The sequence below is a fragment of the Crocodylus siamensis genome, chromosome 9 (genome assembly GCF_052110815.1).
Source record: "Crocodylus siamensis isolate JL-2025a chromosome 9, ASM5211081v1, whole genome shotgun sequence".
NCBI classification, from domain to species: Eukaryota; Metazoa; Chordata; order Crocodylia; family Crocodylidae; genus Crocodylus; species Crocodylus siamensis.
Genome location: NC_143403.1, coordinates 25387771 through 25531949, shown reverse-complemented (window position 1 = coordinate 25531949; position 144179 = coordinate 25387771). Strand labels below are relative to the sequence as shown.

Genomic DNA, 144179 nt, shown 5'->3' with positions numbered 1-144179 from the left:
TGATGAGCATGTAGTGGTATATGTAAATCAAGTAGGTGGTCTCAATCCAGCTTTGCATTTTTGGGGGTTGCTGCTCTTCTTTAAGAATTAGGTCTTCTTCTAGTATGGGTTGCAATTGTTTGAGGATTTTCCTCACTGGACCCTATATGGAAAATCCTCAAACAGCTGTAATCCATACTAGACAAGGACCCAATTCTTAATAACATCTTCCCAGATCCACCCATTGTAGCCTTTAAACAAGCACCAAACCTCACTAACCTCATCACCAGAAGCAAACTTCCTATGGCCCAAAACACACCGAATGAATCCAGACCATGCCATGACAAGAAATGTAAAACTTGCCAACACATCTCTACCTACCCCCTCCCAATAACTACACCCCACAACAGAGCCATCAGCATTCCTGGATTTTACATCTGTACCTCCAGAAATGTAAGATATGTCATCCAGTGCACCAAATGCCCTGATGGAAAATATGTAGGAGAGACCAAACAACAACTGTGCACCCGAATGAATGCACACCTGAAATCTATCAAAGACACAAATACCCAGTTACCTGTGTGGGCATGTTTCTCACAAGAAAACCACTCTCTCTCCAATCTCTCAGTTCTAATCCTCAAAGGGAATTTACAAAACACCTTTCACAGACAAGCCTACAAACTTCACTTTATCGACCTACTGGATACAAAAAATCATGGACTAGATATAAACCTGGAGAGGGTCCAGAGGAGGACCACTCGTATGGTTGAGGGCCTCTGTGGCCAGCCCTATGAGAAAAGGCTGAGGGACCTGAATCTCTTCAGTCTCCACAAGAGGAGACTGAGGGGGATCTTGTGGCTGCCTACAACCTTATCAGAGGCCAGCATCAGGGACTCAGGGAAAGTCTGTTCACCAGGGCCCCCCTTGGAGTCACTAGGAACAATGGCCACAAGCTGAGGGAGGATAGGTTTAGGTTAGAGATTAGGAAGAACTACTTCACTGTAAGGGTGACCAGAGCCTGGAATAGGCTTCCCAGAGAGGTGGTGCTCTCACCTTCCCTGGAAATCTTCAAGAGGAGACTGGATAGGCACCTGGCTGGGGTCTTATGACCCCTCCCACCACCAGTGCTCCTTCCTGCCCATGGCAGGGGGTTGGACTTGATGATCTGTCCCTTCCAACTCATTGATTCTAAATATGGACATTGGATTTGTGATGCATTATAACCTGCCTAACATCTGATTCCCCAGGTACCCCTCCACTATTTATCAAATATATTCATTCCCCTCCCCACCCACCCCAACCTGTCTCTCATCCATTGACTCCTTAATTTACATTGACACTGACTGGCTTTCTTGCATGCATACCAATCTCTAGATTTTTTACTATTCATTCCATCCAGGAAGAGTATACACCAACTGCAGATGCTTCCTCAGCCTGACGAAGGGTATTTATACCCGAAAGCTTGCAAAGAAGATTTTTTTCCAGTTACTTGAGTTAGTCTAATAAAAGATATCAGATTAACCCAAAGAACCTTGTTAATTTAAAATAAGTTAATCTGTTCCCAGGATGTACTACACCTCTTCTTTAAGTAAACCCAGAAATTCATGCTTCAGGCTGGTATTTCAACATCCTTCACCCACACTGAATTCACACATACACATAAAATAAGAGACATGGCCCTTTAAAGGAAGCAGTTATTTAAATATGAAACTTTACATTAAAATATACATTTATACACAACATACTTTGGAGTTTATCAAAAATGTTATTTTAGAGGCTGGGAGAGAAGCTAAGGTTAGAGGGGGGAAAAAGGCAGATGTGTCTTCAACCTATTAATTTTTCATTTGAACCTTTAGTGAAAAGCTACTACAGCTGCAGGATAACCAAGTTAGTGGCTGGGTGGAACATGAAAGGCCTGACTTGCTACCTCCAGTTTTCTCTTTTTTTAATCTTAAACTGACCAGCTCTACAAATTCAATGCCTTGAAGCTGAAAACATTCTTGGTTTTCAGATCCTAAAATTAATATTTTTTTTCTCTCTGGAAAAACTTTTTGATTTTCCAGAATTTCCTAAAAGTTGAAGACATTCTCCTTTTCTTGCAAATTTACAGAAAGTGACACACAACAATTTTCCCTCTTACATTCTATCTACCCACAAAAAATGGTATCATTTTAACCATATCAATATGGTTAAAATGGTACACACTTCTTGCGAACATGGATGTGACTATACAGTAAAGAAGTAACTAAACTAGAATACTCCTGTACGGACAGGGAAATAAGCTATATTAATATATGCTATAACTAGCATAACTGCATCTACAGTAGGAGTTGTATCAGTATCATTATAGCAGTAAAGTTTACACTGAAAACGGAAGTAATCACATCAGTACTGTGTGGACCCAGTCTTCTTATAAAGTGAGTGATATTGTTCTTCAGATGTACAATCCAGAGTTCCCTGCACACTGTTCAATACCTTTCAGAAATTATTACTGGAGACCCAACAAGGGATCATGGTGCCAGGCTCTGTAAATAAAAAAAGGAAGAAATGAAGAGGTTTTCACCATGGACCAGATTCTACAACTTGTGATATAGTATGGTTATGTTACAATATGGAGATGTAGACAGGAATATAAAAATACCCTCCTTCCTAGAATTGCCCTACTGAATGAGCACAGATCTGGCATGGAGAAGAAATAGTAATACGTCAGTTATCTTCAAGACGCAAGAGATGGTTGAAGACAGAGACAAACACAATTTGTTTCAGCTATTCTGCACTGCCATAAAACCATCTGAGGGCCTGTCAACTTGCAACCATTCCAGGGCTGTTCTAAGTGGACCTGAAGAGGTAGCTCAAGCTAGAAAGTGAGTGATAAAAATGCAGCTTAAAACCTCTGATGCTCCTACCCAGAACACCAGCATATGTTGATCAGTAACCCTTACATGAAAGTGAAAGAAACAGCATTGAGAGGGACATTTTCCACCATGTTCATCAAATCAGATACGTGAAGAAATAGGAAGATGACAACTTGCTAATATTACTATGAAGTACAACTAGTTCTGAAAATGAAAATAATACAGATACAGTCTTACACTGTTCTCTGTCCTTTTCGAAGCCTCCATACAAATATAGCTTCCTGTGAGGGAGAGAAAGAGCCAGCGGGCTCCTTGGCTCCCATCTGGGACGGAGGGCCAGTGACCCCAGGCTCACAGCCCCAAGGAGACAGGCAGAAACCCCCCTTACCCAGGTGTGCAGGGAAGGGAGGGGCCAACACTTCCTCCGCCGGCATAAAATAGAGCCTGGTGCCGACAAGGAGGGCAAAGAGGAACCGGAAGAAGGACGTGGAGGTGATGGAGCAGGCCGGCATACGCTGCAGAGGATGCGAGCAACGCTGAGTGCCGGTAGGAGCTTCTGGAAAAGGGCTAAGCCCCAGCCGGGGTTTCGAGGCTAAACAGTGGCCCGGAAGAGGTATAGGACTGTTGATTTACTGGCAGGGAGCAGAGAGAACCTGGCTGGAGCTGGGTACCGTAAAGACTGTATTAGAAAGGCCTGATCTGAATCAGGGTACCGTAGCTCCTGTAATAGGGGCACAGCTCACAGTGAGCTTTAACAGAAGGAGGGAGAACGCGATCAAGCCCTCCCAAGGGACTCTTTGACCCACAGAGGGTGAGTTATTATTGGAGAACGAGTGCAGTTCGGCGGGGGGCAGCCGATCTGACCAGGTGAAGCCCCTTGGTCCTAGTGCTTGTGTTGATTTTTATCTTTCTGTTGTGGACTACTCGGGCGACGTACGGACATGTGGCCGAACCAGGCTGGCAGCCACCATCCCGGTGGAACAGGCAAGGGTGTAGGGGTGGCGGAGCCCACAGAAACTCGGGACCCATGGGACACAGAGGATGCTCATAATTGGACGGCACGCCTCAGACATATGAACCAACTCCATTAACATCAAAGTCATGGCAGGTGAGGCAGATGCGTGCGATACATCCAATCGACCATGAGGATACACTCGGCGACCACTAGGCAGCCCCAACATGGGCAGCTGGCATTGGCTTAACCTGACACCTGCTTCCTGTAATTACTAGAAATTACCAGGCATTTTGTCACTTGAACTCAGCCTAGGAAGATACTGTGTCTTCTCAGGAATACTGGACAGGTATAGGGATAGGACAGTCACTGGACAGAATCTCTAGGTAGAATTCTGGCCACTTGGGCTCTCCCAAACTGTATATACCAGTGCCTGCCACCTCACTTTTCAAGAATGTAGTATATACTGGGGTCCCTACCCACCACTGCTGATCCCTACTAGGCCTCCCTTCAAGTCATTTACAGGAGTCTAGTGCCCAATGGCATAAAAGGATACAAGAGTTCAACATCAGAATTTGGCCATATCCTATGTACAGGGGTAAGTGCATGTACGTGGAATCTCTTCTGATATCTACGTACAGCTTGATTTGAAACTGGTCCTTATAAACAAATAACTACTAATAACCAAAATACTTAAGCTTTTATCTGAAGTCCTCTACTTAAAAGACTTTATAAACAGAGATTGATTGCAGCATTTCTGCAAGGGAATTTTATATCTATTATACCCCCAAATAGAAACAGCGGCAGAGTAGCTAAGGCTCTGATTTCTAGCTAAGGCTCTGAGCATCCACAGTTCTAACAAGGAGATATTGTACAACATAACATAAGAAGTCTATGGCAGAGGTGTGAGTGCAATCAAGTCATGCTGCTATCCAGTTATTTGTTCTACCCAGTGGACCCCACTTCCTTTGCAGTGTTTCAGTGTTTGAGCAACCCTCTACCAGTGATAGGAAGACAGACACTGGATGTTTTTACATATATTATGCAACAAAGGTTCTTCAAAGTTTTTCTCTCAGTAACTACCAGTGAATTAAAGTTAAGAACAAAGCAAAGCTACTTCTTCCTGATTTAAAAATAACACAAAGTACAAATTTCTTTTGAAGAGAGTAGCCCATGAATCAGGGTACCAAGGAACAAAGGGCCTAAAGTTTCCATCCAAGGAAACTGAAGGAAATTTCTGTTTCCTACAGCAGCACATCAAACATTTCACAGGATCTCCCTGGCTATGTACAAATCCCTTCGACTTCAACAATGTTTTTGAAAGACTCACACAGATGTGTATAAAAATAATAAAAGAACATTGTTCCTTCCTGTTGGTGGGAAAGAATGGATTTTATCGGCAAGTACTCTGAAGAGTCATGGCACAGCACAATGGACAACGACATCTCAATAAGGTGCTCTGACAATGATTGTGCCTCCTGTGAGGAGGATAGCATAACCATTTAAAAGAGTAACCTTTTCTCTCTGGATAGGGTAGGTATTGTATGAGCTGTACACCACCTATTTCTATTACATGTTACACTTAAAGCGTGATTAATGAGATAGTCAAGCCTTAAGTTGTGACCCGACTACACATTCAACTAATTAACGGCATGATAAAACAAGCAATAAGCCACAAAGTTATTCCACAAAAATAGTGTAATAATTTTGGAGCTGTTTCTAATCTCACCATTAATTGAATGAGTGGCCAAGTGCTCCCCTGTAGCTGGGAGCCCCATCAACTGAGGGGCTGCCAGCCACAGGGGTGCACGATCCACTACCAGCCCCACAACTGGAGTTGTCAGTAGCGGCACTTGCAGCTTGTGGCAGGGAGAACGCTGCCTGCCCAGTGGTAGCATCCTTTCCGCTGTCCCCGCTGTGAGCCCCACAGCTGAGGATGCTTGCAGTCTGGGCAGCATTCCTAGTGCTGTCCCCACAGAGAATTCTGTAGCCAGCGTTGGCTGTGGGGCGCGCAGAGGGGGCAGTGCAGGGAATGTTGCCCACTGCAATGGGCCATGTCAGCTGTGGGGCTCCCAGCCACAGAAGCCAGTGCTGGGGAAGACTAGGATTTTAATCATAGAAAATTAGAGTTGAACGGAACCTCAGGAGGTCATCTAGTCCAACCCCCTGCTCAAAGCAGGACCAGCCCCAACTATATCATCCTAGCCAAGGCTTTGCATAGGCAGGTCTTAAAAGCTTCCAAGGACTGAGATTCCACAACCTCTCTGGGTAACCTGTTTCAGTGCTTCACTGCCCTGCTACTGAGAAAGGTTGCCTAATATTCAACCTAAACTTTAACTGCTGCAACTTGAGAACATTGCTCCTTGTTCTGTCATCTGCCACCACTGAGAAAAGTCTAGCTCCATCCTCTTTTGAAATCATCCTTTAGGTAGTTGAAGGCTGTTATTAAATCCTGTCAGTTTTCTTTTCGCCAGACTAAATAAGCTCAGCTGTCCCAGCCCCTCCTCAGAAGTCATGTGCTCTATCCCTCTAATAATTTTTGTTGCCCTTCACTGGATTCTCTCTAATTTGTCTACATCCTTTCTGTAGTGGGGGTCCCAAAACTAAACACAGTACTCCAGAAGCTGCCTCCCCACTGCAGAATACAGGGGAATAATCATTGTTTTTGATCTGCTAGCAACACTCCTACTGATGCAGCCCAGTATGCTGTTAGCCTTCTTTGCAACAAGGACACATCCCAGGCTCCAACTTCACCAGTGATAAAGCATGATGAGATTCATAGTTTCATAGGCATAAGGGCTCGAAGGGACCTCAGAAAATCATTGAGTCCAGCCCCCTGTCCCAGGGACAGGAAGTCAGCTAGGGTCAAAGGATCCCAGCAAGATAGGCATCCAAATGTTTCTTAAAAGAGTCCAGAGTAGGTGCTTGCACCACCTCTGAAGGAAATCTATTACAGGCCTTGTGGGCTCGGACAGTAAAGAAGTTTTTCCTTATGTCCAACCTGAAACAGTCTTAGAGGAGTTTGTGACTGTTTGACCTTATCATCCTTTGGGGCACTCTGGTGGACAGACATTCCCCCAGATCCTGATGTACACCCCTTATATACTTACAGGCAGTCACTAAGTCACCCCTGAGCCTGCACTTTTCTAGGCTGAAGAGCCCCACGGCTCTCAGCCTCTCATCATAAGACCTGTTCTCCTGCCCTCTGATCATGCGTATGGCTCTCCTCTGGATTCTCTCAAGCTTTCCCACATACTTTTTGAATTGTGGAGCCCAGAATTGGATGCAGTACTCCAGCTGTGGTCTCACCAAGGCTGAGTACAGTGGGAGGATGACATCCTGGGTATGCATCAGTAGATGCAAGCCAGAGTTTTTGTTCACTTTGCCAGCTGCAGTATCACATTGGTGGCTCATGTTTATCTTGTGGTCAGTCATGACCCCCAAGTCCCTTTCGGTCTTCTGTGTCTTCCCAGGATGTAATATATAATGCCACGATCGCACCTTAGATCCCATTGTGCCTTTACCTGCATATACAGAAGGGCCCTTAGGGCTCTGACAGACATGCAGCTCCCCATTGTGGCTCATGCCACTACTGTAACTCATGGTACTACTGTAACTCATGGCATTTCCTTTGAAGTGCCATGAGTCACAATGACCTCCCCAACCCACAGACATTCTCTGTTGGGTCCAGGACCGTAGGGGCTCAAGCTCCACTTTGGAACTGGCTGAATGTTTTCAGCCCTGAACTTCCCAGCTCTAGTGCTCAGGATGGGAGTGGGGGAAGGGAGAGGAGTGAGCTCAGTCTGGGGTTTGCTCAGGCTGTGCCATGAGTGAAAGCAAGTGCATTGGATCCACTAACACCTGGCCCCCACAGCACAGGCTAGATAAACCCCAGACCAAGCTCACTCCCCTCCCTTCTCCCCCTCCCACCTTTAGGTCTGGAAGACAGCACTGGGGGTGGAGCTGGGTTGCATAAGCCCAGCCCTGCTCCCGGGCAGGCACTGAAAGAAATTAATGGGGGTGTTCCATTTTAGAGCTCCTTTGTCTGAACCCTCATGTAACGAAGGTTCATTTGTTGCACGATCAGGCACTGTAAAAGTGATCTGCAGCCCTGCATTTCTGTCAAGGGATAGCTGTAGAGTACTTTCAAGGGGCCAATCACATGACAAAATGTCACTTTTGTCGACACCCTCAGTGGCCTGAGTAGTTTAAACTATACTGTATCTCTGAATTGCTCTGAAGTCATTCTGTCTAAGGTCATCTCTCTCATTGTTTCAGAAAAAATATATGCAGGGGTAGGAACTTCAGACTACCTATTCCTACCACTTAACTCTTCAGACTGGAAGAAATCAATATAGGAACTCCAGAAATAACAGATTTTGACACCAGATGAATGTCTCAAATGAAAGATCATTAGCTATGGTCCATGGAGCTCTGCCTGGACAGAATTTTGGAAATGTTGGTGGCAAGCTGAGTGCAGAAGAGGCTCTTTCTACTACACAATTCTCAGCAGAATGGGAGTTTCTGTAGTGCTGAATGACTTTTTCAATAGGTCTGTTTAAACTAAATAAAAAAGGAAGAAAAGAAAAAGAAAACCATTTTTTATTTTGCAAATGGGAAAAGACCCTTATTCTTGCTTCAAATGCCTTTATTTAAAAAAAAATGAAAAACTGAAATACCTTGTACCTTTAAAGTGGCTCACCTCACCAGATCATGCCACTGCAGACTACTCTCAGACTGAGTTTCAATACATTTCTGCAACTGAAAAGTAAAATAGCAAACAATGGAATGCACATACAATAGAATTGCCATCATTTATATAAGACCATAAAACTTGGAGGATGCATTCCATATATATTAGCTCCACTTCAGAAAGCAACAATTGGCATAATATGGACTACTCACATGCTTTAAATTAAGCACTTGCTTAAGTGCTTTGCCGGATTAGGGCTATAAATCAGATGTCCCTGCCTAGAGGTGCTTTTACAGTGATATTACATTATAGTAACAATAATAGGAAATTAAAGAGAAATTATACTAATTTTCATATAGAAATGGAACTGGGAAAGCAGGGAAGGAAGAGTGAGAATTCTGTGTCACTGGAACATTTACACTGAACTCATTCATGTCAAAAATCTATAGCCTGCAAAAAACTCAAGCAATGAGTTTCATTCAATCATGGATTAAGTGAATTAATTCTACAGAATATTTTCATAGGAACAAGGTAGAATGAGATTTAAAGACAGCTTTTATTCAAGGTATTGGAAACAGGTCTAACAATGCTAACAGTATCAAACCTATTTGGATTAAATACTTAACGATAATGCATGGTATGTAGAAAAGGATACACACACACACACACACACACACACACACGTGTGTGTGTGTGTGTGTATCTATATAGATATAGATACACACACACACACACACACACGCATATGTGTGTGTGTGTGTGTGTGTGTGTGTGTGTGTGAAATTCAAGTGGCGAGACAGAAGTGGAAAACACTAGTGCACAGACAATCTGCTGCTAAGTGTACAACATTGTTCCCAGGAAATAATTCATCCGATGAACATTAACTGATAACAATGTGGAATTTCTGCAAAGATCCAATGTTCATAAATGGGTCCCTTTTCACATGGGAATATTTTGAAAACAAGCCGAAAGCTTTGTACTATTCATAGCTATACTTGAGTCTGGATTTCTTCCATTAGCAGTTCAGTGCGCTTTCTTGGATTTGGAAAGGAGAAAGAGGCATGAATTTGATCTGGCCACAGCAGAATTTGGGCTAATCTCATTTACCTAATCTTTGCAAGACTATTATCGCCATACTTTAGATTTATTAGAAGCAAAAGTTTGAGACTGTATTTCTAAAATGTGATTTTTTTGAAAGATGGATAGCAGTTCCTATACTGAAGCAACAATTTTGATAGCTCTGGTTCTTCTTTGATTTGTCTCCCCTGTGCAGAACAAGAACAGCATGACTAGCTGATATAATGCATAGGAAATGACTTCTGGAGCTAAAGCAAACAGTTGATATGCTTACAAGATAAGTGTCAACTTGCGGAAGTAGCAAACAACAATGACAATTCTCCCCTCTCAAAGTATTTTCACTGTGCAAAGAACTGTTGCTAATTTTCACTCAGCTAGGGGGGATCCATTGGTCTTTTGTTACACAGAGAAACTGATGATGTCATTTGGCTTTGTACTGGCTATTCTGTTTACCAGTCTATGAGAACATTTTTCCCAGCTAAAAGTAGCACTCTGCTGAGCAGAATTAAATAATTCCACATGAAGCATTCCTCCAGGCTGTTATTTTGCTTGCATGTGCTGGAATCTATGGTTAAGTGAAGTACTCCATGGAGTAAAATATTGTTGGCTTCAAAATGTTTTTGCACTCTTAAGACTAATTCTATCGTTCCTTCACAAGTAAATGCCCTTATTTGGAATGGAAAAAGATGTCTTAGAATTGATTTTTTAAAAGCAGTCTCAGGAATCTTGATAGTCCAATTTGGTTTACAAAAGCAGCTGAGCTCAAAATGTGTTTTATGATCAAAACGTAAAAGTTTCACATCCAATAGAAAAAAATATAGTGAAGCATGGTCAAAAATGTTTTCTTAGCTTTTATTTCCATTTTCATTTGAAAGCAATTTATTTCAAACTTCTTGCCAGGTTGGACAACAAGTTTTGTTCTATGGCAACATCTGGGATGGGAGGGAAGCAAGTTTTTTGTGTTATATGTGTGTGTGTGTGTGTGTAATATATAATAAATAATTATTATTATATATATATATCAATATCATAAAATATATAATATATATACACACACAAACACACACACATATATATTTATTATTTTATTATTTATTTATTTATTTTAAAGAACTCAGAACAAGACTCTCCCACACACTTTCTCTTGAAAAGTGGGATTTTATTCCCAGATTCCAGGGAGGCTTTTAAATGGTCTTCATCTCAAGGAAACAACAATGGAATTATCTAATTGAATGTGGCATTGAAATTCAGTAGGTTTATCCTAACTTTTTACTGTTGGCCACTGTTTCCCTTCATAAATTCAATCAAGCTGGCTCATAACTACTGATCTAACAAGTATATGTCTGAGAGGTATGGAAACTATTTTCCACTAAGTGCCCAATCCTGCAGCGTTTACTCATGGGAGCAGGTACACTGGAACCGGAAGGACTATTCAGTAATAAGAATGAGTGAAGTATCAGTTCTAATGGTATGACTGGAACTTCACACAGAAAATACACATAGCTACTATCCTAAAAAGTGTCTAGTCTGAACTAAGAACTGCAAGTTAGGATATCAGAGAAGATAATGGGATAAGAGACAGAGGAAGATGTAAAAAAAGTGTGCTTGCTTGGAGAAGACAGCACATACCAGGTTAATTCCTATTCTGTTATTTATTGGGTTATTTTAAAAATTAATTAAGTGAAAAAAGATTGTCTGAGGGAATGTAAGAAAGAGACGGATTCTGAGTTGGGAGTTGAAAGAGGAGAGAGGGTTGTATGATAGCTGATCAAGGCTGGTTTTCTAGGCATAGAGAGTAATCTGCTATCTACATAAGGTTATGTAAGGTTGGCACCCATCTTAGAAACATAAGCTAGATTCTTATTAAAAGGTTCAGTTTGACCAGCTCCAGGGCACAAAGGAGAAATAAGCCGCCCGAACAGATCATCTGGGATTTCTTCTATGTAGGAAAATAAATGTCTGGCATAGCTGTATTCACTGTATCTTCTGCTGGACTTCCAGCCTTGAGGCCCAGCCTTGTCATCAGTATAGCCAGAAACCCTCATGCCCCAAAAGCCTGTCCGTGACATGCATCTGACCACTCACAACTCAGGAAGAGCTTGAATATCAAACACGAAGCACTTCTAAAGAAATGTTTGGTCAGTAGATACAGTTAAAAATGGAAAAAATGAACACATATGGCAAAAAATGTATTTTGCTTCAGCACCATCTATAGATAGATAGCTGGATATTCTGTGAACAGGTACAAAAGCTAAGCTTATTGAAAACAAATGATTTTTGGCAAATTATTTAAGCGTTACTTAAAACACAGGCCCAGATCACTCCTGAACAACCAACTTACCATGACCTGCAAGTATGTATTTTCTAACTACATACATTATCCTCCTACTTCTTTAAGTGGATAAGCAATTGATCTTTACTTTGGTTCCCAAACTTTATTGTTAGTCACCCTCTTGTAATATTTACTATATTCTACTCTAAAGGCAGCTGAACTTCAGTGATGGGTGAAACAGATGCCCATGTGCATATTCTGTAGTTTCATAAAGCATCCTAGGCATGTGAAAGAGGTTATATAAATCAGCACATGCATATTTGGATATAGAAACCTAAGGAAAGAACCCTTCTCTTCCCATAACTCTTTGATTCTACCGTTAGCTCCTCTCTATGTTTTTAGACTGGTAAGAAAAATAATGTTTATAAACTATATCATGTTTCTTTGTCCATCCATATTTTATCAGCTTTCCTTGAAAGCCTTCACTCCAGGAGTATTTATGATATTCAAATATTTACAGATTTCTCTCCAGAGACTGCAACTGATGTAAAAACAAGCCCTCCCGGGGAAGCAGGAGTCCAAGGTAATTCAGCTGGTTCCCTTCAGTTCTTAGCCTCATGTCAAACCTACAGAGGAGAGCCTCTTCCATTTGACACTCTAGGATATGGAAGTCTGCTAATCAGTGAGGCCACACTGAGTCCTTAAGAGCTGAAGAAAAATCTGCAAGCCATTTTCCTAACCTGGTAAGCCAGGTCAATGAGACAATAAAGAAAAAAATAGAAGAAATGAACATAAATAGTATTTGACATCCAGGACCATAAAAGTAAAATACTTTAAAACTTGGCATCATATAATAGTTAGCTAATTATAGTGGCGCCATTCATGACGATATAATTAACTATATGTCTGCATTTCCATTATAAACCCCTGAAAATGGGAGTTTATGATGCGGCTTTAAAATTTTTCTCTGGCCAGGAGCTTGGCATGCCAAATCTCAGCCTGGAAGCAACATTTTCCCCTCCAAATCTGAAAAAAAAAAACTTCACGTTTTTCCTATGACTTGTAAGAAAATAACAAAAAAAAATTTAACAAGAAACTTCTTTATACTTTTTATGTATTCAAAGGTTTTCACATTTTAAAAACCAAATTTTGCATTATATTATGCTATGTAATGATCAACACACCTCCTTCACTTCATTGCTGGAAATGCTACTGTATTGCACATACCCTGGACTAGGGACTTGTCCAAAAATTACACATTCTAACAAGAAACTGCTGTTTGAACAACTCTTGTACTCCTAATGGGCTCTTCCTTTCACTCTCCTGTCTCTTGCCTGAAAACCATATGTCTGCCAAACAGCTGATCTTATCTGAATGGAATTGAGCTCTCCTTCCTGTGTCTAGCAAACTTGGAAATGTTTCTTTATAGAAAACAGAGAGACATTCTGCAATATGCAGAAAAGCAATTACCATTTAAAAATGGGGAGGGAAATGTAATGTGGAAAGCTTCACTTGGAGCCAGTTTATAAGAGGCAGCAAAAGTTATTGTTAGTCAAAAATGGTCCTGAGCTGAGACTTGGGCAACCAAGGTTCAATGTCTTATGTGACTCTGGATAACTCTCCTGGTTTGTCTTCCCCCTGCCTCATAGGGATAATGTGTAGAAAAATGCATTAAAATTGCAAGATATTACAGTACTATGGGATTTATAAGTAATATAAATAAATGCTGTCCCTAACTCAAAGCTACACAGGTGGAGCTCTCTGTCCCAAGAAGGATTTGACGGTCAAGCATTTCCAAAAGAGATTTTAATTTGAAATATAGATATATGATGAAAGAGAAAAACATTTAAGGCATTGCGGGTTGGGTTTTTTTGTGAGATACTGATTTCAGATCACATTTGTTTCTCTAGTACCCATTTTAATTCTGTTTGGTATTTTCTTTTATTTTTATATACACCTCTATTAAGAGAGAGTCTTCATAGATTCATAGACGTTAGGGTTAGAAAGGACCTCAGTAGATCATCGAGTCCAACCCCCTGCCCAGGGCTGGAAAGAGCGCTGGGGTCAGACGACCCCAGCTAGGTGCTTGTCCAGTCTACTCTTGAAGACCCCCAGGGTAGGGGAGAGCACCACCTCCCTTGGAAGCCCATTTCAGATTCTGGCAACCCTTAGTGTGAAGAAGGTCATTCTAATGTCCAATAGGGTTTTGCGAAGCTTTGGGTGCTTATTCAATTCAGAGGAGATTTGGCCCTATTTGGTGGCTGAATCTCTGAATCCAAATTAAATCAGGGGACCAGTTAAAAGGTCTGAATTGATTCGAAGCTCTCCAAATCAATTTGGAAAAGATTTGGAAAACTTTGGTGATTCAAGCAGTCTCTGCTGGCTGCAGCAGGGAGCTGGACCCGGTCTCCATGTTGGTAAGTAGGGGGCAGGGGAGGGGAGACTGGAGAAGGAGGGAAGGGACCATGGGGGGACCCCTCCCAGGCCCCATCCCCTACCTGCTCCCCCAGCCCTCCTGAGCACCCCTCAGCCCCCACCCGCTGTCCCAACCCCACCCCATGGCTGCCCCACCTGCACCAGCTCCCAGTTGTTTTTAAAAAAGCCCCCACTCACTGGGTGCTGCTAGGCAGGGGGGCAATCTCCACTGCCCCATGCTGCATGGGGGGCTCTTTCATGATCCCCCTGACTCCCGTCCACTCTCCCAGCCCCCACTCCCATGGCTGCTCCACTCACCCCAGCTCCCAGCCCTTTAAAAAAAACCAAAAAAACCCCCGCACTCACTGGCTGCTGCAGCAGCCTCAAAACTTCTGGGGGCTCATGGCAGAGCCCCCCATGCAGCACAGGGCAGTGGGGGGGGGCAGCGGGGATAGCCCCTCCCCAGCCTGGCAGCACCTGGTGAGTCAGGGCTTTTTTGTTGTTATTTTTTTAAAGAGCCAGCAGCTGGGGTGGGTGGAGCAGCCATGGGGGGCAGGGCCAGGAAAGCAGCAGAGGTCACGGGGCTCATGGCAGAGCCCACCACACAGTATGGGGCAGTAGGGGGGCAGCAGAGATCATCCCCCCCGGGCACAAGCTGGTGAGTGCAGGCTTTTTTTTTCAAAAAGGCAGGAGCCGAGGCCGGACAGGGGTGGGAGAGTGGGCAGGGGATGGGGCCTGCATGATTTGGAGATTCAGCTGATTCAGCAGCAGCCAAATCTCTGAATCAGATTCGGCCAAATCAATTCAGGACAGTGATTCGAATCACTGTCCTCTGAATTGGCTGAATCCCAATCTGAAATGAATAGGAGCCACTCTGCACAGATCTACTGTCCAACCTAAATCTATTCTCTGTCATTTTGTAGCCATTGCTCCTACTTACTACATGGGATGCCCTAGTAAATAGAGTATCTCTTATTGCCTGCTGCCCTCCCCTGATGAATTTATAGGCAGCCACAAGATATCCTCTCGGCCTCCTCTTGAGAAGGCTGAAGGGATCTAGGTCCCTCAGTCTATCCTTGTAGGGCCTTGCCTGCAGGTCTCTAACCATATGAGTGGCCCTTCTCTGAACCCTCTCTAGATTCTCTGCATCCCTCTTGAAAAGCTAAAAATTAGTCTTGTGTGCAAAAGCAGAGTTAATGAGTTCTGCATAAGGAGCCTTCACATGACTTAAGGAAAAACTGGTTCCTTTTCCCCTTCCCAGTTTGTGGTGTCCCAGCATATTTTGGGGCAGCTGTTCTTTTGGCCTGTAGGAGCACCTATTAACCCCCGTCAGCTATCTCTGTACATGAAATTTGGATTAGCTGATGTTTGGTCTGCTCCCACCCTGCCCAAAACACTCCTCAAGTTTTCAGTTCATCCTCCCACGCAAAGAGCTGCACCCTATTTTTTGGGGTGTGCAGGGATCCTATAGTTTATCTCATGGGGAGAGAAATCTTCAGCTGCACTGTATCCAGCCCTATATACAGGATAAATCTGTAAGTATTATCTCCATTTTTTACAGTTGGTTATACATCAGAGCAGTGTTATTAGTGACTTTGATGGCCTTTGCATTGAACCCATAGTTAGTCAAGTTCTTTGGGATCCTTCAGGTGTTATACAAAAGTAAAATGCAATTCTCACTGCTTGGCTCTAAATTATTCCCTGTGGAGTAGAATATTTTCTCTAAATGAAAAGCAGAGTTCTGTCTCATACAAGATATACATTATACTAAGACATTAACACTGTGTTCCTTTTACAAGAACCAACATTTTTTCATTGTACCTTGTCTCTCCACTCAATTACTTGAGCAATGGCACTCTGTAAACACTTGGCCTATATAATCATATTATACAGCTACAAATTTCCTTCCCAACAAACAGCCTTTGAATACTTTCCAGATGAAAAGCTATACAGGTTCTCCCCAGGCCTCCAAACAACATTTTCAAAATGCCAGATGGACATTCTATACTATCCCCAATTGTGGTGTTGGCTGTGCTACTTCTTAGAACTGGAAAACATAATCAAATCCTTCCCACACCATCTTCAGGAAAAACTACTTCCACTTATCCCCCACTGTTTTACTTCAGGAACTTTTGGTTGTGGATCCCACCAAAGATCCACAAACAAGACAACCCTTGTATATCCATCATATACAAGAACAGTGCCCTATGGGCACTTGAACAACACCACAAAAAGTGGGATGAGACTGATTCTCATTTCAAGCACTTCATAAGCAACCCAACACCTTATCCACCCAGGAATCAGCTCCCCCACAACTTATGGATTAAACTAAACAGGGTTTGCTATAGAGCTGGATGCATTAATGCTACACTCTATAAGTCTGGCTTAAAACACAGCCCAGTATTAGTGTGGTTGACCACCTTCCTCATGTGTGCAGTACACTTGTGGCCCCAGGATGAGGACCTGGCAATGATAAACCAGTTGTATAGCTCTGCCACATTAATGATATGTAGAAAGGGAAATGAAGTATATGAAAAAAGAAGATATCCAACTGTGGCACCCTCACTGAAGAGGTATCAGGATTCATAGAAACTATCCTGAAACCACTTGTTACTCAAAGAGCAACTTTTTTACAAAATATTACAGAATTCTTTAACAGAATTCAGAAAATCACCTACATCTCTGAGAAGGCCATACCTGCAACAATGGATGTCACCTGCCTGTATACTAGCATCTTATACCATTAAGGTTTAGCTGCCTGCCTGAAATACCTACAAAAACATGGAGTACACTCAGATTTACAACAACATGTTGCAAAAAAATCCACTTTATCCTAACCAACTACTTCTCTTTTAACAATTGTTACTTCCTCCAAACCATGGGCACAACTATGGACACAAAGATGTCCCCTCAATATAATAAAATCATAGAAAACTATAGTTGGGAGGAACCTTAGAAGGTCATTTAGTCCAACCACCTGCTCCAAGCAGGACCAGCCCCAAGTAGATCATCCCAGCCAAGCCCTTGTCTAGCCGGCTCCTAAAAACTTCCAAGGATGGAAATTCTACAACCTCTCTAGGTACCCTGTTCCAGTGTTTTATTATCCTTCTAATGACAAAGATTTTTCTAATATCTGACCTAAACTTCCCTTGCTGCAACTTGAGATCATTTCTCCTTGTTCTGTTATCTGCCACCACTGAGAACAGTCCAGCTCCATCCTCCTTGGATCCACCCTTCAGGTAATTGGAGTTTGCTATTAAATCCCCTCTTAGTCTCCTCTTTTCTAAACTAAATAAACCCAGTTCCCTCAGCCTCTCCTCAGAAGTCGTGTACCCCAGCCCCCTAGTCATTTTTGTTGCCCTCCGCTGGACTCCCTCCAATTTGTCCACATTCTATCTATAGTGGGGTGCCAAAAACTGGACACAGTACTCCAGATGTGGCCTTACCAGTGCTGAATAGAGGGGAATACTCACTTCCCTTGATCAGCTGATGATGCTCCTACCAATGCAGCCCAGTATACAATTATCCATCTTTGCAACAAGGGCACACTGTTGGCTCATACCGAGCTTCCTGTCTACTGTAACCCACAGGTCCTTTTCTGCAGAGTTGCTGCTTAGCCAGTCAGTTCCCAGCCTGTACTGGTGCATTGGATTGTTTCATCCCATGAGCAATGTATACCCCTAGAGGCTGGGGGGTATGGTGACTGCCCACAGGCAGCGGTAGCAGCAGTGGGGGTGTGGTGGCATTAAGCAGGGGGCTCCCGCAGGCGGCGACAGCAGTGTCGGCAGCGGGGGGTTGGGGGGAGTGGCGTGTGTTGAACACCAGTCAGCAACCACTTGCAGATGCCACCAGCTGCATCGGTGGTGGCCAGCAGCAATCAGAGACTGCCCGCAGATGCCACCAGCAGTGCTGGTGGTGAGAGGGTGGGGTGGCGAGTAGTGACCACCCGCAGGTGCTGCCAGCAGCATCAGCAGCACTTCTTTCAAGGGATGCACCGCCAATCTCAGGGAGTGCACGTACTCCTGCGTGCACCCCGTACGTGTTGCCAATGTTCCATCCTAAGTGCAGGACTTTGAACTTCTTACTGAACCTCATGATGGTTTGACCATTTTTTTGGTCCAATCCTCTAATTAGTCTAGGTCTGCTGAATCCTAGCCCCACCCTCCAGTGCATGTATTTCCTCATACTTGTGGGAAATCTACCTAACACCTTTAAAAGTTGAATTTAGGAAACAACAATTCATAAGATGGCTAGACACTAAGAATGAAAGACTTAATGCTAATATTGGGTTTATGGCACATTATAATCTACTTGACTCCTGAATTCTTTCCACACATGAAAGGTGAGAATGACCCTCCTCCCTTTTGATAGACTTTGATCACCCAGTAATCAGCTTCTTTTCTTCTGATAATTGCTTGTCTGCTACCTTGGCAGGCAAGCCAAGTTAATATGCTGGGTATTTCTCTCTGCTCGCTCCTATAACTGTTTTTCAGTGTGCTCTACTTGGCTTGCACTGCTCAGGCCTGATGGAAAATGTCTTACATTTGAAAGCTTATCTAACTCCATCCCAACTGTACAGTTGGTCCAGTAAGAGATATCACCCTAAAAAAATCTTGCCTCTCTGCAAGGATGTAAGGCAACAAAAATGTCCTGAGAAAAGGGGAGTGATGCCATCTATATAGTACTGAAACATAGAAACCATGAGAAAAAGGCTGGAAGTAACCTCATACTTACATATTTCATCCCTGACAAGAAAGGGTAGGGAGTAAGTAACAGAAGAAACCCCACATGACAACTTACTGCTTATAGCAACCACACAGGACCGTGCATGGGACTGTTCTTAAAAGAGAACCACGTTTAAACATTTGGAAATGTAGTTATTGTGACTAATCCAGGTATTCAGTAACAATGTCCATGATGGAGTTGCTAGAATGCATAAACACATGAATGCAGCCAACAGTTCCAAGTACATTAGGGACTCCTGCCAAGGAACAGAAGTTTTTCTTCACTTGCTGGTAAAGTTATGGAGAGAATATAAACCGTGTTTGTCTGCACATGAATCATCACGATTTCTAAGAATGCCGAGGAGGTCACATCATAGGCTTTTTCTCACTAAGGCCAGTGAGATCACATATCCTAACTGAGCCAGCATCTAAGGAAGTTAATATGCTGGGTACATTCTGAAACACTATACCTGAGCTTTGATACAGCGCAGCTTCCTAGATAGTATATCACAGAGATGTCCCGCCTATGTAAAAAGAAGTTAAAGGATATATTGTACTGTACTTGTCATCTGTTAATGTTGTTGATCTTGTTTGTAAGCACTATGGGCCACACCAGTAAGTGTTCAAGGTGTAAAATCCCTTTCTAGTCTATAGAATTTCCTGTGAGCAGTATATACATAAAATGATCCCACTGGTAAACTTCTGGCCTCAAAATAGGTATCTGCAGCAAGTAGGTTACAACCTGCACCAAATATAGAAGTTTCAGTGTTTAGTCAAGACCATTAATATAAATTCTTCCGCGCGCGCGCGCGCGTGTGTGTGTGTGTGCACGCGCACACATAAATGCAGAAAATTAAGGGCCGGATTCTAATGTCAATTAATCAAAGAGAATCTGAACTCCTTTAAAATTAACAGTATCACTCTGGATTTACATGATGAAAACTGAAATCAGAATCTGGCTTTCTGAGGTAAGCCTGACAACCTGCAATGGAGTGGATTATAAACAGAAGGGTCCTCTTGTCCCTATTTAATATATCTTTTCAATTTTCAGTTACAAGAAATTCCAACCATTCAACCACTTTCTGAACCTGGGAATTAACTGGGCAGTTGATTGCCTTCTGGCCGTTAACAAAACTATAGATTTGTTAAATAAAGAGCAGCCAAATTAAAGTGTGTGGAGGAAAAGTTAACTGCCTTTTTTGTCAATTATTTTTCTTTCTTACGTTTCTACCTTATACACTTCAATGTTTTTTCTAACGTGGTCATTATAATACGGGACATTCAAAATGGGGCAGATACTAACTGCACTTTGAGTTCTGTACTGGCTTGCTATCTGACTGTAGACGCATACAAAGTGTTAATAATTATATACTTATGACTCCTAGTCAGGATTTTTTTTTAAAGTGCTTTCACTTGAGCATGCTGATGTGTTTAAATCAAAAGTGGTTGCATGAAGGGGTTGATTTCAAGAAAGTCTCCCCAGTCGAAGGACTTTTTTAAGGAAAAAAGTTGCATATTAGTCCAAAAAGCAAAATGGCAAAATCAAAAGGTCCTTTTTTGTTCAAAACTACTTCGTATTTTGAAATAAGCTAATTTACATTTTAAAAACTGAAGCTTGAAATTGAAACAAAAAGCAGTAACTGACTTTACCTAAGTGCTTTTCAGTTTGCAAAAATTTTCAATTTGCAAAAATATGAGACTGACATTACATCCCAACTTGGAAGGATAAAAATTTGAAATCTTAATTCTCATGGGTGGAGAAAACATTGTCCACCCATTCTACTTATAACAGTGATGAATCCAAGTTGGTTTTTGGATAGATCAAACATGGAACTTGGCAGTCTTCACTTGTCAAGGTAAATTTTGCTAGAAGTTGTTACAAATTTTCTGCAAAATTTTTACAGGATTTTTTTAATCTCATCTCAGAAAAATCAAGTTTAATTTCAAGTTAACATGGATATTACAATGATATTTTAAGTTGAATGGTGAATTAAAAATGAAATGCTTCTTTTCAAATAAACTGTCCAACTACTTTGTTTCATTTGAAAACATCAAAATATTTTCATTTTTACATTTCCAGATCAAAATTTTGGAACTTTTAATCCTGTGTATATTTTCACTATTTTAACCTCTTTATTCTGTTTTCCAACAAAGTTCCAAGGCATACGCATATGTGCGGGGAGCGGGGAATACTTTAATTAGAGTGGCTTCAAGAGTTACTCTAATTAAAGTGCCTACAGTGTCTTGTAGATTCATCATCTCGTGCTTCAAAATGGCGGCAGGGGCACTCTAAATCTCATTTGATAAGCTTTAGTTAAAGTGCCTCCGCTGTCATTTTGAAGTTTGGGAATGCTGAATACACAAGACATGGAAGCTGCTGGAGCGTGCTAATTAGCACCCTCCAGCAGGCTCAATTAATGGAGGATGGTCAGACACACTGTAATTGCAGTGTGTTGGACTAGTGTCCCTGCACATCTACAGGCACCCCAGTTTGTATTCTAGAAGGGATTTTTAGTTGTTGGGAACGAAGGCCTTTGATTCTGTTGCCATATTGGTTGGTCCTTTATAGTTTTATCATTACTATAATTATCAGTCTCAATAATAATAACAATAATAATAACAATAACAATAGCAATAACAGCAAAACAACAACCACCATAATAATTTTGCATCAGTATCTAAATCTCTGAGCTTTCTGTGGTGGAGTAGTGAGGAATCAATTATTTCCAGCCCATTTACCTCCATTTACCTCCTAGAAAACATCTTGTTAAATCATTAAGAGAGGTGCATTTGAATAAGATAGGTATATGACAGGGATCTGACCCCCTTAGCTTCAGCCTTCTGGAATCAGGAGTGGTATGCTAATAGTTTTATCCCTCCCAGGTAACACCTCCCCCCTCATTCAGTACTTCATTGCACTCCAGGACCATCCAGTCAGGAAACATAGTGACTGATTTCCAGCTATTCCATCACCCTAAGCACATTTGCTTGGAGCAGCCATAATTTGACACTGAGTGTTTAAACTGGAGCCCTAAATAATCTCAAAGGCAAACACTGAACTGCAAAGCTGATACAATGTTAATGAGGATTTGCCTTAAAGGCAGTGTCAGATGGTACCAAAAGTCATGTGTAAAAAATACAAAGCCAGTTTTCCTTATGCTCACAGTAGATGTCAAAAACTTTAGAAGTGTTGAAGAATATTCTTGTCATAGAGTTTACATTCTTTGCTCTACCTTAATATAATCACATTTACTTGTATTACCTTAACCCAGACCAATACACTACATATAATACACTCCTTTCCTGAAAAACAATCGACAAACTGTCAAATCAACATTAAGGCAGTCTGGAAAATAACTTAATTAAGAGGCATGTGGTGCTTCACATGTAACTGAGACACCATTCTCTGAACTGATACATAAACCAAGCCAAATTACTGAAAAAAGATGTAGCCAGAGCAATAGAAATTAAATTAATAAAGATGAAAGGAGAAGACTTCTGATAACCAAACAATTCTATTTGTATTTAAAAAGTATATTACTAAGATTCTAATGATTCCTTTTTTAGGGAAAAGTAAATCTGCCCTCTCTACAACCATATTTTTCTGTGCCAAAATTTTACTTTTTGATTCCAGTATCTTCCTTCTGAGTGTTTAGACAAAGTTGTTTTGTTTAGTGAAAAAAGTAAGTTTTGAAATCCTGTTAACTCTGCAGAGCGAATTCAGGTCTGGAAGAGGGAGCCTAAGCACTCTGTTGTGGCTCATACTTACTGTCAGAACTGTTAATAGCGATCCAACTGCAGAATCTTAGAGACAAAATGTTCACTTTCACTGCACCTCTAATGAACCTATAGTTAAGGTTGCGCTAAATTTATAGCTGTCATGGAAATCCTGAAACTGAATATTTACACACAGAGTCAGAGGTGACCCCTGGGCCTCACTCTGGCTGCTTCATACATCTCCAGTAGTTTAAAACAGATGCAATGACAGTGGATATAAGACCCAGGTGGTCCCTTGGCCTCTGCCCTCTGCTGATGTAGAACTGCTGAGATATGTGCTACAGCACCTCTTATCCCACCTCCCCACTTGATTTGTTCCCTTCCTTCCCCATCTATAGCTAGGGATATTGCCAGGGGAAAAGAAGGTAGACTCAAAGTATCACTATACCCTGGGAATTCTTGGCTGCTAGAACAGCCCATGGAGGCATATACAGCCCATAAATGTAGTGAAGTTCAAGAGTAATTTAATTCAGCAAACAGCAGCAAACCAAGCATACTACTTTTACAAACAAATCACTTCTAGTATTTACTTATTTACTAGTTCTACTGGCAAATACATTTTACAGAGCTTTCCATAATAAAAAAGTATTTGTTGATTAAAACAACAGGGTCCTATAGAAAAGAATAGGGTGCAATAGCAGATGGAACCATTCAAAAGAATGGTATAGCAGAGACACCGAGTTCTATAAAATATCCTATGACTGTCCCATGGGGCTTGGAGCATTAGGGTTGAGTCAGGATTGCTGTCAACCTTATCAAGCTACTTAGTGCCCTGCACCTTTCCTAATTTAGCAGTGAGTGAGTCTTACAAATACATTTGTCAGTGTCTCATATTTGTTCCTGTGCATCCATCTCACTGAAGCATTCAAAATCAGTCTCATTTGAAACATATGATACTAGCCATTTTGAACCTAGAAGCTTGCTAGATACACAAGAAGAAAGAGGTGATAATTTTAGGATGAAAATTTGTCTGCTTCCTATTTAAAAAAGGGTTTTGTCCAAGTTGACCAAAAAGCTGTATGCCAGACAGAGACAGCTATGGATTTTTTGCTGTTTTACTGAGGCTTTTTCCAACAGTACGAAACGTTCTCTATAATAGCCAGGTCTTCTACCTTATTTCCAGAAACAAAATCAAAGTATGATCCCCACCAAAAAAGTTTCAGGACAGAAAATCCTTTCAAAGATGACATTCCTATTTTAACCTAATTCTTGCCTTTTGTTTTATGGTAAAAGTTAATACATCTTGTAAAGGAAAATTATTTTACTGACAAGCCTCAATACAAAGTGTGATTTTAAACTAAAACCTGAAATATTCCATCATGAACAAGCATCAGTTTTATTCATTTTCATCTGGCCCAACAGACTTAAAATTGGTTTCATTGAGCATCTATACATGCACTCCAGAGTGGAGGGGGGAGGGGTGCACTTTAATTGGAGTGGCTTTCTAAAGCACCTGCACTGTCATGTGTATACAGCATCCCATGCTTCAAAATGGTGATGGAGGCACTTTAGGTAAAGCTTGTTCAATGAGCTTTAGTTAAAGTGCCCCGCTGCCATTTTGAAAGGCAGGGATACTGAATACACATGATGCAGAGACAGCTGCAGCACACTAATTATCACACTCCAGCAGGCTTGCAGCAGACTCAGTTAATCAAGTCTGCTCCAGCATGTGCTAATTAGCATGCATTGGAGCAGAGCTCCATGACATGTATAGGTGCATTCAGAACAGCATTACGTCCTGTTACTTCATACATCTTTGAAGTTCATTACCTAGATTATATGAGGAGGCAAGGAATGTGGCAGTTACTGAGAAGAAAAAGTGCTGATATCCTCCTAATAGGCCTATCTGCACTTGGGTCAAGGTTTATTATTATTTATACTAACACAAAGCCAAAGTAAATCAAGTGGAATTTGAAAGTGTTTAGATATACTAATATGACTGAAACCCAGTCATTTATACAGCCAAGAAGCTGCTGCTATCCTTATTCAGTCACATCAGCAGAGCAAGCAGTGCTTTGGAAAAGGGCTGGTATCTCTTCAGTGGCACATCTGCTAGGTGGAAATGGCATTCATTTGAATACCTCTGCCAGTGGATGACATGCCAAATCCAGCATACAAAAAGGATGTGCTTGATGTTACTCATTCACTCTCTGCCAGTTAACATGTTTATCCTTCTAGGAAATACTTTGATCCGCACTGGCACTTGAAATACAGCAACCGATGTTAGTAGACTGAAAACGAACAAACAAGTCCGTGTATGAATCGCCAAATGGAACAACAAAATGCAGGATGCATGTTACAAAGTGTTGCTTAGCAACTGGAATAGGCCATGCACTCCATTTTATTATTTCAGTTTAAAAGAGAAAATAAATGGTCTGATAGTTATTTGAAATAATGGAGTACTAGAATAGACTACAGCTCTGGAAAAATCTCTTTGTAAGGAGTATCTGTCATGGAAAAAAACACAGAGCTCTGAACTCAAGATTCAACAGGTAAATGAAGGGGTAACTGCCTTCAAATATTCTGCCTTAAAATATGTGTAGTAGCAGTTTAAGTTCAGGGAGTATATTCTGCTGTTGAACTAGGATCTAAAACAACTGTTTATTTTTAGCTTTCATCTGAGGCTCTCAGCCTTCTTTATGAAGATGACTTACCCCATTCTCCAGGTGGGAATGGATCATACAGCTGGGTCATGTGACCTGCCCTAGTAAGTGCAGAACTGGGACAATGAACAATGGCATTCTCCACCCAAGTCCTCTACAGTAACTACTGATCTATTTGGCTTCCCCCCTCCTGTACAGCTTGCCACAAGTTTAGCAGTTAGCTCGTCTTTAATATATGCCAATACAAGTTATATTTAGCTCTCTCATATTTCCACACAACCCTAGCAAAGCACTGTGCACAAGTAATTAAGCTGTGGGAAGCAAATATTCCCTTAATTTTACAGTTGAGTAAACTGAGGCACAGAGCATCTAATATTAGGATCATCACTCAATCAATATTAGGAAATCATTTCAATGATTTGCCTAAGATGCAGAATGAGCCAGTGGCAGATTTAAGATCAAAACCTAGGACTTCTGACTCCTCTCTCTTTGTAAATTGTCTGATTTTAATTGTAAAAGCACAGAAAGTGAGTATAAATATTTTCCATAATTCTAGGACTGTGAATCAAAAAGTGTGAGATTTATAAGTGCTACTCCAGTTCTGATTATTCCCTACCTGCATTTATTACAAGACCTTTCATACCTTGCCCGGCTAAGGCAATGGGGATTATGCAAGTGTACTGACAGCCTATTTTGTTCTCAGACCTCTGCAACAGTTTTATTCAGTAGGGTGAGCTAAGGACAAAGCATCTGCCTTTAGTTACCAGCTTTTGTCAGTAGATGTCAGACTCTTAATCTATGGTAATATTCAAGTTTCTGCCAACAGCTTTCTGTGCAATATAGCAGGCTGCTGGTGAAAGTGATATTTCCCATAATTGCATTGTTTGCTTGCAGCAGAACCTGAGATCCAGATCAAGTTCAACAAGATCCATGTCATTTTAGTTAGCACTGGTTTTCAAGCACACCCCATCAGTGAACAGAAAGCCCTCTGAATCCCTGACCAGACTTTCAGGGCCAGATAACTGACTGTTTCGGTTTCTTTCAAGTTGTATCATAGTAGAGACACAAAGTATCTAGGATGCTGGACAGATTTAAAAGTGGGAAGAAACGGTTCCAGCACACTGGCTTTAAAAAGAAGAACAAAGTAAGTGAGGATCAGAGAGAGCAAGGTGATTGCTATGACACTAAGACAATTAATCACTGCCAGATGTTAAGGGTCACACAGCACTGCATGCTGGGAAGAGCAGCAGGGGTTCTTGGACAGGGAATAGAGGAAAAAAATAACCTGTCATGTCAGTGAACTAGTAAGGGGTTTAGGGTTCCTGTCATTTAACTATTAGTGCACTCTTAATAATAAAATTTCAATGCATGGGGGGAGTTTTGCAGAAAAAAGGGAGTGACAACTTAATAATCTACATCTGTCAAAAGCACTAAAAATACCATCCAAATTCAATGTTCTTACTTTTGTAATGAACACCCCAGGGTTCCTGTTTGATTAATAGATCACTTGTTGACTGACAAGGACAAATGTGTGCATGGTATGTGCATAGTGCTACGCATAAATAATTTAAATTGTAGCATTGCTGGAGCTCAGGTTGCACTGGTGTTTCCATTATAAATCCCATTTTCCAGAGGTTCCTAATGTGGCCTTAAAAGAAAACACCACTATTTTGGAGTCTGAAGTTGTGCACTCAAAACATATTTTTTTATTTGAAAAAAGAATAAAACAAAAGAACTTCTGGAACTTGAAGGGGTTTTTTGTTGTAGCGATGACAGGTTTTTGCTGCTGTTGCTTGTTTTATTTTGTTTTTCAGTTTTGCTACACTACAGCAAGAGCAAACTATTCAGCATTTAACAACATGAACAATTCTGAATTCATATTGCCATTCCCCCATTAACATTTATGCTAACTAAGTAATACATGAGCAAAACAGATAAAAAGAACACTCTTGGATGACTTCTGGCTTAAACTTTAGAAAATATTTTCAAATGGAAGTCTGAACTGTTTTTAATTACAGTTTTTCTGCATCAATCTGGGGAATAGTTTTTTTAAAGTTATTTTGTCTTTAAATTGAGCACTTTTCACTCAAAAATATTCACTGTGCTGAAATTTCTTGCTGACATTGATACCATTTTCTGTTCTTAAGGAAAAGTGTCAGTGTTTGAATTCTGTAGTAATTTTCTCCAAAATTTGCTACATTTTCTATATTTCTGGAACTTATACTGCCCTGTATGTTTTATGTATATACTTGGAATTATGGGAGAGGGAGGACTTATGCAAAACATTCAATTTTGATATTTTGAACTGTATTTTCAAAGTAAATGTAATGTTACGCTTTCTTTTGTGCTTCCAATTCAGAGTTTGTAACTACCCCAATTACTCATGGGATTCATGAATTGGGTTATCGCTGGCTTTTCTTCAGATTTAGAAGAATAGATACAATACAGATTTTGCACATTTAAACACTCGTTTTTTGTGTGTAAATGTGGAATACAAAGACATTTTGTAGAGTCAGAGTTTTTTGGGTGGGAGGGTTGGGGTTTAATTTTGGGGTGGGGTTAAACTTGATTCTTTAAATTGCTACAAATGGGACACAAAAAGACTACAACATTTTATCTAAGAGAAAAGTATAACAATACAATAGAAGGAATAACTTTACCACTGGATGAAATCATTCTATTGGCTCTGGATGCTTCTAAAGGTGTCCATATTTTCACTTCCTCCACCTGCCAACCCTCCCAGTTACACACACACACACACACACTGGCTCTCATGGAATAAATGAATCTGTAGTTTGAATAGTGGTGGCATTTTGAGTCCCAAAGCCTAAGAAGTGCTGCTAAACATTCAGCTTTTGATGAACATAAGGACCTGGTTACATGATAACTTTAAGTGGCTTCTGGATCTCTTAACTCCTGGACTTAAGTAGCTTAAAACACTCTTTATTCATCTTAACATTACCCCACTCCAGGGCAGGAATATCTTGAATCTGCCTAATTTTGCTCCTGTTTTATTAACTTGTGACCACTCGCCTCAGCTTTTCCACCCAAGTTGAAGTCCTCCAGCATCTCAGGAGGCAGTGGGCCCACTGTGCCTCCCTCTCTTGATCCAACTGGCTCCACTCCCCAAAACCAGCTGGGTCTGAACCAGGGGAAGAAGTGGAGATGGAACTGCATCACTCAGACCCGGCTCTGCCCAGCCAGCCGGGTCCAAGTAACACAGTTCCCTCGCTCCCCAGCTTGGACCCAGCTGGCTCTGGTCCCAGTGAGGAGTAGAGCTGGGTTTGAGCATTGCAGATCCCTCCCCCACTGAGACAGAACTGCCTCTGTTCCTGACGGGTAGTGGAGCTGGGTCCATGTAGTGGAGCTACATGGTTTCCCTCCTACTGGGACCCAGCTGATTATGCTCCTTGTGAGTGCAGAACCAGGAAAAGAGCTAGTCAGGGTGGTCGTGGGAGGCACCATGGCTTCCAGAAGCTGGGGCTGCAGCACTAGCTCTTCCTGGAGGGAGCAGGGAGCCTGTCTTTCCCCTAGTTCCTTGTCCTGCTCTACGTCTAGCAGGAAGATCCTGACAATAGGCCTTATTACACAACAACTTTAGATGGCTTCTGGAACTCTTAACCCCTGGACTGGCTTCATGTTAACACCTTTTAAGTAGTGTGGCAGAGCACCTTTAAGAGCTGAGAGGAGACAGGCCAGCCCTGATGAGGCAGTCACATGACTGCAGACGGAGGAGGGGGCAGAACAGCCTCCATTTTAACTCAGGCCCTCAGGGCTGAGCCAGCAGTCTGCTGCTGACAGCTGGAGGAAGATCACCCAGCTGAGCTGATGCTCATGGAACATCCTTGGAGGCCAGGGGAGGAGCTATGGGGATGGCACCTAGTCCTGGGGCATGATGTAAAACTACACCCTGCTTGGGGAGGGATGGTCTAGTGGGACCTCCCGTGGCAGGGTAGTTCCCCAGAAATGACAGACCAATTGCCTCCCCAGTGAAAGGTAGGTAGGGGTACTTTATAACCCCAGGCCAACATCCTGGTGGATTACCCAGATCTAGGGACAGCCGTGTGGGCCAGGCATATCTATGGACACTGGAGCCCCACGGGGTGTAAGACCTTGGAGGCCTCAGCAAGGAGGGCAGAGAGATACAGCGGCCCCAGTGTAGGGGTAGAAGTCTGTGTGGTGGCCCACACAGAGTAGGGTGCACTACTGTGGTCTGAAAAGCTGCAATGGGGGTGTAGAGTAGGGTTGAAAAGACAATCTGAAGGGCGGCACCAGAGGCATGTTGGCTAGGGCTATAGAAGCAGCCTGAAGGGCAGCTTATGGGCCAACCCCATAAGAAGGTGAACTTGTGAAGTGGCCCAGGCTAGTGGCTGAGTTCAGCCCAGTGTGAGGCATAAGACTGGCAGACATGTAGAGTAGGGTCTGTGTCAGGGTATCCCTAAGGATGCATGTGGTCTGGCCGGACAGTGAGTAGGAAAGCCTGAAGAGTCACATATAGTCGTGGAGTAAAGCAGGTTGAGAGTGGCCCTGTGAGAGAGGGTGGTATGAAAGAGACCCTGTGAAGAGCACAGTGTTTGAGCTGAATGTTAGAGGCCATACAAGGGGCAGAGTTTGGCCCAGCCTTGGGTTGGTGCTATAACCAACTTATGTTGCCATTGTGAGGCATGGTATATGGAAGGTCAGGGCCATGTACAATGCCCTAATCACCAGGGTACTAAAATGGGCAGCCTTCCATATTTTACACTAGTTTATTCATCAAGTCATGGCAGGAGAGACTGGGCAGACTGCCCCTAGACAGGTGGGTGGGCCAAAAATAAGACTCTGTCCTGAGATGGATCCCTGTCACAAGTAGATTAAAGCATTTGTTATTCAGCTTAACGTTACAACATTCCAGGGAAGGATAATCTCTAATCTGCCTAATTTTGCCCCTCTTCTATTAACTTGTGGCCACTCTCAACAGCTTGTCTGCCCAAGTTGAAGTCCTCCAGCATCCCAGGAAGCAGTGGGCCCTCCTGAGTCACAATTCTCTCTTCCTTGCATGTTCCCTTTCCTACAGCTTTTCACAGGCAGTTAAAAATCACTATATTAAGAACAGTCTGCAGGTTCAGCAACATACTTTTGCTGCAGGAGAAGGGATAAAGCAAAGAACAACCAGAAGCTACTCATAGCAACAAGCAACTTGAGAAGAAGCTACAGGAAATAACACCTTCTTATATGCAGTGTCAGTCCTGTATATCTATCTGTACAGCAAGGACTGTGTCTGTTTCAGTAGGAATCCTCTTGGGAGCTACCTACACTGATAGGATTGATATTAATATAAACATTCCCAATGTATCAGGTTAAGAGCCCATTCACTTATGCCATCTCCAAAATATATTAATGGGTTTCTGTATACAAGCCTTCTTGTCCCACACCTCAGGGTCAGGATCACAGTTCATTTCCTTATATTTCCTGCCACAACCTTGATGGAAAAAGAAAAAGGAAGCTGATTGTTGGTACCAGTGATAAAGATCATAGCCCCCTCTCACAGATAGCTCCTCTTCACAGGGCTCCACCTGCCCTACACCCTGCATTTGCTACCCCATGCAGCGAGTCTAAGATCTTCCTTGTTGCCCCTGCTCCAGGTGATTGGCCTGAGGCAAGTCCTGGCCTCCTGGCTTCATGCCCACCTAGGCTTCACATCTCTTCCTTCTGTCACTATTCCTGATAAACCACTGGGGTGTGATCCCTCTGGTCAGAACTCTTCTCTCTTTCCCTAATGGCCCTAGGAAAGTCCTTTATAGGGATTGTCCCACAGACAGACTTACCTGGAATCAGATGTCTGGAACCCAGTTCTAGCAATCAAAGTCTCTTATGTCAGTTGTACTCCACCAGTTAGTCAGAATCTCAAATCCAATGCCTCTTCAGCCCAATATACTGCTCCAGTGGGCTTTAGTCACCAATCCATATAGCACAGCAGTCCCAATTTTGCCAATGACTGCCCTTTTGTGCTGTCTCTCTCTCTCTCTTTCTCCACACAGATATGCACCACTCCTGACTAGGAGGTGGTGCTCTCGGTTCCCTCTCCGGAGCAGTGGGTCTTTGCCCTTTTTCTTTTGACTTAACCTACTCCCATGAGGTCCAATCATCTTTGGCTTCCTCTTCCACCTGACTCCTCACCTCCAGGGATTCATCAGTCCCGGAGCTTCCAGAACTTCTAGGTTTATTTCCAGCCACCTGATGCAACTGCCAGGCACAGCCATAAAGCCTCCTAAGCAGGGAGCAGATTTACTTGGTTTCTGGGTCCCCTCGCTTGTCTCTGGAAAAGGACTAGTTCTCCTCCACTCTATGGCAAGTCTCCCTGCAGGGGAGGAATGGAGTTTTGGTGTGGATCTCTGCCCTGAAAAGCGGCAAGCCCAGCTGTAACAGGGGCCAGGGATCGGCCCCCTGTTACACTGTCATATAGTTGTATTACCACTGATTAAATATAAATTTGCACAATGTCTAGTGCTATAATTAACACAAGGTATCATCCTGGAACTTGGGGCATCTTTACATATGGTCCAGGGTGGGGACATTTTAATTAGAGTGGCTCTCAGGAGCCACTCTAATTAAACTGCCTGCAGCGTCCTGTGTATTAGTATCCCATGCCAGGGGATACTAAATACACAAGATGCTGCTCAAAATGGCAGCAGGACAAGCTTTAGTTGTCAAAATGGCAGTGGGATGAGCTCCACCTTTTCAGTGAGCTTTAGTTAAAGCACCCCGACCATGATTTTAAAGTGCAGGAACACTGAATACACGTGATGATGATGATGCTGGAGCATGCTAATTAGCACGCTCCAGCAGACTAAATTAAGCAAGTCTGCTCTGACACATGCTAATTCGTATGCATCAGAGCAGGTATTGGGCATGTGTGTAGGTGCCCTTGGATTCCAGGTTCATTGTCACAGTTTAGCCTGCTCCTTTCTCTTGTTGTTGCAGTTCTCTGATACCAAAAAATACAAAGGAAGATGTTGCAGTGGCTTTGTAATGTTTGTGTTTCCAGGTGGGCCAGGACAGTCTGTCACTGTGCTTTGAGGGTGCTGTTGAAGTTTGATGTACTTTGATGCTGCCTGAAGCACTATGGCATTGACTGGGGAAAAAAAAGGAATGCTGGTTACAAGGCACCTTCCACCTCTACAGCAGTTTCTTTGCACCATACAACTATGTCGTGCAATTACATTAAAAAAAATAACTGCAGCAATGCATGTCAGACACTCTCATAGCTCTGTGCTACCACACCCCCTCCACAAATATATGTCCCTCTTAACTAGCGCCTAGATTTTACCAGTATCTAGAAAAGCAAGATGAACTCCAAGCGACTAAATGGACACTGTAACACATTGCTAGGGTTCTACACGCTGCTCCAATGCATATCATACCTATCTGTATGTATGTCGCAGGTTGCATTTTCAAAAGTGCAAATAGAAACATACATTATTGCAAGAATAATTATAAGCTCTATGCAGAAGTCCCAGGGATGGGCCTAGATTTACCATGATAAGCTAACCTTTTAAAATTACAAGTTATTTTGTCAAATCTGGGATGAGTATCTGCACATCTTATACTTTAGTTTGTTTACCTAACTGGCCATATTGTTTCTCACTTCTCTGGATTTGCCTGTTCAGTTGTACAATTCCATTTTACATGCATTATTCCACAAGCAATTATTTAAAAAAGCCAACATGAAAAAGCAACAGCAGCTGCAAAATCCCAGCTGCAGGGTTTCATGGAGCACCCCTGTATCTGAAAGCCCCATCAGCTGAATGGAGCTCTCCCTGCATCAGCAATAAGGTGTGAAGGGATAAGGTATGAAGGTGGAATTATTCACCCTCATGGCCCACCTCTGTGGCTGCACCACTACTGTAGAGCAAGCTCCTTTTCAGACTTTTCTGAATAAGATGCACTTCCCCAATCTGTGAAGGGATTTAATGCACAATCCCACAGTCATGCCTCCTGCCATCTGTACCTTTCCCACTTGTATAGAGGAGCCCTTAGTAAGTACTAATAACAAAAGGAAATTGTTGGCAATAACATGACAATAAGAACAGATTGAATGACATGGCAACTGCAAGTCTTCATGACAGAATCACCAACATAACAAAGATAACTATTCAGAGCCTAAAACTGAAGTAAATAATTAAAGATCTATTGACCAACACATGTAAAAAAAAAACCCACAGATTTGACAAGCTAATTCATAATTCGAATAAGTTAGCAGAACAAAGTAAATGTAGGTTCACCCTTGGGATTAACCTCAACCAGCTAGCATGAACAACTACAAAGTAACATAATGTAACATATATTAAGATTCTATATATGACCTAAAATTGTTATTACCAACCCCTACTTTTACATTTCAAAATGCTTTAAAGGACACTGAGCATTGCCTTCTGAGAGGTCCTAAATTATGTTATTTCACTAGTATAAGCATTTATTGTCATTGCTGACTGTCTGCTTGCAGGCCATTTCCTTGGGGAACTATAATTATCATAACTCAGTTAACAAATGCATTAGCAAGTTGTTTACTTTAAGAACAGTTAAGTAACCTAATAGGGTCTTGGACTGAGTGAGATGACTTACAGACTTCAGTATAGTATTGCTCCATGCACTGTAGATAATAGGATAAGCTTCGGAAACATCAGTGGAATTTCAGTCTCCAATTTGAATTAGAAGTATGTGGTTTATAGGATCGGCTTAAAATAATCCAGGTAGCCAGTTTTCCTGACGGTTTCAACTGAATTGGACACATGTAAAAAATTAGCCTAGTTTAAAGAGCTATCCAAACCCTGAAAAGAGATGGAAACCTCTCTCAGTGTTTCTCATTAAACAAGTGTTCTAAATAATTTGATGGCAAAATGGGCCTGTATGCAACATGCACCAGACTGCAAACATTTGGGTTACATGGTTTTAGCACAGTCTGTATTAGAAGTTTATTTACCTACCATATAAACAGTGCACTATTTAAAGTTTGGATTTCTCTTTGCTCAGGAAAAGCAAGGTATGTTCTAGGTGAGCCCTGGCAGGTTAATGCTGTGGTATTGCTGCATGTGACAGGTTACCTAGCACTTTCAGCACTTTCTTTGTAGTGCTTCCTTAGCCTTTTTATAGGTTTCACATTCAAAGGAAAAACTAAGAATGCAGCATTTTGTGATCCTATTCACTTTGGTTACAGTCACTTATTGCTTGTTGAAATGCAAATGCAAAAAAGTACCGTAATAGAATTATTAACATTCATTACAGTTAAACTACTTTATTTACCTGAATCCAAGATAACCCTTAATTTAAGATGACCTCCTAATAATTAGATTCTAGTCATGGGGCATTTGTTTCCCCCTCTCCCATGCTCCCCTGGCTATGTGCCCAGAAATAAGCCCATTTTGGCCCAGGCAGACAGCATCTCAGCTCTGGCTTCAATCTGGAGTCTGGGGCCTGCCCAGTCCTGGGGTGTACTCAAAATCAAAGAGCCTTTTTTTCCCCTATTTGCTGACTGTGGGGGGAAGGACAAGGGAACCTCATCTTGGATTTGAGTAAATACAGTATTGCTTAAATGAAATAGGTTTTTGTGCCCAGCTGTACTTAATCTCTTTAGACATGTGCACCACAGGTTAATGACTAATATTGTTCTTTGGAGAATATGGAGAGATTTACATTTGCAGCAGAGTTTATCTTCTATATTTTGTTTGGACTAATTAACATCCCTAGAACTTTCAGAAGGGTCTTAGGAAGAAGAATTCACAGTTGGTTCAAATTGGAGTAGTTCCACTGACATCAACATAGTCCTGGGATAATTGGCATCAACATAGTCCTTAGATAAAGTCTTACCACAACTAACAAGATAATCCAAGAAGGAGGCATTAAAGCTTCAAATACAGTTTGTCTGTACAGTATGAGCTGATGTGCTGATTCCTCTCATGCTTTTCATGCTGTCTTGCATTCAAGGAGTCCAGAATTAAGTTATTATCTCTTGAGCTCATAGAGGCAAGTCCATTATCTAAGCTTGCCCTGTTAATACTTTATTCCCAAAAAGCAGCAGAACTCAGAGAAACAGTGAGATATTCTATCCTCGTTAGCAATAAGCCGGGAACGTTTCATGAAAAGATTCTTTATCCAAATGGTAGTTTTTTGTACTGATACTCTAATGACTTCCATATAAACATATCCTTAATCCTACACTTTTTCCAGTTAGTTCCCTGCATAAACCTGAGATCCCACATATAGAACGCCTATACAGTTGGTCCAATAAAATATATCATAAGGAAAAAAAACCCTGCCTTTCATATATTTCCTGGACCATCGTGGCTAAAACAACACTTCAACTTCATTACTTTTTAACATGTAGCATTACTTTTTACCATCTATTTTACCATCAAGATAGATACTTCAAACCAAATGCATCCTACCATTCAGTGAAGGGGTGTCCACAAAGAGGAGGAGAGAAAACATACTTCTTTCTGCTACATATGAAATGAAGTGATGGTTTATCTGTGGACAGTAATCTTATTGTGGACTGTCCTTATTGTCTTACTGTGGACTGCCCCTTGGCTCAGTCCCAGACTACAACTGCTTCATGATTACCAAGACTACCTCCTACTTAACATATCACCAAGCAGGCTCTCTCAGTCTTCTGGCAAGTACCACCCAGCAACTTCCCTATTTCTGCTCACCCAAGCAATGCTTATTTTCAGACCTCACCTCCCAGTGTTGCCAACTCGTACAATATTACTACAAGTCTCACAATGCTTCTTATTTTCTTAAGTTTCCAGCTCCTGCAGTTACCTCCCCTCACAGAGCCAAGAGCCTTCCTTCTGCGATCTTTCCCAACTCCACCTGTCACCCCACAGCTAACCTCAAAGTCCCAGGTACTGCCTACATGTCCCATCGTCCTCCTTCCTGGCATGCTATAGAGATACACAGGCTAATTCCAAAACGGAAACAGCGTCAGTACATCTACACCTCCATACCTCCCCAGGCCACATTTTCTCAAATGATTACTGCGTGGCAACAAAGGTACCTCATATGACATATAAGTGACATAATGTTACTGAGTAAGAATCAAATGGTTTAATAGTTTCCTCAGAGATTAAACTAATTACCTGCTTATAAGAAAAATACCAAGTGAACAGACAACAGGATCTGGTGAATGGTACACAACAGACTAAGAGCCCTTAGAAAATTTAGGAAACCTTTATCATGGGCTTCTCATTATCCCCATTTTTTAGCCTTACTCCCTCAACTAAAGCAACTGCAGCCATTTCTTCAGCCATTTCTTTCAGTTTAATAGGATGTTACTTTCTGGTTTGGTCACACAGGATTAGGAAAAAGGGCCTCCTGGTTCTTCCCACTCTGTTTCTGTTCCCCTATGTTTTCAAATTTCTTGTGAATTTAGAGTTTCCCATTTCTAAACTCTCTGGCTTGCAATACATGATGTGAGTTTAACACATCTTATTATTTTAGTTTCTCACTGAAAAGACTTTTCTCTCTAAAATGTTTTGGGTTGGTTTCTGCTGCGTCCATGGGAAGGAAATTTTAAGTCTTGATGCATTAAGTGCTGAGTGTCCTTATCACAATGGGATCAGGATCAGACTTGTTATGCTTTTCCCTCATCACTGCTGCTAGAATCAGAGGATGCAATCCCAGTCCCAATGAAGCCAATGAGAGTCTCAAAGGACTGCAAAAGAGGAATAATTTAAGAGACGACAGAAGGAAAAGCAAAAGTATCAAGGGACCTTCAGCAATGCAAGTAATAATATGCCCCAGTGCAGATACTTAACAATACCATCTTTAATTATATGATCAACTACTGTTTTTTCAACAGGATCCATACCTCATACAGTGGATGGGGCTTCAGAGAATAACTCAGCTTGAATGGTGAAGGAAGCTGTTGTTCATAGGGACCTTACCCCACTTGTTGCAGAAGCTGGAAAGCATGAAGAGAATAAAGCAGGAACTACAGGAAGAGAAAGAACAGTGATTAAGGCATGATTAAGGCAGTTCGGCAATTCCCTGTTGAAGTGGATTCTATCCACGTCTCTGCCATAGAGGACCTGTGTGACGACGAACAAGTTTCATTCTCTCTCTTAGGGTTCCATATTTGAGTTCCAGTCTCCCCCCAGTGTCGTTCCCAATGCCAATCTCGTCAAGTTCTCCATCCTGTTATAGGCCTCTTACTCTTCCATCTTAGCTTCAAGGTTTAATCTCCTGCTCCCTTTCTCTCCACAGCTCTCAGACCTACTTTCCTTGGTCAGACACCATCAGTTTCTCCTCTCCACACCAGATTCCTTGTCCCACCACACATAACCCAGGTCTGCTTCTTGTCCCCTTTGCATTCAACACAGGCAGCCCCCTCTTCAGTATTGCCCAGGAGCCAGGAAAGCGAGTTATTGAGAGTGCTGGAGAAGCAGTCTTCGGGATCACACTTCCAGTGGCTGGGAACTGTAATTGCAAGAGAAAGCCTCTGCAGCACTAAGCGGAAGTATACTTAATTGCTCAGTGAAGGAAGGAGCAGTGAAGGGCTGGAACATTTTGAATGAAAAATGAGTCTGCAGAAAATTTAGTTATCAAACTTTACAAAGTCTCTACTGAGCATCCACAAACTGAGATTAGATTTATTTTTCTGAATACATTGGCCAACTTTAGGCAGCAACTTGCATATTCCTGACACAAAGGCCACCATTCTGCCAAATGTCATGCCTCGCCTTCAAAAAGTGGAGGTGCTAGAGCTTCTCAGCAAAACAGGTGCTGGACTTTTATCAATATGTGCAACACATTTTCTCTGATCTCATCCACTGAAATGGCTGGATTACTGTAATGAATTTTTAAAATTACTTATCGGTCTTTGTATAAAATTGATGTGAGATTTGTAGATGAAAAAGCAGTAGGAGAGTGCATCAACAATCATGTTTATCAAATGGAGTAATTCAAGCACAGAGAAGTGGAATGTGCTGAGTAGGATAACGGTGTATTGTGGATTAGCACTGGCTGTAGAACCAAAAGATCTAGCATTCGCTTTCAAACTGAAGGTTTTCCCATCATTCAGCATGAAGGTAAGCCATGCTGCACATAGACGCTTGGATATATTATCTAGGTATAAACATGCACATTTTGTAGGGTGTGGATTAAATGAGACAGGTTCCACAGAATACCTGCTTCCAGTCAATAGGCACTTTACAAAATCTTCCAAGGAATCTGAGAAAGGTTGTTCTGGTGGTGTCCAGTCAAACCGAACCAAACAAATAAACACATTTTGTCTTTAAAAACAAATAAACCTGCAAAAAAAATCTTGGAAATGGCATATTAAATAGGTACAACTGTCAAAATATTTTAAAACTTGAAATATAAATGATGTTTCACATTAAAAAAGCAGAACACCTCTTCAAAGTTTATGTTTTTTCTCATTTTCTTTTGACCAGGGCTAAAAAAAGGATAAGCTTTAGTTAAAGCGCCACCACCATTTTAAAGTGCAGGGGTACTGAATACATATAAGTATGAACCTACCAAATTCGCTGTGGAAGTGGGCTACGCAGCAGGTCCTTTAATCTTGCAGGTTCCCCTGTGCACTCCCCCCTCCCCCTCCCATTGCTGGAAAGATCCACCCTACTCCTCTCAAGGAAAACTCAGGAACCTATACATGGCAAGCCTTTCATCTTAAATAAGCAAACCTTTAACCTTTGAAAAAGAAAGAATGAAAAAAGATTGAAGAAATAAGATGCTGACAATATTGTCATAAACATGTCATTCTAAATCAATACAAAGAAATGTACATTTCCTGCACACAATTATTGTAATGATGAACAAATTTAGCCATAAAGAATTTCCAAACCTAATCAAAATATAAAATCCTTCTGAAAAAGTAGCATAATTCAGAGGTATACAGAAGTGACACACTATAATCACAAATAAACACATACTTTTTCTTCCAGATCAACTATAACCATATTTTTTACTGCATACAATGCACCCCTTTTTCCTCCAAAAATCAGCTGGAAATTGGGTAGAGCATTATAAGCAAGGAAATAAAGTAAGAGAACTTTCTGCCTCTGCTGGTACAAAAATAAGCTACAGTGATATGTTTGAGGCTCCCTAGCTGCTGACTGTGGATACTTTCTCTTTGCCCCCCTAGCAGAAATACTTCCAGAAAAGTTGCTACTCAATTACTTACTGCTACTTACCGATATTTTCAAGGAAAAATCTTTTCTTCTTCATTCTGCCTTTCAAAAACAGTTATCTTATCTGCCTTTCAAAAGCTTATCTTATTCAAGGTGTTTTGCATGTGAGAAAATAAGGTATACACTTTCCCAATTATATATACGCATGGATTTTTCAACAAATTGACAAATTGATCATTATTAATAGAATGTTATAAGCTGCTTATTCAAGCTTAGCAGTAATATTTTATTAGATGTAGATACCAAAGTCAAGGTGATAAAAAAAATCTGTGGCTCAGAAATATGGATGCTGAAAAGTATCTTTATATTTGGTAACTATAATGGGCCAGCCCCAGCCATGGCTACTTTGGACTCCTTGGCAGTAAGTACAAAGTAGCTATAGAGTTACCAGGAAGGTGCAGCCAAGGATTCCTACTCAAAGGATGGCATGTCAGGTTATGGAGGGGAAGAGAGAATGTACTATGTCATTGATTCTGGTCTGGTGCAGCAGTCCCTGTGGCACCATTACAACTGGCATAGTTTAAAGCACCCCTAAGTTTGCTGCAAATTATGCAGGCAGCAATTCTTCCCCTGGCTGGCCAAGGATCAAAGGAGTGGAAAGGTGGCTGACTGCCACAGTTTCCTCCTGCTCTGCTTTCAGCTGCACTGTAGCCAAACTCAGCACAGCTGAGAACCCAGCCCTAAGTGTTATGTGTATCGTGCGAGTTGTGTACGATTTATATTGTACTTAATTTTTCATTTCCTTACTTTTAAGAGCTTGGGCTTTCTAAATAATGCAGTCCGTACATTGTCCCTTAACAAATTTACCTAGAACTTGAAATAGATTGTATCTGGAACAGGCTCCCAAAGGAGGTGGTGCTCTGGGGGTCTTCAAGAAAAGACTGGACAAACACCTGGTTAGGGTCACATGACACTAGCACTTTTTCCTGCTATGGACAGGGGGTCAGACTCAATGATCCATTGAGGTCCCTTCTGACCCTAGCATCCATGAATCTGTGTGTCTTGCAATTGTATACAGCATTTGAAGTTTATGAACAGGGTTCTCTCTCCCTCTCCATGGGTGTATATGTGTACATATACACATATATGCACACATGAGAATACTGGAAAGATAAGGAAGTGAGAATCAGATAGTTTCAAATGCTACTCTTAGGATGCAGCGTAAGTAGATCAATGAGAAAGACAAAATCCTAAGCAAGCTTTTAAAGACCTTTGCCTTTAAAAATACCTTTAACCAATAAGAACTGACTGACTAGAAGTTCAAGTAATTGAGTTAGGTGCTTTCTCCACTTGGTGCAGGACAGAATCGTAACAACAGAATTTGGTACCAGCTGTAGACTGGGAGACAAGCAGAGAGAGCTAATACCAGTTTAAATGAGGTGGAACAAAGGCACAAGAAGGCAGCTATAGATACGATGCTGGCAATATTTCTTAGGCAGAAAATAAGCAAATTTTATCACAGCATAAACATAATTCAAATGTTTGATTAGAGTCAGTAGCATTGCTGACTTCAAGACTGCTAGGTGTCATCATTTTTATTTTTCAGTGAAACCCAAGAGAAGGCAGAGATTTCCTAAAGTTACTTTGTCTTTCCTTCCAAATCCACAGATCCACATTTATTTTGGAAAACACAAATGTTTAGCTTGAAATTATTTTTCTTGGGAGTACTTAGAACTGATCCTGGCCTAACATACTTCAGAGAACTGCTGCCATTGGTTTCTATGGGATCGATGGCTTTCACTTACTGTGGTCCAATGTATTATAGTCTGCAAACTGCATGCCAGGTCACAAAGACCAAAGAGACAAAGAATTCCATCCCTGCATGCAAGGAAGTGTAGAAAATATATTCTCTTCTACATTTGTTTCTGCTTATCCTTGCTGTCTTTAAAAGGTAGGTGACAGCTCTCACAGGAGATTTCTTTTTCTCTCTTCTGTTGTGACTTGATGCAGACCTCCTTTCCAGTGACAGAGAATGCTAGACTGCATAAAGCCCAGAGATCTCTACAGCAGGCAGTCCACTAATGACTCAAAGTTTGTGTAAGATATAGAATGAGACATGCAGAAAGAGACAGAGAGACGGGGGGGTCGGGGAAGAGAACAGAATTAACAGTCCATTTCATTAGCCCATTAAACAATGTTCAGGAATCCTAGTGATCAAACTCCTTTTGACAGTTATGGCTAGCGCTATTATTTCAGCCAGGCATTTGCTGATTGGACAGTCTTGATATGCGTGGCTCCATTCATAAGCCACTACAAACCACCTTTATTCAAAAAGTGTATCATGTGGAAACTGCAAGAATACTTTCAGTGATTTGTTTGAATGGCTTATATTTTTTTTTCTGCAAAATTTTTTAAAAACTTTTTACTTTTAATAGCGAGTTTCAATTTCTCTTTCTTCCTTTCAATACCAGTTGCAAAAATTCCTAAAGTCATTGCCTGACTTCCAAATCATGACACATTTAATGATTTCCATTATTGTTCCAACAATCTGATCATTTCCATTTTATCTTGTTCACTGCCAGGACATCACTACAACATCTGTGCTTCTAAATTTTAGTGATGTCCCATTGCTTTCAAAGGAACATCATCCTGGCCACACATATCCTGTAATGCATTGTGCAAAAATGGAAATGTTATTATATTGGGTACATTTTTCTCATTCACCAGCAGCAAAAGGGTTAATTAGTTACTGTTCTTTATGTAATTCTAGGACAGTTATTCCCTCTTGCAGCTAGGTCGTGTAAGAGTCACAACCTGCCTGGCAGCCTCATGACTTTCTTCACAAGTTAACAGAATTCATTATAATTTCCAGCCACAAATAAAAGGCTTAATAAGTTCTGGGAGGTCCCAGTCATGGAAAAACTCACACACACAAGAAGAAAATCAGATATGCCAGCAACATTCAGGCTTGAGAGCAATTTATTACTCATGCAAAATCAGTTCTAGTTGGGGTTCCCATGGCTCTGGCCTTCTTTTTCTTGTGCAGAAAGCTAAGGCATCCTATTAAATATAAGTGGAATACTTAGAGGCTCTTAACCCAAGGACTGCAAGCATGTGTTCTGAGACACCACTGTCCAGTTAGCCGATCACGGACTGGCAAACAAGATTATCACTGTGCAGTTTGTTTTGTCAGATCTACTGTGTCCTTGGACAAGAATTTTTTAAGCTCTGAGAGCCATATCTTCCAGTGTTCAGTGGGACAGACTCCCAAAGATGTGTACGCCTGGTCCATTGGTAAAAAGAGAGGTTTATTAGATATTCCTCCTTTGTGAATGAAGGCCTCAGCTGCAGGTCATTGGAGCAGATTGCTAGGGCACTTGTAGACAGTGGAAAGAATGGCTGAGCCCAGCAGTGATGAATCAAGTAATTTCACGTACACTCTGTAAGAATATTTTGCTCAAAGAATTTGAACTAGCAGGTACCAGTGGCCAGATAGCATTTGTCAGAAGGGAAAAAATGCTAGCTTAAAAACCTGCTTTCAACAGACTTATTTCACTATGCCATCAATATTCTATGTAGTAATGTGCAAGCCACCATCCCACCATATAGGAAAACAGACACTGCCATTTTATCTTTGTTTGACTCTGTCATGCCTACTATTTTGTCTTTACTCTTTATGCACTGCTCAAAAACCTCTCACTTCCTCACCCATTCTAGCTTACCACTAGCCAGGAAACCACCCCATCTTCACATTTATCCTCCATCTATATGGCCAAAACTGACAACATGATAAAACTCCCCTTGACACCAGTGGATCTGGGATGTGGGTCACACTCCACAATCACCTTACAAACCTCGTGACCCACATGCTACCTTAAGCCACAAAACTCAAGAGTGCAGCAGCTCTGAGTACTGATCAGATATACCACTACAGCACGCTTTCCCAATATGAGTCTAAAGTACCCTCATCTGCACATAAACATTTTTTCTCTTTTCATTCACTGTACTGCCAGCCACAGACCACTAGAGCACAACTTCAACCTCCATAAAGGATGGACTTCTTCAATGGCTGCTCCATATAAAGGGACTGAGGAGAACATGTCACAATTTTAACTATCCCATTCGATTACATTATTCTGTCTTTGCAAACATATTTTGAAAAGTAGTTATAATGCAGACCTAGATTTACAGATTTTAAACACAGAGGGCCTATACCCATCCTCTGGTCTGAGTTTCACATTTATGGTGCATGGTATGCTAAGGTACCAAACCTAACCCCAAATTTCCTGACTTTCAAACACCTTATATGGTGAAACTGCCATATAGACACTAAAGGTGAATTTGAATTTGTCTTTGACTTCAGTCAGCCCATAATCTTTTTTTATTACCTTACAGATATTTACAACTTAAACTAAATCTCCATAAGTTATTATTAGTAATGCCCATTCCTAGAAAAAATGATGGGGCACCTCACTTAGCCAATACTAACCACTATACAAAGTCATTACAACCCTCTCTTTCAATCAAGAGCAATCAAATTATAGCAGTGCTATTTGTGGTGCTCTTGAAAAGTCGTCATCAGTATTTGGCATAGTTAAATCCCAGTCTTTTCTGTGAATGAAAATTCATTGGTTGTTCATTCTCAGAACTTTGTTTGTTTCCTTTTTTAACGTTATTTCATATGAAATTTTTCCCGTTGATGACAACAGATTGTCTATTTTAAGATGCTTTTTGTGGAATCATGACTCACAAAAAGCATGTGCCCTGTTCACCCTCCTCCCCCTGGGGACAGAGCTGACCCTCCCAAAGCAAAGCCCCTGGGGGGAAGGAGCTTCATTCATGCCTCCTCTTCCCACCCCCTCCCCCCACAAATATACTACTGGGCAGGGATAGCACCATACACAGCTGAGCCTGCCCAGCTCCCTATGGCCAGGCTATTTAGAGTTCTGCGTGCAATAGAAAAAGATTCCTCAGGAGATGGGGTCATACCTGCACCCCCACTATATTGGCACCCAAGGTTGGTGCCTCTCTTGCCCTGTCATGTAGCAGTTATGCCACTGCTACTACCCTTCACCACTAAATTAATATTTGTGAAGCACTTAGGTGCTGTACTGATGAGCACCACAAAGTCCATGAAGACATGAATAATTGTGCCTTCAGGCTAGGGCTTAAACAGTGTCAAGTGTAGCCAAGGCCACACAAGGAACAATGAGAAAAAAAACCCAAAATAAGTGCTCCCCACTTGAGGTCTTGATCAAAAGAGCACAGACAAATGTGCCTTGTCCCAGAGAGCATTTTATAACCTGCAATCAAGCAAGTCCAAGGGAGTCTAAAGAGCAAGGAGGAGAAGTGAGCTGGAGAGGACGCAGGTGATACCATATAAAAAAGAAAAAAGGACACAGGAAAAATGAAATCCTTGCCTACGCTTTTATGGCTCTGATTCACTTTTCACATAAAAGGAATTTCCTCATAGCAAGTTTAAAACACTCCTTCAAAAATTGCACCTAGTCCTGAAGGGGCTGTTCCTTTTATATCTCTCAAAGGCTGGCTATTTTCAATTTTCCTTCATCTACCTCCATATTTTTCATGGTACCTTCTGGGTAGAAACTTGCATGCTGCAGGATTTGTCAGTCCCTACAACCACTAGATAAGCTATCTTGTCACCTGCAACAGAGAAACCTACATAGGGCTACCAAACTCTAAGTTTTCAGAATGTCTATCAGGGGAGCAAGGCAATGAGAACTACAGCCATGCTGCCATCCACAAAAATATCCTGCATGTCTCACATATCTACATATGTGATGCAGAACTCCATCTCCAAATGCCATCATCAAAAAAAAAAAACTTCAGAAAGTCATGATGTCACAGCTTTTCTAATGTCCCCTGTGCTAAAAATGCACTCAGGAGAAGAAAATGGTTAGAGAAGGATTCTCTTTAAGATCAAATAGATATGACAGGATCGGGATCTTGTGGCCTGTTATAAACTAGTCAGGGGGGATCAGCAGGCATTGGGGAAGTCACTGTTTCCCCGAGCACTGCCAGGAGTGACCAGGAATAACGGTCACAAGCTGGCAGAGGGTAGCTTTAGGTTAGATATCAGGAGGCGCTACTTCACAGTCAGGGCGGCTAGGGTCTGGAACCAGCTTCCAAGAGAAGTGGTGCAGGCTCCTACCCCGGGGGTGTTTAAGAGGAGGTTAGATGAACATCTTGCTGGGGTCATTTGACCCCAGTATTCTTTCCTGCCATGGCAGGGGGTCGGACTAGATGATCCTTCCGACCCTACAAACTATGAAACTATGAGAGTGGCCTACCTACCTGCGTATATGCTGTTCTGAAACATGAGACTTTAATCCTGAAACCTCAGGAAAGATGGGTGTCTTTAGCAGAAAAGAGAAAGGAAACTGTTGCAGAGAACAACAGCCCCTTCCTGAATACTCTCTGCTGCATTCTTTCAGATTTTGTTCCCTGCCATTTGATGGCTGATGAAGGTGAACAAAGACATAAATTTGAAGAAAAGCATCTTTCTGGCAATGAAGTCCATCCATGCAAACCCCCAAAAGGGAAAAAGAAAAAAAAAAGTTTCAACCTTTTTTCTTGTTTCAAATATTTCACATGCCACAGACTGAAGAGGCTCCCCACTTGGGCTCCCTTTTATTGCTGTTTTCAAAGGCTGACTTCTTCCATCTCCTTATTCTGTCCCTTCCCTCCCCCCTCAACTCAGCCTTCATGTTAGCTTTTAACCCTGCAACATTTGTCAAATACTGCAGCCAACAACTTGCATTTGGAAAAATATACCTTTCTGGCATCTGAGTTACACATGTGAAAGAAGAAGAGAAAGATTACAAGATGGCATCATGGAGCAGAAGAAAATAAATAAAATAAATAAAATAAATAACTAATTAAATTATGTTTTCCTAACATTTATTTAATGCTTTGCCTGTTAATGCTGGGAAATGGTCTGTACCTATTACTTCCATTTCAGCAGCCTTCCTTATGCTGTCAGAGTGAAATATATTCCCATTCAGTACACCATTTCAGCCTTAATTGAGAAGAGAAGTAGGATTTCAGTAGTAGCAGCACCTTCTGCAGGGCCTGAACCCAGATGAATTTCATTCTCAATTTTGATATTTCTACGAGGCACACTTCGCTGGAACAAGATTGTGTGTATATATGTATTAGATGATTCTATGTAATAGAATCATAGAAAATTAGGATTGAAAGGGACCTCAGGAGATCACTTAGTCCAACCCCCTACTCAAAGCAGAACCAGCCCCGACCAGATCATTTCAGCCAGGGCTTTGTTGAGCTGGGCCTTAAAAAATCTCCAAGGATGGAGATTCTAGTAGTTCTCAAGGAATCCAGTTCCAGTTCTTCATCACCCTCCTGTTGGCTTAGAAATGGTATTTAAAGGTTTGCTTTTTGGGAATTGGCTTATAGGTATATGTATATGCATTAGTATGGTTCAGGATGGGTAGCAGGGGTTAACTGATTTCTAAGAAGCTTGGGCCTCACACACACAGTGTGTGGAAGTTCACAGCCCTGGAAGCAGACAGGCTGTCTAACATAACAAGGCCAATGGATGGAGACACAGTCCAGAACAGTCTGGGAACTGGGAGTATGTATTATACTGCCCATAACACAAAATAAGTGGAAGCAACTAACAAGGCCCCAGAGCGGGGGGGGGGGGGGGGGGGGGGGGGGGGGGGGGGGGCTGAGTCCTGGTTTTGGGAGAACAGACCAAATTAGGAGAAGGCCCAGAAAGACCAAATTAGTATATATGCATGTGATGGGCTTGGAATGTGTTGACAATGCAGTATGTGAACTATGTCAACCACACAGAGGAACCAACCAGAGATAACCACAGATAAAGAGTCATCAGGAGGGAAGTAGAATACAAAAGCAGAGACTTGAGAGTAACAAAGGGTCCCTCCCCTTGTCCCATCCCTCCTCATTGTCCCTCCTTGTCCTTCCTCCTTCTCTCTGAGAGGGTTCCAGAGAGGGATCCTCATTCCCGTCCCCTGAGAGGGGTCCCCAAGGTCACCATGGACAGAGGGCATATCACCAACCCATCTCATCAACCCCACTGAAGGGGGGGGGGGTATAGGCCTTGGCATCCCTCCTCCAGACTGCTGACATGTGACATCTGACACCTAAAAGACAACCTCAGAGTGGAGCCTGCATCCTGGCCCAATGTACTTCGACTCTGATGACAGCCCTAGGATTTGGTAGATATATAGAATTGTATGATGGTTTGTATTACTTCTTTTCTGTTATAAACTTGCTTATTATCGAATGGAGGGGCATGGCTAGTCTGAGTGTGGGTCAGACACACTCCCCATCCCCAAAACAAGGTCTCTGGTTCCTAAATCCAGAGCCAATACCACCTGGTGAGAATTTTTTTCCTAATATCCAACCTAACTTGCCTTGCTGCAGCTTGGGACCATTGTTCCTTGTTCTGTCATCCACCACCACCAAGAACAGTCTAGCTCCGTCCTCACTGGAACTGCCCTTCAGGCAGTTGAAGGCTCCTATCAAATCCTGCCTCAGTCTTCTCTTCTGCAGTTTAAATAACCCCAGTTCCCTCAGCCTCTCCTCAGAAGTCATGTACCCCAGCCCTCTAGTCATTTTTGTTCCCCTCTATTGAGCTTTCTCCAATTTGTCCACATCCTTTCTGCCGTGGGGTAGCCAAAACTGAACACAGTACTTCAGATCTGGCCTCACCAGTGCAGAACAGACTGGAATAATTACTTCATTTGATCTGCAGGCATTGCTCCTACTAATGCAGTCTATTATGCTATTAGCCATCTTGGCAACAAAGGCACACTGTTGACTCATATGTCAGCTTGCTGGCTACTGTAACCCCTAGGTCCTTTTGTTCAGAGCTGTTGCTTAGCAAGTTAGTCCCCCGGCTGTAGCGGTACATGGGATTCTTCTGTCCTAAATGCAGGACTTTGCACATATCCTTATTGAACCTCCTAAGATTTCTTTTGGGCAAACCCTCCATTTTGTCCAGGCCACTCTGAATTCTAGCCCTACCCTCTAGTATATCTACTAAACCCCCACAGCTTGGTGTCATTTGCAAACTTGCTAAGGGTGCAATCCATCCCATCTTCCAGATTGTTAATGAAGATATTGAATAAAATTGGCCCCAGCACCAACTCCTGAGGTACTGCACTTGACATCAGCTGCTAACTAGACCTCGAGCCATTGATCACTACCCGTTGAGCCTGATGATTCAGCCAGCTTTTTATCCACCTTACAGTCCATTCATCCAACCCATACTTCCTCAGCTTGCCCGCAAGAAAGCTGTGGGAGACCATATCAAAAGCCTTGCTAAAGGCCCATTTAGGAATCTCCAAGCAAGTTATATCACACCCACTGCTTTTCCCACATCCACAGAGCCAATCATCTCATCATAGAAGCCAATCAGGTTGGTCAGGCATAACCTGCCCTTGGTGAATCCAAGTTGACTGTTCCTGATCACCTTCTTCTCCTCCAAGTGCTTAGCAATGGATTCTCTGAGGACCTTCTCCAGGGATGGAGTTAAGATTGACTGGTCTGCAGTTCCCTAGATCCTCCTTCTTCCCTTTCTTAAAGATGGGCACTATATTTGCTTTTTCTAATTGTCTGGGACCTCCCCCCATTGCCATGAGTTTTCAAAGGTAGTAGCCAGCAGCCCTGCAATCACATCAGCCAACTCCCTCAGCACCCTGGGATGTATTGCATCTACCCCATGGACTTGTACATGTCCAGCTTTTCTAAATAGTCTCTAACCCTTTTATTTAATTTAATTTTATATTATATTTTAAGCACTGAGTCTGCTCATCTTCTCCTAAAACTCTGCTGCCTGATAGAGTAGTCTGGAAGCTGACCTGATATACACACACACACACACACACCATGATATATAATGATACATAAACATAATATTAAGTTTACATTTGACAAGGACTTGAATAGGTATATATACAATATTATCTTTACGAACATACAAATGTACTTTGTGAAGTAATCTTTGGATTCCTTTGCCTCTTGATATTTCTTAATTTGGGAGAACCAACTTTAGTGTGCAATTCTGCATTTATATGTGTCCCCTTGTATTTAATTTTCCTTTGAGCTTACTGGGAAAATGCTGATTGTTTTTAAAATACAGATGAAGAAAAGTAAAAAAAAAAACAACAACAAAACCAACAAAAAACCCAATTCCCACCAGTTAAAGAACAAGCATGGAAACTTTGCATTTGGTAAGATGGTGAGAAAGAAAGTGAAAGGCAGCAGTTAGGATGAAAGCTGGCCCTCCCTGGGGAGTTGGGAAAAGACTCAGAGCTGACAGAATGGGCTGGCAAGCACACACAGGCAGAGTTCTGCATGGATCTAAGAAGCTGCAAAGTCCTGTCACAGCCTAATCGTGTACTTGAGAAGAGTCCTCCTACAGCACCTTGGATAAAGGCAGTTAGCAGGTACTACACAGATTAACACAGTAAAGGATCCATTTTATATTAGATACATTACCTAGTGTAATCTAGCTAGATACTATTAGAAATAGAGGTGAGCTGGGTTTTATAATCTCTCTAAGAATGTAAATCAGTCTCTGCCTTGCTTTTCCATTTCAAGCCTGAAATGATCTTTGAAATTACAGATGGGTCATAATGAAAACAATATCTTCTACCACTATGCATCTAGGCAAATGCCTGCCTTTCAAGCTGAATTTTCCAGAAAATAGATAACTAAATTACTGGAGTGCCGATCCACTTCAAAGGGTCTCTTGACAGAAGACATAATCAGATTCTGATGTTTTGATCAAGGGAATCTACCAACTGCTTTTATTCAATCACAAACTCTGCTATTTATCCATGAAAAAGACACCTAATCAATTACAGAACAGACATCTGCTCTGAATAATGTTATTGATGACTTGATAGAAAGAATGTATACTACAAAGAGTAAATCCACAGGGAAATCTGGCAGGTGGCTTGGGACGCAAGAATTCAAGAGGGATAGAGGGTGGCTGACCAAGAAACAAGTAGCAAATGATTAGATCAGAGCATCTGCTGTGTATTCAGGCAGAACAGTTTTGAAGTAGCCATTCAAAAAACAGCTCTAGTTTTCAAATTCAGACAGTGAGATTCCTAAATGGGCACCCATGTAATCATTCTTGAGCCTGCCTCCCAAATCCTGCCAGCCTTTTTCATCTTCCATGCAGGCCTATAGATTTCAACAGCAGAACCAGACTAATTTCCTGAGTGGGGACAGGTCCTGGGCAACACAGAGTTGCTAAAGCAGTCTTCACTTCCTATATGCCAGGCACGCAACTGTGGTTTCTCCATGGGTTCAAAAACGTGCTAAGAGGTTGGTTTTGGATCTGGATTAAAGTTGCCCGGAAGTCCAACAGCATCCTGAACTTTTGCTCCTAACCCACCTCTAGCATCTGTAATGCTACTTTGCACCTCTCAAACTCCCAGATATGGGATTTGGACTTAAAAAAAATAAATAGGAAATGGCTGAATCAAATCAAGTAAACAGACTGTGTTGCAAAAACTGTTTCTTGTCTGCCTCACTGATCAGTCTTCACCCATTGTATCAACACTACCAGACAAATGCATAATGCCATCCCTCTCCAGACAGCTTCAGCTGAAAGTGCTGCTGATCATTAGAGAAAAATAAAATGAACTTAAGTAGATGAGACAGGATTGGCATTTCTTCCAAAAGAGTGCTGAATCAAAATAGGACTCCACTGTTCATAAGCCTTTTGCAATACACAAGTTTTATTGTTCCTACGAACCCCAGGAACTATGCTGAGTATTCTTAAGACATTCCTGTAATACACACCAGAAACAGCAAGCACCTTTAAAGGAAGGAGTTCTGGAAACCTGGCATGGCTTTCTCTTCTTCCCTCTCAGGAACATATTTATATTGCAGAACTAGCTACATCACCTAAAATATGGCCAAAGACATACAAGTGGTCTGTTTTACAGAGGAGATGAACTGAAGGAGACATGATAAAGATAAAAAAGTTAGTGGATGGTAGACAAAAAGTATATTGGGTATTCTAGTTTTCCAGATCAAGGAAGAAAGGGAATAAAAAATGAATGGCAGTAAATTTAAGGAAATTTAAATTTAAATTTAAATTAGCAAAAATATATTTTATCATGATACATAATAAGCCTGTCTTGGGGGTGTTGGTTGTAGCCATGTTGGTCTAAGGATGTAGACAGACAAGGTTCTTTGGGTAAATGTGATATCTTTTATTAGACCAACTAAATAGTTGGAAAAATTGTTCTTTGCAAGCTTTCAGGCATAAATACCCATACAAAACACCTTTCGTAGATGAGTCTATGAATTCCACTTCATATATCTGCTGGACACAAATAATTGTGGACTAAATATATATTAAATATAGACATTGGATACATGGCACATTATAACCTTCTTGCCTTTCAATAACGGCAGGTAAATGCTCTACATTTTGCCAGCTACATTCTATCATTAGGTCAACATTCCCCCTTTTCCCCTCCCCACCTACCTGTCTCACACCTATTGTCTCCCATGGCCTCTGATCCTCACTGCCATACATTTGCATTTTCACAAACCTGTATTTTGCATATTGGCTTCTATTCCACCGTGGAGAATGCAAAACACCAGTAGACTCTCCCTATGCCTGAAGAAGGTGTTTCTGCCTGAAAGCTTGCAAAGAACAATGTTTCCAACTATTTAATTGCTATAATAAAAGGTATCATCTACCCAAAAAGCCTTGTCCGACAATAGGCCTATGAAATTCCCCTGCAAGAAGATACTGAATCCAGGAGCATAGCAAGATTCAGAAAGGGATTAATCATATACATAAATAATAAGAATATCCATAGTTGCAATAACTGGAATTAAAACATTTTTGAAGGGCTACAACTCCTCATGCTTCAGATCATAAGCTAATCTATACCTAATAAGAGTTAGAAAGAAATTTTTACTATGAGCAAGTTACACTTTAAGGACTTGATCCTAATATATTAACATTAATGGGAATTTTTCCAAAGAGTTAAAAAAAGAAATTAGAATCTGGCCCTAATTAGAAATAACAGAGCTTCTTACTCATTCCTCTGAAGCCTCTGACAACTGCTATTGGATACTGGATTTAAGAGACCATGTTTCTCATTTTGTATCACCATTTTTATGCTGTATGATCATACAGACAAGGATGCTGTGGAGAACATCAGTTTTCATAACTGCATCACCAACTACGCAGGATGCTTGAATAACAGGTGCCTTTCAACAAATTACATCAACTGAAAGGCTTCACAGATACTTATGATATACAAATAATCTTAATCCCTTTAAAAAACTATGCAATATGTTAAGTTAGGGATTTTGTGCTGGAAATAACGTGTTTCAGCTGAGATATTAAAAGTTGATCCTGAAAACTTAAAATTTCAATGAACCAGTATAGAAATTACATTGGGTGTTCTATCTGTCTTAAGGACCTTACATGGCCATCACTGCTGTAGCTGCTAAGCACATCATAATGTTTTAAAATAGTCATTTTCACCACAATCCTATCACCTTGCTTACAGCCAAAAAGGTAGTCCATGGCAGTGCTGGGAAACTTACAGTCAATTCCTAAATCCCAGATTAATGCCCTAACCACTGTGAGCGACCCTTACTCATACTATATGATTTTAACTAAACATAAGAAATGTAAATCCCCCTGCTGTTTCAGTGGAGACAAGTTTCTTTCATTACTTTTTTTATTTCTTGCCTTCTTCTGTTTAGTAGCACTGGTGTTAGTTGTTACCTGCCATGCTCAGTCTCCCAGATGTCAGCATTTTACAAGCAAGTAAATTGATTCATATATGAAGATGCATATTTTAATAATAAAAATCCACAAAAGGTTCTTCTACAATACTTAAATATATATATATATATTACTCCTATCCTGAGACCAACAATGATGGGAAAAAGTTCAAAGGAAGAGATGTTTTGGAGGCCCCTACTAGTGAAAAGAAAGGTCCATAATGAAAGTCATCTTGCACTCTTATCTACCACCGTATTCATTCAGTGCTGGTAGACAGGCTGATTATACCAGTATAGTCATAACAACCAAATATGTTCATAAATCAGTTTGCAAAATGCTTTAGATTTTTCTGCTTGGAAGACTATATGTACATTTATACCCATGATTAAAGCTTGTCCTCCAAAATGTTTTCAAGATAAATGATCAGAATGCCTACAAAACTTCTTCACAGGTTGACATCTGTAACCTAGCCCATAACAATTTACCATGAATTAATATCACGGCTGCCCCAACCCATTGTGGTGTTGTGCGACCTCAATTCCCAGTCAGATCAATGGGAGTCGAGAGTACTCAAGAACTGCACAGGGCCATGCCCTATATTTTTCTGCACTGCAGTTCCTATCTGCAAGAACTGTAGAGAATTCAGATGAATTTGAATAATCTGAGTTTTCCAGTTCTGCTATATTAATCTAGTCATATCTTCTGTATTATCCTATGCCAATTTAAATCAAAGGGAGTATTTCCACTCAACTCAGTAGAATTAGGTCGAGCTTTAACTCTCCTTTGATTTGGATTACTTTGTATTTTTAATGCTTCAATGATCAGTCGTGGGCCAGGCTTATGCCTTCTCAATCAGAACAAGAGCTGACTGGACAGAGATGAAGATATCCTTTAGAATGAAATCTCCACCCTCTTGGCCATGAGTCACAAGCTTTCACAGAACACAGAAAAATAAAGCTTTTGAGTACCAGCCAAAATTTTGCTGAATCACTCAGCTAGGTACAGTAGCCAAATCTGAGAACCCCCTACTGTGAAAACCCACAAATCTTTTGTGGAGAATAGGTCTCACAAAGCTTAGCTAGAAAAGCTGAAGTTCAATGGCAGTAAGAATTGCCCTGATGGTTTTTCCAAAGCAGGAGGTCTAAACAATCCAGCAATGCATGTGCATCTCTTCTCCCTTCTCACAGTTTTTGTGTCTTCCTGTAGCTGTTTATTTTATTTTACTTTGAAAATAGGCTACATCCATCACTAGAATTAATAACAATAAAGGAAAAGGTGCAAGTCATTTGAATTCAGTTCTTACGTGGCACCAAAATAGGCTAAAGTTAAAAGTGATAGTGGTGCACTGAATGAATTGTAAGATTTGTTTTTATCTTTTCTTATTGAACAGATTCCTGCAGTTTACTTTTTTGAGCATCTTATGGCATCTTTGGATCAGCCAACAAAGAAATTCCTTTTGGACACAGCATGTGGTCAAATGAAGATCCTGTTCAAAGTAACATGAAATCAGAAATATTGGCTATATAACAGGTATTGTCTTTTTCTATACCTCTGTTCTTCATTGTCAGTAGTAGCCATAACTGAAGAGACACACTCACAAAGAAGTAAGAAATGTTCAAAGTGGGCAACAGATGCTTTATTAGAAGGCAAACCTTTCTCTTTTCTCTATTCATTTTATCCTAACACCAGCAGGTTTCCAACGGGGAAAAAAGTGGCTTTGAAGATTTTTTTTTTTAAACTGATGTATTTTTTTTAAACAGGTCCTAATTTCAAATGCTTTAGCAAAGTTTGGCTTAATGCTCTTATTTTACAAAATATTCAATGCTTCAGTAACAGGATTTGTAACAGCCACTAACTTTTATAGTTAGTTAGCATTTTTAATTGATAAATAGGGACAGTCTTAACCAGCTGTTATTGTAGAATGATGTTCCTCTAAGATCTAAGTTATACTCATGTTGGGAGGTATATAACTATAGTGGACCTTTGACCTGAGTAGCCTGGCAACAGTTCACCAGTTTGTTCCAATGTTAATAAAACATCCTTTTTAAACCCTCACATGTTTTGTGAAACTTTTGAACACCTTAAAGAGCCCTATTACAGCAGTCGGTACTTAGGCCAAACTCTTATTGAAGTCTGTTGGAGTTTTGCTTGAGTAACAAGTGCTGAGGGGGCCCCAAGAGAATAACAGCCAGCCAGTCAGCTGGTGCAAAACCACTTCATTCCATGGAAACTAGTTCTTATCCCCCCCGTTCTTATCCCCCCCTCAGTGTTCTGCATCCATACATCATAAGCAACAGGACCCCTACTCCACCTGAGTTAACTTGCTGCATGCCAGAATGTACACGCACAAGCGTTCCCCAGGGACAACTAATAGCAACACAACTATGTGCTGCTGTTATTTGTCCCTGGGAAAACACGTGTGCACTCATCTGGACATGCTACTCATGTTTAGAAAAATGCTCTCTACCAACACATATTAGGGAAACACAGGAAGATGGAAATATATACTCCTTCCTCCTCTTTGAGAATCTACAAGAGTCCTTTTTTCTTCCTACTTAATCAGAAAGGCTCTAGGAACCAAAATGAAGTACTGACCAGGAGACCACATAATCCAGCATTAGTGCTGTCTTAAGTCTCTCTCTCTGTCCTCCCCTTAAAGATTGAAATTACTGTGCAGTCAGAGCAGAGCCAGGCATGACAACCCTGTTCTTAAGGTGCCATGCTAACAGGTCAGAGCAGAACTTTAGATGGTACCAGTGAGAGGATATACACTTGAGGGGCTTCTTTTCCTATATCCTGTGCCTCCCGCCTGCTCCACACACTCCTAAACAGTCCTTCCCAAGGAAACATTCATCAAAAAAATGATGTGAGCACATCCCAGTTTCCTTCGTCTTCAATGGCTCGTATGATCTTCTCAAGCATCACACTGAAAAGGATTGCTGACAGCGTGTCCCCTTGTTTGAGCCTGCTATTGATTTCCATTGGGTCTGATAACATTTCCTCAGCTCTCACATAACTTCTTGATCCTTCAAGGAAAGAAAAAAAAAAGGAAAAAGGTCTGCAGCAGAATGGACTGTACCAGTTATTTGTGTATACAGACAATACCTGCCTAGTAGGAGAGGAAATGGAAATAGTGTGCGTGTGCGCATGCACATATTGGCTATCCCTTGATATGAGGAACAATTTGCTAGGTGGAGGGATTACTGGTGAGTTTTAAGGTGGCTGAGGATTTGAATCCATGCTGTGCAAGTTTTTCCACAGATATGACAAGTGGTGCCTGAGGGGTGGGGCACAACTGTTGGCCAGGGTGTTGTGCACTTTCCTTCCTCCTCTGCCATTTCTCTGCTCCCTGAGCAAGACAGTACTCTTTGAAGTAGGCTGTAACTTGAAGTATTGTGCAGCACAGTTGAGACCTGTTACCAGCCAGCAAACCCCAATTTGTAGGGTTAATGCCACCCTTCTTAAGGTATGCTTTCAGGGTGCCCTTGTAGCATTTACTCTGTCCTTCTCTTACCATGCCTAAGTTGAGAAAAGAGGATTTGCTTTGGGAAACGAGTGTGGCAGAATGCCACCTCTGTCGCTCCCCAAAAACTCTGCTATGTGACAATTTGGTTAACATGGTCACTGCAAAGGGCAGACTTCTCTGCCCCTCTCTCAGGTGACCCTGAGCTGTACCTGAGCTGGATACATTTCCGAGGGAGGTGGGGAACCTGCTCCCTCTGCCTACATGACTGGCATCACATACCGGGGTGAGGGGCTTACGCACGCTATTGTTCTAAGCAATACCAACCTGACTGGGAGGGGGCTAGAGACCCTGCCAGTCTTCCTGGCAACCAGGGATGTATTTCAAATTGGTTGACTGGCAGCCAACAGGTGCTGGACTCCATTGGACCAGGTAAATGAGGTCATAAGGTCTATACAAGTTAAGGACTGCTCAGGTGGAGGGGCAGAAGCCATGATGAAAAAACTCAGAAAGAGAAGCTGGACTATCTGAAACTTGCTCTCTCTCTTGAAACTCATGATCAGTGAACTGCCTGCCTCCAGAGGGAATCTTCACCTGCCTCTGGATGATACTTGTGAATAAGCTACCTGAGATCTAACTAGATATATAGCCCACAGTAATTCAGATGTGTGATCAAAGGCTACCCAGCTACCCTGTTTTATCTATGAGATTTCTCTGATATGCTCTACCCTATACCCTATTCCAACCCTACTCCTTGTAGCCAATAAAGTTCTCCTTTGTAACTAGCATGGGAGACTTATAGGGAGTGGGTCTAGATTATGCTTTGGAGTCCCCTTGGTTCAGCCGACTAAGGGAGACCACTATTTGTGCTTCAGACTGAGGGAAGCACCCCAAGTTCTTGGGTCGAGTACACACAAGGGCTACTAGGCCTGTGTTTCCCAGGGGGCACAGTGCCAGGATCACTCTAGACCCTGGGTAGTGGTGGCGTTACCCCCAGGCTAGCAGGTGTGCTCCAGGAAGGGGGTCAGCCAGACGTGAGGCACCCCCAGGGAGGCACTTGGAGCCTGGAAGGTGGTCAGGTGCAGTGAGGTGGGTGGCTCAGCACAGGAGCACCCTGTACTGGCCCACCACAGATGCTGGCATTGGTGCAGTGGTCTTCCCATCTAATGCAAAGGATCTTCCTGAGGCAGCACTGATGAAACCATTTCCAGACACTTAAGATGACCTTGATATATCATCCACATCTCACATCCATAGAAGAGTGTGGAAATAACCACTACATTTAGACCAGGATCTTAGTTCCCAACTGCAGATCTTGGTCAGCAAAGACACGGCAAAGCAGCTTTCCAAAAGATATGTTGGCACAGCCAATCCTATGTTCAATTTCTACATCAAGACTGACTGACTGGGGGAGGTTGAGGTGTGGGAGAAGCTTGATTTTTTCCACCCCCAGGATTCAAACAAGAATCTTCCTGGCAATGGAGAGGAGGGCAATGTCTTTGGTAGTTCCCACTTACTGACTTTTCTGTCCCCTTTCTTGAAGATTGTCACAATGTTGGCACTTTTAAGTCAGATGGAACTTCCTCATTAACCCATATTTTGATGAGAAGTTGGTGAAATTTTTGTGCTAGTGCTGTTTCACTAGCTTTGAATACCTCTGAGGGGATGCCATCTGGGCCTGGCACCTTATTGTTCTTGGTCTGAGTGATGGCACACCAGACTTCCTTGGAGGATGGGGAATCAGCAAGTGGTTTTATTACTGGATGTTGAAGGATGGGCTTGATGGTGGCAGCTGAGACTTCAGATTCACAGTTGAATAGAGTCTTGAAGTGCTCCTTCTAGTGTTGCTTGATGGACACATTGTCCGTTAGAAGAGTGGAGCCATCCAAGGATCAAAAAGGAGCTTCTCCATGTCCTTCCTGAATTGTGGAGTCCAGACTTGGATGCCATACTCCAGTTGTGGCCTCACCAAAGCCGAGTACAGTGGGAGGATGACATCCTGGGTCTTGCTCAAGATGCATCAGTAGATGCAAGCCAGAGTTGTAGCTGCTGTATCACATTTGTGGCTCATGTTCATCTTGTGGTCAATCATGACCCCCAAGTCTCTTTCGATCATGGTGCTAGTGAGTGTAACATTGCCGGGCCTATAGGTGTGATGCAGGGCTTTTTTCCCCCCAAAGTGGAGCACATTGCATTTCACTGTATTGAATGCCATCATGGTTTTCATCTGCCCACCTTGCAAAACTATCAAGGTTGACCTGGATCACCAGCCTATCGTCAAGTATGGATACTCTTCCCCAAAGTTTGTTTTCATCAGCAAATTTAGCCAGTCCGCTTCTGACACCAGTGTCCAGATCATTTATAAAGACATTAAAGAGTACAGGTCCAAGAATGGAGCCTTGGGGGACATCACTAGTCACTGCATTCCATGATGATTCAGTTCCATCAACTACCACTCTCTGGTTCTGACCTCAGAGCCAGTTCCCCAGCCATCGAACTGTGAAGTAGCCAAGGCTATAGTTGCCCAATTTTTCTATCAGGACATTATGGGACACCAAGTCAAAAGCTTTTTTAAAATCCAAATATATAATGAAAACCCCTTCCCTTTTGTCCAAGTGATACGTCACCAATGAGATTGGTCAGCCAAGACCTACCCACAACAAACCCATGCTGGCTATGCCTCAGAATGTTGCCTTCTGTTAGCCTGTCAGGAATGGTTTCTTTGATAATTTTTTCCACAACCTTCCCAGGGATTGAGGTCAAACTGATTGGCCTTTAGTTTCCTGGATTTTCTTTCCTCCCTTTCTTGAAAATAGGCACCACATTGGCCCTCTTCCAATCTTCAGGTACTTTGCCCGAATGCCACAAGTTCTTGAATATCCTTGCCAGTGACAGTGCTATGATGTCTGCCAGTTCCTTTAGCACTCTTGGGTACAATCGATCCAGACTAACTGATTTTTGTACATCCAGCCTCTCTAAATGCTCCCTCACAAGATCTACTCCAATGGTGGGCATATCTTCATCCTCACCCTGGTCATCCCGCATATTGTTAAGCAAGGTGGTCCCTTTGGGCTGATGAAAAACTGATGCAAAATAAACATTAAGCAGATTGGCTTTTTCCTGGGTGTTGGTAGTCAGCTGCCCCAACTGGTTTAGCACGGGTCCAACGTTGCCCTTGTTTTCTTTCAACTCCCCACATACATGAAGAAGGAGTTTTTATTGTCCTTGATTCATGTAGCCAGCTGAAGTTCAGTTGCAGCCTTGGCTTTCCTGGTTCACTCCCTGCAGGTGTGGACCAGTACAGAATACTCCTCCTTAGTGGTGTTTCCTGTCTTCCATCCTTTATAAGCTTCTCTTTTTAGAAGTAGGAGGTCCCTGTTGAGGAGGTTGTTGAGCCCTTTTACCACCTTTCCTATGGGTTGGGATGGACTCCACTTGTGCTTCTAGGATAACTTCTTTAAGGAGCAACCACTTATCATGAACTCCCCTGCCTGTGGAATCACAGCCTCCCAGAGCCTCAAGAACAAGCCTCCTGAGCTTATGAAAGTCAGCTTTCCTAAAGTTGAGAACTACTGCATTGCTGTTTGACTTGCCAGCTTTACAATGGATGATTTAACATCATCTTGCCTTCCAAAAGCACAGGTGTGTAGTGAAATATCAAACAGTGGTGATTTAGTAATATGTAGTGCTGAAGTTGAGTCAATCTGTGTTTCATTATAAAATAAACACCTGATAGTGCCACATGCTACTGAACAATCAGAAAGTAATTACTTATAGAAGCAACTGTGTCCCAATTCTAGTTGCACACAAAACTGTTTAATGATTAGAAGCTTGAATGTGTTTACAGCAAGAAAAGTTAGTGTAAAATAAAATTTTTAAAAGACAATTAGTATATAAGGTACAGAGTTAATGCTTTTATAACCTAATGATTGTTGTTCTTTGCAAAGATATAATATTCAGAATATTAAAGTATCAGTTTTGGATTGATAGAACATTTGTTTCTTTATAGGGACAATTGCAATGTCTATTCTTATCACTCTTGTGTTCATAACCAAGGAATTAAAGTGTCAGTATTTATTGTTATTTCTTCATATTTTATGTATAAAGCCTTGTGTAAATGTATTGGAAGCAATACTACAAATAAAAGGGCATCACTGAGTGGCATGAAGAAAGTAAATTATTTATAGAATGAAACCATGAATTTCATTACTGAAAACACAAAGGTATTGAAGGGTACCTTTGTAAAATAAGTGAACAAGCTTTATAGCATAAAAGGAACCCTATAAAACTAAGCCAGAAAACCAGTGGGATGCCACCAAGAAAAAACAGACAGCTCTAAAAGATCAAGAGAATTAATTTTCAAGATATATAGTAGGTAGAACTGAAAAGATTTACCCAACCTTGCCTGGGTTCACTTAAAATGAAAAAAACAGCAAGCAAGTAATGCTTAATGCCTAGGAGTGAGCAGAATCTCACCCCAAAATACAGTACCAGTACTTCTAACAAAGTGATTCACATACTGGGGAAATGCACAATCCTAAAGCACTGCGAAGAGACTTTTTAAGTTAGTAAGTACAGTACTCTGCTATCACAAGCAACCACTTCTTAAATACTGATCTCTTCTTAGTACTTCGCAGAGTACCATACAGCTTCCAGTAGTCATGATGCAAAGGGTGTAGTCCCAAGAAAACATAAGAAAAGTTGAAGTATAGCATTAAATTTGATACACTAAAACTTCTAGGGAAAGAACATGTCAAAGAGGACAGAATGTATAATATTTGCTATCTACCACCGAGAGCAAGCTTTTAGCTAAGTTGCAAGGTCTAAGACCCTTGGAAAGAGAAGCTTTTGCACTTACATGTACATCACACTTATCAAACAATTCAAACAGAAAAGAAGAACAACTGTCATGTAAATATGTTCAGAAAATGAATGGGAATACCAGAAAAAGGTTAAAGGCTAGACCTTTTATACCTACCATGAAAAAAAGGTACTGTTCAAAAGTTTTATTCATAGCCATCTTTAACAATTCCCTTTTCAAAATCCTCTTTTATCAGCAGACTCCTGCTTTATTCAAAAGTCCACAAATAAAAGATTTCTTTTTTGTGAGTAAAAATCTTCCATTTGTTCTGTATGTATTCTACTTGGAACAAACTGAGTTTGAAAAGTTTGATAGGGTCAAGTGAATTTAGTTATGATCTAAATTTTAAAACCCTTTTAATCAAGCTGTTGCTTCAGGCATTCCAACAGCTGTTATTACCCAGATACTCAGATAGTATTGGTGATGGAGCCATGTAAACACCTGGCCAAATATTTGAGAAGTGGTCAGTAAATCTTAAAACAAATTATGTTTAGTGGTCTGTGGACTCTATGTCCTTTCAGTGAGTTGTTGCAATTGGAACACATACTTCATCAGAGTTTACGGAGAGAAGAAAACCAGGCATCTTAAAAAAGGAATGGAAAACAAACCTTCCAGGAATACCCATCATGCTGCCATTCATTTTGGTGGGTTCCCTTTTTTTGGAAATTATTGACATTTTTATTTTATACTAGGATCCTTCCTACTAGTAGTGCTCTTTGATTTCTACAACTTGCTGCCACAAGATTTGCCCTCTGTCTGCTATGAGACTCTAAAAATGAGTGTTTAAGAAGGGTAGTGCCTGTATAATTGGACCTTGAACCATACTTAGAATAATTATGGCTTTTGGCATCAGAATGATGGGTTATTAGGTGTATTTTAGGGTTTCTACACTGAGAAAATTTGGACCTATCATTCTCATTCAGTGGTAGCAATAGTTCAAGCAGTGTTATAGATGGCAAAATGGTGTTGCCTAAACCCAACCTATGTCTTGTATCTTTTGCATAGACAGAAAATGCATAGACTCTCTCTTTGCCACAGCTTCCCACCATTGCTGCATCCAGCAGATCTGAACAGTTGGCATTCAAAAAGCCTGAGCCTGAACTGATTCAATCTTTGAAGGTTAGTCTAACCTGGTTAAGCTAGACTGGCTTGTAACCCCACAGACATCTCAGAAATACAGGCACATCCCTGCAGTGGCTCAGGCTAGAAGCCAAGGGGCACTAAAGCAACCCTCCCTTTCCTTCCATAGTGCTGAGCTGTGGAGGGGTGTGGCCAGGCCCCGGCAGGATGCTCTGATTAGGGAGGGGTTCCCCCCCACACCTTGATAACAGAGTCTTTATCAGCTCTGTTATCAGCATTTATCTCTCTATCAGAAAACAAATCCTCTCTCATTAGTTCTTCTCAAACAACTTGTTCCAAAGAAGGAATGGAGGGATATTACCAACTATGTGTTGATTAGCTCCAAAGAGCCTTAAGTGGACACAGTCCTGTCTGCCTTTGTCCTGTCTACCACAGCAGGGACCATAGCCACCATGTGTTATGCTAGCTAATGCTGAGAGGTGTCTGTGTAAGGCAGAGGGGAATCTCTGCTTGAACAGAGAGTGATGAGGGGAGGGGGCAGCAGGGGTGGAAGCCAGGCAGATGCCTACAGTCTCTGTTGGAGCTCCAGCCAGAGAGCAGAGGGGAGGGGCCTGCTCTGCTGTGGAGCAGAGAGCCCCACCCAGCCCAGAGAGCATGCTGGGATGGTGCAGGAGTCTGGTTTAACTTAAACCAGGAAGGGGTCATGGACAGACATTGCATAAACCGATTTGTCCCAATTCAGTTAAGTCTGATACGACATTCAACCAGGTTTATCTCAAGCCGGTTTCAGCCATTTTCAAACTGGTTTATGTGCACTGAAGATCTGTTCTGTTACAGGTTTAAACCAGTTTCTGATCACTTAAACCAGTTTATATATAATTGTCAAATTGTACTGCAAACTGACTCATTTAAACTGTTTTTCCAGAGTAGGAAAGCCTAGAAGCTGCTGTTGCTTACAAACAAAACCAAGCTTTCTTCCAAGTAGTCTCTTTGTGAATGTGACATAGGACGACAATGGATTTAGTGTTTAGGTCATTTCTAAGATCATTTTGAAACTCATTTATTCAAATGGTTAAATGTCTGGGTGAAGATGTACCCTTTCGAAGTGCTTTCCATTAATTTCCACTGAGCCAGAATTTCACCCCAAATTTTGGAATGGACATTTTTTATACCCACATTTTGCAGGTCCAGTTGATGTCAGATAGACAACTACATATCTGAATCTCAAGCACAACAAATTACAGCAGTTATATTCACCTTTGTGTTATGAAAATTGTTGCTACAAGAGGCAGAGGTCCTTTCTGAAAACCATGACTGCACAGAGCAAATGTGTTCAAGAGGAACTCAGTCAAGTTCAATAAGAACTTTTGTTCAAGAGGAAGTCAACAGTTAGAAAGGATCTGACAAAGTATCACAGCATAGGGACAAACTTTCATAATCCTTATTTATCATAATCCTTGTCTTTCTGCCCACCCCTTCACTCAGATGACTCCAGCTATCATGGGAGTGCATGTTTTGTTGTTTTTCCTAAGTTTTTCTGGCTCTACAATCTCCTCATTGGGTAATGAAGCTTCAAGGCATATATGATAGCACAAAAGTTTTCTTGGCAAGAGTTGGAATAGGTGATACAATCCAGAATGAAAAAGTTAAATGAGTTATGCAGCTCATCTCAAATGAAAGCCAATAAGATTTTTCCATCACATATGTTTTGTGCATGCCACAACAGTTTGCAGGAGTGTTATATGGAAGAAACTGTAGTACTGAACAGTATTTTATCTATGCTTTCTTCTATTCCCCACATATTTCTTCCTCCATCCCCATTATCTATCTGCCCATCCCCATTTACATTTCTTTTGCCTGTCATTTTCTGTCTCACAATTATTGTAGTATAAATGTTAAGAGCACTAGTGCACATGTGCTGTTTGTAGCACCATAGATCTACACCACAGACCAAGCTCTGCAAACCACATACTCTGTACTTGCAGGCATTCACCATGCTGCTGATTTGCTGTGCCAGAAAAAAGGAGGGCAGCACATGTGGCAGCAACATGACCAGAGCCTGGCCGGCTAGAACCATCCTCCTGCTGCCAGCCAGGCTGCTAGCACCCAGATTGCTACTCCTGGAGTCACAGGAGGGCCCCAGGGCCCCAGTTAAGACTGCTGGGGCCAGCCCAGGTGATAGCCCCAGTCTCTCCTACCCCACCCACAAATACGTGCTAGGTATCCCCAGGAAACGCACATTTCTGCTCATGGGGATGCACCCTAAGAGTCTAATAATAGAGGGCATGAAATGTACAAAAGCTGTTAGACATTGCTATAGACCACAGAGTCCTTAGACCAGGGTAGGCAAAATATGGCCCATGAGCTGGATCTGGCCTGCCAAGGGATTTTAACTGGCCCAGGGTAGGTCCCTCAGCCCTGCCCGGTTCAGGCACAGGGGGCAACCCAGGCACTTGTGACTAGCTCTGCTGCCCTCAAGTGTGCAGTGGGGCTGGGGTGGGGTGGCAGCCAGACACTTCCTGGCACCCCAGGCACCCCAGCCCATCTACCCCACACCCACCATCAGGGGCGCTGGATGGAGCAGGTGGGCAGGGTCTCTCTAGAGACTGGCCTGGGACCTACATGGGCAGGACACATGGCCAGGCAGGTGGGATGGGGCCATGGGCAGGTGGGGAGCAGTATACAGAAACAGGATGGGTGGGCAGGGCCAGGGCCAGGGCCTGGGCTGGGATTGGGATCATAGGGTGGTGACATCCACAACGGGTGGGTGGATTAGGCAGAGCCATGATCCACTGCCCTCACATACCTCTGAGGGGTACTGGCTCCATGGAAAGAAGCATGCTGGGAGCAGATTGTAGCTGTGCCCCAGGTCCCAGCCCCAGCCCTGGTCGCACCCACCATCCCACTCCTGGACCTCACTCCCCACCCACCCACATCCCCATCCCATCCACCTAGCTGCGTACCCTGCACATGCAAGTCCTGGCTGGCCTCCATGGAGACCCTAGGCTTGCTGGGTGGTGACAGTGCAGGGTTAGGGGCCAGGGCAGAACCATGATCACTCCCTGCACATGGAACCATCACCCATTGCAGGGGCATACAGGGAGCAGATTGCAACTCTGCCCTGGGACCCATCCCCTCATGATCCTGATCCCAGCCCCAGCCCTGTCCCCAGACCCACTCACCCATCCTGCTCCTGGATGCCACTCTCCACCTGCCCAAGCGCAGAGCAGAGCCATTTAGGGAGTTCTGGTGAGCTGTTGCGGGGAAGCAGGAGGGAGCAGAGGGTGCTGACCCAGCCCATGACAGCTCACCAGCACTCTCTCAGTGGCTCTCTGGCCCAAATAATTGCCCACCCCTGCATTAAAGGGCTATCTGGTGTGATAAACAACACATTTCTTATTTCTTCTCTTAAAATTGTTGCTAAAACAGAAGAGGCTCTTTCAGAAAATCTGATATGATAAACAACAACAAATATCTTTTAAAACTTTCAAGTTAAGCCCTGGATTTATCTTAAGTTTAAGCATGGGGACAGCTTCATTAACCAATATTTCTCAATTGATGCCATGCGTTTCTCACCTCTCATCTCCTACTTTTTATATAATGTTTTAATCTTCTTGGTAAATCTACTAAAAGTGGAAACTTTCCTTTACCTAGAAGAGTTTCTGTTCTCTCACCTGCCTTTGTTTCTGGCTTCTGAGTGCCCTAACTGGAAACTCTGTGATAGCAAGACTCTCAGCACATCCCATATAGGACACTGCCATGCCTGAAAAATAAAATAATTTTGTAGCTACTTTCTGCAGAATATTTAGGAAAACACACTCATATCCAAAGCACACTACATTTGTTATTTTAGAAGCCTATAACTAGTAATATCAACACTCAAAATTTTACCTATGAGACCATTAGTCTCTATACACAATGATAAGCAAAACCTTTCTAATTATTCACAGTCTCTATCTGTTAACTAACATATACACAAAAGAATCCAGGCTTTCAGATTTTCTAAGTAGGAAAACAGTGTTTAAATTGCCACTGTAATAAATAAATATTATTTTTCACATCTCAGAGTCTTGGGTATTCTCCAGTAATTAATTTTCTTAATAGCTGAACTGGGAGAAATCAGAACTCAAGATCAACACCAGATGACAGATCAGTTTGTCCTCATATTATCTTGAAAGTAACTTAAAGAGGAGCATTTGATGACTACTAAATTTCTAAAGGGAATACCATTTCACTGTTAAGACTAATGAGACTAGTTTAATCTCATCCCTATAAACGAATCAGCTTAATCCTAATGAAATCTTATTTTTGTAAATTAATGCACAAAGGAAATAGTTCAGTGTAAACAGACTTGTAGTGTACATTGTTTAGAGACTATTGACTTTCAAATTAGCCTGCTTTTCAAACATTTCACGTCAAAAATATAGTCAAAATGCAAATGTAGCATAAACGGCTCTATAATAAATGCTCATTCAACATTTATTCTTTCTCAAATCATCTTTTAAAGCTCTTTCATGCTAATGTCTAGAAGATGTGACATTAGAAAAATTGCTTTGACATGCTAAGGGGCTCCAAGATTAACAAAAAGAGAAAGAACAAGATAAAGCTTTCAAAAGACCTATTTCAGAGGAATTATTACTTCCTTTGAAAGTCTTCCAAGGTTGCAGTGCATTTAAGCTTGTTGGCATACATGTAAATGAAGGACTACAAAAGTATTCCGCTAAATTCAACTTGAATTAAACCTTCAGGCTAATGTTAAGGGATGAGGATAAAGGCCAAACCCTAGGCTGGTAACAACTCTGAAATGAGCTCTTTACTTGAGGACATCAATAAGGGAGAATTAAAAAAATAATAGAATAAAAATGTCAATTGCAGAAATTATAAATGTAACTCTCCTAATAAAATTGCGTGAACTGATGGATTTTTCTGATTGAGTACCAGACATCGCAAAGAGGTATATTAATCTATTATGAACCACATTTCAAAAAAGATACCGCTATTCTGGTATTTTCAACTGTTAACATCATCATCCTCTTTGCATGAAAATACACAGCTTCTCCATAACAAAGCTTTGATTTCATAATGACAAAAAGGGAATTGGAATGTGGTTATCATGAACAATAATTAGAGCTTAAACCTTAGAAGTTGTGGGTTACACTGCTACTCCTTTGATACGTAAGAGCATGTGATTATAGCCACCTTGTTCATAAAGCACCTATTGAAAAACATGCTACATCAGAGATGCCATTTTTACAATTCTAATAAAGGAAGCTCAAATCAAAACAGGGACAATGATAGAGAGTAGCAGGAAGAATGGGAAAGAAATGTGTTTGACTGTTTTTACAATAAGTACTTAATAAAACAAAAAACTCAGAGCTGACTATTCATTTCCAAAAATTAACATTAAATAGTCAAGTCCTAAATTGCTCAACTATAATTAGAAAAGATTAGGGTCACAATTCTTTCTTTTGGGCATACCTCTTACTGAAGTAGGTTAGGCAAACCAAAGACTATAGACCTAGGGTCCAGTCCAGAAAGGATTTAAAGTAAAACTCAAGCAGAATTTTGGTACTTAAATCCAAAACTGTAACCCTGAAAACCTCTTTTCAGATGCTACCTAATCCTGAAAGCACCAAAATTCCATTACTTGCTATTTTTTATCTTAAAGTTCCCCAGACACCTTAAATTCTGCTTCTGTACATGCCCAAAAGGGCTGCGTGTACACACCATGGGGATTTACTTCAGCTTAATTCTCCCTAAATAGAAGCAGTGGGTTTTTAAAAACACCACTTCAATTTAGGGAGAATCAAACCAGAGTAACCTCCCGTAGCACGTACACAAGGGTCGGGCCTGATCCTTACCTGCCTCTCTGGCAGCTGGGGGTGGGGAGGGAGAGCTGCTGGCGAGCCAAGCAGTCCCTGAGCTATGGTGGGGCCAGTGCTTCCCTCCATGGCAGCACCTGGCCTGGGTGGTCCCAGGGAGCCCAGCAGCCATGGAGGGAAGCACTGGCCCCCTTACAGCTGTGGAGGGAAGCACCAGGACCCTGCACACCTCAAACAGGCAGGCAGGCTCTGGGGAGGAATTTTTTTTTTTTTTTAAATCAGGTTCGCCACTTTGTGTTTTTCTTCAGTGAAGCCTGCTTGCATGGGCTGCCACAGGGCTGCCTGCACAGCCCCTGAGCTCCAGTACTTCCCTCCACAGCTGTAAGGTAGCAAACTAAAACACCTTGAAGATGCATCCCTTCAGACAGAGCAGGGATCCTAACCAAGACATCCCATATCCTGAATAAGTGCGCTAACTGCTAGGCTATTATATAAAAGGGGAGAAGAAAACAACATTAACCTCATACTGTTTTTAAAGTTATGTATTCTCAGTGGAGGATTACAGCAGCTTAATTCACCATTAGAATAGTGATTCTCAACCTTTAGGTGCAAGCCCCCCTTAGAAAATGAGAATTAGCTTTCACTTGTTTTTTTGACTATGGAAAAATAATATTATTTATTTATTAGATGGATATGCCAGCCTTCTTCATTTGCAAAGAACTCAGAAAGACCACAACAGGTCAGGATTTTTTTGATGCTATGGATTCCTATATGGAATCTCTAGATTCAGCTTGTGAATCAGGTGTAGGCGTTTGCACCCTTAACCATGCTAATGTTATGCAGCACCCTTTAAAGCAGGGGCAGGCAATTATTTTGGATGGAGGGCCGCTTACTGAGTTTTGGCAAGGCATTGAGGGCCACCTGGCAGGCAGCCCAGGGCAGATTAATATTAATTTTCTAAATTGTTTAGGGGCTCTGCAGGCCAGATAAAATGGCTTGGTGGGCCGCATCTGGCCCATAGGCCGCATTTTGCCCTGCTTAAAAACTCTCGGGGCATCCCTGAATGCTGCAGCATCATTGAATCACTAAGGGAATGGCACTTTTTAGTCATATCATGATGGAGGTAATTTCAAAGGGCCATTTCTGAGCTTGAGTGACACAGTGTCTGCCTGGGGAACATGTGCTAATGTTTGCAGCCAACAGCAGAAGAGTGATGTGGCTCACATGACTCCCTAGTTTGAATGACTAGGTTCCCATGGACTGGTTGGGCTGACTGGGGGCAGCCTTCAGCACAAGTCTGAGCATGATATCTTAAATTGCTCCACTGCTTTTTTCATATCCTAACACACACCCTGCATTGGAGGCTGCAGGAAAGGTGGTAGACAAGCCTATTATATGAGCCCTGGGTCCTCTGCAGTCCTTCCCCCACTGAGGAATCCCCAGACAGGAGGGCAGTGCTGGTCTGTGCTACCTTTGTGCTATGTGCACATCACAAAGGCAGTACGAGCTGGAAGAAAATCTGTCACCTTTATCTTCCTAGCCTCCAATTCCAATGAGAAATATTACCAGATCTAATTAAGGAGTTTTAGATGCAGTTCTCTAACTTCCTTTCTAGCTTACTCTCTCTCCTCTCTCTCTCAAGGGAAGGGAAGGAAAGGTTCCCAAGATGAATGCAAGGCTGACAGCAGTTGCTTCGGTTGCACTCATACTCCACCTGAACACTGAACCATGAAACAACTGGAATCCTTTGATGCATTCTCCCATTCATCTGCCTGTAAAACACAAATGTCTGAAGCAAAACATCTTCTAAGCATCTAGTTTCTTACACTAGTAGTTCACCTGAGACTTTATTGAACAGAGAATTAAAGATCATCTTCATAAAAATGTGCATGGTATCATAAGTTTTGATAGGGCCAATGAATTTTGTATAGAGACCCCTTATTAAAAAGTAACCTGTTTTTGTGCACAGTGAAACTACTGCAAGAAAGCACTGAAGGACACTCATTACTGAAATCACCAGCAGCAAAATGCTGGCAGAACCTTTTACACTGGCATGAATAGTTGTGAACATTCCTTAGTGATGTGCTATGTGCTCAGGAAGTGAAAAACAGCCAAAGTGGCAGGATCATAGCAGTCAAAATACCCAGTGATTCAACAGCTGCCTAAGAAGGTTTTGCAGAAATGAACTTACGCTGATGTCCAACTGTTGCTACTTCCTCCTTGAGGCAGTGGGCTTCACTAGTGAGGAATATGCTAGAATCCTAGTACAGAAGGGGGAGGTATAATTTTCAGCTCTGTAGAACATGTAAAGGATTTGGTCCAAACTCAACTTTTTCATAAGGCCTACTTAGCTAAACACCCAGGCAGCTGCCACACTAGATCACAATGCACTGGGCTGTCAGGCTGTGTGAAACAGCACCATTTCATTTCAACTTCTATGTTGCTGTTTCAAAGGGACAGTATTTCGTTTCATCATTTTGTTTCGTTTTGAAGCACTGTTCCATTTTGTTTTGTCAAAATTGTTTTGCTGTTTTGACACATTTCGATGTTTTGCACATAGGCTATAATGGGGAATCATGAAAATGTCTATAACTTTGTCATTGAAAATGCAGGGATGGTAGCCCCTTTTGAGGGCATGAAGCCTACCAAGTTTCAAGGAGATAGGTGCAGGGGATTCTTGGAAACCGCATCTCAAGGTGCTGACAAGCAAAACTTGTATCATTTGCCGGCAGCAGCAGCTTCCTGTCATCCTGTGCACAGATCTCCCCACCTCCTACCACCAGGCTCAGCTCCCTGGGGATGGCAGAGCCACTTAGAGCATAGCCCAGTGGTGGGAGGCAGGGGAAAGCCAGGTCTGTGCTCCGGCTGGCTCCACAAGCCCCACAGAGCTCACCCTGGTGCTGAGGTGGGGGAGAGTCAGGGTTGTGCTCCAAGCAGCTCCACCAGCCCCACAGAGCTCAGTTCGGCAGCAGGATGTGGGGGAGAACCAAGGATGCACTCTGTCTCCCACCACTGGGATGACCTCCTTGGGGCTGGCAGAGCCATTCGTAGCATAGCCCTGGCTCTCCCCTGCCTCCCACCATCAGGCTGCACTCCAAGTGGCTCTGCCAGCCCCACAGAACTGAGCCTGGTGGCAGGAGGTGTGGGGAGAGCCACTGGCCATGGCTGCGCTCCGAGTGGCTCCACCACTGGCTCTCCCCACACCTCCCATCACCAGGCTGAGCTCCATGGGGCTGGCAGAGCTTCTTGGAGCACAGCCCAGTGGTGGGAGGTGGGGGTAAGAGAGGTCTGCGCTCTGAGCAGCTCTGCCAGCCCCACAGAGCTCAGCCTGGCAACAGGAGGCAGGGAGAGTCAGGGCTGTGCTCCACCTCCTGCTGCCAGGCTGAGCTCCATGGGGATGGCAGAGCTGCTTGGAGCACAGTCCTCGCTCTCCCCTACCTCCTGCCACTGAGCTGCTTCAAAACTCAAAACATTTCAAAACTTTTGAAACATTTTGAGTGCCCTCATTTCCTTTCAAAGCTGTTTTGAAGCCTTTTGTTTCATTTTGATTTTGCTGTTTCAAGCCCAAAACACATCAAAACAGCTTTGAAACATAACACTCATCAAAATTTCAAACAGCCTATGCTCAGGGCTGGCCTTATGGGGGGCGAGTGCCCAGGGCACCATGGTCAGGAAGGTGGGATGCATGGAAGGTGCCCCCCGCCCCCCCACACACACACGAGCAGCTTAGGCTCGCAGCAGCACTCTCTCCCCTGCCCCACCCCAGCCGATCCCCTGGGGGTTGAGGGGAGTGGCTCCTGCTGCTGCGTGCAGCCCCAAGGGAGGCATGGGGTGAATGCATCCCCTGGATTTGTGCTTGGGGCAAGGGCAGGATACCCACTTGAGATAAGGGGTTGTTCCGGCCTCTTCCCAGGAGGGGGGGGCCAGGCCGGGCCGGGGCTGTGCTCAGGACAGGTGGGGGCAGGGAAGGTGGTGGCAGCACTGGGAGATGGAGGCCATGGGGGCTACAGAGAATTAGAGGGGGGGCATATCCCACCCCATAGCCCCCCCACCTCACCCTTACCCACTCTGATTGCTGTCCCAGCCCAGCCCCTCCATTAGAAAGAGGCCAACACAGCCCCCAGCCCCCAGCCCCAAGCCCACAGCAGGCAGCCTGCCCTTGCCCGTGCCTCCCCCAGGAAGCATGCAGCAGTGAGATCTGGCCTCCTACCCCTTAGATGAGCCACCCATGGCTCCATCCCATGCCCTGCTTTGGCTGGGCAGCGCCTGCCCCTGCTTCAGCCCCAGCTCCATTCCCTCCTTCATCATGGGGGCCTCAATCTGCCCCCCATACCCCTTCCCCGCAATAGATTTACCAGCTGGATGCTGCTTTTCAAGCTGCCAGGCTGCATATCAGCAATCAGATCAGTATTAGCTGATATGCCTGGTTAACAATCAGCCATGGGTATCGGCCAAAAAAAAAATCAGTGCATTCCTACACAGAACTGCTGCTCAAATCACCTTTTTATTTGACTATAAACCGCTTAATCATCAGAAAAGGAAATCTGTTGCATGTTAGGAAATATTAAGTCCTCTGAAAGGGAAAGGCCTCACTATGCTCCCACAGCACTGACCATCTCTCAGGCATATCAGACCATTCAGCAGCAACTGACTTGTTCATAGCCAAGCAGAACAAACATTGTATACGTTCCAATTGACTTTTTGGCACTGCACTCATCACTTCCTTTAATCTGAATTTGTCCTTTTGTGTTACAAATGAGCTAGATCAGGCCATACCCAGGGATGATGTCCTCAATAGAGAGATGCCTCCTTCTACAGTGACTGAAATGGGATCAAAATAGTGATAATCTAGCCTATCATTATTCTTTCCTTACTAATGATGAGCCAAATGGCTGCCAGCAATATAGAGGGACTAATTGGGAGATCAAGTTCTTTCTCTGTAAACCATTAGTCTGATTTTGGTCTGGGGTGATATTAACTAAAATTCAGTAACATCTGACAGCAGTTTAACAGCCTTCATGAAGTTAAATGAAGGTTTTTAGCTTACAGTAGAAATGAGAATCATATTCACGTCTAGGTAAACACTGTGGTTGGCAATCTCAGCAAAGAAACCAAATAGCAACTAAAATAATATAGGTTATGAAGACATTTTCAATGCACTACTCTTCTTCCTAGAAGTGGTCCCTCCAGAGCAGTGGTAGATAGGTGTGCAGAAACTCACCTAGCCTCACCACATGCCAAGAGAACTTGCAGCCAATATCTTCAGTCTGGCACTCATCACAAGCACTAGTAAATACCCACTATGTCACACCTCCTGATATTGTTTGGACAGATTTTCTGTGGTTTCATGTGCTATATTTTCAGAGAACTTACACAAAATCCCAGTTTTCTAGTAAAATTTAAATATGGCTTTTGCCTACCTCAATTATTTTTTACTAAAACTTCTTCCTTGGGCAACTGGTTCATTTCAGTCCTAACTAAAACTACGACAATGCCCTTAAGATTTGAAGTCTGCTTTACTATTTAAAGCTCAGAATTCAAACTGCATGTTCCATAATACTTCAAGTCCAGATGCTTCACACGGTTGGCTTCAAGTACTCTGTGACTAAGACGGAGTGAATTTGGCAGAACAGCATAAACTTGGCTTTAGTTTAAGAACAGTCAGATTTATTTTATAGTGCCCATCTCACCTAAGATCACCATCTCATCATATGGATTATGTCAAGGTTCTAGCGTACGGATGGATGAAAGAAGGCAAGTGATACCCTGGACTGGACTGACTTTTCCTCACTTGAGCCGAGTTCTTTTTTTTTTTCTTTTTTTTTTAGTAGTACAGGATTCAGTTTTTTATGTAACTTGACTCCTGTGAAGAGAAAACTCAGAAAGAAATTAAATAAACTGCAAGAAAAATAAGGGGGAAAACACAAGATACAGCTTTGGTGCATAATCTGATTTACTTGTATCGCCACAATGCATAGGATGCTTGGTATGTGTAACAAGTTTGGCACTTGGTCTAGCTGGGTTTTTCCACCTGAGGTCTACTGTACCAGGACCCCAGACTCCCGGTGCCCCGCTTGCCTTCATGGACTCTGGGCCATTTGGACCCATAGTCTCACCCTTTATGGGCTCTGGGTTTGTGCCCCTCAGTCTTTGCTGCCAGGTACTCAGTCCTCCAACAAGCAACAGGCCTCCTTCTGACATGTTTGAGTTTCTGACCCCATGCAGCCCACAGGGCTTCAGGCCCTAGAAACACTTTGTATTGTGATCCCTGCAGCACCCCTCCAAACTTCCTCTTACCAATCGTCTGGTCCCCTTACCACCCCTCTGATGTGAGTGGTGGTAATGGTCTAATCAGAGGATTGGTAAGGGGTAATCCTCTGGTCCCCCCTTACCAATCCTCTGACCCCCTTACCACCCCTCCAAACTTCCCCTTTCCAATTCTCTGGTTTAAATGCAAACCAAAACCACAAGTGTCTGCTCTCAAAACAAAAAGCGCCCCCCCCATAGCACTTGTCTGTTGCTCCTGATGGTGCAGGGTCTTGTCCAGCTCCTCTACAGCTCAGACTCCTTCCTCTGTGAGCAGCTTGCACTGGCTTTTCCTTGGAGCTTTTCCTTGGAGCTCAGCATCCTGCAGCTCCCACACTGCCACACTGCTTCCTCCGGGTCAGGCCCTGGGCTTATGAACCTCTCCCAGAGTCACCTGACCCTCTGCTTCTGCCCCAGGCCTGCACCTGGGGAGAGCAGCCATTTTATTTAAGGTCCTTTTCCTATTCTGAGTCTGTCTGAGGGGCTGGGGCTGCTCAGCTGACCCTGGGCTCCCTCAGTAATGGGGCAGGGGCCCATTCATAGCGTTACCATATTTCCAGGTCCAGAAAATAAGACACCTGTCACCGGTGGGGGGGAGGGCAGGGGGAATATGATGGTGGAAGAGGCAGTGACATGCCAGTGCCCTGCCCCTCCCCATTCTGTTTCCCCTCACCAGCAAGCCACAGGCCCCCCAGCCCTGCTGGTGCCCCTCACTCTGAACCCACTCTCCCCAGCCCTGCCAGTGCCCTTCATTCCCAAACTACAGTACCCTGTCCCCCACCCTTTGCTGGGGTCCCTCACTTCCGACCCACAACCCCCCTGGTGCTGCCAGTGCCCTGCACACCCAACCCACAGTCACCCATCCCATTCCCCGTGCCCCTCACTCCCAACCTGCAGCCCCCTACCCCCGTCCCGTCCCAGCCCTGCCACTGCCCCTCACTCCCAACCCGCAGACCCATGCCCCCATAGTCCTGCTGCCCAAGCAGCTCTTGCATTGCACGAGCACCATCTGTCTGTCTGTCTCTCTCTGTGGTTGCCAGAGCCCACATGGGGAGCACATGACCCCCAGCAGCCAATCACTTTGCCTGCTGCTCCCAGACCCAATCACCCAGCCCAGGAGAGCAGAAAACCCAGACATTTGCTCTTATTTCAAAAACCAACCCAGATGCAGCACAGGGATCCAAAGAAGAGGGCATGTCCAGGAAAACCCAGACATATGGTAACCCTAATTCAGTATGTCACAGTACAGAGACACAGTCCATACCTCTAAAAACTTGCAATCTAGCTTGAAAAGTTGATTACTTTGCCGCTATGGAAGCTTGAGATGTCAGGGCCTCCAGGGAGCAATGGACACTGCAGCATGAAACTTCTGACTAGAATGTTGCTTAATTAAATCAAACAAGAACATAGCTATGTAGATGCAACAATTACCAGGGAAAGTACCTTAATGCCAACAGAGCAAAGCAGCCTGGATGCACTTCAGTGCAACATAATTTATTTTCTGTGTTTAATGCAAGCAAATTAATCCAATGTAACATCCCTATAAAGATAAAACTTTGTGTGTACCAAATTAAGGTTCCCTGGTTATAGGATTGTAAGCAATAATTACAGATTTCCTATATGCAACACATCCTTTGGCAAATGAACAAAACCTACAAAGTTCAGCTCCAGCAATTGCCTTCTCTAGGATGATTAAAAATGTGTAATTATAAAGGAGGAACTGGTTGCTTTATGAGTCAGCAGTCTCAAGAAATTAACAGCCTAAATGTCTCTGATCATCATAATACCATTAAAAAGTTCTTGCTCAAAAGGGAAGAATTAAAGGAATCTATACAATGTTGATTCCTTTACTAAACGGAATTCCCAAAGAGCAAATTGAAGATGATTTTTTTTGGACTGAAATAAATCCATGGATAAAAGTTTTGTTTTAATCCACCACAAGGTACTTTTTGGAAGAAGTAAATATGCCTAGTAAACATTGAAATGGATCATTGGAATGCTAGAATGTTTTGTCTATCTGGTGGTTTGTTTGGCAAATGTTGGATATGGTCTCTGGACAAATAACGCTTAGATACAGATTTATTGGTGTTTTGTTTGGCATAAAAGAAATAAAAGTCCTGACTTGCAAAAGTCTGAGGCATGCAAAATATCTTTTAAAAGGCATAAGAATTAGTCATTAAATGTAAGTTCTCTAAACTAATACTCTGAGCCATGGGCACTAATACAAAACCTTTAGATACAGAGAAAGTTTATAAGAACACTGAAACCAATTATATTTCTCAATATGTAAAAATAAACCCAAGTTCTCATGATTTCCTGCTTTTGTAAGGTAATTTATTTTGTTTAGTATTGTATGCAGTTCTTTGAAGTACCTCAGGCTATCACTGCCTCTGTATCCCTTTGCTATTTCCAGCTCCACCAATTCCTGCTCATAAAGGCCTTCAAAGCAAAGACACTGTACTTTTAACATGCGTACTGCATAATAGAGACCTCTGGCCTATTTTTGTTCAACAGGTTATTTTGATTACTGTATTTTAGTTTCCATTTTTATACATCAGTCATTGAAGAGCTCTATACAACACTTTAATCACAACATATTCATAGTCTAATTTTGCTCGTCTTATTCATGCTGGTGAGGATTTGCTCACATGAGTAAACTCATTGAACAAGAGCTGTATAATTGGGCCCTAAATTTACTTCCCACCAGATTTCTTTTCTGTGAGGTGCCATAACTTGTTTTATTCTTTGCATTGTCTTCTGAATATGTATTTTACTTCCAAGATGGTATCAGTTTTCTTCATTATATGTTGTGCCACAGTAAAAGAAAGCCTTAGAAAGGCAAGCAAAAGAAAAGTAAAAAACTGGCTTGCATCAGGAAACACACTGTGTGAATAAAACAGATAAAGAAAAAGAAAGAAAAAACACAATGCTTTAAGACTGAAAAATGTAATAAGCTACAAGAGATTCAAATGAGGGAAGAGGAACAAAAGTTAAGGTCTTTACTGCAAAGCTTAACAAGAAATAGGAGGCTGCTGTATATATTAAAATGTGTTTGGTTTTGTTTTGCTTTTTTCGAAAAGTTACACAAATTCAAGACAGGAAACTAGTGAGAGGAGAAATTAAAGTTCATCCAAACAATTTGTGGAAAGGTCTACTATATTTATTGAAGACTTGATGTAGGCAGTTATTTAATATTTAAATATCAATGGCAGAAGTATTTAACTAGGTACTTTACAAGACAAGGCATGTTGGCATACAAATGATCTTTCATCCCTTTAAATGGGATGTAGTATGGAGCTAGCCAGAACACAATGTCAGCTAAAGTCTAGTTAGTTAACGGTTATCTAAACCAAATTTGCTGATGCAATTACATTATGTGAATGCTAATATATCAAAAGCATTTGCAGAATGGTGACTACTGGTGGTAATGGTACGTCTATTCGTCCTGGGAATAATTCACAATGTACAAATAATAGCTGAACAGTTCATTTAATGCAAGCTATTTAAAAACTGTAGTTTTATATTAAAAACCACCAGCTATTCCATTGCAAGAAGACTGAACCCTGTTCCCTCACACACTATAGTAACGACCAAGCTATTCATATGTCAGTATGGAATTATGTTTATCTTATATGTGGGAACTATACAGAAAAAAAAATAACTCATTACCATAAGAATAAAAATAGTATTATACATATCATATCTATATCAGCAGCTGTTGATCTGAATCTCTTTAATGGTCGTGCTAATTTAAGCCCCAAACCACAATCTATTTTTAAATACAATAATTCTGTGGAGCAAATGGAGTAGCAGCCATGAAAAGTGATGAAATGATGCTTATCTTTTTCACTGCAGAGAATAAGTTTAATAACTTACTGGCCCTTCCCTATTTCTGAATAAAAAACAATCATCACTTGCTCCAAGTAAAACACCCTAATTTTCTACCAGGCCTACAAGAAAAAGTGTAAAATAATGAGAAAGCAAAGTAGTCACTTCTGTGGAAGAAAGATATAAGACAATCCCATACAGTACTATTGCTGATAAATGACTATCACACTGTTCTCCTTTGGGTAATTTTCTTTAAGATGACAAAGTACTGCTACAGAATTTGCAAAAAAGTAGTTTGTCCATTGAATACAGACACAGTGTTTAAAATTTCTTAATAAGCTAAATGTAAAGGTCCATGAAAACTGTTTGCAATACAGTTTTGCTGAGATCTGAATTTGTACTTTCAATAAATGAAGTGATTGCAAATTATAGTAGCTTTCCCCAAATGCAATATGCATTTGAGTCATTCTGTAAATTACCATATACACTTACATACCACACACTTTTTTCCAAAAAACAGCCTTCCAAAATAGTAGGGGAGCCAATTTTTCTGTCCAGAACAGAAGAATAGCGATATGCTGCTTGTTCTTTACCTTCTCTTCCCTTGAGCAGCTGCATGGAGGGAGGAGCAGATTCCAGTATATGCGTGTGCATATCAAAGGGGGGTGCGTTAGTGTATTCACCCCCCACACCTTCTTTCCTGGTTCATGTAAAAAATTTAAAACCAAATAACCAGCAGCAACAGTGGCATTTTTATTCAGACATTACTGATGAAGTCAGTTGACTCCGTGTCTCATTATAATCTTCCTAATTCCTGCTAATGTCTCTTCACTCCACAGGTATTAATGACTCTCTCTCCTGAATAATGGTCTTGACATTCCACTAATCAAGCTATCCTTTCTTCAACCATTTTGCTGTCTGTTAGCTACTCCTGGTCTCCCTCCTCCTATTTCACAGCCTGAACACAGTTTTAGCTCTTTTAAAATTCCTAGATCTGCCCATGGAATCCAGTCTTTAGCAGCAGCTACAATTGTGACTTTTGGCTGACAATTCAACCGTGAAAGGTTTAAAACTATAGGTTTTTGCCTAAGCAGGAAAGGGAGGGTAAGAGAAATGCAGGTTAGGCTCTATATGGCCATAATTCTGGGGAAAAAACCGTTTTTCTTAATTCTGCCTTTCCAAAAATGAGGTCCGTGTTAGGTCTGTACAAAGCAGCAAGTATTTGATTTGGATTTGGATTCAGATTCAGATGATTTGAGGGAGTGATTCAATTCCGTGATTCAAATCACTGTCCCAGTTCAATTCAGCCAATTCAGATTCAGAGATTTGGCCGCCGAATTGACTACCGAAGCTTCGGGCAGTCATAACAGATAGGGATACGTTCCCAGGTGGTGAGGGATATGGGGAGTAAGCCTGGGACTAGGGAAGGGGCAGGGGAAGGGATGCCATTCCTAGGGCTGCACTGGGCTCTGCCTGTCCCCCTGTGCCTGGGCTCCGCTTGTCCCCACTCACCCCAGCTCCTGGGCTGCGCTGTGACGTAGCACAGGCAGCTGGTTTCAGCTGCTCCTGGAGCCACTGGAGCAGGGACTGGGGGGAGTGGCAGCAAGTGAAGCTCTGGGCAGCACAGGATGCAGTGCAGCTTGTCTGTACTCACTCTAGCCTCTGCTGCAATGGCCCCGGGACCAGCCAGGGCCAGCTGCAATGAGAATTGTCAGTGGGTACAGGGGGGAAGGGAAGGGCACACCTCTTGCTGCTCCACAGGCCCTGAGATGGCTGCATCAAGCTCTTTCCAGGGGCACATGCCCCCAGCTCTGCAGACTAACACTGCAGGCTGGAGCCAGCAGTGGCACCAGGCTGATTCTTCCCAGTGCTCAGGGCAGGCACTCCGAGTGCTGGGAACAGCCCAGTGTCACCGGATCTGGACAAAGGATGACAGCAGACTACTGCTGCAGGCTGGGGTTGGTGGCATCACTAGGCTGTTCCTGGCATTTGGTGTGCCTACTCCAAATGATGGTAGCATCAGCCTGCTGCCACTACCAGCCCCAACCTGCAGCAGCAGCCTGCTGTCATCCCACATGCAGCTCTGGAGGAACATGCCCACAGGAAATGCCTGACACAGACCCCCACCCCACAGCCCTCCAGGGAGGACATGGAGCAGCAAGAGGTGTACCCCGCCTTCCCCCCCAACAGTTCTCATTGCTGCTGGCACTGGTTGCTCCCAGGGTCACTGACGCGGGGGTTAGGGTGAGTGCAGACAAGCTGCACCGTGTCCCACACCACTTGGGACTCCATTTGTTATCACTCTCCCCAACCCCTTTTTCAGTGGCCCTGGGAACAGCCAACACCAGCTGGCTGCACCATGGCATGGTGCAGTCCAGAAGCTGGGCAAGTGGGGACAGGCAGAACCCAGGCGTGGGGGGACAGGTAGAGCACAGTGCAGCCCCAGGAATGGCACCCATCCCCCCACCCCTTACCTAGTCCCAGCCTCACTCTCCCCCTCATTGCCTTGGGAAGCTATCCCTATTTGTTACATCATAAAGTGGATTTGCTTTATACAAGGAAATCCTGTATCGTATATGGTTGAATCTCCGAATTGGCCCCAAATCTCTCCAGATTGATTCAGAGGCTTCCAATTCAATTTAGAGCTCTTAATGAGTCTCCCAATTCAATTCAGATTCAGAGATATGGGCTCTGAATCGAACCAAAACTTCTCCAAATTGAATCGGCTACTGCAGCTTTGCACAGGCCTAGTCTGTGTCTTATTTGGAGGTGTGTGATATGAAAGTAAACATGGTATCTGCTTTGTATCTTTTTTAATGATATAGCACAGTAAGTGGTATTACCAAGAAGACTTTAATTTTCAAAACAGAAGGAAAAAATATCACACTGCAGTCCAAACAGTAGTGAATGTGTATTACTCTGCTAATTTAGGTCTGAGTGTAGAATATAGGTATAGAATACTGTGTCCTTAGCAAAGATAAAGGATGATGAGAAAAAATTGTACTGTAGGTATAACAGAGTCCTGCCCCAAAGGTGGTCATGATGCCTCTGGAGCCCCCTCATCCCTTGTCACCTACACTTTCTTTGGCCCCAATTCCCTTCAACTTGTCTGCCACATCTTGATGTAATTACACTTTTAGGAAAAGGGGAGGCTGCCCGAGTGCTACCAAAGTGAGATAGTTACATAGTTTCATAGTTTCTAGGGTTGGAACGGACCTGAGTAGATCATCTAGTCCGACCCCCTGCCATGGCAGGAAATAATACTGGGGTCAAACGACCCCAACAAGATGTTCATCTAACGTCCTCTTAAAAACCCCCAAGGTAGGAGCCAGCACCACTTCCCTTGGAAGTTGGTTCTAGATCCTAGCCGCCCTGACTGTGAAGTAGCGCCTCCTGATATCTAACCTAAACCTGCCCTCTGCCAGCTTGTGACCGTTATTTCTGGTCACTCCTGGCAGTGCACAGGGGAATAGTGACTCCCCCAATGGCTGCTGATCCCCCCTGACTGGTTTATAACATGCCACTAGATACCCCCTCAGCCTTCTCTTTTGGAGGCTGAACAGGTTCAGGTCCTGTAGCCTCTCCTCATAGGGCCTGCCCTGCTGTCCCCTGATCATGCGAGTGGCCCTCCTCTGGACCCTCTGCATGCTGTCCACACCCCCCTTGAAGTGCGGCCCCCAGAACTGGACACACTACTCCAACTGCAGCCTGACCAGTGCTGCATAGAGGGGGAGGATCACCTCTTTGGACCTGCTCGAGATGCATCTGTGGATACATGACAAGGTACGGTTGGCCTTCCTGACTACCTCCCCACACTGCTGGCCCATGGTCATCTTGGAGTCAGTGATGACTCCAAGATCCTTTTCCGCCTCCGTGCTGACAAGAGGGGAGTTCCCCAACCTGTAGGTATGGTGCCGGTTGTTCCTCCCCAGGTGCATCACCTTGCACTTGTCTGTGTTGAATCCCATCCTATTCACATCCGCCGACCCTTGTAACCTGTCTAGGTCCGATTGTAGCCTGATGCTTCCTTCTAGTGTGCCCACATCCCCCCACATCTTAGTGTCATCAGCAAATTTGAACAGGGTGCTTTTTACCCCCTCATCCAAATCGCTGATGAAGATGTTGAACAGTGCGGGCCCGAGGACTGAGCCCTGCGGAACCCCACTGCCCACGTCCTTCCAAGCTGAGAAGGACCCATCCACTCCCACCCTCTGGGTGCGGCCCTCCAGCCAGTTGATCTCATACCCATGAACCAGATCTCATACCAGATCTCATACCCATGAACACAGGTGTCATTTCTCATCACCTTAAGGGTGATTACATGGTGATTACATGGCCCCCTCAACTCCCCATGTAACCATGCCCAAACCCCATGTGTGTTACCATTCAATCTGCTCTGTTTCTGGGCCTGAACCCTCTTTCAAATCCCTCTCTGCCCTGCCCCTACGCCCAAGCCCTCTCTGGCACCTGTCTCCATCCTGCTTCCAGGCTACAGGCCCCTTGGCCCTCCTTCATTTCACCCCACATGGGCTGTGCATCCCGTACCTTAGATCTCACCCCTTGCAGGCTGCAGGTCCCTCATCCTGCCTTCTTCCATCACTGTGTCTGTAGCCCTGCTCCTTAGCCATGGTCCCTACCCTTTGGGCTCTGGCCCCATTCCTGGTCCAGGTGAGACCTCCACCACTCCTACAGTCTCAATCCTAAATCATCAGTCTTGCCTACCCCAGCTCATGTGTCAGCCCTTCCCCTTGCTGCAGCCCTTCTACTCAGGAGCTATTCTCTCCACAGCTTCCATGCCAGATCATATGCCCAGCTCAGGCCTGGGCTGATATCCTGCAACTGCAGCCCCTTTTGGATCACGTGGCTCCCTTGATTGCCCTCTCCCTCACCAGTAGCTTCTTTCTCCTGCAGCCTGCCTTTCCTTAAAGTGGCAGGAATACCAAGCCCCCTGCTATAGTAGGAAACAGTTTAATATTTAAAAAATGTACCTGCATGCACCTACCATGTCACTCTTACCTAGTAAAAGGATTCAGGGAAAAGAAGGAGTAGGTAGCAAAGTGCCTTGTTCAAGAACTGAAGAGTTTACTTATGACTGTGTCTCTTAGATGTATATACTGTCCATTCTTTGTCCATACCCTATCAGGACTTTTTACCTTATGAGTAAGGGGGTGTGCATGAAAGGGCTTGAGATTCCCAATCAACATATGGCTGATAGTTAAACTCACTTGAGTTTGGTTCCAACTACTGCACACATTTACCTTCACTGACAACCCCCATATGCTCTTGCCATACACAGTGCAAGTGCTTACAAGATCAAAACTTAAAACACATGATGTAACTTAGTAAAGGTCTAAAATATTAAATTATAGGAGCTTTTCACCACTCCACAGCCTGACAATCTGGGATGGGGTCAGCTCATCCCTGTCCCCTCCCCAGTCCTGGCCTGGAACTGCCCCCCACAGATGGGGTCTGCATTTTGCAGTGGGGGAAAAGCCCTTCCACAGCCTGGTGAGCTAAGCTAAGATCACCTCAGCCCCACCCCTCCCCCACCTCTGAAAGGTGGGGGGGCGGGGAGGGAATGCATCCCCTGGCCTGGCACTGGCTCCTCCAAGCAGAGTCTGCAAAGCATGGGAGGGGGAAAGCCCTTGGTATAATTTCCATCAAGATGTGGCAGAAGAGTATCGGGTGGGACATAAGAACCCCAAAGAAGTCTCCAAGGGCACCCCATGCAAGGCGCAGATTACTAGGAAGATGGTGCTGGGAAGGGCAACCTGTTACACTTCCCCAGATGACAGCTCTCAATCAGGTGTGGGCTGTCATTGCATTGAGTTCAGCAGCCTTAGGCAGAGTCATCTAAGGGTTTCTGTGTGTGAGCATCCCCAGGCTCCTGACCAGTGCCAGTGCAAGCTTCTGCCTAGGGTTACTATATCTCCAGTACCAAAAAAGAGGACACTTGGGGAGGGGGGGAGCAGCAGGTGAGGAGAGTGGGGAGGGGTATATGATGGAGAGGGGACAGTGATATGCCTGCATCCTGTCTCTGCCCCTCGCTCCCAAGCCTCTGCACCCCCAGTGCTGCTGGTGCCCTGCACTCCCAACCTGCAGCCCCCTGCCCTCCCAGCCCTGCCAGGGCCCCTCACTCCTGACCTGAAACCCCCAGCCCCACTGCTGCCCCTCACTCCCGACCTGCAGCCCCTGTCCCCCCAGCCCTGCTGTCCACACAGTGCACGCGCGTGCACGCGCGCGCACACACACACACACACACACACAAAGACAAACAATCTGTGTCTCTTACCTTGGAGCAGTTTGCCTATGTGCAGACCACATGACCCTCAACAGCCAATCACCTTGTCCGCTGCTTCCAGCCCCAAGCAGTCAGCCCGGAAAAGCAGAGGCAAAGCAAAAACCAGGACGTTTGCTCACATTTAAAAACCTGCCTGGACACGAGGACAGGGGTCCAGGAAACAGGACATGTCCAGGAAAACCGGACATATCGAACCCTGGTTCTGCCTGTCTTGGCCACCTGAACACTGAACATCACTTCAGTTTGTTATCAGCTCGGTCTACACAGCTTGGAAAAAACTGTGACGATTGAATAAATTCTGCCTCAGGCTTTTTGAACTTCTGTACTTAGCCACTATGATTAATCAGGCAAAATAAGTAATTATAATTTGTAATTACCCAGTTTTCACATAAAAGTAGAAGCATTTGTACATCTGAATTGATAAGCTTGCTGGAGGCCCATTTGTTCCACATGTGCCAAAATTTTCAAAGTGACTAGTGATACTGGATTTCCCAATTTTCAGGAGTCCCTGCTGAGAAGCTGTAAGGAAAGTAACCCAAACTACTTCATCTTAATATACCAAGCCTTATTAAAGTTTCTCCAGTTAGACACTCAAAATTTGTTTGCATCAAAAGAAAGGCAAAACTATTCTTGTCATATCTGAAACTTTTGGGCATGGCCTCCCATGTCCTATTATGTATTATGAATATAATAAGCAGCTGCTAATTAGCAGAGTACATTTTATATACATTGTTTTAACACATTCTGTTCTTTTAACTCATCTTATATACCTTATCATTGCATATTCCCCTTTAGATACCAAATGTGCAAGCTCTCTTTAATAAACCAGCTGTGCACATACAGCAGTAGCTAAAGCATGCCAAAGGAATTTTAAGTGGCCACAAAAATGGTGACTACCTTCTAATGAGTTATTGGAAGTCTCATTTTCCATCACTTCCTAATACAGAAGTGAAAAAATCCTTTAAAATAGTGTGTTTTTGTTTTTTTTCACATACCATGTACCCATATATAAAATACATACCTTTTTCTGAAGGCAGAGTAGGGGGAAAAAAGATGTTTCAAGAGTCCGGCCTGGCTGTGTGACACAGAAAAAGTCCTCCAAAAAATACAATGCCCAGGAAATGCAGCATCCCAAGAGACAATCTGTGTGAGGCAGCAGGAACTTCCTGATGTGGCAGGACAGCAACAACTCTGGGCCCCCAACATTTGGAAGGGCAGCAACCAGCCTGTTACTTCTTTCTTATAAATAATTCTTTATATAGTAAGTTCTGGTAAGTAATAAAATGTTGTTTCCACACCACAAGCCTCATCAAGATACTACAGACTACATGCAACTGTTCACTTCCTCTGCACCAGCTCAAGATGCTCAGACCATGAGAGGTTTAACACTGGACTCCACCCCTGCTCTTTCATCCTGAAGGAAAAGCAGCAGACATCTGGGCATCTATACTTGTATGTCCCTGTTTCTATTTCAGCAAAAAAAGCTTCCTCACTTCCATGCTTAAGATATGCACCCCAATTTTGGAGGGTTGATTTTTTTTTGGGGGGGGGGGGGGGCGGGGGGAAGGGTGCATGTGGTAGGCAAGTAAGTACAGTATATTTATTTAAAAAAAGATTTGAGAGCAGTGGCCATTTTATTACTAAGAAAGGGAGCTGCCACTTTTCAGTCTTTTCTCAACATGCCAAAATCATTTTTCATCTAGAAACCCATTTAGCAAAGTCAACAAGATTGTCATGCTGTATGACTATGCTGTACCTTTTTTAAAGCCTATACCTGAGATTTCCACAGGAATATTTGCATAATCATTGATTAAAGTGTGAAAATCAATTGTGGCCATGAAGGAATCCCCTTGTTTGTCAAAGGAAGAAGAAAGCAGCCACTTGGTCAGTAGCTTGATTTAATAAAACAGCAGCCAAATAGTGGAACCAAGAAGAACTGACAAATCTAATCTTTTAATCCTGTCTTTTTTCCATCCATTTGCGTATTGAATAAAAGAGAAGAAAAGCCATAAAAATGCATATGTTACTCAGCAGGGTCCCTATTTTGGTGAGTCTTACACCCTATGGAACTGCGATTTCCTCATCTTTCGGAAGTGGTAGAACTCTTTCATTTATTTTGTGTGAGTTCAGTGTTCGCCACTGTGGTTTTCCTTTGATACTGGAGCAGAATGTAAAGAGAGCACACAAGTTCAAAAAAGGGGCAAAAAGTAGATGAACTATCTCACACTAACACATCCTACCAATGCACGGGTACATAACTTGAGTACTGGCTCCTACACGGTTTGCTGGAGTTACCATTTACAAAAACAGATTAAAATAATGCTTTCTAAGTTTGTGACAGTGAAAATATACTCAGTTAATGAATTCTAAGCTATTGCATGGATTTGATTCTTTTCCCCCTAAAATCAGCAAATACCCTTACCTGCTCAGCTCAAATAATCCTTAGCATATTTTTTCACAGGCCTCATTAGCCAACTTCCCCTACCCCTTGTGTCTGCCCTGATCGGGACTTGGTTCCTTTTGGAGGTTATTACTACTGTGTATTATTTGTATTACACCGGCATCACCCAATTCCTGGTTTTGGATTACCTAGGTCCCAGTGCTACGGGAGCAGGGGAAAGAAGGCGGTTAGCCCATTGTACTAGACTCACAAACTTGTGGGGTGGGTGCGCCAAAGCTATGAGTATTTTATCTTATATGTTAAGAAGCCAGTCATTGAAATACAATAAATGCAGTGTACTCATTTGCTGTATCATTTTCATATTTGGTTAATACTGATCAAGGCAATCATCTTTGGGCCCCATGTTTTTTGGGTCCAAAACCCACTCCTGCCTAGAAGGTACAAATACATGGACTGCTGTGGCCAGATCTGCATGTGACAGGACGAAGGGGGCCAACCTCTTGGGGAAACTTTGTTAAAAACAATTCTAAAGAGCTGTTGCTACCTAATTATCAAGCACCATTAAGAAATGCAGAAGAGTCCAGAAGCTATGAACCCGCTTGATAATCTGAAGACAGATGGTCTCCACGGTAGACAACAGGAGTAGCTCCTTTCACTATGTCTTCCTATCTACCAGCATCACATGCATTTTACCCACATTTAAAATGAAACAACTGATCTTCTTCCACATGCAGAGATTGTTTTATGACTATAGTGTCACTACTGGAAACTATTGTTCTGGTTGTTCAACTCTTCTGCAAGAATTTTTAAGAAATTAAACATATACTATAAATAGGTAAAATCCAGGTTTTACTAAGTAGGTGACAGCTTTCTGTAGAAAAGCTGAAATCAGGTGATGATTATTAATCAGGCCTGCCCATCTAAAATGTAGTGCGAACTATAAAAAAATATTCTTCTCACTAGTCAAATACAGAGTATTTTTCATCTGCACTGGGACATATTTTAAACATTTCAAAACAGTAGGTAATTCCATGGAAATCTACTCCATGAACAAAAGTCCCATAGGTAGGTGTTCTTTTGCTACAAGCATAGCAGATTTGACTAGAATTAAAGGATGGTTTTAAGCAGTTCATTGGAAGGGGAACTTGTATCAATGTGTAGTTCTACTATCTTATTCAACAAATTTGCCATATACTAGACAAAATTCTACAGGCATTTTTAATGCAAAAATTGTTTTCACTGCTTTTTACTAGTTAGGCTTGCAGAGACCACACAGAAAAAAGTGACTTAAGCTGGGTTCTGTTCCTGTTTATGCAGGGATTGTTTACTGAGTTTCCCCCTTGCAAGCCTATTGTTTATAACAAGTTTGCACAGCTGCCTCTGAGGGTATAAAGCAAAGACAACTGGTTTGCAAAAGTATATAAATGAGGGCAACATTTGACTAGCGCTTTAACACACTTGAAACTACTACCAATCATCATCTGACTATGAACTGTCAATATTCATGTGAAACTTTTGCATGTGCCAGAAAGATTAATGATAGCATTAGCATAGGCAAATTTTAGAACATGCATGGCTACCTCACCATATACCAATTTACAGGTTTGGAGGAGTCTATAATGAGGCATTAATATTTAACTTAAAAGCAACATAATAAAATTTTAATATGCATGTATTTCCAGATACTTCTAGCTATTTTAAGGGTGCCAGAAATTACCATTTCTTATTTAAAGGGCTTATTAGAACTTGGTATTCCTAGTACACCAACACATCTGTCTTTATTATCACTCAGCAGAGATACAGGCAAGAACTAATTAAGATTTATTAAGATATTTAAAATGGGCCATAATTCCCCAGTTTGCTTTGCCACACACATCTTTTAGTGCTTGATACATTTTTCCACCTCTGAACAGTACTGTATCATCACTGCAGAAGTACTATTGACTGTTAATAAACTAAAAATGGATCCTCAACTGGTATAAATCAATGTACCTCCACTAAGGGCTGATGACAGTGGAACTATGCAGATACACACTAGTGATGGCTCTAGCCCTGAAAAAGATAAATTTATGACTCACGTGCTGCCCTTTTGCTGGACCAAAGTTCTGTTTCAGCTCCACCTCAGCCAGGGTTGTTTCTATTTAACCAAACAAATTAGTCTGAATTATTTTAAAATATTCTGGACAGTACAAAGAATCCACATTATTAAGCACAAAGGAACCTGGAAATAGTGCAAGAAAAAAATTGGATGTTGGGAGGAGTTAAGGTTTGGTTGCCCACATTTCATACAGCACTACTCCCTTGTGATTTCTGTTTAGTTTTCTTTGGGTTTGGGGGTTTTTACTACTTGCATTTGGCATCTATGACTGATTCAGACAGCTTTGTCTTTCTTTTATTCTGCTGCATATGAATTTCTGGTCTGTCCATATTCTCAACTCTGTTTAGTGATTTGGGCTAGGGACAGACATTACACATAGACCAGTTTAATTGGTCTGAAACTGGTTTAAACCTGTAACAGAACAGACATTCAGGGCACATAAACCAGTTTCAAAACAGCCAAAACTGGGTTGGGATAAACCTGGTTGAATGTAGTACCAGATTTAACTGATCTAGCTCAAAATGGTGTATATGGGGGCAGGGGGAGGCTCTATTCCATGCTGAGGGGGAACTATTCCCCCTCCTCCTTCTCCCTCTAGAGGGGCAGCAGGAGTGCTGAGCTCAGCTGGGCAGGGTGTGAGACTGGAGGGTGTAGGGACCCTCACACATTTCTCCCATGGTGTGCACTCCCACTGCCTGGCAGCAGCAGCAGGCAGGGAGGTCAGGGCACTCATGCCTAGTACTGCACTGTGCAGGGGGAGGGAGTGGAGCCTGCCCCATTGCTGAGGCTCTGCTCCCTGTGCCTGCAGCTCCAGCACTCACAGCGGGGCAAGTCCTGCACTGAAGCTGGCTGCCTCCTCCACCCTCTACTGGGCCGGTCCCTGCGCTCTTCTGGGAGTGGAGGGAGCCCTGTCCCCTGCTTCTGCATGGAGTCCAGCCTGAGGGTTCCCTGCTGCAAGTGCAGAGCTCCAGGTGAGCAGCACAGAATCATTATAGAGGCAGCCAGCGCTGCACTAGGGGCAAGGAGTGCAGTCCCGCACAGCCTGCCCAGCCGCTTCTATCACCAAGGCTCCGTGCTGTGCTGTGCCTGCAGCTCCACACTTGCCATGGGGAAGCCCCGCACTGGACTCCACATGGAAGCAGGGGGCGGGACTCCCTCCACTCCCAGAAGAGTGCAAGGACTTGCATAGGAGGGAGCAGGGAAGGCAGAAGGCTTCAGTGCAGGGCTTCCCTGGCTGTGAGTGCTGGAACTGCAGTTGTGGGGAGCAGAGCCTCAGCTATGGGGCAGGCTCCGCTTCCTCCCCCTGCACAGCACAACACCAGGCATGAGTGCCCTGACCTCCCTGCCTGCTGCTGCTGCCAGGCAGTGGGGGCTGCACACCATAGGGGAAGTGTGTGGGAGTCCCTACACCCCTCACCCTCCCACCTACACCCTGCTTAGCTGAGCTCCGCTCTCCCGCTGCCCCTCTGTGGGGAGGAGGAGGAGGAAGAGTTCCCACCAGCATGGAACAGACACTTTCCCTGTCCTGCAGGAGGAAGAGTAGGGGGAAGAGTCCCCCTCTGGGGCTGGGCAGCATCCCATAGACCCCCACATCCCACAGCAGCAGCAAGAAGATGGGGGAAGAGTCCCCCTCTGGGACCAGGCAGCCTCACAGAGCTCACCTCCCCGCCTCACTGCATGGTGGGATGGGAGGGAGGAGGAGAGAGAAGAGTCCCCCCAGCACAGAACAGGCCCCCTCTCCTGACCCCACGGTGGTGGGGGGGGAGAGGTGGGGGAAGAGTTCCCCTCTGCGGTCGGGCAGCCCTGTGTGCCTGGATTGCTCCTGGCTGGGGCAGTCCTGCCAGGGCCTGGCCACAACCCACCCCCAGATCAGCTTCCCTTTAGAAGGGAGGGCTGCTCTAGCATCCCCAGGCTTCTCGCTTGAGCCACTGCTGGAATGTGCCTGCATTTCCTGAATAGAAAGGGAACGTCTACCACTTGAAAACTGATTAACTCTCTGCAGGTTAGACTAACCTGCAAAGATTGAATCAATGAAGGCTCAGGCTTTTTGAATGTCTGTCCCTAGCCTTGGGGTGCTTTAACAGTTTAGAGCAGGGATTTCATAGATTTCATAGACATTAGGGCTGGAAGGGACCTTGGGAGATCATCGAGTCCAGCCCCCTGCCCAAAGGGCAGGAAGTCAGCTGGGGTCATAGGATCCCAGCAAGATAAGCATCCAATTTACTCTTGAAGGTGTTCAATGTAGGTGCTTGAACCACCTCCGCTGGCAGACTGTTCCAGACCTTGGGGGCTCGGACAGTAAAGAAATTCTTCCTTATGTCCAGCCTGAAACGGTCTTGCAGGAGTTTGTGACCGTTCGACCTCGTCATCCCTTGGGGCGCTCTGGTGAACAAACGTTCCCCCAGATCCTGGTGGTCACCCTGATAAACTTATAGGTGGCCATCAGACCACCCCTGAGCCTACGCTTTTCCAGGCCAAAGAGTCCCATGGCTCTCAGCCTGTCATCATAAGATCTGTTTTCCTGACCTCTGATCATGCGCGTGGCTCTCCTCTGGACTCTCTCAAGCTTCTCCACATGCTTTTTGAATTGTGGAGCCCAAAACTGGACGCAGTACTCCGGCTGCGGCCTCACCAAGGCCGAGTACAAGGGGAGAATGATGTCCCGGGATTTGCTCGAGAAGCATCTATGGATGCAAGCCAGCGTTTTGGTTGCTTTACTAGCCGCAGCATCGCATTTCAGGCTCATGTTCATCTTGTGGTCAATGATGACCCCCAAGTCTCTTTCTTCTGTAGTGCTAACCAATGTAGCACTGCCGAGCCTATAAGGGTGCTGCAGGTTTTTCCTCCCAAGGTGGAGAACCTTGCATTTTTCGGTGTTAAACACCATGAGGTTCTCATCTGCCCATTTGCTGAGCTTGTCCAGGTCAGCCTGGATCACCCGCCTGTCCTCTGGCGTGAATGCTTTGCCCCAAAGTTTGGTGTCATCGGCGAACTTGGCCAGTCCACTCCTGACTCCAATGTCCACATCGTTAATGAAGATGTTGAACAGGATGGGTCCCAGGACAGAGCCTTGAGGGACCCCACTGGTCACAGGGCACCACGATGAGTGACTGCCATCAATAACAACCCTCTGGGTTCGACCATGGAGCCAATTTCCCAGCCAGCGGATTGTGATGGAGCCAAGGCCACAACTGGGCAGTTTGGCCAAAAGGTGATCATGGGATACCAGATCAAAAGCTTTTCTGAAGTCAAAATATATGACATCAACCTCTTCTCCCTTGTCCAGGTGATAGTTCACCTGGTCATAGAAGGAAATGAGATTGGTCAAACAAGACCTACCCACAACAAACCCGTGCTGGCTATCCCTTAGAATGTTAGCCTGGGCCAGTCCCTCAAGGATGGCCTCCTTAATAAACTTTTCTAGGATCTTCCCCAGGATAGAAGTCAGGCTAATGGGCCTGTAGTTAGCCGGATCCACTCTCCTCCCTTTCTTGAAGATCGGCACCACATTGGCCTTCTTCCAGTCTTTGGGCACTACACCAGAGCACCAGGAGTTTTCAAAGATCCGTGCCAGGGGCTGGGCTATGACGCTCGCCAGCTCCTTGAGTACCCTGGGGTGCAGGTTGTCAGGGCCGGCTGACTTGAAGGTATCCAGCTTCTCAAGGTGTTCCTTCACAAGGTCAGCATTTATGGAGGGTAGGGGATCCCCATCACCCAGATTTCCCTGTCCCATAGCAGGCATGGGCATCCCATGTGACTGATGAAAGACTGACGCAAAGTACCTATTTAATAGGTTGGCTTTTTCCTGGGCATCAGTTGTCAGTTGCCCCATCTGGTTTAGCAGGGGTCCAACATTGCCCTTGCTTTTCCTCCGGCTCCCCACATATCTGAAAAAGGACTTTTTGTTGTCCTTGATGCTTGAAGCTAATTGGAGTTCAGTTGCAGCCTTGGCTTTCGTGGTTTGCTCCCTGCAGGACCGGACCAGTGCAGAATAATTCTCCTTGGAGGTGAATCCCATCCTCCATCCTTTGCAGGCTTTCCTTTTTAGCTGTAGGAGGTCTGCTAGGTCCCTGGAGAGCCAGGAGGGCTGCTGTGCCTTCTTGCTGCCTTTCCTCTGTGTTGGAATAGATTTAGCTTGTGCATTGAGGATCGCTTCCTTGAGAAGCAACCACTCTTCTTGAACTCCCATCTCCCTGGGGTCATGGTCCCTGAGGGCCTGACTGACTAGCCTCTTGAGCTTGTCAAAGTCGGCTTTTCTGAAGTCAAGGACTTCTGTGTCGCTGACTGACTTGCCAGCTTTACGGCGGATGGTGAAGGTGATCAGCTCATGGTTGCTGTCACCCAGCTTCCCATTGATCACTAGGTCACCGATTAGGTCGTCCCCCGTAGCCAGTACCAGGTCGAGCAGCGCTTTGCCTCTCGTTGGCCCATAGACTTCTTGAGTCAGGTCGAGGTCATCCACGCATGAGAGAAAGCTTTGCGACCGCTCAGATTTTGCTGAGTGATCTTCCCAAGAGATGTCCGGGTAATTGAAGTCACCCATGACAACCAAGGTCCTGGAGCAAGCTGCCTCAGTCAGTTCCCAGGCGAACTCCTGGTCAAACTCAGGATCAGCAATTATAGCCTATGAGATGGATCCAGCCTTCAAAGACTTTGTATCTGGCCTGCAGAGGTGAAGCTTCAGCAGCAAGAGGTTCTCCCTGTGTGGTACTGCAGTATGTCACTGGGGGCTCCAGCAGAGGGGAGCTCTTCCTGAGCCACACTGCAGTCAGCTGCTTGGGGCTTCAGGCTCAGCTGCTTGGTGCAGTCTGGTGCTTTGGCTGCACTGACAGTACCCCAGCTGAGTGACATGGAGAAGCAGTAGTGGTAGCTGGGTCCTGATACCCACCCTCCTTCTCACACGTGCTGGGTCATTCTGGTATCTTCACCAGAAAATGTTGCTGACCCCTTCTTAAGAGGATTGTGGGCTTTAGAGGGCAAATTCTCTGCTCTTTTTGAAAATCAAACCCCTTTGAAGTAACTTGCTTCCAACAAGTCACCCCCAAATGACTACTCACCCTTGAAAATTTAGACCTGTGTTTTTAATGTCTGTTGCCACTGGGACGCGACTAGCTGTTCTCGGGCCGCTCTTCCCCGGGTGATTGGTGTTGTCCCTTGCCGGTGTTCCCGCCTTTGGCTGAGTGGATGTTCTCACCCAACTCCCTGACCCCGTTCCCGCCTGCCACGACTTGATGTTACCAGTGTTTGGGGTCAGTAATCGTGCATGCCCGTGGCCCAGGGTTCCCCTGGCGGTCACTCTCAGGGCTCCGCCACCCCTACACCCCGGCCTCACGCCTCCTTATGGTGATTCTAAGCTGTTGGTCATCTTGCTCTTGGATTATTACCCCAAATGGAGTGCCAGCTTCCCTCCCTGTAACACAAGACTATGCCTACTACAGGTCTAGTGCCCTCTGGTCTCCCCTAGAACTCGGGGAAAAGACAAACCTAACACGAAACACAAAAGAAAAGCTCAACACAAACTGGGTGTACTGCCCCTTTAATTGCCCCCCCATGCCTTACTGTAGCCCTGTCTGCTTCGTGCCTAGGCATTCAGTCTTTGCCCATTCCCTGGCACCTCACAGTCCGCCGGCGGCGTATCCTCCGGAGGCACCTCTCTCTGGGTTTCCCATAGGCTCTCCTCCTCAGGCTGCCTTCATCGGGGATATCCTCTGTGTTAACGCAGGGGTGATCCCGGGTTTCCCTACCAGTCGTGCCGGCAACGTTGCTCCCGCAGCGTCCTTGTCTCTTCTCACCCCCGTCCGGGGTGCTTCTTCCCTCATGCTCAGGTTCCCCTGCCTGTCCAAGGGGCGAGGGCGTTGGGAGCAGTGTCTCCTCCTTCTCCCCCCATCTCGCAGCATGTGCCGCCATTTTTATTTGTGCCGGCCGGCACTCCACGCTTGCGTCACCGGTCAGCCGCAGCTGAATAAACAAGCAGCTGAGGAGCCGCATGGATTTCGCCTCCCGTCCTCTGTTCTCCGGCTCGGGAGGTGCCGGTAAGTATCTTTGCGTCCGGGGACAATGTCATAGTTTGATCTATATTTATTATACAATCTGGCAGTATTTGCTGACTGTTGCTTCTGGGCATTGCACATCTTGGCTGGATTTTCAAAAGAACTTAGGAAGTCTGATGAAATTCAGTGAATGATGGATCTAATTCCATAAACCTCCTTGGAAAAAATCTCAGTCCTATATTGCATAACATTTTGTTTTTAAGTAGTTCAAAACGATTCAGCACTATATCTGACTTACCTGCAACTAGGAGCAACATCTTAAAAGACTGTAGAATGTTCAAGCAGAGTTAAAAATAAAAGGATACAGGTTGTAAACCATGAGAGATTACCAAGAGATACTCACTAGACAATCCAAGGTTTATTGTTTATTTAAGGTAAACTGTTTATATCTATTAGTAACCACTCCAATTTCATTTTGATCTTCCCATTATTGTTTAGCATGAGGAAACAGTTTATGCCTATCTGTAGATAAGTAGATCTGAAGTTAAAATACACAGGACATAATCTCTAACCCAATTATATGTACACATAGTCCTGTCTTCTTCTTTATATATCTACAAATACCTAAACAATCAGCAAAAGGAAAAAAAAATCTTTGATATAGCAACACAGATAAAATGCATTCAGTTGACAGAAAGAGAAGACAAATCACCCTCAGAGTACGACCAACAATTATAAACATATCAGGAAATACATTCTGGTCTATGATTTGATATCCATTATGTTTTGATGAGATGTAGAATAAATTAGGGTAATGTGAAACCTAACACAATTTGTAATTATAAAAATGCCAAAATAAATGTCGGCTAATTTTTAAATTTCTAAAATCCACGTGATTCATGTAGTAGACCTTAATAAACATAAAATGTTATGTGGTTACACTGTTTAAGGCATAACTTTGTTTACAGGAATTACAGGTAAAATAAATTGCTTTTAAAAAACCTGTTCTCCAGGTCCAAGACTGTATTTTCCATTTCATTATAATTTTGACTTAACATGATTTCTGCTAAACTTAGAATATATAGACAGACATATTTACACCCAAATATTACAACCAAAACCCCTCTGATGCTAAAAGGATGCAAAGTCAAGCACTTGTAAAAGGTTGTCTGTGCAAACTTAATTCAATCCATTTGTATATATATGCATCCACAAAGATCTAGTGTAGACAGAATCATAGGGAAATTTAGTTCCTAAAATCTAGATAGTCTCTACTCAGCACTATAACTGAGATTTTTCAAGGGTTTATCCCTTTCCCAAATTTCAGTTGGTTTTCAGTGGGGATAGCAAATGGCCTATTCCTCCACAAAGAATACTCCCTACCAAGGTACATGTCCTGCTTGGAAGAATGGAGCCTATGAGAGGTTTTTAATTATGTGTAAAATGACTTATATTTGTCTAGTCTAATTTACACATATGAATGAATTATCTGAGCAAAAAAATAAATAAATAAATTCAGCCTGAAGCAGACACCTTGAAGGGAAAAATTCAGCCTAAAGATTCAGACTGATAATGTCAGAAACAACTGATTAAAAGGTCTTCTAGTGGAAAATGTCAGGCAACCTTAATGGTGGGCAGGACTTATCATCTCTACATATGGTATACACAAATGCATGCAAACACCAAATATTTTACACAGTTGTCAAATGTTTTTTCCACATGGGCCCTTTGTGGGGCCTAAATGCAGAATTTGACTGAAATATATACAGTAAAAGATACGTTATACAGCACCTTACAAGCTGGCATGCACTATTAACCAGCAAGCCAGCTTGTAAGGGAAAAGCAAAACCAAAAGTGCCTACTGTGGCACTTCTGGTTTTGCCAAACCCCCACAAAGACGCCTGTTTGGGCCAATCAGTTAACCACCATATTTTGTTATCCAGCATCCCACATTCCCTATGGGTGCTGGATAACAAAGCTTTTACTGTATATAAAAAAATAAAAAGGAATCTTTATTTTTCAATTTTTTCTTTGTTACCTTTTTTCACATAAAAAACCCAATGATCCTAGAGGGATCATGCAGTTAGGAATTGTTAAACATAGTAAAAATGTTCTGTATAAATCTTAGGTAAAAGACAAGTAGCAAGAGAAGGTGATGGCCAGACAGCACACCAAAACCAACACAGGAAAACCTACAGCCTCAGGGTCCCAGATCCTAAACATGGTTCAGAGGAAAGTGACCACCCATTAGTTGCTAAAATAAAATAAAAAAGAAGTCCACACTCCAAGTTTAAAAGCAAGCTCAGTGTGCTGAACACATAACTAAGAGATGGGAATACTAGGATTCTAGCTCCATTGAAGATATTCTTTCCTTTTCTCTTTAGCCCAGCTCAGTTTTGCTATCTACAAAACAGGGATGGAAACTACAACAGATTCTGCCACCTTATACAGATGCAGCCTTCAATGGTAGTGCCCTTTTAGCTAGTGACAGAAATTACACATAAACCAGTATAAACAATCAGAAACAGGTTCAAATCTGTAACACAACAGAAGTTCAGTGCACATAAACTACTTTCAAAGTGGCCAAAACCAGTTTAAGATAAACCTGGATGAAGGTAGTATCAGACATAACTGATTTAGGTTAAATCAGTTTATTGAACTTCTGTCCCAGATCCCCTCCAAATTCAAGTTAAATCACAGTCCTTCAGTATCCCAGGATGCTTTGCATCTCCCCTGCAAGACCCCCTCGCAGGTGGGCAGACTAGCCAGCTGAGCAGGGAGGTGCTTTACTGCCCCCTGCTTCTGGTTTGGGTCACTACAGGCATGTTGCTGCATTTCCACAATCAAAGTGAATGTTGGTTCAATCTACACAGCTTAGACTAACCTGAGAAGATTGAATTGATTCAGCTTCAGGCTTTTTGACTGCCTGTACTTAGCCTGAAAGTGCCAATCAGAATGTCTGCCAGGACACATTTAAAAAAGAATCACAGGCTCTTTTAACATCAACCTGGACAAGCCAAAAAGCCTTGCGTAAAATGTTACTAAAGGATGCTACCACTAGTAGAGCAGTACTCACCTTGGACAAGGAATATCATTGACATTGCACTTGCTAAAGCAGGCCAGCACACTGAGAAATATATTGTATTTATTTAAATATAAGACAACCCCCTCAACAATCAGCATTGGGAAATATTCACATACGAAGCACAGGCAGGAGCTGGGGGCTGCTGTGGCTGTAACTGTGGTCCTGAGCCCAGGTCAAGGCCAGAGTCAAAGCCACAGAAGCCTCAGGCCCTGTTTATCTTCCCCTCTGTCACTTCTTCCCCCTACCCCTTTCCCTCCCATTTAATGTCAGACTGTCAGATGCAGCTCAGCTTCAGCTTGGGCTGGGGTCTCTCCCACACATGGAGCACATGGAAGCTCTTTCCCCTGCCCAGCTAATCAGCAGCACTGACACTGATGCATGGCCAGGCTGAGCTTCCACATGCTATGGGAGCAGCTTGAGCACCATCTAACAGTAAGGAGAGGAGAGGTGAAGAGGCCAAAACTGGGTTGTGGGGGAAGACGCAGACACTGCGGGGAGTGGAAGTAGGGGCAGAGGCTGTAGGAGCTGAAGGTGGGGTGGTGCGGGGGGGGGGGAGGACACAGGAAGACTGCCAAGAAAAGAAATGGGCAGAACAGAGGGGAAGGGGGCCACCTGCTTTTCCCACTGTAGCAGCAGGGGCAGAAGGAGAATTCAAGACAACCCTCCAATACTTAGATTCTTTACCTAGAAAATTATAACCAATTTATATGTTTTCCATTTTTAGAATCTAATTATTGGGGGTCATTCAGGGTTGTCTTATATTTAAGTAAATATGGTGCCATAGGTCTCTATTCTGTCACAGCTAGTCCAGGATGCAGTTTGCATTACACAGTAATTTAAAGCTGGTAAACCTTGCAAAAAGGTTCATGCATTTCACACCCTGAAAAGATTGGGATTTTGGTATTGCATGTTTCCATGTTAGTGCTCCAATCCATATTTTATGTTGCATATTTTATTCTTCCCTGTATAGTGTCATTAATCTGCTCCCTAGCTGTGCAGAATAATATCCCACAAGATCAGGCTGCTTTTTGAATATTTTATTATCTCTCATGCTATTTCCAAACTAATATATATTTACAAATTCAACCTCCTACAGGCGGAACTATATTGTTTTCTCTCTGTTTGAGAATTAAGGTAGAGAGATTGAATATAAATAGAAAAATCTATCCACAATCATTTGTGTTGAAAGAGAGAACCAATCACATATCAAGCTGTGTGAGAAAAGGGGAAAAAAAGATTTGCATATTGCAACAAAAAGGGGAAGGGCATACTCACACAGGCCATGTTCTTGTTGGAACGTATCTTTACATTTTACTAAAAGATAACATATCCTTTTAGCACTGTCCACATACTACCAGAATAATCAGTGTTAGTCGAGAGGCAGGGTGAAAAAGCTTCGCTAGCAAAGTCAGTAACTTTATACTATAAAACACTAGCTACTCCTAAATTATTTAAATGTTTTCTCTATTGTTTTCGTGATGTTTTATTGTTATTGTGATATACCTCAATACATTTAAATGTTCATGGTATTACAGTAGCATGAGGAACCACAGAAAACCCCAACTACAATAAAACTGTGATGATTACACCATAGATGGGGTGCAAACCTGTATTCCAAGCAGGATACAGCTAGGCTCCATGACAATATTAGGGAATATAAAAGCATTCTCAAAAAGGAATGTAAGAACATGGTCACTCAGTCTGCAATTACACAGATGCAGTCACAATCTCTCATATGAAAAAGGGATGAATGCTCTGCTAGTTAAGGTACTGGATTTGGAAATTCTGGATTTTCATCATCATCATCATCACTCTGTCACTGATGTCCTTTTTGACCATGGCACTAAAATCTCTCCAGGCCCTAATTCCATATGCATAAAACAGCAAGACCTTGCCTCATATGACTATTGTTAGGATAAATTTATTAGTGAGGTCCTGGGAGCCCTAGAAGTAGGATATAGTGGAGTGGTAACACCACTATAGTTAAGGTTGATAAGAGTTTGCCGATTAACAGCCAGTTAGGCAGACAGACAAGGTAGGCAGGGGTCCCAGCTCAGAAGCTAATATAGCTCCTCTAGAAAGTTTATGGGATGTTTTTCCTTCCTTCTTCTGGCAGCAGGAATAATTCTATTTGCCCAGTGGTACACATGTACCCCTTGAGAGGACTGGTGCACCCTCTGACAGGCCGTGCTCCCTACTTAGGTGACAGGCAGGGGGGCAGGCGGGATCACCGGTGCCCCCCTGTGAGTGCCAGCAGGGGAGTGGGAGCACAATCCATGTGTGTTGTGGTCACTTCCCGGTCAGCGAGATTGGGTGCAGGGTAGACTCCCCCACAGTTGCTGGCTGGTTGCTGGGGGGGGGAACGTGCCCCCCCTAACTAAGGTGGCACCAGTCACCCATATATCTGCCCAATCTCCTGAAAATTCATTTTCTTAGAGTGAATGTCAACCTTAATGAGAACTAGTGACACTTCATTTCATATAATATTATGTGACACTTAAAAATACTTTGTAAAAAACCAGCACAGTTATGCTTAAATCTAAGCCCAATGATTAGATCATCTTCAAGATGCTCTCTGTAGAAAGTATATTTTTAAAGTACAAAAGCAATCAGAATGCATTTGTGCAATACGCAAAACTTAGGGAAATGTATTACTGTTTTTAAAGAGGATGTTTTGCAGGAATAATGTTTTCAGTTACTTTGATCCAGGCTAGATTTGAAACTGGTTTTCAGATATTATTAGGTATGCAGATAGAAAACTGGTTTTATATCATATTACAAGCATTGATCAACTAAATGCTACCTTAAGTATATCTCCTTATTCTCCAGTGTAAAAATACAGGACACATCATTAATGGGACACTGTCAAATCTGGAAGTTGCAAAATGTTATATATCTTTCCTTTCTTATAACTGTTCACAACATTTACATATATTTTATTCTTTACACTCCAAATTAAATTCTTCAATGTTACATTTTCTCCAGCCAAAATAAATAAAATGCTTGCAACCCAACACCCATATCCTATAATTACATGCAATTTGTTGTGTGAGCAATTTAAAACAAGACTTAGGGAACTGTTTTACATTTCAGATTCTTTAAGTTTTATAATCAGTGAGGATTTTTTATACTTTGAGAACTATTTCTCCATCCACAAATATTTGATTTTACTATTACAGCTCCCTGCCAAGTACAAGATCTTTTTATCATTTTCTGTCTTTTTTCTGGTTTGTGAGCCTGATCCACCACTCCTTGGAAGCCTCTGACAGTTTTTTCATTAATTTCAATGGGCATTGAATGAAATAGTTTGTTAGGACTCCTCTTGAGCTGTACAGTAAAACTAGAGTCTTACAAGAATAAAAAAAAAAAAAATTCACCATCATATCCATGAATAAATCTCACACCTACCAAAGCTCTGTCATTGGTGCCCAGTACACTTTTCTATTTCTTCCACAAGCACATTCCATTTCTTATCATGGAGACCTTACTCATAAGAAAATTTCCCAGTTCAATTTCCCATAAAAATTCCAATATAGTAATGACCTCCAAGTCACTTCTGAAAACTCCCACCTTGCTCTCACAGTTCACAAAGGTGAAGAGAAATTATTAAAGATTCTGTGAATAGGTGGATGAAAGCACCCACTGAACAGCTAGAGACACCTCCTACTAGGCCTGTGCAAAGTGGCTAGTATTCGCTTTGGATTCAGATTCAGCCAATTCAGGAGACAGTGATTTGATTCAATGATTCAGTCCACTATCCCAAATCAATTTAGCCTAATCAAACAGGACACATTCCCCGCCTGCTCTCCCAGTCCCACCAATGGCTGCCCTGCCCATCTCCAGCCTCGTGGCTCTTAAAAAAAAAATTTTTTTTAAGCCCCGCACTCACCAGCTGCTGCAGCAGCCATTGGGGCTTCTGCAGGGTTATGGCTTCTGGGGGAGGGATGTAAAAACAACATATGAGCCTCTGTCTGCAGGCTTTCTGTGCCTTTTGTGAGCTGTTTCTGCCTGAGTAACAGCATTTGAAAGGTACTAGACTGACTTGGCTTCCTACCTAGTCAGTCTCCTGCTACTTTCTGTTCTTGGAAAGGATTGGATATAGCTTACTAACTAGAAACCCTCTACTTATCCCTATCCAATCCATTTCTTTCCATTTATATTTGTTCTTGGGCTTTTTTTCCAACACTTTTTAAAAAGAAAGTTGTGTTTTCCCTGGCAGTGTAATCCATCACTCTGTGGGGAAGCACATACATTACACACACTCACACACATACATCATAGAAGAAGTAGTCATATATTATTAAACAGAACACAACACAGAAGAAGTCAGACAGTCATAGAAGAAGAGATTAAATATACTTTTTATTAGTTATAGTTACATACAGACTAAAGACAACACAGAAGAAGTCAGAGATTCAGAGTATTAAACACAATGCAGAAATCAGACAGTCATAGAAGAAAAAGATATTATTTTAGTTACACACATGACAGTAAGCACAACACAGAAGTCAGATAGAGATTCAGATTCTTAACAACACAGAAGTCACACAGTCATAGAAGAAGAAAAGATCATTGTGAAGGAGTGAGACTGAACGTACAGCATGGAGGGCTGGCAGGGCTGCAGCTGCAGCACGGAAAGGAAGGAAAATATCCACCCAATTTCTGGAGCAGCATCTCACTCAGGATTGGCAGAGGGAGGCCACTCAAAGGTATTTCCAGTCCCAGAGAAGGGCAGAGAAGGGTCAGTTCCCTGCATGTCGCAGGGAGAGATGAGTGGCTGAGTGTCCCAGCATGCAGAAACTGCAGAGCGTGCCTGAAGAACACTGTGGGAGTGACCCTGAGGCAGGCGGAGGCCTGCGAACAAGCAGCTAATGTGACTCTCCAGAGCAGAGCCACAGCTGAGGATCCAGAGCAAGAGAGTTCACAAGGCCAGAGTGAATCTCCAAACTGGATTTTTTCCAGCAGAGGATCCAGAGGAGGGCCTGAAGGGAAAAAATCTACAGTCACAAGTAGAGCCTTCCTGCAGGATACCCTGAAAAACTGTGAACATTCATAGGGGTGCAGGGCAGGCTCATACAATAGACAACGGACAAAGGGATTTGTTCTGGGGACATTGCCAGAGCCTGGCAAGAAGGCTAAGAAGCAGCCGGGGAGGGGGTTCGGTGATTTCTTTTGCTGTCTATTTTTTCTGGTTTTGAGCAAAGGCCAAGACTGGCCCCTGGAAGGGTATACCCAAAAGAGGCACTAGGACACCCTGGGGTGCAGAGAAGATGCAACCTGGCTGTGAAAGAACATTATAAAACACCATCTGGAAAGCCTAGGCTGGGGTAAAGGGAAGGTTTGGAGCCCCACCAAAGACACAGGGATCAAGACCAGGCAGGATCACTGTGGGCATTGCCTCCCGGGAATATAAAGGTCATCAAAGTTGTGGCAGGTGAGAAAAACCTAAGATCCACTTCCTGGCACACCTGGTGATCCAGAGCCAAAGTCTATCCTGTCACCACCTGTAGGCCAACAAGCACAGGGCAGTACTAGCAAGCCCTATAATACCTACAGATGTCATAATCATATATAGTTATTATTAGTTATACTTACATACAGACTAAAAATAACACAGAAGAAGTCAGAGATTCAGATTAACACAACACAGAAGTCAAACAGTCATAGAAGAAGAGATATTATTTTAGTTATACACACAACAGTAAACACAACACAGAAGAAGTCAGATAGAGAATCATATTGTAAACACAACACAGAAGTCAGACAGTCATAGAAGAAAAAGAGATATTATTTTAGCTGTAAACACAACACAGAAGAAGTCAGACACAGTCATACATCAGAGAAGACAACAACATATATTATTAGTTAGCTACACACACAGATACATTTTCCAGCACAGGAAAGATGAATATGAAGTGTGCTGGAAAGGCAGGTGCCAGGTCTTCTGGCAGGGGAGGGAGAGGGGCTAGAGGGCATGGGGAAGAGCTAGATCTGCAAGTCCCATCCCCCCGCAAACATAGGTACATCCTCTTTCCTGGCAATTGTGAGCCTTCTGCTGCCATTGGAAGCAAGGTGGTGGGAGCAGTACCTGTCCCTTCAGCTGCACCACCTCCCCTAACACTGGAAATAGGCACCAGCAGCAGCAGCAGTCTTTTCCATCCAGTTTCATCTCCCAGCATGAACCACCAATGCCAGAGGAAGAGCTAGATCTGGAACCAGGGGACATGAGCACCCTACCTAAAGAAATTCTGGGGACCAAGGGGGAACCTGAGTTTGTGCTCCACACCCCTCAAAGTTCCCCTAGACCCCAGTCTCCTTGTCAGGAAGGCACCTCAGAGGAGGTTGTGGAGACAAGTGGCTCAGCTGAGTCAGCTCCTCCTGTTGTTGTGCCTCTGCCTGCTGAGGAGGGGGATAAGGCAGGATCTTCACCTTCAACCCAGAAGCAAGAGAATAGTGTAGTGTGGGACCATTTTGAGGTGACACATGACCCCAAGTATGCTATCTGCCAGAACTGTTGAATGCAGATCAGCCAAGGCAAGGAGGTGAAACACTTCACCACCACAGTGATGCTGCTGCATCTCAGGACACAGCACCACCTTGCTGAGGTCCTTCTTAGGTCCTCTTCTTGCTACCTGCACAGCTCGTGCCTGCACAGCTCGGCTCAGGGAACAGTTCTGCAGCCTGTCTCCTGCAGTGTTCCCCTGGCCATTTTCCCACTGCCGGCTTTTATTTCAGCCAAGCGGCACTTCTCTGTGATGTCACCCGCCCATGTCAATCCCAGCCGCAGACAAAAGCTACTGATGAAGCGTGCAGGCATTCCATCCCAGCATGTCTCATCCAGTACATCTCCCCCTGAAAAAGGTAAGTTCACCCTGTCTTCAGGGCTTTTCTCTTTCTTGTTTCAGCAGGTTGGCTCTGCCCTGGGTCCCGCTGTGGGAGGGATCCCCTGGCCCTTTACCTTCATCCCCCTGGGACATTCCACATACCTGAGGCTGGAAAATCTGGTGCAGCAACAGAAGGCCATCGATGAGATGGCTTTGCTTGGGGAGATTGGGATCAGTGGCCACCTGAACAGACCTGAGTGGGATACCATCTCCCAGATCTTGGTGGTCCTCATGCCATTCCTTGAGGCCGCCGAGACTCTCACTGCTAGCAATGCCCTCCTTAGCAGGTGATCCCCATAGTGAAGGAACTTGAGAATCAAGTGGATATGTTCCAGGGGATCAATGTACCTGGCTGGGGTAAGCCACTGTCACCAGATGTACAGGCACTGGTGAGGTGGCTGAAGGAGGGCATCAGGAAAAGGTTGGATCCCTTGAGGTCCAGTATGGTCCGCATGCTGCCAGGCATGTGCAACCTGAGGATGAAGGGGAGTATGTCCACTGGCAGCTCCAAAACTCTTGATCACTTGATGGAGGTGCTGGTCAACAGAGTCAGGGAGGCAGAAGGGCAGAGGTGAGGGGATGTGGAAAAGGGGGATCCACTTTCCCATGCCTGCACTCCCAGCACCAGCACCAGCCAGTCTCCTCCACGCCAGCCATTGCCAATGTGGACCAAAGGCATGGCTTCAAAGTTGGGGTCCAGACACACCAGACCCCAGCCTCGGGCAGGTAGCACTGATGCTTCAGTGGCTACCTATCTCACTGAGGATATGGAGCCACTGGACTGCGACCCCTTGACCTATTGGGCAACCCACAGCTAGCTGTGGCAGGGTCTGGCCATGGTTGCCTGGGAACACCTGTCCTGTCCACCGACCAGTCTTCCAAGCAAGAGGGTGTTCAGCATAGATGGGGATGTTGTGACTCCCCATCACACCTGCTTGGATCCTGGTTTGGTAAAGCAGCCGGTGCTCCTGAAGGTGAACCTCCCACTGCTGGGGTTTTCCAAGCTCCACCTGCAGACAGAGTGAGTGCCATGCTCCTCACTCCATCCACACCTATTTCCATTTTATTTTTTAAAACTATTTAATGCCCTGCTCTCAGAGCTGGAGGGGGCACTCACTGCTTCACCAGCCAGCAGGGGAAGAAAATACCCCTGCTGACCTTCTATGAACTCAGAGGTATAGTATAGGGCTATGGGGAAGGAGGTGGTCTTAGGTTCTGGGCATGACTGCACTCTGCCAGGGTTGGGAGGCCTGGTGGGACTGATGATGGCACAGCAGTCCCAGGAAATGCCAGGACCAAGGATACCCCTGGTGAAAGGTGGGTAGGAGGTGCCATAACTTCCAGCTACCACACACACATACAGTCCTGGCTAGGGAAAGCCCAAGCCCATCATGTCTTCAACAGGCCTAAGGCTTGCTGGTTGCAGTGGAGTTGTGAGGCGCCAAGTGAGCTCAGCTTAGCTGCCTGGGATGCCAGATTTCAGGTTGAAAAACCCTCTGTCAGTCTGAGGAAGCACCTGCAGTTAGCATGTGTATATATGTACTGTTCCTGGATGGAAGGAATAGTAAAGAAGCCAGAGGCTGGCATGCAATGCAGGCAAGAAAGTAAGTCAGTGAAAGTGGAAATGAAGGCATCAAGGGGTGAGAGAGACAGGCTGGGGTAGGGGGAAGGGAGATGTAGCAGGTAAAAGTGGAGAGGTATCTGGGGAGTCAGATATCTAGCAAGTTGTACTGTGTCATAAATCCAGTGTCTATATTGAGTCCATTATTTTCTGTACCTAGGAGGCTGATGAAGTGAAGTTCATAGGCCCGCTGTGAAAAGTGATTTGCAAATTCCATTTCAGGATCAGGCCTGAGAGATTGGAGACAGAGTGCTTTTTTTGTGAGAAATGTGCCCCCACAGGTAGTTGGTATTCTTGTCTTTGATAGATTCTGATATGCAGTTTGTGGGGGGTACTGAAGATACGATGGCAGGTTTTGTGTTTTGAGCTGTAGAAGTTGGTTTCTGGTGATAAGGTTAGATGCTTGTTTGACTTTACAAAACACTTTTCACATAAGAACCTGATCTCTTAAAAAGCTGAACCATGCAGGGTGATGAACAGGGATTCTGGTTTACTCTGTTTAAAAATCACAAATTGTCTCATTAAAACCCCCAAAATCTGTGTTCTTCTACAATTAAAATGAAACATCATAATATGAAATGCCTGCCCTTCCAGCCCTTCTGGAGAGGACCCCCAGCTGCCAGGGCTAAAGGACCAGGGACCCCAGCCCCTTCAGCAGTACCTGAGTCCCAGCTGCCACCCGTGAGAGGCAGTGGTGACTGCAGCCAGAGCAGAGTCTGGAGCCCAGCTCCCCCTTTCCCTGCAGGCAGCACAGCCAAAGTGGAGCTGGGGGGGGGGAGGGGTGTAAATGAGGCTGGCCTACAGCGGGCTTGGGGCTCCCTGCCCTGTTGCCCTCCACCTGGTTGCCATGGCAAAGTGCCTCCAACTTGACCAGCAGCAGCCATGGTGGTGCAGAGTTGTGCCCCCTTCTGCTGCCAGGTGGGAAAGGGGCACCTCTCCATGGAAGCAGGGCCAGTGTGGGGCTCCTGGCAGCAGCACTGAACCTCTCCACCCTGCTCTGCTGGGAGGTCAGTAGGGTGGGGGGCCATGAGCCCACAGCAGGGAGCCCACATCCACCGCTGCCTTATGCACAAATCTGGGGGGCACAGGCACTCGCATGCCTCCCTCCCCAGGAGTGTGCACAGCAACAGAGAGCTGCCCCCCCCCCCCCCGCCACCTCCCAGACAAGCCACCTATGGCTTCCCTTCTGCTCCCCAGCTGGGCCCCATGGCTGTGTATTCCCACCCTGGCTCCCATGCATTGTCCCAACTGGGCAACACTCCCAGTCCCAGTCCTGCCCTACTCCCTCACCACAGGAGCCTCAATCTACACCCCCACCCCAGACTTACCTGGAAGGAGTTGTGAGAGCTGCTTTCCATGCTGCCTGGCTGCCACCTGCATGCCTATGTGAACATGCACACGCATGTGGTGCCCCTTGCCTCCAGTTGCCCTCCTCCCGCTCCCCGTAGCCCCAAGCATCCCTTTGCAGGCTGGAACACTGCCAGACTGCAAGGGGAACCCGCATTTTTCTCCTTTAAAGGATAAAATCTGTGGTGTTCTTCTTTAAAGGAGAAAATCCATGTACAGTAAAAGCTCTGTTATCCAGCATCCCCTGGGAATGGGGGATGTCGGATAACAAAATATGCTGGTTAATTAAGTGGCCCCAGCTGCCGCTTCTCCCGCCACATCTGAGGCATCCCACCACTCCTCCTGCAGCATTGCCATCCCTCCTATGGGCCCTGCAGCCACCGCGGGACAGGGAGGCAGGCACCGCACAGCCCAGAGCAGCCTGCTATGCCCGTGGGCCATGAGGGCTCAGCAGTGCAGGCCGCTTTGCCCGGGGCCATGGCAGCTCGGAGAAACTGGAAGTGCCACAGTGGGCACTTCCGGTTTTACTTTTCCTTACAAGCTGGCAGGCTGGTTAACAGAGCATGCCAGCTCTTAAGGTGCCAGTTACCAGAGAGTTTACTGTATTTCTCCATATAAAGGGAAAATCCATGTTTCTCTGTAAAAGGAGAAAATCCACAGTTTTCCATGGCAACCAGAAAACCTGAATCCCTGTTGATCCCTGATGATGAATGCAACACAGAAATGTTTAAATACTAATAGATTTTGTTACTTATAAGCTTTTATCCTGTTTATCAGAGATGAGAGATAGAGGTAGATCATAACTCTTGTGCACTTAAAAGGAAAAACAACTGTTATAATGGAACCATCCAGCTCAATACCTTAAGAAATCTATTCATGCAATAAAATAAAGTGTTGTTCTGTTTTATTAATTTAACTTATTCATCTACCACAAAATAATCACAGGTCATTCAAAGAAATCAACTGAGATTTGAAAAATCCAGAAAGCCTGTTCACTTTTAATCTATGACTAAAAACCAAATGTTGAATATGAGCTCTACTAGTTCTAAAATCCTGAAGAACAATACCTGGAAAAAAAAATCAGTTCAGTTTGCCAACTTCAGATACTTCCTATGTTTTTTTTTTCCAATAAATAATATTTTTGCCTAAATTATGTAGCACATTAAAGGTAGTTTTTGAACTAATAAATAAATGAAAAAATATTTTTTCTGCATAGTAATTGAATTCCACTTTCTACTAAAATATAGCTCGACACAGATGAAAAATTAAAATGAAATGCATCATCCAGGATTATTTAGAATAGATTTATGTTATATGGTACCTATATAAGTGTGTTGTTGTAAATGTATTGGGTTATATCAAATTTTCTTTGTTAGCAAAAAATGCGAAATATAGTGTAAACACTATATTAAGTTACAAATAAACATGTTTGAGTGGTCTACAACTGATGAGAATTAACCTTTCTTTATGAAGATAACTAAAAAGGACAACTCCTGTTGTTTTAAATAATAAGTAAAACTCCAATTTAAATCATTTGTATTTAGATAAATCCAAGTTGTTTCATTATATAAGGAATTTAAAAAGGAGTCCTGGCAGGTAGATGGAATTCTCAGTGATACTGATCTGTGAAGTAGGGTTAATGAAAAGTGTTTAACAGAAGAGTAGCCATCATGTAATACCAGCCAAGCAATATTTATTATGAACCCAAGAGATGTAAAATACGAAAATTAAGTTCCACACATTCATGCCTTGCCTACACACACCATTCTTGTCGTCCATTTGCTGAATACACATGGTATTTTAAATGGTCTGTCCATCCAAGACAAAATGACTATGACTAATGGCTAATTGCTCTTTCTTGTTTGCTATCTTTCACATGCTATGATATCAGAGTTCTACAAGGGCAACAGTAGTGGGCTGGCCAGAAAGCCTGGAGGGGAAAATTAAATCCCCTTCTTAAGTAGCAGACTAGCAGTCTCCTCCAACAAAGACTTTGCTTCCCTTGGTGGTAATGTGATTCATTTTCCTATAAAGGAGAAGGCTGGTATTTCAATACGTAAAGACAGCCATTACAGTGACATTTAACAAGCCTGAAACCTCTGGCTTTCTTGCTAACCTAGATCTGCCTTAAGGCTATCAGAGACAAAAGAGGCCTTCTCCTCCAGCAAGCATCAAAGACCTTATAAAAAGCCAAGAAGGAGTAGGCACTCAGCTTGTGTGTCAGAAATGCAAAATAAAAATATAATGTATGCAAATTTAAGGCATGCAAAAAATCATGGAGCTCTGCTTGTGTGTACAGTTGTACTCATAAAACCTGTAATGTACTTTTTGAATTATTCAGCAAGAGGAGGCTGAAAAGCAGCAAAGAAGCTTATTATGTTTGCTTTGCTTCATAGACTATTAGGTGGACAAAAAGAAAAAGGAATTTAGTTACGCTTGCTTATCTCCTAACCTTATAAATTTGGGATTAACAGATCAAAGGAGGATTTGGTTCAGTTGATAGAAAATGGAGCTCTTTTATAGCTGTTTGGTCTCCCGGTCCCTTATGATCAAATGAGCTTAAGCAATTGATAAAATAAGTGGGGTTCTGAATTCATGTGTTTTAGTATATACATTTAATGTTTGTTGTATTGTATTGTACATTTGTAAGCAAAATTAAATAACATGTAAAAGAGGATTAAAGACTGACTATAAGTAATTTTAATATTCTGTACACTTGGCCTTACAATAGAATCCAGAGAACAAATTCAAGCCATATGAGTGTTGACATGAGTAATTTAATTCCGATCATGATTCTGTGTACACAGCTATAAACTACTGCTGAAGCATATTCTGAACTCTGGCAACTGCTCTGACGTGAGCCTACATCATTTCTATATCACGTGGAGTTATGAAGTACACCCTGGAAACTGTGAATTACATTTGTAGCATTAGGGCGTACTTAGTTCTATCTTACATTGTGGTTCAGTAGTAGAAACCTTGTCTGCCACAAGGGAAACCTGGATTCGATTTCTGTACACACATATAACTACAGCCATTGAGGCACCAAACGTCTGGATTTGGTCTGGCCTTTGGATTACTGTCTCAATGGTTTAAAGCGGGGATGGAAGGTCTGGGCAGCCTGCATTCCTCTATACTTCTGCTTAGGTGAATGCGTCAAAGGACGGTCCCGGTCACCTTTCACACATACACTGTGATCCAGAAGGATCAACGGTTGCCTACTACTAGAGGTAGACCCAAGATACTAAGATGCTGATCATATATTATGAAAGATCACAGAACATTTTTTCTCATGACATCCCAATAAGATTTGAATAATTTGTGTAATTTCCAAATTAATGTCACCTTGTAGTTTCAAAAAGATGAAATATTCTTTTTTCCTTTCTCCCCTAAGCAGCTTTCCTGATCTGCTAGCAAAAACAGATACCATACTGCACATGAGAGAACAGTATTTTTGATAGGTCAGGATCTAACTATTAAAAATAGTTTCACGTATCAATGCATAGATGTTTATATAAACTCCAGTGCATGAAAAACAACACTGTATATATTCCCCAAGTTGAAAACCAGTTCTTTTTAGCTACAAATAAATAAATATCAAAGGATATAAATAATTTAATAAAGGCAAAAATGATCCAATATTTAGACTCATTTTTCAAGTCATACATTAGTTTTGAAACATATTATGTGCCTTTAACATAAAATTAAATTAGTTGACTCAAATTATTTTCCTTTTTCTGTGGTGATTAATAGAATGGGTCAAAAGTATGTTTTCACTTCATTTTTTTCACTAGCTAAAAACTCTGATAAACTACAAATATTCTTGTATGAAGATCATATAAACTAATCCCCCTAGCTTATATAGTGAATATAGCAACCCATAACAGTCCTTTAATTGAAGATTAAGGATTGTTAAGAATGAAACTATAAAACACGGAACTCTAGTGTATTATTTTTTCTTCTCACATCTGCAATCTAATCTATTATTTTTTCAGGGCTTTCCATTGTTTAATGAGCTTCCCATCTTTTTGGCACATGGACATCATAGCAAGGGACAGAACTCTTATTATAATTGACTGAGGAAAATCCACTGTGGGATTTACCCAAGTTAATTTTAACCTGATGTTGGACTTTTGTAAGGGATTTTACAAAGGCCACTTACCAATACCTGTGCTAACTGGAATAGGCAGGTAATAATTTTCTTCAGTTTAGTGATTCAGTTCAATCAAGAAAAATAAATAGGACAGTTATTCTTTGTCCTCATCATGGAATGATCACAGAGTCCTGGCCCTCTGCACTCACTAGACAGGCTGTATTAGGGGGACTGTTATAAAGACAGGACAATCCCTGAAGAAAGTCAAATTACAACCCACACTATGGCTGCAAGTGTCTCTGTCTCCCTCATACCACACTCATTAGACATCTATAAATTCTAACTGAATAGTTTCAGATTGTGTTAACATGTGACTAGGATACAGAACTTCATGTAGACGTAGCTATCTTCTGATACTGGATATCACACGCACTGGCTAAATAAGTTACCAAGAAATTTTTAGGTTGGCATAGCCACAATGTGCTAGTAAACACTCTAAAGATGAAAAGATAAAACTAGAAAGGCACAACAGAGAAACTGCTATAAAATCATAGCCATCAAGGTGCTGTGGCCATTTTATTAAATACTTTAACTGTAACAAGATGACTCGGTTTTCTCTGTGGCTTTAATGAAAGAGTTTGATAAAGAACAACTTTTTATAGTCACTGTCAATATTTTGAAATTTAAAAATGTTAAATCTGTAGTTCATAATTTAAAAACCTGCTAAATACAATGAAAGTTTTCAGCAATATATTAATTCTGTTCAATACTTCTGCTATCAAGGAGACAATTATTTCAATTTTGAAATCAGTTTTTTTCCTTAAAAAAAATGTCTAATAATGTGTAGTAGGGTAAAAGTCAATAGTTAATCTGCATGTTTGAAGGCCAGAAGGCAAGAATGCATTTCACAGCAGTAAAAGTATTTTAAACAGGAAAGCAAAAGGCTACATCCTAAAACATACAGTTTTTCAGACATTATATCTTCTTTACCCATTTATATCTAATATTACATAGAAAAAATAAACAATATGAGCTAATTTCAAGTCGTTTCACTCACGCAGCAGATTATCATTTGCTTTTGTTGGAAGTACAACAAATAACATTCAGGCAATACGATATTCTCTGGGCCACAGCCTATAGCTATGTACAGTTATACTAAACAAATTAAACAGTCATTTGCAGGGAAAAACACTATTTAATGTATTACATTACAAAGGTAAGTGTTAACACTTGCAAATATATTTGGGAGAAAAAGATATGCCAAATGTGTTGTAGAAAGAAAAGGTCAGGGTAAATGGTGTCTCAGAAAGTCTTGTAAAATTTGGTATTCTTCAGCTGAGACCAAAAATAAGTCATTTCATTTTTGTGAGAAACACTAAACCACTGAAAATGTTTAGAGCAAAAGATTAGGTTTCATCTTTTGAATGGTGTCATTCAAAGACATGCAGAAGGCAAAAGTTTTAATTAAAAAAATAGTTTTTCTAGCACATGGTGGTTTTTTTTACTTGTTACATGGCTGCTTGCCACCATGGGCGCATTTACAATGTACTTAAGTTCAAATGTATTATTATTAAGGACCTCTGTAAATTGCGGCAGAAGTGCCCCCCGCAGCAGCTCCTTTAAATGTTTTTAATTTTACTGCTTGCTCCACCCCTCACCCCTAATTGGCAGAGGGGCCATTGCCAGGGAAGTGAAAACCATGGCATATTTAAAACCATGGTTTTTACTTCTCCAGTGATCAGCAGCAAATGGCCTGGCTGGCAGGGCCCCTCTGCTGGCTAGCCGGGAGGGGGGGTAGGCAAGCAGCAAAATGAAAAACATTAAATGAGCTGCTGGGGGAGGGGGGCAAGTTGCAAGGGGGGGCGCGGTACTTCCAGTGTGATTTCCGGAGATCCCTAATTATTATTCATGTTTTTAAAAAACAAATATCTTCATAAGAAGCAAACCTTGAGCCAGTTCGATCAACACAGACTGTAAATACAGTAAAAGCTCTGGTATCTGGCATGCGTGGGGAATGGGGGGTGCCGGTAATCTAAAAATGCCGGTTACCTGAGGCACTGGGGAGTCTGGCCAGATGCAGAGTGGCGGGCATGGGGGGAGGGGTGGCAGCAGCCACACGTGGGGTGGCAGCGGCACAGGGTGGTGGGTGCTGGTGGCTGCAGCTGCGGCTATGGCCACGGCCACATGCAAGCTTCCTACTCCCCCACGTCCAGCCGGCCAGCCAGAAATTCCAGTTAGTAGAGAATTCCAGCTAGAACAATACCAGATAACCGGGTTTTACTGTAGGTGTCTTATTTGAGGCGGGTCTGGTTGTCCCCGGGTTTGATCCAGATTACAAAAGAGTGGCACAGTTATTTACATGTTGCTCTTCCAAACTGAATTGCTGCTCCTCCCTCCACTAGCAGGTAGCCAGTGAGAGGACACAACCTGGCCAGTTTGTCCAGGGACTAACCCACAATCACTTCACAGAAGTCTACACTGTGTCCTAGAAGAAAGTATTAGCATATGCTATCCCACAAACTTCAGAGGGATGTATAGACAAATGACTGTACAGCTGTAGAGCTGTAGGATCCCAGGACAAAAAGCTTTCTCCAGGACAAAAAGCTTTCTCCTGGGACAAATACAAGGTCTATTTACAGCTGCAGTTGTATCTGTGGCAGCTTCCCTTTCTTCCATCACAATCTGAGATATGACATAAACCCACTGCTTTCCATGGCAACACAAGGAAAAAGTGCTGCCCCTGCTTTCCATGAACTTCACATTTATCAATAAAGCAGGTCAACTGTTGTCCTACTCTCAGTATGGAACAGACCTCTAGGCCCTATGCTATTATAACTGTACCAATGGTGCAAACTTGTATAGTACCAATTATCCAGTTCACCAGCTATTCTCACAGCTTCTCCTGCTGTTCCTCTCCAGCTTCTTCCTTACAGAGCGATGAGGGACAGATGCCTTTTCATCCAACAACATTCCAAGTCTATGCCTGACCCCTCCGCAGTCTATCTGCAGCCAGTCTCTATGCATTATCAAGCTGCAGCAACTGTGCCACATTTAGGGCCTTCAATATCTGGAGGAGGTAGATCAGAGAAACAGCATTTAGCCCACAGATCATAATCAGAGTTGTAGAGCTTGGGGGGAATTGCAGAGCAATTGTAGAAAATGCTCAAATCCAGCTGCTTTAGCACTTTGAATGCAAAATGTCTGTATTATACAAAATGTTGCATGACTGCTGCTTCCCATAAGTCCTTCCCCACTCAATATGTTGCTTCTAAAAGGGGTGATAAAATTTCTGAACTTCGATTTAATGTAGTCATAACAGAGGATATGGTTCAGTTCTAAGGTAGAATATTAAGAACAGATTGGCTAGTTGATTCATCAAAGAGCATATTTTTTAGTGCATTAAAAAAAACCCCAAAAACCTACAAATGTTTTCTTCATGCTACACATCTAAAAGAGGTTGACTAGAGACTGAATAGTGAATTTGCCAGCTATCAACAATATTGAGTGGGCTGAATATCAGACAATACTGGTTTTCCAATACTAATGAGAGCACATCCCACCTAAAGGTAGGGACTTACACTCTCAAAAAGGCTGCGATACCCCTGCAGCCTAAATTATTCACATTTTCTATAGCACAGCTCTGTAAAAGGAAAGTAGTTGGGTCTGGAGTAAAAGGCTTATGTATTCATGCTCCCCTTTAGTACTGTTTTGGGTTTAAGAGGGAGCAATACTGAATGGCAAAATTGCCCCTGTTCTCTCCACCTTGAAATAGGAAAGAATCTCCTGTGTAGAAATACATAATAACTGTTTGTGCGATTGGACTCTTCCTGTTGGTCCAGAGCTTTGCTAAAGAGCTTTGTCTCTGATTAGTTATTTGCATTTCTTTTAGCATATTATGGGTGTTGTCTGCCTGCTTGTTGCTAATTCACTTAATTCTTGACATGAGTCATTTGTCTTTGCCAGTTAGGGTCAAGAGCACTTGACTGGGCTTCTCTCTGACACTCCTGGGAGGTTAAGTGCCATAGAATCCAGGAATAGTCTATTCAACCTCAATTAGGTGCAAAGGCTGAAGAAAATATTTGTGGACTTTTCTTAGTACACTGCCTATGTCATAATATATCAAGTTTGGGCTTGTCCAGCAATACTGTATAAGATTCCTAGGCCACTTAGAGATGTGTAGAAAAACCCCCCTCACTTTCAGCTTTACTTTCAGCTCAGCGTGCCCCCACACCAAAAGCAGTACATGCTCAGAACAGGCATTGCGTCAGTTTGACCCAGTACCCCAGCTATACAGACACTGGGGAGCCAAGTCAAACTTTCATGATGCCTCTTCTGGTAAAAGGCTGTTTTGTTTTTTTCCCCTTACATCTGTCAGTGCCCCTAGTTGCTTAGTAATGAGATACAAAACACCATGGTACATAACTGTTATGTGTATATTACAAGGGACAATAAACTGAATATAAGCCAACAGTGTGCCTTTCTTGCAAAGAAGGCTAACGGCATACTGGGCTGCATTTATTGAAGCATTGCCAGCAGATCAAGGTAAGTAGTTATTCCCCTCTATTCAGCACTGGTGAGGCCATTTCTCAAGTAATATGTACAGTTTTGGGCCCCCCACTATAGAGAGGATGTAGACAAATTGGAGAGAGTCCAGCAAAAGGCAAAAAAATGGTTAGTGGGCTAGAGCACATGGCTTATGAGGAAAGACTGAGGGCCTGGGCTTATTTAGTGTGGAGAAGAGAAGACAAGGATTTAATAGTAGCCCTTAACTACCTGAAAGGTGTTTCCAAAGAGGATGAAGATCGACTGTTCTCAGTGGTGACAGAATAAGGAGCAATGGTCACAAGTTGCAACAATGGAAGTTTAGGTTAGGTTAGAAAAACTTTGAGTGCAAACAGAAGTGACAATTTTTGCCCAAGTTGGCCACAAACAGCAGTTTATAGCTGTGACAAGTACATGGCAGCAAATAACTTAAAAATGGCCAATCAAGTGAAAATATGACCCTTTGGCTGGCTTGATATAGTTGAGGATGGTCCTGCTTCAACCTCTTGAGGTATTTTCCCACCCTAATTTTATATAATTCTATATTAAAAAGGAGCAACCCAAGTTGTTATATCTCATTCCTATTGCAAATATGAAGAACCTGCTACTCATTCAAATTATTACTCAGCTTCAATTATTATCAGTTCTATCCTGATATGTAACTAAAACAAATGAATAATGGAACTAATGCTGGGGTCAAATCCTGGCCCCAAGGAAGTCAGTGACAAAACTCCCAAGACCACTGGCTGCAAATCAGTGCCAAGACAATGTTCTAGTTACAATATTTAGAGCATCAAGTTAAGTGTCACTACTGGATTTGGAAATTGCCCACTCTGCTCCTGCCCACAGCCTGCAATGGTGTGGCACTCCCAGTCCTACCCAGCCCAAGTTGCAGATGTCCTACCTTTGTCTGTGCAGCACCCCCACCCCAAATTTCTGTTTAGCCCACCTCAGCCCCATCCCACCCTCCACCGGGAAGAGGATGGTACTGCCCCTGATTGCACCCTAAGCAAGTCTGCAGATGACACCAAGCTGGGGGGAGTAGTAGATAACTGGAGGGTGGGGCTAGGATTTAGAGTGACCTGGACTAATTGGAGGGTTGGGCCAAAAGAAATTTCATGAAGTTCAATAAGGGGAAATGCAAAGTCCTGCACTTAGGATGGAAAAATCCCATACACCAGTACAGGCTTAGGACCACCTGGCTAAGCAGTAGCTCTGCAGAAAAGGACCTGGGGGTTACAATGGACAGCAAGATGGATATGAGTCATCAGTGCACCCTTGTTCCCAAGAAGGCTAACAGCTTACTGGGCTGCATTAGTAGAAGTGTTGCCCGTAGACCGAGGGAACTAATTATTTCCCTGTATTCTGCACTAGTGAGGCCATACCTAGAGTACTGTGTGCAGTTTTGGACCCCCACTATAGAAAGGATATGGACAAGTTGGAGAGAGTCCAGCAGAGGGCAACAAAAATGTTTAGGGGACTGGGACTCATGACATCTGAAGAGAGGCTGAGGGAACTGGGCTTATTTAGTCTGTAGAAAAGAGACTGAGGGTCAGCAGTGATGTGTAGGGGGTGCATGCAGCTGCACGTGCACTCCCTGAGCATGGCAGTGCATCCCCTACAAAAAGGCACTGCTGACTTTGTAGACAGTGCCTGTGTGCAGTTGCCACTTTTCACCCCACCACTGACACCGCTGGCAGCGTGTGGTCACCAACCCCCTCCCCCCCACTGCCGACAGCACTGGCAGCGTCTGCAGGAACTCCGCCACTTACCACTGCCGTGCTCCTGCTGCCGCCATGCCCCACCAGCTGCTGGGGGCCCATGTCATTCATGCTGAGGGAAGATTTGACAGCAGCCTTTAACTACCCGAAGAGTGGATCCAAAGAAGATGGAACTAGATTGTTCTCAGTGGTGACAGATGACAGAACAAGGAGCAATGGTTTCAAGCCGCTGCATGGGAAGTTTAGGTTGGCTATTAGGAAAAACTCTCTCACTAGGTAGGTTGTGAAGCACTGGAACAGGTTATCTAGAGAGGTGGTGAATCTTCATCCTTGGAGGTTTTTAAGTTCCAGCTCAGCAAAGCCCAGACTGAAATGATCTAGTTGGGAATGGTCCTGCTTTGAGCAGAGGTTGGACTAGAATGATGACCTCCTGAGATCCCTTCCAACCCTCATTTTCTATGATTCTGTTTTGTCCAAACATGCTTAGAAGTACATTTTATACATTAAAGTGTCACAGTTCAACTTGCAACAAGTCAGAAATTCATGATATTAGAATTTCCATTATATCTTAGTAAACATTGCTAGAGTGATTATACTACAGCAAGCTGCTTAATAATACTACTTTTCAAATTTAACTGCAGTGAAACCACCACAAACCTGTGGTGAAAAACAACAGCCATATACACAGAATAAATTATATCTATTTTCTTTATATCTGGTTCTCACTCTAAAGTTATTGCCAAGAACAGACGCACACCACACATTTTATATCCTGCAGTTAAAATTCTTAGAAGTATTATTACTTGCTTTTGTTGGCAATGCAACAAAATATACCTCCAACATTCAGGTAACTGGATATGGTATTAGTCAAAGCAATTTGCTGAACACGGGCTTTTGTGCACAAAATATGTTATAGAACTTCATGGTATCACTAATAAATACTATACCTTTAAGCCATTAATGAAGGGGGGGGGCAGAGAGGTAGAGAGCTGAAGGGAGGAAGAAGCCCTGGCTTCATTTTTAAATGCTCCATATGCTGGAAAATCTCATGTTTAAGAATTTCAATCCAACAATTTGTTTTAATTGAAAAAAAAAAAAATCTTAGTAGACTAATGATTTTTTATAAAGACTCCTCTGTGAAACAATTTGGGGAAAATGAGTGTATTCTCAAAGTAATGACAGTTTGGGGAAAAAATTAAGTTAGGAAACAGTAACAAGGAGGAACAAAAATCAGGTGAGGCCACTTTACTACTTAGGAGTAGAGCACAGTATAGAGAAATTACCAGCCTGAGGGAGCCCTGAGACTTATTTGGAAGTGTTTCTATAAAATTCCATGGTTGGCAGGGCACTTTTACAGGTGGCCCTTGCTTTTTCTCTCCTTCCCTCTGTCCCTTACCTTAAAAGAGCCCTGCCAGGCTCCCCTTACAGCCTCTTGCTCTGAAGTGCTTAGCATTCTGCTCTGCAAAATGGAGTTCCTTTGCTCCTTTCCTACAGTAGCAGGATCCTTTGAACTTTCTCCCTGTCCCTTCACTAAAATTCAATCTTTGTTGCAAGGTACACCACTTCCCCAAGTCACTGGTCAACTTCACTAACTTCGGACCTTCCTAGCCAAAGTGCCCTGCATCCTGTTGTTATGAAGCTGCCTTCTAAGACCACTACCATACTACAAGTAAAAAACTCTACAGCTAGGGACAGAAGTTACATATAAACCGGTTTAAGTGATCACCAGCTTAAACCTGAAACAGAATAGAAATTCAGTGCACTTAAACCATTTTTAAAATGGCTAAAACTGGTTTAAGATATACCTGGTTAAATGTAGTACCAGACTTAACAGATTTGGGTCAAAATGGTTTATGCAACGTCTGTTCCAGTCCCTTTCCTGGTTTAAGTTAAATCAGAGTCCCGCAGCATCCCAGCACACTTTTCAGCCCTGGGCTTGGCTGTGCTACCTGCTCCAGAGAACGGGGTGGCCCCGCCCCTCTGCTCTGTAACTGGAGCAAGGACAGGGGTGTGGCCAGATGCCAGCCGACATGGCCTCTAAGGTGAAGGGAGAGGGAAGGGGCTTATTCCCGCTTCCTCCACTCTCCCACAAGGACTCCAGATGGGGTCTGCTTGGCCTGGGCAGAGAAATCCCTGTCAGGACCCTGCCCCCCACGCCCTGCCACACACTGCTCTAGCAGCTGGGGCAGGGGCAGGACAAGAGCCAGTCAGCATGGCCCTGCCATCTACCTGGGGCTGAGACTGGGGCTGCAGGGCTGAGGCTAGAGCTGGGGTTGTGGCTGCAGGGCTGAGCTGAGCCAGGCCATGGATACTGTTGAGGGAGGGCATGGAGGGGCTGGGCCCTTTCCAGCAGGCTGTGAAACTGTGGGTAGATGGGTGAAACTGTGGGTAGATGGGTGGAGCAGATGGAAGGGAGCCAGGAGCTGGACCCAGAGCTCCATGCACTTGGCAGAAGCCTCCAGGCTTAAGCTTCCCATTCACTCACCCAGAGCGGTGCAGCAGGGGCAGGGGCGGCAGCAGCAGCGGGAGGCGAAGGCCTGGCCAGCATGCAGCTTCTGGTGGGGCTACAGCCAGCTGGATGCTGGACAGTGATGGACAGGGGGTGTGGCAATGGTGGTTGTGACCATATGAGCCCCCGTGGTGGCCGACTGCCGGGATCCAGTCCCACCAATGCCTCTGAGCCAGCCTGGGCAGCCATGGGCATGATTAACACATCCCACGTGGCCAATCTGGCTATCAAGGCACCTTTCTTCAGCTGCAGTGGCATTGCTTCTGTGCCACTTCCTAGCCAGCCACCGTCTGTGCACACCAAGTCAGGCTGTTATGTAGCTACAGCCAATTGGGAAGAGCCCTGCCTCTGTAGCCTGGCCTGGGACTACCCCTCTAGGCCCTTCCCAGCTGGCTGTGACCCCATGACAGCCTCACCCAACCTGGGAATGGGGAATCTGGGCACACAAATCCCATGGCCCCAGCCTGAGCCACAGCCCACTGAGAAGGGCCCAGCCCCCACAGCTCAGCCTGAGCCAGCCCCTCCATGCCCACCCACAGCAGCATCCATAGACTAGGCCTGCTCAGTCCTGCAGCCACAGCCACAGCCCCAGGCAGATGGTGAGGCCATGCCAGCCAGCTCTGGCCAGGCCCCCCACTGTGTGAGCAATAAGGAAAGCTGGGAATACCCTAGATGGGCTCCCCATGCCCATGCCTGAGAGGGGAGACGGGATTTTAATCCCCTAACCCTAACCCTGTTTCCCTTCCCCTGAGGTACTGCCCAGGCTGATGTCTGGCTACACACACCCTCTCCCCTCAGGACTAGGCTGGCAATAGCTGATTCCCCTCTCCTTGTGCAGGCACACTCCGGCTGGGGTCTCTGCAGGCCATGGTGGGGGTTTAAACCCCTCCCCAGTCATACTTTGCAGCCTGCCATGGGGCCTCGTTATGCCCCCCAGGTCTGCTTCCCTCCAGCCTTGAGACTACTGTGGAAGGGAAGGGAGGGCTCACTCTAGCACTCCCTAGCTTCTAGACTGAGCCACTGCAGGCACGTGCCTGCATTTCCAGAATCAAAAGTGAATGTCTATTCACTTGCAAATCAGTTCAATCTACGCAGGTTAAATTAACCTGCAATGATTGAATCAATTCAGACTCAGACTTTTTGAATGTCTGTTGCTAGCCTACGTAACAACCATCATTTCCTAGGAATGACCAAAGGAACAGTTACTATGGAACTGGGCAACACATGGAAGGAAGATGTAACAGAGACAGGTAGGTCCGCTCTACATATGCAGGTAAAGACACAGTGGGATCTAATACATGATTCACACAATTGTGTTTCTGCCATGTCACATGCATGGCTAGAGGCATGATTGTGGGATCGCACATTGAATCTCATCATGCTTTATTGCAGCAGCTGCTTCAGTGATCTCCCTACCTCAGGGGTTTCATGCACATCCAGGAAAGAAAGATTACCACAGCAGCCATTTCCCTGCCCTGGAGTTTCTCTGCCCCTGCATCTCCTGGGGCCCAATATCCATGGTGTTAGACCTTGACTTCATGCAATGCCCAATGACTAGGGGGACTACAGGTCAATACCATGATGCATCACCTGTACACATTTCTCATCAACAGCTTTATTCAAAATGGAGACAGCTTCAGGCAATGTTCCAACAAACCAGGGAGGTACAGTGAACATTAGTTATTTCCATATGTATACACCTTGGTTCATGCTCATTAACATTTAGTCCACCTTTGTCCTACCCTTAGTCCTTCCCATCTTAAGCTCTGCCTCTGTTTACTGTTTATTTCATTAGCTGGAATTACCTATGCATTTTACTTATTTACATGTCTTTTTGCTATAAGTGCATGCCTAACACTCTGACCCCAGCTTCTTTTGGTCACTTACAGCTTCTTCCTGATTTCTTCACCATCTCCAAGGTCTTGCTTCTGCTTTATCTCCTAATGATAGCTGGTAGTCTGCATCCTGTTCTTCTTACACAATGAGCTATATATCTTACAACACTACTATATTGTTAGGAAAACACTTGCCCATGTGTCTTGTAATGTTACTTTTAACTTACCATTCTGCCTTGTGGTTAGCAGCTGTGCCAGGCCACAGGTTATAGCCTTTTCTTCAGCTGCAAATCCAATGCTCGCTAAGATCCAAATACTGTGACCCTAACACAGAGGTCTTGGACTCTTGGTCCTGGTAGCTGCAGGGTCTTGCTGGGACCCAAAGTTGGCAGCTTCTGGGGCTAAGAGTCCCTTTAGTTGAAGGACTCACAGCACTGGCTAGGTAAGGTGCACCCCTGCAGCTGGGAACCCACATCTGATGGAGCTCCCAGACACAGGGGAAACCCTGCTACATGTGCAAACTGAAGCTCAATAGCAACTAACTATACAGTTAGTACACATTTTTTAGATCTAAATTTATAGCTGGTTGGAGCTTTTTATGGTGTGATTGGTATATTGCACATGTAGCTGGTCTCAACGTAACTGTGCAATTAATCAGTTCTGAAGGTAAACAACAGAAATATCATGTCTATATGGAGAATTTAGTTTGCACTGAGCTAGGGCAATAGAGGATTGATGGCCCACAACAGTGCTAGGTGCCATATTGCCAGCTGCCTCCTACTTTAAGTGTTCAAAGCAGAACCATGCATAAAAAGTTAGCATATACAGTGAAAATAAATACTTGAACATGTATTAGTATTCCTGAGTTCTGTAGTCTAAATGCCACTCTCTGCTAACAGAAGGCTGTGGAACCCTTGTTCAGTGTTTCACTTCTTACTTATTTTTCATGTTAGACCTTGAGCTAGGCTCAAAAAATAACATAGGTGCCTAAAACATAGAGGTACTGCACTAGTAGAATGAGAGCCAGTAACCTGAGTGAGGAAGGAGCCCAAACTTCTTGTACAATATGACAGGAGAGTTAGGGTTTGTCTGCACAGCTTGCTTTCAAGTGCATCTGTAGTGAGGATGTCCACTCCAACATGCTTAGGCTGGTAATTAGCTGTGTTAGTCCAAAATAAGGCAGAAAATAGGGCAGGTTGGTACCAATAGTATATCCAGTGCTGGAGCAGCCAACTCACCCCCTTGTAGCTACCTGGGTCCCACCTTGCTCACCCCCTCTAGCCTCTCAGAGTCCCACCCTGTTGTCTTACCTGCCACATCTTGGTGTTATAATTGGACAGAGAGGCTTCCCCTAGAAGGCAGGGTGGGGTTTGCTTCAGGTCTTAGGGCCTTTTCTGGGCTGAGGCACCCTGGCCTTGGCCTACTTTACTTTAGCTGGGTCTTTCTGGGCTCTGGGTCCTTTGGCCCCCAGTCATGCCCTTTGTGGGCTCTGGGCTTATGCCTCCAGTCTTTGCTGTCCAACACCACAGAGCATTTGCTAATAGCAGCACTAGGCCCTTCGAAGGGTCTGGGACTAGAAAGCCATTAGTACCCTTCTCAGTAGCCCCAAAAACCCCCCAGAAACCTACAAATGTTTTCTTCATGCTACACATCTAAAAGAGGTTGACTAGAGACTGAATAGTGAATTAGAAATCACAGAAAATTAGGGTTGGAAGGGACCTCAGAAGATCATCTAGGCCAGTGGTTCTCAACCTTTTTCATATCAGGACCCATCTGCCAAGACTGATGGCTTGCAAACCCCCTGGCCAAAACCCCCTGGCCCTACCAGTGCCCAACCCATAGTCCCCTGCCAGTATCCCTCACCCCCAAGCCACAGCCTCCTGGGTGGGGGTTGGGGGACAGCAAGGCAGGGCAGGAACCAGGGGGGTAGCAACAGTAGATCCTGGGGTGCCCTTTGCTTACAAAAAGTGATCTTTACCATAAAAAGTTTGGAGACCACTGGTGTAGCTCCACCCTCCTTGGAATCACCCTTCAGGTAGTTGAAGGCTATTATGAACCACCACCCCCAGTCTTCTCTTCTCCAGACTAATTAAACCTAGTCCTTCAGCCTCCCCTAAGTCATATGCTCCAGCCCCCTAACCATTTTCATTGCCTTCCACTAGACTTCTCCAATTTGTCCACATCCTTTCTGTAGTGGGTGGCCCAAAACTGGACACAGTACTCCAGATGTGATCTCACCAGTGCAGAATAGAGAGGAATAATTACTTCCCCCCAATCTGCTATCAACACTTCTATTAATACAGCCCAGTATGCTGTTACCCGTCTTCACAATAAGGGTGCATTGTTGGCTCATATCCAACTTATTGTCCACTGTAACCCCCAGGTTCTTTTCTGCAGAGCTGCTGCTTAGCCAATCAGTCCCCAGCCTGAGAAAAACTCTTATATTTCTCCCTAGATGTTTCTTCAAGTTTCCACTTGGAGATGTGGTGAACCCACTCATATAGAGAGAACCAAAGCTGGGTCTCATGCTTCTCTGGGCAGGTGGGAGTGGGGGAAAGCAGTGGCTGTGAGTGGGAAGGTAGGGAAGTGGCAGGAGAAGGGCAGCAGTGGCATGTGGGGGGGAAGTTGCAGGAAGTGGGCAGGCAGGAATGCAGGGCCCACTCCAGTGCCCTGGGGCCAGGGGCAGCAGGAGCGTGAAACTCAGGCCAGCAGGAGTGCAGAGCCCAGGCTGGCAGGGGCTCTGCCTGCCACACATCACGAGCACCTTGAGGCCTCACTGACTGCTACTGCCACTGGTGGTAGGGGCTGTGGGCAAGGGAAGGAACATATTCATAGGGGGACACATGCACACCCCACTATACACATGTACCCATACCCCCCTTTGCACCACCATACACATGCACCCACAACCCCCCATGCACACCTCACACCCACACCCCAGCCACCTTCCCCCTCCACAGAGTCCCTATATTCCATGAACACCCCAACCACCCTACCCTTACAGTCCTCCACAAACCCCATACCCACCCATACCCCACATACACACACATCCACCCCCCAACTCCATACCCACCCCGACCCCCACAACTATCCATCTCCCCACAAACGTCACATAAACACCACACCCTACATACACACATAACCACACACGCACCCCCACAGCTAGCCACAAAACTATACTCTTCCACCCATACCCCTCCAAACCCCACACAATATACAAGAGTAAGACTTCATTTTATGCTATTATAGAATCTATGTACACTACACAACCACATGTAAATGAGGACAAAGGTATTTTTGGAAGCAAATTAATGAATGTTGTATGTAGTAGATGCAAAAGGAGGGACTTCTGGTGGCAAAGGTCAGGAGTTAGGTAGCAGGACTTACAGTCCCAAGATGGTAACCAGGGGGCGGGGTGCCTGTCAAGGGGCAGGGCTACTCATGCAGCCCTCCACAGCTTGCCAAAACTCATTAAGCAGCCCTCGAGCCAAAATAATTACCTGCCCCAATCTAGGAGTATTTTGTGCTACGATATGGGTATTTCCCATTCTTTGGGCTTTGCTCATTGTCACTTGGGGAGGAATTTTTTTCCCCCTCTTTTTGCTACATGGGGCAGGTGGGGATGGTTTGTTTTTTGGGGGGTTTTTTACTTTCCTCAGAAGCACTGAGTGTTGGCTGCAGCTAAATCTGGGGATCCTGATTGGGTGTGCCAAAATTTCTGGTGGAATTAAAATCCAGAGAATCCTAGCCACAGAGTCTTGCTCCTACACTCAGGGTCACACCAATCACCACATTTGGGGGGAGGAGGGAATTTTTCCTGTGGCCAGATTGGCATGGGATGTGCAAGTATGCCCCTTTTCCTTAGATCTCTCAGACATATTTTAACAATCCTTGTATCAGTAGGACACTGACCACTAGGGCTGTGCAAAATTTCACCAAATGTTTCGTTTCAAAGCTGTTTTGACGTTTTGAGCTTGAAACAGCAAAATCTAAATGAAATAAAAAGCATCAAAACCACTTCAAAACAAAATGAGGGCGCTCAAAACATTTCAAAAGTTTTGAAATATTTCGAGTTTTGAAGCAGCCCATTGGTGGGAGGCAAGAAAGAGCCAGGGCTGTGCTCCAAGTGGCTCCGGAGCCCCATGTAGCTCAGCCTGGTGGGGAGCACAGCCCTGGCTCTCCCTGCCTCCCACCATTGGGCTATACTCTGTGGGGGTGGCGGAGCCTATCAGAGCACAGGGCCAGCTCTGCCTACCTCCCACTGCCAGGCTGCACTCCGATCGGCTCTGCCAGCCCCATGGAGCTCAGCCCAGTAGCAGGAGGTGAGCAGAGGCACTGCTGCACTCCACCTCCTGTCACTGGGCTGAGCTGTACGGTGCTATGAACCTCTTGGAGCACAGCCCAAGCACCACACTCCACCTCCCACCACTGGGCTGAGCTCCATGGGGCTGTGGAGCTGCTTCAAGGGCAGCCTGATGGTGGGAGGCCAGGGCTGCAGCCTGCCTCCCACTGCTGGGCTAAGCTCCCTGAAGCCATGGTTGCAGGAGCCGAGTTGAGCTGAGCTCAGCTCAGCTCCATGGTTGTGGCCAGCGCTGGTCCCAGGCAGCAGCGGCAGTCTCCTGTCATCTGGGTGCAGATCCGGGGCTTGTACCCCTAGGTGGAGTCTGGCATGGCCCTGCAGCCCTCCTGGGCATGCAAGCCCCTGAACCTGCACACTGGATGACAGAAAGCTGCCACTGCCAGCAAGTTTTGCTTTCAAAACTTTGAGGTGCAGTTTCCAAGAAACCTCTGTGCCTATCTCCTTGAAACTTGGCAGGATTTGTGACCTCAGAAGGGGCTACCATCCCTGCAATTTGCAACTGAATCAGGCAAGAAATTACAATGTTTTTGGTATTTTTATTATTCCCCATTATAGCCTATGGGCAAAATGTTGAAATGAGTTGAAACAGGAAACAATTTTGACAAAATGAAATGGGACGGTGCTTTGAAATGAAATGATGAAACAAAACATTGTCCCTTTGAAATGGTGAAATGGATGTCAAAACAAAATGATGGTGTTTCACACAGTCCTACTGGCCACCATTTTCACCCTGCTTTACCTGTGGTAGGTGAGGGTGCTATGCTTTGTAATTGCGTAACAGAGTTGATTCTGTAGTTTTAGCAATATGTTAGACAAGGTTTTGTATGAGCTGGTTTGGATAGAGATGATCCTGCCTCAGGGTCAGGGTTGGACTAGATGACCTCAAGAGGTTCCTTCCAGCCCTACTCTGTGATTCTGTCCATTGCCCTTTGAAGTAAATGGGAATCTTTCCATTTATTTCAGTGGGGTTTGGCATAAGCCTTGGAGGATTTCCTGCAGAAGCAAGTGTTCACATGAACTCTCTGCCACCAAGAGGGATCTATAATTCCTATCCATGGAGCAGGCCAAGGTTCTGCCCTCATCACTTGAAACCAAAATAAGAAATTGGTTGTAAAAAGGAGAAGAAGAAAGATTGTTTTGCCATGTGATAACTGTGTGGGAGAGGGAAAGATTTTTTTTTTTTTAACTTTCTTCTCTCCCTGGCTGACAATTCTGCTTTGGAACATCTAAGCCATTTGGTCCATTTGCTCCCCCTAAGTGAAATGGATGACACTTGCAAATTTCTGCCTGACACACATGGCCATTTGGAATGGGGGGAGTCTAAGGCTAGGTTTAAATGAAAACTACCCTAACTGGCAGTAGCTCCCTCAAGCAAGTAGTACTGCTCTGGTGGGCTCTCCTAAACTGGAAGCACTATAGGTGCATCCACATGGTACAAAGGGTTAATTTGCATAGGTATGAGTTAACTGGCTCTGTTAGTCAGCGATGCTAATTAATCCATTCACATGGATGGGATTACCCTGCTTCTGGTTTAGAAGGCAGCCCACAACATGTCCCATTGTCTGGCATAGTAAACTGACATAATTGACACAGCCTCTTTCCCACAAAAGCCACAAGGATTGGAAGGCCAGGTAATCTATAGTAGCATCTTAGGGTACAACAAAAACCACTAGGGTATATGGTATTACTTCTGCAGTTATGGATCCTAGGTGAGATGCAGAGTGGTGACTCGCCAACAGAGCAAGAAGGCAAAGGCGGAAGGTGGGGAAACCTCCCAGAGCCAGGTAACCCAGTTGGCTATGGCAGCAGAGGGGGAGAGAATCCCTCTTACTGTGGAAGCCAGTCAGCCGCTGAGGGAACCAATAAGTCTGAGGGTGAGCTAAGTGGAAGTCCTAAGGAGGAGCCCAGTCAGTCAGTAGCAGAGGAAGCCAAGGATCTTGGAGAGGAAGTAGAGACCCTCCCTGTGGAGGAAGGTGCACTCCTTACAGAAGCACTAGAATTCCCCACTGATTGCCTAGCTGGGCAGCTGGTGTTCCAGCAGGAGGTTGTAGTGGACCCCAGCTTGGAGGAACTCCAGCAGATGGTCCAGAAGCAAGAGACTGAGTTCACCCCAGATAAGAGGGAACAGGTGGTCTGGGATAAGGGTCTCTTATATTGGCTATGGGTACCCAAGAACCATGGAGCCCTATCACCAGCTTGTGGTACCTCTTAAGTTTACGCAGCAATTACTTACTATGGCTCGTGATATACGCTGTGCTGGTCACATGGGCAAGGGCTGCTGCTGCCAAACTTTTATTGGCCCAGGCTAGCCCAGAATGTGACAGACTATTGAAGATCATGTGGGAGGTGCCAATAAACAGGCAAGAATGGGGACAAGAAAAAAAGCTCCCCTGCAGGCAGTTCACCATCCTATCCGACCATGGTCTGCTTCAATGGCTGCAGACCATGCAGAACACCAATGCCAAGGTTCAAAGAGGGGCATGGCAGCTTCAGAAGTCCAACATGACTGTGGAACACCTCAAGGGAAGCCAGAATGTGGTAGCAAATTCACAGTCCAGAAAGGACTATGAGTAACAGGTCCAGAAGATGCAGAACCACCCCAACGTGCCCTGAGGCTTGAACACCTCAACTCTTCCGGGGGGGGCGGTGTCATGGGATGGGGTCCTCAAGGATGGCTGTGTTACCCCTAGGGCCCCTCGACTGTGCCAATTCAGCCTGATGTGGTGGGGGAAAAAAAATAGAGGTTGCCCATCTTGATATATTTATAATATAGGGAGGCTACTTTCATGTCCCATTGGACATGGTCCTGATGGATATCTTTGACCCCGTGGGTTCCCGGACACCTTGTGGGTCCCATTTCAAAATAGATGTCACAGGACACACTGGCCTTATGGGCTATATGTGTGGCTCCAACCACCCCTTTACCATGCCCCAAGCCTTGCAGATGGCATTGACATTGTCCAGTCTAAGTCTTGCTGTGATTTGGCCCCCTTGTCCTCTCTGGGCCCTCTGCAGCCCTGTCTCTGTGCCTCACTGGCACCTGGGCTTTCCACAGCCCTGCCTCTGCACCCCAAATGCTGTGCCCTCTCTGGTGCCAGAGCCTGTGCACCCCCAAATGCCACACCCTCTCTGGTGCTGGGGTCCCCACACTGCAGTGGGCCCCCAGTGAGGCCACCTCTTTCTCCAAATAGCCTCACTCAAACCACCAGTGTTATACAACAGCAAACTAAACATAAGCCCCTAGGCTATAACATAATATAAAAGATCAGGGTGTGCTCTGACCCTTTAAGAGAATCAGATTTCATCCCTGGCATTAAGTCTCCAGTAGGCAAGGGTACCTGTGGAGCTCCTGGAGCCCCATTAGCAGATCAGACAGCTACTGCATCACTAGGCACTTCCTCCCTAGAGGTTCCTTCTCCTCTGCCTGCAGCCCTGGGGTTTATATATATGCCAGGCCCTGCCCCTTCTGGTCAGCTGACCGCTGGCAGGTGTGGGCCAGCTATCACATTCTGGCTGCCCTGGTATCCAGCAGGTGGGGCTCTCAACTGACTGTTTGGGCCCTCTCCTTAGCAGTTTTAGCCCTTAAATGGAGCAGGACATCCTAGAGCCCTGCAACAGTGTTGCAGTGAGTAAGTGTTGTAACCAGCTTCCTTTGTTTTGCTCACCTACCATGCTTTTGATGGGAAATTAAAGGAATCAATAACCAAACGAAGAATCACTGTAGTTCTTATAATTCTGTTCCCTAAGGGGAATGACTTCTTACTCAAACAAAATTAACATAAAGCAATCACATTAGAACACAGGTCAGCAGTGTCCACTTCATAGTCTCTCGGTCTAGTGAATGGCGCTCAGCCAAACTCACCTTCTTTATTTGTCTCTCTTCTCCTCTTTTTCTCCTAGAGTCCTGTTGTCAATGTTGAGGCATTCTTCTCCCCTGTCTCATGGAGTAGTTTCACTTCTCTTTTGCAAGGATGCAGGTGAATGACTGATTCTCCATCCCAGGGTTATCGCTCACTCTGAAGCTGCTCCCAAGTTCCCCGTGCCTCTGCACAGGCTGCTTCAACCGACTGGGCTGAATTTCTCTCACTTGTCTCCTTCCGGGGGGTTGTTCTCTATGAACACACTCCTATGTTTCTCCTCACTCTTCTTCCAGTCTATAATTTATAAATCTCTCCAGTTGTTAGATTCCTTTACTGTGGGGCACAGACAGATGATGTCATCATTGTTGGCTGGCATCTCAACTCTCAGTAAGTTTTCTCTGTTTTCCCTCCTTTAGTAACAGGGTAATTAGCTCCCTGTTACAATATCTACTGTTGTTTCTTTTTCTTTTAGACATAGAATGGAGAAATCACACCCAGTCTGCCTCACTGCTGTAAGCAGACAGCTCGACCCTCTCTGTTTCATTTACCGCCGAGCCCACGTGACTGGGCGATAAAAATTCCAGAGGGAGAGGGGGGCTCGCTCTTTCTTTGCCCTGAGAGTTCCCACCAAATGACCAGGTCACCTCACCGGGTGGTACTGACATCTTTTAGAAGCATCGGTCAGCATCCAATGGGCTTGCTTCTGGTTGGGATTTAGTGATGAGGTCACAAAAAATTATAAAAAGGGGTCACCCCATCTTGGAAAACACAGAACCAAGCTGTGGCCTCCAAAGTGAGCTTAATCAGGCTCTGAATGAAGATGTGAGTAACCTACCTGAAATTTAGCCAGTAAATTAAAATTGTGATCTAGACACATATGAAAAGGGCCAAACAAGCCTATGTGGATTTGCTCAGGGCAGTTTCCTTTCAATTTTCCTTTTGTTTTGCATTCCTTTCCCATGCTCTCCCTCTTTGATCAATAAAGCTATCTGTTATAGCACAACTCACTGTGTGTGCTTAAGAGGGTGAGATTAGCCTTGTAGCCCCCTTTGCTCACTTAGGAAAGGGAGGCTACTTTTAATGTTTTTATAAGGAGCACCCTGATATATCCTGCTGGGGGCAAAGCATCTGCAGGGTCTGTGTTCCCAAGGCTGCACAGAGCCCTAACAAAGACCCAGACCTGGATGGTGGCAGCAGTTACCCCAGGCTACAACCTCATTCCCACAGCAGCAAGAATTAGAAGGCCAGGTAATCTATTTTAGGGTGCAACATAAAACTAGTAAGGTATATGTTATTACTTCTGCAGTTATGGAGCCTAAGTAGGATGCAGAGTCCCCAGAATTGCATCCTATGACTACTACTGGCCTTCATACTTCGCTATTAAGTTGTAATATTTTTTGCAATTATGACATAAACACATGTAGAAATACAACATGTGAAAAGATTCATATTAAAGTAGAAAAGAAAAAAAAGGGAGGAAGGGAAAGAATTATACATAAAATTGCCTAATCAGGTTTAATCCTGGGAAAATATTTCAATTTACTGAAACACATTTGCTAAAAACTCTTCATAGGTCATAAGCCACACACGGCACATAAAAGAGTGTTCCATTTTTCCAAAGTGCTGATGAGTTTGCCATGACACACATTGCAAATGCTGGCAGCATTGCAAAAGCTGTGGGTATATTTACACAACTCACAACTTGTTGGTTTAAAAAAAATACTGCTTCCTTGAGTTTGCAGTAACTTACACCACTGCCATTTGTTTCCTATTTTTAGCTATTGATATTTCATGTTTTATGGCTGAAGGAACCTTTATTGGCTACAATTATCTCAGCTGCTTAAATAGTCACAAGTTTAAAAAGTTAGAAGTGGATGAAATTGAATATTTTTGTCTCAGATACAGTGATAAAAATCTGAAGGTAATCAATTGAAGCCAAGGGGATTAGTCTATATTATGAATGATTCAAAAGCACAGAATAGGGCTTAAGAAGCTAGTGATTCTGAAAAAAATTTTCTTTACTTGCCCCAGTTCTGGAACCTGCAAGGTCCCTTAGCACTGTTGCAGGTAGAAAACAGAAGCTGGAGACAGTCTCTCTGCCATAAGGTGAGAAGGGAGAGAGAGAAAGAGAAGCACCCCTACAGCTCTATGGCTAAACAATGGGTCTTTGAGGCAACTTCGTAGCTCTCCGGGTGGGGGCGGAGTGGCCCCCATAGAGCTATATTTCTGTAGTGCTACAAAGTATCTCAGCACTTTGTAGCACTGCAAATGAATCCATCCACACCCAAAATCTGTACAAGACCCCATGTCGTAAAGTAAGGGCCCCAGACTGAAACAAAGAATGGACATGTAGAGGAGTTGAGGAAGGATCTCATTATAGAGAGGGAAGATTCTGCAGAAGGCTGCAATTGAAGAATGTAATGTGACAATTGAAAAAGAAAAGGAATAATTTTTTAGACAAGCATTTAGAAGCAACAAAAATAAATCAGATAGACAGAGGCTGTACAACCTGTGTTTTGCCTGTTTTTTGAAGCTGAATCCACATATTTTGGCCCACGTGTAAAACTTTTTCTAGTGCATGAGAAGTGTCAGATGTGAATGGGAGTAGTGTACCTGTGGCCTGCACTGAAACTGTACTTCCATTTCTTTGAATTCACTCAATACTGACCATGTATTTTAAACGGACTCACAGAAAAAGAATTTGAATGCTGCCATCTGAAGTTAGAAAGTAAACCTAGGCTCGGTCTTCAGATCAAATCATCATTATTCATGCTAAATGATTACATCTGTCATTTATTTACATTTTTGAAAATCAGTCATGTAATTAAGATGCTGATAACTTAATTACTAGCAAAGCTTTTCAGTTAATGTTAGCATATTACAGATCTCTAGGGTGCTTTTATAAAAAATAAAGATGCTTTTGCTTAAGGGTTAGCCATGAAAGAAACAAAAATTTCCCAGGCCATTCTGAAATCCCCAGCTCTTTAAAAATGTAATGCGTATGACAAAACCTATTCTATACAGTAAAGATGAGATTTAAAAGCAAGGGCAGATACTCTGTTTTGAAAAAGTATAGAATTTAGTCAACATCCAGGCTGGCTTTTCTGTGTGAAGGGGTTGATTACATTTTTGCCAGAAGCAGGGAAAGCTTCTTTACTGAACAACAGAATACAAAAAGAACAAATAAGCCTAAGTGAAGCAGTGAACCTGAATAATCAGCCTCAGTTTTCACCAATGATTAATTTGGCTGAGGCTAAAATTCCAGTGATGAGATCCCTGATGTATATTAAGGCCCCAGTGATCTTCCATGAACTGACCCAGAGACTTGTATGTGCCACTCATGTGCTTAACAGTCTCCTGTTCAGAAAAGTACTCTCCTTACAACTGGCCAAAAATATTCCACTGAAAAAAATTCTGGTAACTATGGGGTTGTATTTAAATTGACTAAATTGTCCAATGGGAAAAAATCTTGAAAAAATAAAAATATTTCAAATCATTTCAAAGAAAAACCATTTCACTAAAAAAGAGTCAACATTTCATAGTCAAGCCTAAATAGATGTTCATCTGAATGCTCAGAGGCACTTCTCCAAGAGTGTTATTTCTGTAAGATATTTCAAGTTCCTTTCCCCAACTGTATTGACAACAGCTATTAAAAACAAAGATTATAAGGGTATGTGTATAAAAGGGGGAAGTTAAATTTATCTTACCATCATACTGTAAAATATCAGAACTATGTCTGCTCAAGCTCTGCAAAAATATTTGCCTTTCTATAAGCCTAGAAAAGTTGAGCTAAAAGGTGTAAGTTCTGATAAATGAAGGAGTGAATGAATAAACTGAAAATTTTAGAATGGAAATGAACAATGTTTTGCTAGTGTGCCATCCAAAATTACAACCCCCTTAGTGATTCTACTCTTCATTTATTTTCTTTATTTTGTTCCAGCCATTGCTCCAATTGTTTGTGTAACTATAACTGAGAATAAAATTTGGCCTTAACCAGCGCACCAATATTCACACACCAGAAACTCATATATAAGTATTAGTAGACATAGCATGGTGTAAAAACCTTATGAATTACATTCTTGTACCTTAGTAGTGCTGGAGTAAGGCTATAACTGTGATGGTCCAGCAAATATCCTTGCCTGTCACATACTTGTATCCATTTGTTTGACCAATATTAGATAAATATTTTACTAACTTAGTATTATGGAGAACAGCAAACTTATACTAGATAAACAGACTTAGTTTTCAACTTTTTTCTGTTCCTTCACTGGAAATAGCATCAAAAAAGATGATTTTTCACAAGAAAATATATATAAAGATAAACAAGGTTTTTAAAATAATTATAAGACTGTTGCAATAAAGACCTGACACTTTTTTTACATTTTTGTTTAAAACGATAGGAAAATAAGGGTAAAGTATCAATATCAAAAGGGAAAGTATCAATATCCAGGATTTAATGATTATAGGGAGCACAATTAATCAGCATATATAAGTGTAAAACTATGCCAAAACTATCCAGATGTGCTTAAAAAGAAACAAGTCTTCTTCAAGAATGCATAGAAATTGTGTTCTTAATAGCTTCAGCCATATTTAGAAGCTGTAACTTGCAATTAGCAATGTGTTGTATTATATACTGGATTAGTGTCTTAGATTGAATAATGTGCTATAAAATGTTATAATGTTATATACAAAAATGCATCTTCCCTCCCTCACACATGCACAAACCCATGAATGCATGCAGGGCTTACAAAGGCTTTGTATTCACAGTTGTATCCAAAGGCTTTATACTTACACTCACTCCATTTAATCAGCTTGTGTGAATTTAGGGTAGATGAGATTTTATCCTGTCTAAAAGCTCAATGCCACAAATCAATTAATTACTTTTGATTGAATTATTTTCAAACACTTCTGGGTCATCCACTGACAGCAGGAGTATTTGATATCCCTAACTTTAAGAGGAATTTTTACTATCTGAAGTTTTTGAAGGAACAAAGTTAATAAATAGGTACAAGATGCTACAATGGCCATATGTTCAACAAAAGAGTAAAATGTTGCCATCAGAATTTCTGAACAGAAGCAGTTCACTGCCACTAGGCACAATGCATCTGAGGAAATGTGAAAGAAAAGAAAACCCACTGACCAGGAGATTCAATATAGTCTAAGCCAGCACTTGAAAATTTGTTCCAGTTTCACTTTGCTGTTTGCTTTAAAAATGTTCTGAAAAACACTGTAGATTAGGGGTTGGCAACCTTTGACCTGGAGGCCAGATCCAAACTACCAAGTGATTGGATCTGGTCCATAAAGCTGAAATACCTGTGACAATTACACAGCAATTTGGCACTGCAGGGATGGAGGAGGAGCAGAAGTGGCAGCCTTCATAGCTAGCCCTGTTGAAGTGGCCAGCTCTGCCAAAATTTTGCTGACCCTTGATATAAAGCATTTTAGTTTAACAGTTTTTAAACAACATTCTTCAATTAAAAATGAATTTTCAACTGAAAATGTCTATTTTTTTAATTTTTAAAATGTTTAAAAAGTTAGAAGGTAGCTGAAAAAATCCATTTCATTTTGGGTCCAAAAAATGTTTTACTGGACATGAAAAAATAATTCTGACATTTTTAAAATTCTAAATGAATGAAAAACTCTATTCTTCCTTTCACTCTACCATTAAGAAGAAATCATTCATTAGCTATTAGCTATTAACAATTAACAAATCCCATTAAAGTGAAGACATGAACTGCAGATTAGTGCCACTGTGTCCTATGGCAAATTTTTTAAAGCAGGGGTGTTCAACTCCTACCCCATGGGACAAATCTGGCACAAGAAGCCATGTCATCTGGGCTGCAGGGATCCCCAGGGATCTGAAAATTTGGCAGTGGAAGAGTGGTGGTGCCAATTGCTGTTCCTCTGCTGCCAAATTTCTGGACCCCTGGGGAGACCCATAGGCCAGTTGGCACACTAGATCAATACACTGCAGTGCAGGGCCAAAAGAGGCAGTGCAGGGTCCCAATCTGCCAGTGCATCGCTGAGAGAGGTGGCACAGGGCCTAATCCACCTGGCAGTTTGGGGCCAAGGAAAGTGGCACAGGGCCTGATCCTGGCATACAGGGCACATCAGGCCCATGGAATGGCATCATGCCATTCATCTGCCCTACAACATTGAGAGATTGAGCACCACCGTTTAAAGGGTCTTAAAAATGCAGATAGGCACCTAGAGGAATATTCAGAAATGTGATCAAGCTATACTATTGATTTCAATGGGATTTCAATGTGAATTAGATATCTAACATGCTAAGGTACTTTGGAAATCCCACTAGGCTTCTATTTGCATAATTTGGTGCCTAAATATCCTCACAAATCTGACTGCTAATTAATTTTGAGTGTGTGTTCTTGTTCACTGCCATCTACAATATCTACCATTCACGATATGATAAATATTCCCAAAATGGCATGTAGCCATTCAGACCTCCATAGTGATCCAAGGATTGATCGTTTGCTTTGGGACTGAATCCAACTCAGCCCTGAGATATTAACTTTGTTGACCTTTATTTACTAAATTCTGTCTATTTTTGCCTTGACAATCTGGATGATAAGCAACTTCTATAACCTTTAATTTGAGCTTTTCCAGGATTTAATCTTATAGTTAGCTCTGTATGAACTGACTGCAGGAACGGCCTTGCCTATCATTTATGTAGAGATTTACTCTTATAACTTAGAATAATGTCTGGGATGTTCCAAGAAGGCTAAAGGAATTAAGGATTGCCTTGGTGGAGTTCTGAATTTCAACAGGATTTCAGCACTTAAGTCTCTTAAGTTTCCTTGAACCTCCAAGCTAATGACATAAATAAAGGAAACAGCATCCAAACTGAGTTAAAGATTTGGAACTTGCACTCTTCACTTGGACAACAATCTCTGATGGACAGCTGAGATGTCAAAAATATAGAAACATCTTACATATAAAAGATGACCCAATCAGAATGGATTTACTGTGGCATTGCATGGCTTGGGTGGTAAAACTGAATGAATCTCACAAATGTTGTATTTTTTTTTTTTAAGGCTGAAATGCTCTAACCATATAAGACACAATAATAAAGACAATTCCTGTCCCAAAGCACTTACAAACACGGGAGAGAATAGTATATTCAGAAGCCATGACCACAGAGAAGCTTTGAAAGTTTTTAACATTGAAAGTTTGATAATAGATTCATAGATTGTTAGGGGCTGGAAGGGACAACTGGAGTCAAGTGACCCCAGCAAGTTGACTGTCCAGTCTCCTCTTGAAAACCTGCAGGGTAGGTGATTGCACCACCTCTGGGGGGAGTTTATTCTACAGTCTGGACACCCTGACTGTGACATTTTTCCTGGTATTGAACCTGAAGCAGCCTTCCAGGAGTTTGTATCCAATTGTGCTGATTAATATCTTTTGGAAGTTATGACAGAGGTAAGTAAGGGCAGAGTGGTAACCTGGGGAGCTGAAATAGCAGATTATTCTGTGCTTAAGAGGCAACATTGAATGATGTGGGAGAAGGAGACAGAACAAACAGATTGCCAGTTGACTAAGCAGAGGGCTGGAAGGAACCAACATGAGAAATATGGTCAGAACAAGGAATATAGGGTAGATGTGAATGTAATGAGAAACTAAACCTTGGAATGGGAAAGCACTCTACATTTTTCTTTTGAAAAAGAAGAAAAAGAAGGTTTGCACTGTTTTTCACTTTGGATTCCCACATGAATGGGTTTATATTTTTCATAAAAATCAGGCCCAATATAATTTAACACATTAACTACAAAAGCTCTCTAGTGCTTGGTTTCCTCCCACAATCTATGCAGAGACATATATCAAACCATTCAATGCCATTCACGAATAAGTAAACAAAGTAAGTAAGTAGGCTTGAGACCCAGGGCTTGACTCTGCAAACACTTAAATCATCTTTCCCACTATAAGAAAACAGCTACTTTTGTCAACATATTGGTAAGTTCAATTAAACAAAGAAAGCTTTCTTACTTTTTAGTTGAAGCAACTACAGTAAAACATTGTTTGATGTAAAGCCATATAAGAAAACAATGAAATGAAACAAGTGTACTGTAAGTGGAAGTGCACTTTAACCAGAACTGTAATTTGTAAAATGGACAGAAACAATGTAGGACTTTGAATCTTCTTTGCTACAAACAGAGGTTCACTATATCTAAGTTCACACTAGGTCAAATTCTCCCCCAAAATACGTATGTGGGACATTCACTGGAGGAGCATGAGAGCAGAATTTGAGACTAACAGAATTCCACTGTACTGCCTAGTTGAATTAGAGATGGGAAGATAATGAAAACAAATATATAAAGAAACATTTATTTTATCTCTAGATTAAATAATAATGGAGACCACCCACACCAACATCCCGCATCAAAAACCCAACAAAATCACTGCTACTACTCATTTCATGTACTTTAGATTATAAAAACATGTCCAGCTGATGATCTGGGTGCACGCACATTCATTCTAAACAGAAAAACAAAGAACAAAACAGAGCTCCGGCCAATGCTCAATTAATTGATATTCAAAATCTTTCAGGTCTCTTGACAACCAGACCTCCCCTCCCCACATATTTAGTGATACTACTTTAATTACTGCAACTGGAAATGGTTTTTGTCATATGTGGAGAATTAAAATATACATTCCATTGCTGATTCTGGAAAACTGTCAAAGATTTATATAAAAGAGCCACTCAAAGCAAACAATAAATTAATCTGTGATTTGTGCTTAACATAGTGAAATGATCAAAGACAGATACATATTCTGAAATGTGCAGAGAACCATAAAATGTATTAGACCCTGCTAATATATGGAATTATCAAAGACCTCCCAAATGTCTTAAGTTAATTCAAGACCTCTTGTTCACAATTAGAGTGTTATCTTAAAATCTGCCATTTGGTTCCCTACTAATGCATCTATACACAGAAGCTAGCATGCATCAGGAAAGGCTAAGATTACTAAATCCACTAAACCCTTACATCTTTCCCTTTTTTTAAAAAAAAGTAAGGATGAATCTATTTAAAGAGATATATTTTCTTTCATGTGAGCCTGACGCTGTCTAATCTAATTCTTGATGTTTCTTCCATTGTACAGTGAGTTGTCCTTTGAGGAAGAAAAACAGCTTGTGTTTTGATAACAAACACAAAAAAATAGTTGCTTCTCTGCTTTCAAAGAGACAAGCTGTTTTTATTTCCTCTGAAGAAGCTCATTACAATATGATGGGCAAAATGTCAGAAATAATTAAGTACAAAAGGTGGTATTGGTATAGAGAGAGAGGCCACTGGAAACAATGCCTCTATTATGAAGACCTCCCATCAAAAAAGAAAGAAAGAAAAAAAAAATCTTAATTACCTGACATGAATTTAGTACATTTTTAAAAGGAAAAGTAAGGCTTCTTAGATGCTCCAAAAGCAATATGGGTACATAAAGGAGATCATATGAAGTGTACCATTAACATTTTCTTTCCCTTAGTGAAAAGAAAGTTAAAAGAACTTGATGTTAGAACAGAGACTGTTGCAAGACAGTCATCACACACGCACACACACAAAATCAAGCTGTTTGCACTTCACAGGAGCAAAGCTCTCTGTGAAGCTCAAAAGCCTTTGGACTTCCCTCATTTTATATTAAGGAGGTCGTGCCTTCCACCACCCTGGGGTCAGCGCTGTAAACATCAACCCATCAAGATAAGAAGGTTGAGGCAGATGATATTAATTACCTGTTCTTTCAAGTCATCCCTGACTCGCATGTGGTTTCCTCTTTGTAACATTCATCTAGGCCAATAAAAGCAAGGAGGGGGAAAAATGACTTCAGTGGGCTTAGACCTTACCAGGCTGCTAACGACACACAGGGGCTTCATTTGCCGCACACATAGAGAGGATACAATATATCATTTCTGAGTGCAAAATAGCATGTATCCTGTAAACTGAAGTTTATATGAAAATGTTAAATTGGATCTTAAAATTAACACTGTTTTGGCTGGAATCTATTTCTCTCTCTTATACCGCTTCTTACTGAAATTGAGGTGGAAATACGACTTATTACAGGTAAGTGATGTATTTGCTCCCTAAAGGGAGGTGAATCTAATGTATTTTTAAATAAATCAAACAGAGAAGTGTCAATGATTCTGTGGTCTTAAACTTCACTAGTGGGCATTTTTTTCTTGTTGTTCAGATATATTCTCCTTTGTTTTATCCTATTAAACTAGCTGTCCCTGGCACCGGCTGTATAGCCATCATTTTCTTTTCTTGGTAACACAGATCATATTCCCAACTTGTTTTCATTTAGCCAAACTATACATATTTATTTCTGGCCTTGTGTCAAATGTGTCTTTACCACCTCTAAATTCAATATAATTAAAAAATATAATAGATTATTCTGGCATTGAAGAAGAATAAAGGAAATACAAAATGTGAGGTGACTTGGCTCAGATAAACACACAAAAAAGTTAAGACATTGAGAATAATCTAATAAATGGATCAATGATCTTCAGTTCACAGGCCATATCCAGCCCTTGGCAGAGAGGGTAAAAAGAGGCTGCAGTTGGGAATATACAAAACACAAAGTGGGGAAGGCTGGGAGCTGCAAAAGGAAATCTGCAGCCCATCGCAAATGGTCTGCAAATGGTGGCATTGAAGAAGAATAAAGGAAATACAAAATGTGAGGTGACATGGCTCAGATAAACACACAAAAAAGTTAAGACATTGAGAATAATCTAACAGGGTGGCATCCCTGTGCTTCAAAATGGTAGTGGGTGTGCTTTAACTAAAGTTAAATGAGTTTAAAGTACCCCTGCCACCATTTTGAAGTGCCAGATACTGAATGCATGAGACTCTGATGGCAGTTTAATTAGAGCGGCTTCTGAGAGTTGCTCTATTTAAAGCACCCCATCCCCAACCCTGGAGCACATGTAAAGATGCCCACTTATGCCTACAAGAAGAAAGTTCCATACTGTACTCTAAAGGTTGTAGAGGAAAACACAGGTTTTTTGCAAGAAAAATCTCTAAAAAAAATAGGGCACATATCTGTTATATTAAATATATTATGTGACCCTCTGTTCATTTGATGTGCATAATATTGCTTGCTAAAGGATAATTGAGGAATTGTTCTGTTCTGCTTGAGCTGATTTTACAGGTCTGCAGGATCTAAAGTTAAATAAGCCCATTACTGGTACTTAACAAATGGCAGTTCCTTTGAGGATTTACTGATAACAGGTTCCAATCAGCAGGCTGACTTGTAAGAAGTTTGAAAACTTTGGCTCTGAAGCTGAGACAGGGGACAAATGAAGATCAGGGAAGACAGGGAAAACAGAAATGGACAGCATCTACACAAAAACAAATGGAACCTAAAAATTAAGTTACGTTATATAAGATGGGCCATCCTCAGCTCTAAAGGCTAAATAAGCTTTAAGAAACATGCATATAGATCGTTATTGTTTAACCTTATTTAATGATTTCTATGGATAAATAAAAACTATGTTTTGAAAAACTGTGAATATGGCTTCAGCAAGTCCAGAAGGCATTCCTTCCTCCCAGATCTTAATTTTTCTGCCATCCAGCTGAAACCTTAGAATCCATGGAATACTTTTTTTACCAATCCCTTTGCTCCAGAATGCATTTCTCTGTCCTTTATTATAAGTAGGTCATTGCTTAATGTAATTATATATAGTGCATTTAAAAAGTAAGATTTCTCAGTATCACTCAACTGCTGAAACAGTATTAAGCAAGCAAACTAACTGAAGGAGATACAAAAACATGAAGTATTGTGGTATTTTAAAAGCTATAGAAGAGAGATTTCAGAAATACTTCTATTACAAAGGCTTGTAAAACATTATTGGCAAAATTATATCAGTTATAGCTGCAACTACACTGACTCCACTGGCATTTTAGACCAAGTATTATTGCCAGAGAACATCAGACTCACATTAGCCATACCTATTGTTAACAGGGAAATATTATTTATCTGAAGAGAAGATAGGAAGGAATTTGCAGTCATACTTGTAAATCTCATGGAACAAGAAATAATGAAATAAGGAGAGAAGTCTGAGGTTTAGTTAATAACAAAACTTCCTCACTTGTATAGCCCTGAGATTAAGGAAGTTATATAGAGTAGGGACGCTTCTTACTCTTGCAGAGTAGGAAACATAAATATCACATCCAGGTTTTTCCAAATTTCAAGGGGGTTTGGCTCAGGAGCCAAGTCCATCTTTAAATATGGAAGGCAGTACTTCAAAAGGTTAGAGCACATCATTATAAGTTTGGAAATTTAGGGTATGCCAGCTCAAACAACTGCTTCTCAGCAAGGTAAATTACTCTGCTTGAAGCACCATGCTACCATGACCAGAACACTTCCAGTAATTAGTTTGTTTAAAATTAATTCAGGTGTTAGTCCAGCTCTGTCATAAAATCTGTTGCACGAGTTTTGTCAAGATGCTTATCCATGTTACTTTGTGCCACTCTGTAAAATGGAGACAATAGTAATGACTTCCCTCCCAACCAGTAAGAGGAGTTGTATAAGAACTAATCTGTGTTTGAAAATTGTTTTGAACATGTAAAATATTATGTTCTTCCATGCTACGATGTAGCTTTGCACCCTGAATTTCCAAACTTAAAAAGTAGGGTTCATTTAAAATGGCAGTCTGTGAATGTATTTATATGCGAACATAGAACAGTTGATTCACAGCTAAGGAATATGCTAAGGAGTCTGATTTAACACAGTTAATCTTAACAAGACAAAATACTAGAGTGACTACATCACACAGCTGTCATGATCATCTCTCAGACCTCACATGCTAATTAAGCCAATACAGCTTTCCAACGTGATGCCATAAAATGCTAACTGATTTGCAATTCTTAGCCTATGTTCATACCTGCAGACATATGCAATGATA

General features: G+C 43.1%; 1 long non-coding RNA gene and 1 pseudogene across 2 annotated transcripts; one reads left to right on the top strand and one right to left on the bottom strand.

Moving 5' to 3' along the window:
• Window positions 1–2987, top strand: part of LOC149857233 (uncharacterized) — a 10431-nt pseudogene extending 7444 nt beyond the window's left edge.
• Window positions 2988–31160: 28173 nt separating this feature from the next.
• LOC149857232 (uncharacterized) lies at window positions 31161–131785 on the bottom strand. 2 transcript variants are annotated; one of them, XR_016444207.1, is made up of 3 exons: window positions 131272–131785; window positions 37196–37318; window positions 31161–32461 (listed from the first exon to the last, which is right to left on the bottom strand). It is a non-coding gene; the product is annotated as an uncharacterized LOC149857232 (long non-coding RNA). The 2 variants fall into 2 exon arrangements; XR_016444208.1 differs by lacking the exon at window positions 131272–131785 and adding an exon at window positions 89403–89463.
• Window positions 131786–144179: the final 12394 nt, after the last annotated feature.